This window comes from Cibotium barometz, chromosome 16, assembly GCF_041138505.1.
Source record: "Cibotium barometz isolate CiBa-2024 chromosome 16, ASM4113850v1, whole genome shotgun sequence".
In the NCBI taxonomy this organism is placed as follows: domain Eukaryota; kingdom Viridiplantae; phylum Streptophyta; class Polypodiopsida; order Cyatheales; family Cibotiaceae; genus Cibotium; species Cibotium barometz.
Genome location: NC_141061.1, coordinates 22,290,269 through 22,434,447, shown reverse-complemented (window position 1 = coordinate 22,434,447; position 144,179 = coordinate 22,290,269). Strand labels below are relative to the sequence as shown.

Sequence of the window (144,179 nt, the reverse complement as noted above, 5' to 3'; positions counted from 1 at the left end):
AAATTTCTGCTTTCACAAAAAAAAGGCTCAAACCATTTTATTTGTAAGGCAGCTTAAAATTCTATGAAATTTCAACCAAATTTTCTAGCCATATGTTTTTAACAAACTCCAACCAATTTAAACACACTCACAAGAATTTCCATAAGGACTTTTTAATTCAGCTACAAACACCTCTTCCTTCCATTCACTGCCCCTTTCAAGTCGGAGCTCCTAGACTCGGCCAAGCGATTACTCATCAACTCTTAGCCTGTTGATCATAGGCTTTACCTCTTTTTTTGTAACTAATCCATATTAATAATAAAATAACATTTTCTCTCAAAATAAAAGAATCTCCATATGGACTTGTTCACGCAGGTACTTCCGACACAAGCAACTACAATGCTTCCTTTTCTTTTTAGTTCAATCCACCTTGTGATCTCTCCAACCACCAACGGTTTTCAAACATTCCCATTCATTGCAGTGTATGACCTAGTGCTCCAAAAAAATGGCATTCTAGTGTATTTGTATCGGCTAGAATTAAGAAAAAACGGATGAGGTTTTAAGTAGTCCTTACTTTAAGGAATGACTTTTTATATATTTTAATTATAAAACTGGCATATAGTGGAGATTTCAAAAACAAAAATTAGATAGATTTAAGAGTTGTCCTTATTTTGATTGGTTGAAAAATTTGTTTTTTTTCAAGCATTAGCAACTTCACGCTGTAACTTGAAATTTGAACCCACCTCGATCTTTCAACAACCAACTGTTTTCGATCATTTCCACCTATCGTGTTTCTTTACACTCGCTCTAGTGGTGCTACCAACTTTGTGCTCCAACACTTTTGGAGCTCCAATTCTAGAGCTCAAGTTGTACTGAGCATGCCTTTGTGTGTGTGCAATGGTGGTGCGCTTGCCTTTGTCTGTGTGAGAGAGAGAAAGAGACCTCCCTCCTACACAGGGGTTTCCATGCTAGTAGCACTTAGGGCCTATTCACTCATAACATGGAGTTCCCAACTAGTTGGTAACTAGTTCCATTTTGGTAACCATTCAATTCACATGCAATGAGCTCAAAAAGTGTTTTCAAGCTAAAAATAAAGACAAAGGTTAGGGTTCAATAAAATTGGAGGATTTCAAATTTGGTAGCTGGTTTTATGCTCCAACATGTTGTCCGCTTGGATTCCCACTTTGGAGTTGGTTGGTATCCACGTGTGCAACATATGTGAATGGGCCATGTGGAAGTTTATTGTATCCAACTTCTTACCAGATTGCCATAACGTAAGTTTAGCACCTTGAAAACAGGTGCTAAAGCTATAACTTTGATGGGAAGCCTTCACCTTACGTGTTGAGAAATGTCTCCCTCACAAATGCTTTTAAGAAGAAAAAAAGAACCTATTTTTAAAAAAAATTATCAACGATAGCTTTGAAACCCAAGGTTTAAGATTTTCGTGGGACATCTTAGCATATGAAGGTATTCTTACCTCCCTCAACCCCCATGGGACAAGGGCTGAGAGAGAGAGGGGGGGAGGATTTAGGATTGTCAAATCTATAATTTGTATATATAATTCCAAATCATAAGTATACTAATATTCTTTTTAGTGTATTTGAGCTTTTTTGTGGGACATCTTAGCATACAAAGGCATTCTTACCTCCCCCCATGGGATGAAGACTAAGAGAAAGAGAGGATTTACAATTGTCAAATCTATAATTTGTATATATAATTATAGATAATAAGTATACTAATATTCTTTTTAAACCTATTTAAAATAACTTATAGTGATAATGCTTTTTTAAGAAAAAAAACATTTTATTGGTTAAAAATAGACTTCTAGCCGTGGGAATTTGGGAAACTATAATCATTCTCAAAAAAGAAGGGGGTGCTCCCTCTATGGCTAGCTGTCTCTCAGAGGGAGACTAAGGACGAGAGAGAAGCAACATTGGGGGTATGTATTGCCAAGTCATATCACCATCCTAGCAAGTGAGGAACCGACCACTACTCCAAGTGCAAGAAGGGCACATGGCATTGCCACATGCAGTCCAAGTCTCCTATCAACAATCAATCCTAATGTCCACGTAAGAGGTGTGCATAATGTCGAGGGGAGTGGGCTCCTCTTTTTGAGGCACCGCCCTGTATATCATGGGCATTTGTGATTTTCTTGGCCTACCTCATGCTTGTGATCAGGCTCATGCTCGCCGCCTCTGTATGGTCCGTCCTACATGTCGTGGTGGGCATCTATGGTTCGCTCGGACTACCTTATGCTAGCTTCGCCTCTGTATGGTCCGCCTTGCATGTCGTGGGTGGGCATCTGTGGGAATTTGCGGTTCGCTCGGCCTACCTCGTGCTAGCTTGGCCTTTGTATGGTCCGCCCTACATGTCGTGTGGGTGTTTGTGGTTTGCTCGGCATACCTTGTGCTCGTGCTCCCTCGGCCTAGGGTGTCACTGCTATTGGTGTTGCATGTTGCTACTCATGGTCTTCGATCGGGTTGCATGAAGGTAATATATGGTTTTTTTAAACTCTTGTTGTTGTATCTTCTCTATCTTCCATTATTGTATGTTTTGGTTATGAGGGGAGTGGGGCTACATGCTGTGTCATGGAGTCTTTGTTAGTATTGATGGGTTGGCTCATCACTTGACATCTGTGATTTTCTTGGCCTATATGAGGGGAGTGGGCTATAATAAGGGGCAGTGGGCTCCTCTTTTCAAGGTATTGCCCTGCATGTCATGGGCACATGTGGTTTTCTCGGCCTACGTCATACTTGTCCTCGTGCTGCTCGTTGGGCCTTTGTATGGTTACTTTGGCCTAGGGCATTTGCTGTTGTTCGGTCAAGTTACATGATGCTACTGCTCGTGGTCTTTCAGTCGGATTGCATGAAGGTAACATGTATTTTTTTTCTCTCCCGTTGTTGTATCTTCATATCGTTGTATCTTCTCTATGTTGTGTTTATGAGGGGATTGGGGTTCTATACTGCCACTCGTGGTCATGCGACCTTGGTTTGGCAAAACCTCATTCATTGCAAAGTATGTATCTCAAGTATTCAGGTTACCCTTGGAAGGGGAAATGGAGGTGCCACCAGCTTCTAATGAAGATATTGAGTTTTATTTTGGCTCCAAGGGTGCAGCAAAAGAATACAAACTGAACAATCACAAACAAGGAGGTGCAGAACACGCCGTATTTCTAATTCTTAATCGAGATCATTATATTAAGACAACAAAGTTACATACATGTCCTGGAGGGCCATGGGAAGGTATCTGTATGCCTCTGTGTAGGCAAACTAGTTGCATGGGCAAGAATATCATTTCAGCAAACTGAAAGCAAAACTCCGCATTATTGGGCCAAATTCGAAGACCAAGATTGGTCTATACATTTAATTCATGCATCAGGGAGTTCTTGAGAACATTCAAAGTCCTCATACTTCTGCTTACAGCAAGGTGCCTTCATATTTTTCCATAAAGACAAAAAGAATAAGAAGAATCAAGTGCATGAAGAAATTGCAGAGGGAGCCCAAGAAGAGCAACCGAGGAAAGAATCCGGTAAAGGAACTGCCCTTTCGGATCCAGCTATTACAGAGAGGAGCTCCATGCAGATTTATTTTTTGGATACTATGAAGGAAATAAATCCAGTCATGTTGCAAGCTGCTTGTTGTTGTTGCAGGTACATTTCTTAGTGTGCTGTGAAAAGACAGTAGCCCTAATAGGCATACAATAAACAAAGTAGGAGCTACGGAAAGCCAAGGAAGACTTGTAAAACCTCTCCATAGTCCAACAAAAGGTACAAAATCTGGAGATGGAGCAAGTTCATTTTTGAAACATAATTGAGCTCCAGGCTAAAGATCTATTACAAGCGAAGTAGGACAAAGTGCAGATGCACCAGCAGATTCGGGATCTACAACAAAAATAGACCAATGAAGAGCTACAAAGCCAACATCTCCTAAGCTAGCATATATTTGTGATGCAACAACATGAGGCCCAAGCAAAGGTAGATCGTGCAACCTTGCAAGTCTTGCAAAGCAGAGTCAGTGCTCTGGAGATGACTTGATTAAAAGCAAGGTCTGCAAATCCATTGGGTCCAATTGAAGAAACATGATTCAACACTTGCAAGTGGCAAAGAATTATGGCAAACTAATTTGAAAATCCCAAGAAAATTTTAATGAACTTTGTAGGATTTCTAGATTTTTGGGTAATTTTAAAGCCTTTCTAGGCTTGAAAATGGCCAAAAGTGCTATTTTTGGGCTAAAAATTTTATTGAAAAATATCAAGAATAAAATAAAATAAATACTTTGGAACCCTTGGAGAGCTATAAAAAATTTCCAACATTTAGATCTTACACTAAACTCTATGTACAAGGCTTTATGGTGATTTTAAAGCTTTTTTTGAGCTTCAAAGCTTAAAAACTTGTATTTTTAAAGCCTAAAAACCATGGTTTGAAGCAAAAAAACAAAAAAGTTGTGGTTGAAGGAAGCTTATTTGCAACCGCCATGAGCCCTTGATTAGGATAAGGAGATGACAATAAAGCTTTGAGTAATGTAAGAATGGTTTAGCAATCTCCAAGCCTAGCCAAACACATCTATCACAACATTCCATAGCCCTTTGGCTACCAATACATGCCGCATCATATAGGACCATAATGGGTAGTTGGTCCCATCAAGCTTATCCTTAGCGAATAATATCCAAAATATATCATTGTTTTTTATAATACCCAAGCAAGTAATCATGTAACCTGCAAAGTGTTGAGTTCTCTTTAATACAACCAAGGTGGCTGCTAAAGTTGCTGACAATGGAGACCTGCAAGGTGTATGAAAGAAATGCAAAGTATAGTGAGTAGAAATCTTACTCATAAGATGCAGAGATCGATGTCGCTAAAGTGAAGCCCACAGATGCTTTCTCGTGTATTTGCACACCTGTCTGTAGTAGTAGACCTGACAAAAGTACTCTAGAATTCGATGAAGAACAGTGCAAATCCCGGTCCTTGGAGATGTTTGCAAAAAAATCGAAAACTGCGCGAACGGCCCCCAAAATGCACCTGGAACGAAAATTTGACTGAAAAACTTTAATACAAAGTATTTCACACTTCATGGTCCTCTTTCTTCTCCCATAAGGATTCCTTGATCCGATTCAAGGAAGACATGCGATTCAGGGTGAGGTGTAGGCGGTAGCATAGGGGTGAGGAGTGTATGCTCTAATACCAAATGTTTGAAATAGGGTTGCAAGAATGCACACACACACACCTACACACATAGTGGAGAAGCTCAACACAATGAGATGATAGATAGATAATGAATGTGTGGAAAATTTCTTATGAATGATCATGTGATGTTGAGTTAATCTTTTAATCACTTCATTCAGAAAATGTCCTCCATTATCACTAACTAATTCAATCTGACAACCAAACCTAGTCTTGATCATTTAATAAAGAAACTTTGCTATTGAACTGACTTTATTATCTCTTAATGCCTTGGCTTCCACCTATTTGGTATAATAATCTGTGGCTACCAGAATATATTTATTGTTGGTTTGCTGAGCTGGAGGCTTAAATGGTCCAACAAAATCCAAACCCTATTTTTGAAAAGGTTCCATTAGGAGCACTGGAATATGTGGCATCCGATCCACTACACTCGGTCGGCCAAGCCGCTGACAAACATCACAATGGCCGCCACACTGACACCTTGATGAGCTTCCATCAATATGGCTTCCGATCCACTACACTCGGTCGGCCAAGCCGCTGACAAACATCACAATGGCCGCCACACTGACACCTTGATGAGCTTCCATCAATATGGCTTGCTCCTCATGTGATTGTACACACTGGCGAATTATTTGATCAATGCCCATTTTGTACAATTAACCCATAATCACCAGAAAGGTTTTATTATGGAGATCTAAATGCTTTCAATGATCTCTTGTCATGTCTACTGAAAATTTTCCTTTTGTCACCAAGAACATGAGCATTTCATCATACCAATGTGGAGCCACAATAATTCGGAACAAATCCGCATCCGGCAACTGATTTGATACACCTTTAAGGGCTTCTCCAGTATTAATCCAAAGACAAAAAATCAGCCACCATTGTGTGTTGATTGCCGGGTGTATGACGAACAGTGAATTCAAATTCTTGCAATATCAGCATCCACTTGGCTAATTTTCCAGATAAATTAGGTTTACTGACCAAAAACACTAGAGCCTGATGATCCACATGAAAAGTAAACTTGTTGCCCAAAAGATAATGTCAAAATTTCTTCACCGAATAAATCATTCCAAGTGCTTCCCACTCTGTAGTAAAATAATTTTTTTCTGCTCTGGATAGCATCTGGTTGGCATAGGAACCATCCATCGTCAGATTCTTGCATGAGCACACTCCCAATTTCCATATCTGATGCATCAACAAATACATGGAATGGTCTAGACCAATCTAGTGGTTAAACAATTGGAGTGACTGCCAACATCCATTGTTGTAAATACCAAAAAGTTTGTTGATAGGCATTCGACCATTCAGATGAAACATCCTTCTTTGTAAGAAGATACATCAAATAAGCCACATTTGCCAAATATTATAAGAATCTGTTATGCCATTTGATCTAACCGAGAAATCTTTCTAATTCCTTGATATTGCGAGGCACCATTAAAGCTTTGATTACTTCCACCTTCTTGGAATCCACCGTAATTCTAACTGCTGACACTATCTAAAAGGTTTCCACCACTGGTTACTCTGCAAAGGTGCATTTAGCTGGATTGAGACTTAAGCAGGCAGGAGAACACCCCTCCACATAGAGTGCTAAAACAGAAGATGCTCCACCATCTTGTTGAAGACATTGAAATCATCTAAGAATACTCTTATGAATGTGACTAAGTAATCATAGAAAATCTCCTAAACGATTCAGCATTCTCAAGACCAAATGTCATCACATTGGAAGCAAATGCTCCCCCTTCTATAACAAAAGCTATCTTCTTTTGATCATCTGGAGCCATCAAGACTTGATTATATCCACTGAAACCATCCAAGAAAGAATACATTTCATGCCCTGCCACCCACAGCATCTAACACTGAATCTGTGAATGGAAGCAAAAAAGGATCTGCATGAGTTGCGGCATTGAGCTTTCGATAATCCACATAGACTCGAAACTTTCCATTCTTCTTTGGTACAATCACTAGAGACAACCAAGTCACCTTATAAATGAACCCCACTTTCAAAAGTTTATCAATTTCCTCCTTAACCCTCTTTACATAATTAGGGTTCATTTTGTACCACTGTTGGCTGATTGGAACACCATCCTCCTTAAGATTGATATGATGCTAATAAAATTGAGGATCAACTCCCTTCATATCCTGGTAACTCCAAGAAAACACATCCACATATGATTTTTGGAGATTCTGTTTAAACTCTACATCAAGCTTACTACTGACTCGAACGATCTTTGAATTCTCCGCATCTCCTAGATTCATGTCTTCCAGTTCATCTGTTAGTGTAACCCGACAGATATGCTTCATATTCGTCGGGTCACATATATGCTTCATATCTTTTGAGACCGGATGGATATGCTTCATATCCCTCTCATCATTTTCTTCCACTACCGCGATGAGAGCTTGAACTTCTTATGGTACACCTATGTCATCCAAAAGAGTGCTTTGGGATGGTGGGGACTTGGCCATATCCAGAGTTGGACTATAGCATTTGGGAAACGACTTTATCCATGTCCACTTTAAAGAGATACTAAATTGAGATTTTGGTTAAGAATTTCTTCCTTCTCATCCGCTTCTACTCCTTCCAGCCAATTCAATCCTTCAGCACAAATCAGCACAAATTGGATGGATGGATTGTCGTAGCATATCATGCGATGCCACATGTACCCGAGCTTTCTTCTTTCGATTTCAGATTGCAATCCGATCGGTTGCCCAGTTGTGTTTAATGTTTGCTTGTCTTAGCCATGGCCTTCCCAATAGCACGGGGTAAGATTTGGCAATTCCTTCCATTTTCAACACAATGAAAGCTACCGGGAAATCACATCCCGCTGTCTAGATCTCGGAGTTTTGAATTAACCCAAGCGGCTTCACTCTTCATCACTGATCAGCCATTTGGATTAGAAACGGAGCCGGTTCCAATTCTCGCTCTAGGATGCCCAATTCCCGATGGGTTTTATCTGTGATAAAATTCACTCCAAATCGGCCATCAAGGACCACACCTTCGATGGTCTTCCCCTATATCTGAACTATCTGTATCAGAAGTGTGACTTCTAGAACCACCTCATCCCAATTCGCAAATTGGATGGACTTAAAGGAGGTAGTCTTCACCCTACAAGCTTACAGATTAACTGTGTACGGTGTGAGGGGAATCCCGAGCCCCTCCTAAACACAATGTATAGATGTATAAAGTGTACATATGAAGGTGTGAAGTGAATCCAAGGTGGCAAAAAAAATGCGTGGCCAAGTGTATTAGCGTAGGTGCGCAAATGGAAAAATAGAAAGTGTATGGGCGACCTAAGGAAACCAGGCGGTGATGCTTTCTTGAAGAACCAAAGGCGGCAACGGGGTTAGAGTAGAAGATTTTAGTTTTTTGTCTTAGGGACTCTCCAAGATGAAGTGGTTTGTGTTACCACAAGTGAGAGAGGAGAACCCAGACTGCAGTTGAGTGGAGTCCTATAGGTCTGTTGATAGTTGCAAGAAGCTAGAGTACCTGCAGTTTTGTTTAAGTTTTCAGAAGAGGAGAAGAGTGCGATGTGAGAAGGCTGATTAATCAGAGCAGAGGAAGGACTGGTGTCTAGAGAATTGGCTAGGAGGTGTGTCCCTTAGGTTCTGTGCATAGCCCCTATGTTAGATACTTGGTCCAAAAAAGCAGAACTCCTCAACTGTAGCTGCTGCCAGAGTGCAACTGATGTTGGTTTTTGTGAAATTTCAAGTCGTAGGGATGAAGATGTCACAGTGAAGAGCTGTCGGCAGAGCGTGAGGTCTACCTGTGTGGAGGACCCAAGAGTTTTCTGAGTTTTTCTTTTGTTTTCTGTGAGCCACAAGTCTTAGGGATGTTGAGAATGTTTGTTTTTGTTTCAATGAAGAATATAGTGTGCGGAGCTTGAGTTTTATGTGATTTGATGAGTTTTATATGATTTGATGAGTTTCTGTGCCATGGTGCCTTACTTGTGTTGTTTTGATTGAGATGATGGAGGAGGAACCCTTGTGAGTGCAAATCTATAGTTTGCTATATTAGAACTAAGTCAGTCACCTTTAATTGAGAGGCTAGAGTTAGACTAAGTCAGTTAAATGTCAAGTCTTGTCTCAGCTGGGGTGTATAGAGGGTGAGAACTAGTAAGAGGGCTAGCCATCAGCAGTTAGCTGTCAAAAGGACTAGAGGGCTAAAGGTGTCTTTGAGTTAGTAGGCAGTTAGTTGAGGGTTTGTTGTGTTGGGTATTCATTAGTTTTGAGGTGTCTGAGAGCATATTGGTGTTAAAGGACATTGGAGGAAGATTTTGGAGTCAGCTGATTTAGCTGTCAGCTAGGTCAGATCCGGGTAGCATAGAGCAGCTGACTGGATCAAAGTGTCTCTAAGGGTTAGAGCTTGAGGTTAGTTGATGTTTGAGGAAGGTTGAAGAGCCTGGAGGACATTTACTTGAATGGGGATAAGTGGAGGATTTTGGAGTCAGATTTCGGATAGCTGTGAGTCAGCTGGGGTGTATCTAGGTTAGAAGGTCAGTATAGGGAGTCAACAGGAGAGAGCTAATAAGGTAGGTGAAGCTCTGGAGGACATCCTGGGAGTCAAGCGGACAGGTTTTTGACTGGAATCAGCACCCGGCTTCTGAATGAGGTAATAAGTCAAGATAGGATCAGTTCTATGTGTGTTAGTTAAAAGCAGATTTGGTCAGTTGGATGTCAGCTAAGGCTCATAAGTGCAAGATCACAGGTGTCAGAGGTCAGAGCTAACATGAGAGGGAAGCTAAAGGAGTCACTAGATCAGGTTGGTGAGTTTGAGATGTGTTTTGGTGTCCGGTGGTGTCAGTTGGAGGGTTGAGGACATGAGCTAGGTTGATTGGTGCCCTTTAAGCTGGGATTTCAATGTCCACCAATTTTGGTCCCATTGTGTTTTCTTCTTGTGTGCCTGGTGGTGGTGTAGTAGAGGCCATCACCTAGTCACCACACATGCTATTATAAAGAGGTTAACCAATGTTGGTGGACAGAGAGGAAGCTATTAAATGGTATGAAATGATCAGTTAGAAGAGGATTGAGACCTTTAATGATAATTTGGGAAGGAAATATCTGAAGAAGGGATTGTTGGTTCTGAGGTACAAGAATGCTCTAGATACTACATTTCACACCAAGTTCAAAGTCAGCAGGTGGGAAGGACCTTTTATTATACATGATTTTTTCCCTAATGGGACTTATCAGTTTTGCAGGACCTAGGAGGTCAGATGCATGTCAGCAGAGTTAATGGCCTGAGGTTGAGGCCATATCATATCAGAGTCGTGTGAGATAAAAAACAGAGTGTGAAACACTTGACACTGAAGGTTTGGGGCAATATGTGAGAGGAGCCTAGAGCTAAAAACAAACATGGAATGTGGGAACATATATTGTACATAAGGTGAGATGACATGGATCCTAGGTGGTAGAAATAGTGTGGTTATCCAAGTGGATAAGAGCAAGTGCAAAAAAACAAAAATTAGAAGGTGTATGGAAGAACAAGGGAGCTGGCAATGCAAGAATCCAGAAGGCGGCAAGGCGCGACGGGCCAGAAAGAGGGAATTGAGATAATTTTCACAAGGGTAGACAAGTAAAGGAGGAGGAGAAGCAAGAGGAGCAAGAGAGTGAAGAGTGAGTGAAGTGAGAGACTACAGTGAAGAGATTACCTCTGTAGATTGAAGGTCTAACAAAATTCAACGATTGCAGAGTGAAGTTCATAGTAGCGGAGGTGAATTTGGATAAATCAAAGTAGAGAATGTGCCAAGGACTAAAGAATCAGACTAGAAGAGGATTCCCTTTGATTTCTGTGTGGCAACTCTGTTAGAGACATGATTTATTCCAATTCTTGCTCAATTGTTGTTGTTGTTGTAATAAGTAAACTGAGTGTTGAATTGTGATTGTTTAGGGAGGCCTACAATTTGTGGTTGTAAATTCATTGTAGCTTGAATAGTCCTTTGGGTCTATCAATGGAAAATCCCCAAGTGTGTTCTTCTGATAAGTTTGGACCCATTGTCTTAGACGTATTGAGACAGAGTCTATCTTTGTTTTCGTGAAGAAAGTTGAGAGTTCAAAGCTTGATTACGTGTTAAGGTTAGTGAGAATTTGTGATATGGAGCTTGATATGTGTTGTTCTGATTGACTTTGTTGAGATAGAACAATTATGAAGGTATGTGATGTCTTGGGAGTCAGAGCATTCTCATAATTGAAGCAGTCATCTTCTGTTGAGAGAATACAGTCAGATAGGGTTAGAAGAGTGTCAGCCAGTTAGTTGTGCATCTAGGGGATTAGCTAGTGAGGTAAAAGGGTTGTTCTAATCCTATTGAATTCAAGGAAGTTGTTTTGAGTTGAGTTTGACAGTCAGAAGTCTTATAGAAGTCAACAGCCATACAGTTGAGTTTGTGGATTGGTTGGTTATTGAGAGTCAGCTGTGAGTTGAGTGTAATCAATTGGATGCATATAGAGTTGTATCTTTGTGTGGTTTGAGTGTTTAGAGGGTTTAGAGGTGTTAGATGACTCAGAGCTAAGGAAGTCTGATCCAGTTGAGTCAACTATTCTGTCATGCATCAACAATCAGCAATCGGCAAATCAGCGAGATCAAATCAGCTATGGACAGCAAAGAGTCTTTGGTGTCATATCCCCATGGAATTAGGGCAACCTAAGGGTTAGGAAGTCAGCTATGGACAGCAAAGAGTCTTTGGTGTCATATCCCCATGGAATTAGGGCAACCTAAGGGTTAGGAAGATTTGACAGATAGGTAAGATAAAGTTCTTGATCCAGGAAAGGCATCTGAGTCGGTTGATTCTGTCTATGTTAGCCGAATCAATATCTATCAAGATCAGTCAGATTAATGTCAGCAAAAGATCCGCAGAGCATAAGGGGAATGCTAAGTGTGGTTCTAGGGTTGAGAGATTAAGTTTAACTAGACGTGGAAGACAATAAGAGAGCAAGGAGGACTCATATGGAATCAGATTCTGTGTCAATCATCCAAGCCAGTTTACAGGCAGCTTCTAGGGAAGACTAGTGTTGGCAGGGTGTCAGCAAAGGAGAATTGACAAGTTTTGGGTCAGGTATTTGAAGTTGATTGATGTTGGAGGACATTCTAGAGGTCAGGTATACACATTTTTGATTGTGATCGGCACGCCTAGGCTAGGACAGTCTGAGTTTGATCAATTCTGTGTTAGTTGGGGGAGATTCTGGTTAGCTACTTATCAGGGGGAGATTCTGGTTAGTTACTTATCAGGGGGAGATTCTGGTCAGCTACTTATCAGGGGAAGTCAACTAAGGCATTTAGGCATCAAAAGTCTTGGTAGTTTGATCTGACTATGGAGGACACTTGAAGGTGACAATCGAGCCGAATTGAAGGGTGTAGAGGTGTCCATTTGTGTCAGCCCCCGGAGGTCAAAGGATTGATTCCTAGTTGATTGGTGCCTTTTTGGTTGGGATCCTAGAGTGTCCCCTAGTTTTGATCCCTATACGTTTTCTTCTTGTGTGACTTCTGGTGGTGTAGTAGAGGCCATCAACCAGCCACCACATAATGGTAATTGGGTACCATACACAACACAACTGATCTAGTGTCATGTTGAGCTTCATATTCTTTATATCTTCCCAGAGATCATACTCAAAAGCTATCATCTTTCCACATCCGGATTGTTTTTGCTTTCTAGACTCCCGGTATCATTTTCTCGTAATGGACACTATCTTCATCAAGGTCTGCTCCCCATTTGACTGAAGCTTCTCGCTTCCTATGGCTTGTGTATAACTACTTGCCTTTTCAACGGAGTATCGTCCAACTGGACTACTTTCATGCATCCTGTGCAAACTGGCACTTTTGACCTCCTTCTTCCTTTGTGATTTTCTCCCAAATGTTGAATTCTTCCTACATCATCCACAACTTCTACTCACTTTGGCCTTTGTCAGCTTCTCAAAAGTAGGAACGACAAGCGTACTTGCCTTTTTGTGCTTTGCTGACTGCAACGTCGTACTTGCTAGTGGACACAACGCTTAACCCCTTGGATCTGGGAAGAAACCTATTAATCATTCCGAACCGCCCCTTATTCTTCTTGCACTAGCTTGGCAACTTGGTCCTAAACATGCTTTTGTTCCACCCAAATTGTTGGTTCGTTCTTTGTCCTTGGCAAATCATGCTTCTATCGTCTGCTGCCGCCCCGCTGGCTCCTATGAACGTGTCGTTGCTAGTACAACCACTATCTTACACCATAAGAGGTTTAATCTATACCATATTAATTATTGGAGCCTAAGAAGTAGACCCCTCTGCCTGATTTTGTTGTAATTCCCCTTTATGGCGGTGACCAGGGGCTTATAGTAATAACAGTGAGAATTGCTACTAGGTGCGCCTCGGGATCTTCCATGCCCATAAGGACGATAAGGTGGTGTGCTAGCATTTACTAGATTGACGAGCACCACTTCTTATTCGGAAATGTTAGGTTGCAGTGGACCTACGGCTCGTTTGTGGATGATGAACATGACTATTGTATGTGCAAGCTTCTGTTCTATGTGTGTTGGTCTCGCAGATTACACAATACAAGGTCAGCTCGCACTCCTCCTTAGTATGGCCTTTGTTGGAGCACTTGGCACACTAGACAATAGGACAAAATCTGGATCTAGTCCCTCTCGCATTTCCTCCGGTTGAACTTCGCCACCAATACTACCAATAGTCGTTTATCGACTTCCTTATCAGGCTTTTGGCTCGGCTTCTTCTGGTTTTGGTCATCATTCAAGGAATCCAAGTCATGCTTATGCTTTCCCTTCTTAGAAGTGTGACTTGTTAAGTTGCACTCAGCACGCCGAGCGGCTTCCACCACGAGTTCATCAAAGCCCTCAACAATGAGATCTAGTGAAGTGACAACTGGTTTCAACTAGTTACGCAATCCACGAACAAACCATCCCCCTATCAAGGCTTCAGTTAGCCAATCCACAAGATCCACCTGACTTCAAAGAGTGGAGAAATATGATGCATAATCCTCCATTGGCCAATCCACAAGATCCACCTAACTTCAAAGAGTGGAGAAACATGATGCATAATCCTCCATTGGCAAATGCTTCTATGCCAACAACCAATGGAGCTTATTTAGCACCTAGGAAGAGGTCTTGTCTTCTCTCGAAAACAGTGAGGAAAAGCATCCCGTAGGATCTCAAAGGTAAGAAAATGATTGAGGCCATATTGAGCGTGCTAGTTGGTTACCTCACCAATCAAAAGTGCCACTAAAGGCATTCTGCTTTGGTAATTGTGGGAACAGTGGGGTGGCATACCATTGGCACACCAAATAATCTCAAAGTTGGTGACTTGGGTATCCATATCCTCCTTTTTCTTGCCATTTGAACTTTGGATACTTTAAGAAAAACCCCATCCCCCTTCATGGGTGGCAACACTGCACTACCGAGGCCCAATGGAACCAAGGGTGGGGCATTGGCACCAAGATGAGAAGGAGACCCGAAACTAACAAGTTCCATGCTCAGACGAGCCCATTTGGACTTCCAGAATCACTACCAGATCCCTCGTCAGTAGAGTTCTCCTCCCATTCATCCCCGTGATTCTAATTGTACACTAATTGGCATCCTCCCATTCATCCTCGTGATTCTAATTGTACACTAATTGGCATCCTCCAAAGGATTTTTGTTAGCCAGCCCAGTAAGGCGAAAGAGCTCCTCGCGAGCAGTGTAATGTTGTGCTCACGATCGGTTATGTGGTCCATTACTTTCAAGAATCATGCCCCTACTCATTCCAAAGAGATTCCAGATCATCCAGTTCCTTCTTGTATCCGATCAAAGAGCACAGGCATGCCACTCTAGTAAAGGAAAATACATACAAAAATTTTCAAACCACATCGAACGAGGAATGCACTATACGAAATGATGGTGATAATAACTTGACCGATGAGAAAAATGAATGGTTTTAAATTCTATGCGATCAATGATTGGCTAATTGAATAGCAATGAACTCAATAGGACAATAATCAATGTAAAAGAGTGTATAGGCATCGACAACCATAATCCAGACAAAAACAAGAATGGAACATGGTGACGCCACATTGTGATGAATGATTTCAACATTCTCGGTCTCTAGAAGACCACACGAACAATTGCACGCTTAGGGGAGAGGTAATACCTCAACCAGTTTAACAAATCCATTCATGGAAAAGAACATGCTAGCAAACAAACAAAAACCAAGAGAATCAAAAGGAAATCAAGCACATCAAGATCGCCAATCCGTTTGGCGAATAGCCAACGGATACTGTTATTCATATTAATGCATTACAGACAAAGACAAAGAACATAAATGAATAACAACACAAACAAAAGTAAACAAAAGATACGTAGCCAGCAAACCATCAGTATCTACATTACTTGCTGCTTCTCTCTAAATACACATATGCTTCCACGTGACTGCGCTTTGTGCTATAAGATGTTAACAGTTGTCACATACTTTCAGTATGCCGATTGAATAATAAATAAGGATAAATGCATAACTATTCGATGGATAACTAAGGGTAACTATGGGTTAACATCAAATTGGTATAATATCTAGATGTTCTAACCACCATAAGAGTGGTTTCACACACACACATAATATCTAGTCTTACAGGTTGTTCCACACATATACCTAATCCTTTTAGAGGTTGTACATACGGACACACATGGGTACATAAACATAGGTATACATGCACACGATGGACACACAGGTGAAGCTCTAAAATACCCAATAGTAATTTAACCCAAGCCTTTTAGTCACAACACTAATACTACCAAAAAGCCTCGCCTTATGTGCTACTAGTGCAATCAACCAGATCACTTTTCTGCTCGATGTGTTGGAAGACCTCTAAATAGCTAGTTGCTTAGCTTCACAACATTGAGGAGGTGCCTAATGAAAATGGTAATTATGCTCTAGATTGGTCCGAAGATATGATACATAATGATGGTAACCCATACCAAAATGATGTGTCAGGTAATCTTATTTTAGCTTATTCATTGCTTAAAATGAAGGGTAAAATTAATGGTCATGAAGTTGTTGTGTTACATGATGATGGAAGTACCCATAATTGTATTTCAAAAGATGATGTTAAGAAATTACAATCAGAGACACATCCATCTCTCTATAAGGTTAACTCTACATTTTAAGGTACACATTGTGATGGCACTAAGGAAATTAGACAATTAGAAATTGATATTGCTCCTTATAAAGAGAAAAGAAATTTCTTGATTGCACCTTTGCACACTAGTGATATCATCTTAGGCATGCCCTTTTGTCATTAATTTAATCCCTTAATTGACTATAATACAGGAAACGTGAGAAAGCTTACATGGTTTACATTAGTGAAAATGAAGCAAAAGCGAGCACAAATTGTCACATAGTTAACAAGCTTTTCTAGATCAATTTAGAGATTCTTTTATAGATGAAGTGCACCCAAGACTACCTATATCTTGCCCAAAAGATCATACCATTGAGATTATCCCTAGTAGTCAACCACCTCATAGATCCCCTTAAAGACAAAATCAAATCCAATAAAAAGAAATTCAATGGCAAATATAATAACTTTTAGACCTTGGTCTCATTCAACCTAGTATCTTGCCATTTGGAGCCCCAATACTTCTAGTCTAAAAGAAAAGAAAACATATCGCATGTGCATTAACTATAGAGCATTGAATAAGATGACTATTAAAAATATGTATCATATTCCTCGTTTTGATGATTTGTTAAATAAGCGTCGTGGTGCAAGTGTGTCTAGTAAATTTGATTCAAATCTGGATATTATCAAGTTTGTATTCATACTTCTAATGTTTATCATATTTAGTAGAATTATGGAATCATATTTTCTTGAAACATTAACATTTTGTTATTGTTTTCTTTGATGATATTCTTGTTTTCAATCAAAATAAAGTAGAATACCAACAATATTTAACCTTTGTGTTACTTGTATTCTTATGAAGCTATCACTAAATCGTAAACATAATATGTGACACAAGCCAATAAGACATAAGGCAATGGCTTTTCAAGGAGGCGATTATTTTTATCTTTGCATTGAAAAGAGAAGACTAAAAAACGTAGAGAAATACCCAATCAGTCAAATTAGCTCCTCAATTTTATGGCTCATTCAAGATTCTCAGGAAGATTAATGATAACTCTTTTCGTTTGGATATTCCATCCCATTGGCATATTTATAACTCTTTTCACATTAGTCTATTGAGACTATTTAGAGGAACTTTTCCCATATATCTAATTTATGATGACACTCCATTACTCGAAGAAGGTTTTGAGATCATAGGCCCGAAATTATTTTAGACCATAACAAACAAAGAAATATTTATCATAGATATTTAGTGAAGTATAAAGGCCACCCCATTGATGTTAACATTCTAAGGTGAATCAAACACAAGGATTAGCATGATGGATTAAGCATAATGACATACATGAAAATGAAATTAATATTAATGTAATGTAATTAGCATAATCACGACATAATGCTAAGAGAATGAGTGAAAAAAAGTGTTGTGATATTGTTCATTAGAAGATGCCTCTTATATAGGTCGAGTACAAGTATCAAACATCATTATTGATGAGGTTACAAGCTTCCTCAATCATCTCCCTCATTCTCTCCTAGATTTTGGATGCAAAAGTCAACATGTGTGGCCACCATCATAAATGCTCCTGGATTCTTCTACAAATTGTGGACTCCTTAGAGTAGCTTTCACCTTATGATGATTATTGCCTCAATGTTACAAGACTTTCTAACCTTTGAACCTACTTACCCTTAGCCCCATGATATTTTAGTGTTTATTTGAACACCCTCCAACAAAATATACATGACTATGATATTTTGAACCTACTTACCCTTAGCCCCATGATATTTTAGTGTTTATTTGAACACCCTCCAACAAAATATACATGACTATAGATGATGACAATGCTACTCCTAGTTACAACTTACGATGCTGATTATGATGACCATACTGGTGTCCATAGGTCTTACCTCAGTTAGGCTTACAATGTTAGTTATAAAAATTGATGCTAGAGATATAGTTATGTTTGTATCAAGTTTAGGCTAGAAGGTAGGTGGGTTGGTTCTGTTAGGCTTAGAAATCCCAATTGTCCTCAATGTGTTGGCCTTATTGGATTAATACTCCACAATATCCTTTATGACATTAGGGAACAAGGGACTAAGGTTCATTATGATTTTATCCATGTAAAAGCACCAGTAGTTGAGTTAAAAGTCCGATCCCATGAGTTATGGAGAGGTGGAGAGAATGCAGGCTTTTTGGAGGAGGTTTAGGAGCTGATGTAGGAGTTTCCCTCTTGATACATTCCCTTGAGTTTTCTCATAGAAGCAGTGTACCATTGATGCCTATTTAAGAGGCCACTCATCTAATACAATGTGCACTTGATTATGCTAATCACACCTATGGTTATGTTAATCAATGTTTTAATCCCTCTAGCTTAAGTGGTTCATTATGCTTCACTATGGTGTTTCTTGATCATTATGAACCACCCTAATCACTTCATTTGGTATCAGAGCCATGTTACTACTTCCATTAGTATCGTTATCAACTAATTATCTTGATTAATCTCAAAATTAATCAAGATTATGATGTTTTAAGCCTCTCCTACTACAGACCACTGCTTAGTGGAGGTTGGAAATCAACCCAAACTTAACATCATTGAGTGAGCCATCTTCATAGCATTGAAGCTAGGCCAACAACATGTTTGCTGCTTATCAAAGAAGCCCCCTACATCAAGCTCACAAATGGCATAATTGTCACCTAAACTAGCACGTTTTTTTAAGAAAAATGGAGACCTCTCTATCTCGATGAAATCGTCTAATTCCCCAAAGCTACAAAGGTTTTCGGGCATGCCCGACACGATGGTGATGCCAATTTTTGGAATGGAGGTCACTATCTCAACATTCAGGTCTGGGCACTTCTCAAAAAGCCATTATGGTAAAATCAAAATTAATCAATTCATTTTGGGGTTAATCTTGTGATTAAGGATTTCAACCTCATCTAGAATCACTACTATTTGGTCGACTTGAAGCATTTTAACAACAAAGAAGCATAACTTGGTCTTATTCATCCTCCAAGTGCTAGTGCACTGTTTTTTGTAAGAGAGCTCCACTAATCAAAGGTTATTTGGGCCTAATCTTTGAATTTCTCTACGCAATTAGATTTTTTTTCATACTATTGGGAAGGTATTACAAATCTTTATCAACTCACATTGTGGTTGCCCATTAGTCTTGGAAGGTCATTGATCATTAAAGTTTATTACTCATTATAGTAGTGGAAGCTCAAGCTCATTCTTCTTTCATTATGCCAAGCTCAAGTGAATCATCTAGTAGAAATCACATTAAAAAGAAGATTACAAAGATAAAAAAGAAGCCACACTACTATGATTATGCAACGGCTATGGGTCTCTGTGTTTTTATTAGCAACAACATGCATGTGTATGGTGAGGGTGAATTCTAGATTGTCTTGCTAGATTGTATTACCATTCAAATTTGTAAAGGTACTAGACACTGGTTGTTGGGTATTCATCCCAAAAGTAAGACCTTCCTTATAATGGCTTATTCACCTAAGACAAATAAGTTTAAAGGACATAATTTCCACACATGGCAAACTAAGGTTGAATTTACTTTGACGAAGAAAGGTTTGTGGAATGTTGCAAATGGTAAAGATAAAAAACCAAGCACAAGGGATGCAAAGGCTACATGGATAACCAAAGATGAAAAAGCACTTGCCATTATAGGCCTAGGATTAATCTCATCCACCATATCGATGAGAAAGAAACCTCAAATGAAGATTGGGAGACACTTGATATACTTTTCGAAGCACAAGCCAAGAAATCCAAAATCTCTCTTCTTTTATAAAGTTCTTTGAATTAAAAATGAATGTGAGGGATTCTCTTCCTACTCATCTAAACTATATGAAGAGAATTCTAACCCAACTTGTAGGAAACAACAAACACACTAAAGATGATGAAGTTATTGCAGTACTCCTAAAGAGAATACCACAAGATTACTATAGTAACATTGTTACCACACTCACCAACCTCCCTTCTCCTTTACTACTAGATGTAGAGGCTTATCTACTTGAAGAAGAGAGGAATATCAAGAAAAGGCAAGGGCACACTTACAACGAGGGTGCTTATTTTAACCAAGGAGGCTACAAGAAACATGGATCAAAGATATATTTCAAAGGATCTTTTCAGAAAAAAGGAGTTTCCTAAGAAGTCTTGTAATTCTGCAAGAAAGCTAACCATGAAGAGAAGGATTGCTTTTTTAGGAAAAAGGCTCAAACGGCCTTACTTGTAGAGGAAGGAGATTCAAGTGAAGATGAAGCAAAGGAAGAAGCAAGAGCCTCACATGAGGCCAACTTTCTTCTAGATAGCTGGGCTTTCTAAAAGAGAACTTACCCTTTCCACAGTCATCCCCATATTCTAAACTAGTTGTAAACATAACTAGGATCTAGCATCTGGCATCATAATGGCATTGTAAACCTAACTGGATTAAGACCTACGGGCACCAACATGGTCATCATATCCATAATTGTAAACAGCAACTAGGACTAGCATTGTCATCAACTTTAGTCATGTACATTTTGTCGAGGGGGGGTGCTGGATTAATACTCCACAATATCTATTATGATATTAGGGAACAAGGGACAAAGATTCATTATGATTTTATCCATGTAAAAGCACAAGTAGTCGAGTTAAAAGTTGGAGCCAGCCCATGAGTTATGAAGAGGTAGAGAGAATCTAGGCTTTTTGGAGGAGGTTTAGGAGATGATGTAGGAGTTTCCCTCTTGATACATTCCCACAAGTTTTCTAAGAGAAGCAATGTACCATTGATGCCTATTTAAGAGGCCACTTATCTAATACAATGTGTGCTTGATTATGCTAATCACATCTATATTTATGTTAATCAATGTTTTAATCCCTCTAGCTTGCTTCATTATGGTGTTTCTTGATCGTTTATGAACCACCCTAATCACTTCATTGGCCTCATTGGGTGAGACCTCTTCTTTCTCCTCAGCTTATTCATCGGATTATGGTTCACCTCCAAGGTGAACCTTTTGAGCCTTGTTTCTATAAAAACAATCTTTTTCTTCGTGGTTGGATTTTTAGCAGAAGCTACAAGACTTGAGAAATCCTTCTTCACTTGAGATCCCTTAGAGAAAGTCTTGAATCTAGCTTTCTTGAATGAACCACTTTTGTTATAGAAATCTTCCTCTTGGATGTTGTGTCGTTGCTTGAGCTTTTTCTCCTCTTCTAAGAGTGACGCTTCAATATCCACAAGCTTTTGTGAAGGTATATTGGTGAGGGTGGTTACTATGGTTCCATAGTCTTTTGTGGAAGACTTTAAAAGTACTACAGTGCATACATCCTCATCCATATTACGTTTTATGCCAGCAAGTTGAGTGAGTAAGCTCTCCATATAGTTTAAATGTGTAGGCATAGAATCTCCAGAGTTCATTGTTTTTCAAAGTATTTGATTAACAGACTGATGTTGAAACTTTTAGCTTGTGTACCAAAGAGCTTTTCTAGCTTTGCCTAGGCCTCAAATGCACTCTCCTTGCTATCTAAGTGATGAATACATTGATCATGTCACCCCAAGGCAATGATGGAAAGAGCCTTTCTCATCAAGACGAAGTTGATTTTTTGTTTGCCTTGAGATAGTTGGAATTAGATGACTCAACAGAGGAGGGAATCTTCAATCAATGGTTGACTCAAAGAATGGAGCTTAACCCTTGTTTAAACCATTAGTGAGAAAACTTACTATTTTTTAATCTGAAAATAGAGCTTCAATGGAGTATGTATTTGGGAAAGGTAGAGCTTGAATAAGCTAGAAAGCTTTTAGGGCATGCAATAGTAATGAATCTAGATGATTTTTAGGCCCATAAACATAACGTTAAGCTCAATACTCAAACCTTAACCTTTGTTTTTCCAAAATAGTATTTGAGAGGTGCACAAAGCTTGAATTTATTGATGTAGCCGGATTCTTGACCCGTGTGTTTAGCAATGTGGAAAAATCTTGAAGCTAGCTCCAATACCTTTGATTTGCTCATGTGAAGCTGATTTTACATTTTTTATCAAGAAATGTAGGGCCATGCAGACACATTTTTGCCTTCATCTGTTGGCAATTTGAGGCTTTGAGGCTTTGATGCAGCTAGGTTGGACACATTTGAGTAGGCAATAAGCCCAAGAAGTGGTTTGAGCAATGTTTGGCTTTAGAAGGAGCAATCATTTCTCCATTGAGCTTGGGTGTTAGAGAAGAAGACATAAATGCTAAATAAGCTTATAAAGTTTATACAAACCTTCTATCTATCTTTTTCACATAAAGTTGAAATTTTGCATTGTATATTTGAAATCTAATGGTAACAAGATACTTGTTGACCTTGTTTGACCATGCTTTGGGTGCCTGCTTTACGCATAAAAGGATTTAAATAACCTACGTATAAAATCTGAGTGTGCATCACTCTCATAACCCAATGGGTTACATCCTGTATTCTTGTAAATCACCATATGCAAGAAAGAATCATTTATATCTATTTCATGTAAAGACCAACCCTTCGCATCCCCATAGCAATAATAGCTCTCACGATTTCCATTCTCACTCAACTGGGTTGAATGTCTCCTCGTAGTTAATGCCATAGGTCTGTGCATAAGCATTGGCAACCTAATGACATTCAACTGGGTTGAATGTCTCCTCGTAGTTAATGCCATAGGTATGTGCATAAGCATTGGCAACAACTAATGACATTCAACTGGGTTGAATGTCTCCTCGTAGTTAATGCCATAGGTCTGTGCATAAGCATTGGTAAACCAATAATGACATTCAACTGGGTTGAATGTCTCCTCGTAGTTAATGCCATAGGTCTGTGCATAAGCATTGGCAAACAACTAATCTTGTCTTATACTTAGCCATGATCCATCCGAGTTATGCTTGACATTATAGAACCACTTACATCCAATTACCCTCTTTTCCTTAAGCAAAGGCACTAACTCCCATGTTGCATTTACATCCAATGCTGCCATGTCATCATCCATGGCATCTTCCCATTTTTTATTTCTAAGTGCCTGCTTAAAACAAGTGGGATCCAACTCTTATACTACTACTTTAACCATGTAAGCATAATGATGGGCAGTATATCCATCATATCTCAACTTGTTTAATAGGGTATCTAACCCTCGTAGACCTGATCACTTTTAGGTGTCCTCAAAATAGCCCCAGTTCTCCTTACACTAGGAATAACCACTAATGGAATGCCAAGCTCCTCATCAAGGCTTTGTTTGGAGTCACTAGAGTCACCATCCACATATGAGTGACTTGCTTTGACAGATTAGGCACAAAAGGTTGTTCTACCTTTTCTTTCCCTTTTTGCGAGATACATGTATACTTACATATATCCGTAACCACATTGACCATGGATTAACACTAGATCCATTGCTAGAGGACTCTCCATGTCCATGAAGCACCTATGACTACTACTCTACATGTGGGGCAATATCTTTACTTCTATATCTACATCTTCCATTATCGTCTCATTAGTGCTAGTTACTCATCTTATCAAAGACAACATCTTTGCTTACTCGCATTACGAGTGGTAGGGTTATAATATCTGTAACCTTAAGCCTATTAGATGCAAATGTGTGTATTTTTTATGAGCAGGGCTCTGTGTGAAGGGCATGAACACACGATCATTGTCCTATGTGTGGATGAAGCCATTACGTTAGGGAACCATGAAGAGAGGAATGGTCATAAGAGATGTTAACTTTAGAGTTTGAAATGAAAGACCTTAGGCTTACACATTTGTGATTATATATGGGGATTGAGGTTTGGCAAGAGAGTCAGATGGAGTTACGTTGAGGTCTTGTAAGAGAGTAGTCAGATGTAAAAGTATGCAAGAGAAAAATTTAAGGCATTTGGCTACCTTAGTGTAAGTTAGTGATTACAGCCATGGAGGTTGATGCAAAGCTATTTCTAGAAGATGCTTCTTCACTTGTCGATATGAAGAAGTATAGGAAGTTGATGGGGAGTTTGATCTTTATCTGCAATACAAGGCCTAGCATCATCTTTGCAGTTGTGTTGGTATTCTAGAAGGATCTCAAATGGGTTTTAAAGTACATCAAAGGTATCATTGGGTATGGCACCACTTACACATCAACAGAGGCAATACCTTTACTAGAATTTGTGACTTAGTTTGGGGTAGGAGATTGTGATAGTAGAAAATCTATTTCTGGTTTCTATATTTTGATTGGTATGGAATTACATATTGGATCTAAAAAAAGTAGCCTACAACGACATTTTATTTTACAAAGACTGAGTACAAGGCAACATGCTTTACTTCATGTGAAGCAATCTGGTTGAGAAGGATTTTGCGAGACATGGGTGTTGCTTAAAAGAGAACGATAATGTTGCTGTGTGATGTGTCATGGCAATAGCCACAACATGGCTCAAAAGGGGATGATAATGTTATTGTGTGACATCGCAAACAAACAAAAATTGCATGTCAATTATGAAGAACTCGGGCTTGTATGAAGCATATTAAGATATAATATCATTATGTACTTGAGCTTATCATGGATTGAGAGATGGAGCTTAGATGATGACAACGAATTAAGCATATCTACGGCTCTTAGGAAAGATTTGTTGGAGTGCCATCTTCATCGACTCAATGTTAGGAGACTGAAGAGCTAGTTCACCCACATTTTGAACATTGAGAGGAGGGAAGTTGGAATTGCTCAATGCCACCCCTTATATTATGCTACATGATGTGCTCCATCTTGTAAGGCCCCCTATACGAGGAGTAGCCATTGTGTGGTGGGCACTATATGAGGAGTAGTTGTTATGTGTGGTAAGCACTAGGTCACCCAATAATTCCTAGTTTCGACATTGGATGGTGGTCAAATGGTTAGGAGACGGATTATTTTTTTCAGGAAAAAGATCCTTCTATTAGTTAATGAAAGATAGCCACAAAGGGCTATGGTTAGGAGATGACTTATGTAGACTTAGTATCTTTCCAAGTAGGATGCAAGCAAGTGCAAATCAAAGGACCACACTCTTAGGGATAAGTAGATGTTGATCTTCCTAGAATAGCTTATCCTTGGGTTGGGGGTGGTTCATGTACCCATGTACAAGGAGCTAACAATAGTCAGCTCTAGTACATTGCCACCACTGCTCTATGAGACCATACATAGTCTAGCGGTAGTTCCTCCATTTCATATCTTACCTTGTAAATATTGAGCTCTACCCTCATTGGAGTAGTGCAAGACCCTTGTATGTGCAAGATATGCTCGTATGGAGCACCATCAAAGCTCCTTACCCAAAGCACATGGGTGGATCAAAATTTAAGCAAAGTTTGTAGTAGCAATATTGTTCACTCTCCACTATTTTTTTGTAATTCAATGCTTTTTGTTGTGAATATTTTGATTTTTTCCATTGTATATTCTTATAAGAACCAACCAAGAATAAGGCTTTTGATCATGACATGAGATGCTAACAACTACTCGTTTTATGAATCTAAGTACAATTTACATGACTTAAAGAGTTATTATTATAGTTAAACCTAAAAAATTGGAGTGTTGTAAATCCACAGAATGCATGGCAGTATCAGATGACACATCATTACTTGGTCTATTAAGTATAAATGTTTGTTTTTTTTACATGGTTTTGAAGTGGTGGCACTTATAACCAGGGACTTAATGATATGCTGCATGGCACAAAAAGTGGGCAAGTTTGGTGGGATCAAACAAGATTTTATTGGACATTTGGATGGCATTGGTATATATAAGTAGAAAGTTCAATAGTCTATATTATGCTAAGGTCTTACGCTTTTAAAGACCTCTTCACTCCATCTTTCTTAAGTTAGAGTTTGTAGGCCGAGTGTTAACCACTTTGTAGGCTTTGCCATCTTACCCACATGAAACTAAAGCCTTATTATTATAAGATAGGGTTTAAGTTTTGTTTGAGCTTATGTGAAAGCAAGTCATCTATATGTAAGTCATTTTTTACATTCAGTAATACACATTAATTTCCTTCCAATAGAATACTTGGTTTTAACTTTTTTGGGGGAATAAATAAATAAATATCGATAGATATATATTAAAGAAAGGAAGATTTTAACTTTTCTTTTTGGGAATAGATATGTATATTAGAGAAAGAAAAAGACACATTGATGATGTCAGACAACTCTAGAATCATTTACAAATCAAAACTAGCAAATATAGCTTTTATCTTTCTATTACATCTTTTTGAAGTTGCACCCAAGCCATGTCTTTCCAATCAAACTTTTGCTCAGATGATGTGTATGTCACTCTCGTCATCTTGCAAGGCACCAAAATGGTTCTTGGAATATATTAGAGGGGATAATGAAGATTGTTCCTTAGTTGTATTGGCTTTTTGGGAACCAAATATAATTTCATTGAGAAGTAGAGTCCTACTTTCTGCCTCCCACTCTATCAAATGATGATGGTCTTCTTCCCTTTTCCTTTCCTAACCCACTCCTCCTTGATATTGGGGAAAATATCCTTGTACAATTTCGTTTTACCTTTATCTAGCCATTGGCCTTAAAGTTCATTGTCACACTCAGCTAGGATCAAGTCCTGGTTTTACCCTTTTTCTCTTCTACAGATCAATAAGGGTTAGTATGACAATCTACCTCTCTTTCCATCCTTTCCCCTCTTTTTCCCATTTCCTTTTCCCCTCCCTTCTGAGACACTCTTCCTTTGGAATAAGACATTTTTTTGCAAAATGGCCAAATCTTCCACACCAAAAGCAAGCACTTGGAAAGGGGCCACATTCCAGCTTCACTTTTGGGTTTCCCACCACTCATAATTCATGCAATAAGGTCTACCCTTGAAATTATTCCAAAATATGTAAAGCCCTCTCGAAGGAAGGGTTAGTAGACACAGAGTTGGGCATACAATAAGCTTTCATTCACATAAAAAAGAGGGTGATAAGGGATTGTATGGATCAGATTCTTGCCAAGGAAAAGTAGGTTTTTGCATAATAGATTGATGATACAAGTCGATCCATGCCTGGAATTCCCCCTTCAACCTAGTGATCCATACATTAATGAGAAAGGGACACACATATTATTTTAACAACTTTTAGGGGCATTACCAAGATCGGATGTAGAGAAAGCAATGGGTTTGTTTACATGACCATCTACATGTTGCCCTTTCTTTTGGGGAGGAAGATATTCTACCAGCCTATTCTTGGCCCTTTCTATCTATTGCTTACACATCTAAAATTCTCCTACAACTTCCATAAAATACCTTGGCTTCTTTATGGTTATTGCTTCCTCTTCAACTTCAGTTTGTCGCTTTATGAAATCTTCTTCTTGCTCCTCCCAAGCATACCCTCCCATCCACCCAAGAGCACTTTCTCATCCATGCCTTTGTATGATGGTACTCTAAAAGGATAGGCACGTGTCACGACATTTTCCTCATTCAACCAAAGTTAATAGTCCAACTAGCTTCAATATTTTAGGTTTTAGCGTTTTTTGTTTTGGTTTAAAATTTTGTGAAGAGAAAAAGGTCAAACTTTAAACCTAAACATAATTGCATCAAGCCTAGAGCTTTTATTTCAAAAGCATTTCCTCAAGTCAATCTTAGCTTAGTTAATAATTTCAACAACATAATGTGTGATAATGATGTTAACATATGTCACAAGTATAATGAGATCATCTTTCTTATTTTGTTTAACATAAAAGTTGAAATCTACCAATTTTTTCTCAAACCTTGGTAAGGGGGAAAAAAATAGAGGCCATTTTTAACGCGACGACTATTTTATGAGGTCCTCTAAAAAAATACTGAACTACTTCACAAGGAAATTATTTGATAACTTTTTTTTAAAATCCCAAAATCTTTTATAGCTTTTAAAAAAAAGTACCAATGATTGGACTTTTAATTTTCTTGCTAGATTGTATTACCATTCAAATTTGTAAAGGGACTAGACACTGGTTGTTGGGTATTCATCCCAAAAGTAAGACCTTCCTTACAATGGCTTATTCACCTAAGACAGATAAGTTTAAAGGACATAATTTCCACACATGGCAAACTAAGGTTGAATTTACTTTGACGAAGAAAGGTTTGTGGAATGTTGCAAATGGTAAAGATAAAAAACCAAGCACAAGGGATGCAAAGGCTACATGGATAACCAAAGATGAAAAAGCACTTGCCATTATAGGCCTAGGATTAATCTCATCCACCATATCGATGAGAAAGAAACCTCAAATGAAGATTGGGAGACACTTGATATACTTTTCGAAGCACAAGCCAAGAACTCTAAAATCTCTCTTCTTATAAAGTTCTTTGAATTAAAAATAAATGTGAGGGATTCTTTTCCTACTCATCTAAACTATATGAAGAGAATTCTAACCCAACTTGCAGGAATCAACAAACACACTAAAGATGATGAAGTTACTGCAGTACTCCTAAAGAGTCTACCACAAGATTAATATAGTAACATTGTTACCACACTCACCAACCTCCCTTCTCCTTTACTACTAGATGTAGAGGCTTATCTACTTGAAGAAGAGAGGAATATCAAGAAAAGGCAAGGGCACACTTACAACGAGGGTGCTTATTTTAACCAAGGAGGCTACAAGAAACATGGATCAAAGATATATTTCAAAGGATCTTTTCAGAAAAAGGAGTTTCCTAAGAAGTCTTGTAATTCTGCAAGAAAGCTAACCATGAAGAGAAGGATTGCTTTTTTAGGAAAAAGGCTCAAACGGCCTTACTTGTAGAGGAAGGAGATTCAAGTGAAGATGAAGCAAAGGAAGAAGCAAGAGCCTCACATGAGGCCAACTTTCTTCTAGATAGCTGGGCTTTCTAAAAGAGAACTTACCCTTTCCACAGTCATCCCCATATTCTAAACTAGTTGTAAACATAACTAGGATCTAGCATCTGGCATCATAATGGCATTGTAAACCTAACTGGATTAAGACCTACGGGCACCAACATGGTCATCATATCCATAATTGTAAACAGCAACTAGGACTAGCATTGTCATCAACTTTAGTCATGTACATTTTGTCGAGGGGGGGTGCTGGATTAATACTCCACAATATCTATTATGATATTAGGGAACAAGGGACAAAGATTCATTATGATTTTATCCATGTAAAAGCACAAGTAGTCGAGTTAAAAGTTGGAGCCAGCCCATGAGTTATGAAGAGGTAGAGAGAATCTAGGCTTTTTGGAGGAGGTTTAGGAGATGATGTAGGAGTTTCCCTCTTGATACATTCCCACAAGTTTTCTAAGAGAAGCAATGTACCATTGATGCCTATTTAAGAGGCCACTTATCTAATACAATGTGTGCTTGATTATGCTAATCACATCTATATTTATGTTAATCAATGTTTTAATCCCTCTAGCTTGCTTCATTATGGTGTTTCTTGATCGTTTATGAACCACCCTAATCACTTCATTGGCCTCATTGGGTGAGACCTCTTCTTTCTCCTCAGCTTATTCATCGGATTATGGTTCACCTCCAAGGTGAACCTTTTGAGCCTTGTTTCTATAAAAACAATCTTTTTCTTCGTGGTTGGATTTTTAGCAGAAGCTACAAGACTTGAGAAATCCTTCTTCACTTGAGCTCCCTTGGAGAAAGTCTTGAATCTAGCTTTCTTGAATGAACCACTTTTGTTATAGAAATCTTCCTCTTGGATGTTGTGTCGTTGCTTGAGCTTTTTCTCCTCTTCTAAGAGTGATGCTTCAATATCCACAAGCTTTTGTGAAGGTATGTTGGTGAGGGTGGTTACTATGGTGAGGGTGGTTACTATGGTTCCATAGTCTTTTGTGGAAGACTTGGAAGACTTTAAAAGTACTACATTGCATACATCCTCATCCATATTACGTTTTATGCCAGCAAGTTGAGTGAGTAAGCTCTCCATATAGTTTAAATGTGTAGGCATAGAATCTCCAGAGTTCATTTTTTTTCAAAGTATTTGATTAACAGACTGATTTTGAAACTTTTAGCTTGTGTACCAAAGAGCTTTTTTAGCTTTGCCTAGGCCTCAAATGCACTCTCCTTGCTATCTAAGTGATGAATACATTGATCATGTCACCCCAAGGCAATGATGGAAAGAGCCTTTTTCATCAAGACGAAGTTGATTTTTGTTTGCCATGTATGAAAATTAATACCATCAAATTTGAAATCTACCCTTGAGCCCATGATGTGAGTAATAGTAGGGTCTTACCACTTGGTGCATCTTCCAAGGGCAGTGTCTATACTGCTTTACAAAAAAGAAAATGCACACTTAAAAAACTTCCTCACCATAAAGATGCATATGAGTGCTCCAAAATTCAAAAAAAAAACTAGTGCTTTGGCATGCTCATTGTAGTGAGGTTTGGGCTTTGGCTTTTTAATCTTTTATTATTATTAATTGTTTGGCCTTGAGATAGTTGGAATTAGATGACTCAACAGAGAAGGGAATCTTCAATCAATGGTTGACTCAAAGAATGGAGCTTAACCCTTGTTTAAACCATAATTAGTGAGAAAACTTACTATTTTTTAATCTGAAAATAGAGCTTCAATGGAGTATTTATTTGGGAAAGGTAGAGTTTGAATAAGCTAGAAAGCTTTTAGGGCATGCAATAGTAATGAATCTAGATGATTTTTAGGCCCATAAACATAACGTTAAGCTCAATACTCAAACCTTAACCTTTGTTTTTCCAAAACAGTATTTGAGAGGTGCACAAAGCTTGAATTTATTGATGTAGCCGGATTCTTGAGAGGTGCACAAAGCTTGAATTTATTGATGTAGCCGGATTCTAATGATAACCGTGTGTTTAGCACTGTGGAAAAATCCTGAAGCTAGCTCCAATACCTCCAATTTTCTCAGGTGAAGCTGATTTCACATTTTTCATTATCAAGAAATGTAGGGCCATGTAGACACATTTTTGCCTTCTTCTGTTGGCAATTTGAGGCTTTGAGGCACCTAGGTTGGACACATTTGAGTAGGAAATAAGCCCAAGAAGTGGTTTGAGCAATGTTTGGCTTTAGAAGGAGCAATCATTTCTCCATTGAGCTTGGATGTTCGAGAAGAAGTCATAAATGCTAAATAAGCTTATAAAGTGGATACAAACCTTCTATCTGTCTTTTTCACATAAAGTTAAAAAGGAGGGAATCTTCAATCAATGGTTGACTCAAAGAATGGAGCTTAACCCTTGTTTAAACCATAATTAGTGAGAAACTTTACTATTTTTTAATCTAAAAATAGAGCTTCAATGGAGTATGTATTTGGGAAGTGTAGAGTTTGAATAAGCTAGAAAGCTTTTAGGGCATGCAATAGTAATGAATCTAGATGATTTTTAGGCCCATAAACATAACATTAAGCTCAATACTCAAACCTTAACCTTTGTTTTTCCAAAACAATATTTGAGAGGTGCACAAAGCTTGAATTTATTGATGTAGCCGGATTCTTGAGATTCTAATGATACCCATGTGTTTAGCACTGTGGAAAAATCCTGAAGCTAGCTCCAATACCTTCGATTTTCTCAGGTGAAGCTGATTTCACATTTTTCATTATCAAGAAATGTAGGGCCATGCAGACACATTTTCGCCTTCTTTTGTTGATAAGTTGAGGCTTTGAGGCACCTAGGTTAGACACATTTGAGTAGGCAATAAGCCCAAGAAGTGGTTTGAGCAATGTTGGGCTTTAGAAGGAGCAATCATTTCTCCATTGAGCTTGGGTGTTGGAGAAGAAGACATAAATGCTAAATAAGCTTATAAAGTGGATACAAACCTTCTATCTGTCTTTTTCACATAAAGTTGAAATTTTGCATTGTATATTTGAAATCTAATGGTAAAAAACAAGATACTTGTTGACCTTGTTTGACCATGCTTTGGGTGCCTGCTTTATGCATACAAGGATTTACATAACCTACGTACAAAATCTGAGTGTGCATCACTCTCATAACCCAATGTGTTACATCCTGTATACTTCTTCTTGTAAATCACCATGTGCAAGAAAGAATCATTTATATCTATTTCATGTAAAGACCAACCCTTCGCATCCCCATAGCAATAATAGCTCTCACGATTTCCATTCTCACTCAACTGGGTTGAATGTCTCCTCGTAGTTAATGCCATAGGTCTGTGCATAAGCATTGGTAAACCACTAATGACATTCAACTGGGTTGAATGTCTCCTCGTAGTTAATGCCATAGGTCTGTGCATAAGCATTGGCAAACAACTAATCTTGTCTTATACTTAGCCATGATCCATCCGAGTTATGCTTGACATTATAGAACCACTTACATCCAATTACCCTCTTTTCCTTAAGCAAAGGCACTAACTCCCACGTTGCATTTACATCCAATGCTGCCATGTCATCATCCATGGCATCTTCCCATTTTTTATTTCTAAGTGCCTGCTTAAAACAAGTGGGATCCAACTCTTATACTACTACTTTAACCATGTAAGCATAATGATGGGCAGTATATCCATCATATCTCAACTTGTTTAATAGGGTATCTAACCCTCGTAGACCTGATCACTTTTAGGTGTCCTCAAAATAGCCCCAGTTCTCCTTACACTAGGAATAACCACTAATGGAATGCCAAGCTCCTCATCAAGGCTCTGTTTGGAGTCACTAGAGTCACCATCCACATATGAGTGACTTGCTTTGACAGATTAGGCACAAAAGGTTGTTCTACCTTTTCTTTCCCTTTTTGCGATATACATATATACTTACATATATCCGTAACCACATTGACCATGGATTAACACTAGATCCATTGCTGGAGGACTCTCCATGTCCATTAAGCACCTATGACTACTACTCTACATGTGGGGCCATATCATTACTTCTATATCTACATCTTCCATTACCGTCTCATAAGTGTTAGTTACTCATCTTATCAAAGACAACATCTTTGCGTAGGGTTATAATATCTGTAACCTTAAGCCTATTAGATGCAAATGTGTGTATTTTTTATGAGCAGGGCTCTGTGTGAAGGGCATGAAAACACGATCATTGTCCTATGTGTGGATGAAGCCATTACATTAGGGAACCATGAAGAGAGGAATGGTCATAAGAGATGTTAACTTTAGAGTTTGAAATGAAAGACCTTAGGCTTACACATTTATGATTTATATATGGGGATTGAGGTTTGGCAAGAGAGTCAGATGGAGTTACGTTGAGGTCTTGTAAGAGAGTAGTCAAATGTAAAATTCAGATGGAGTTACGTTGAGGTCTTGTAAGAGAGTAGTCAAATGTAAAATTCAGATGGAGTTACGTTGAGGTCTTGTAAGAGAGTAGTCAAATGTAAAAGTATGCAAGAGAAAAATTTAAGGCATTTGGCTACCTTAGTGTAAGTTAGTGATTACAGCCATGGAGGTTGATACAAAACTATTTCTAGAAGATGCTTCTTCACTTGTCGATATGAAGAAGTATAGGAAGTTGATGGGGAGTTTGATCTTTATCTGCAATACAAGGCCTAGCATCATCTTTGCAGTTGTTGGTATTCTAGAAGGATCTCGAATGGGTTTTAAAGTACATCAAAGGTATCATTGGGTATGGCACCACTTACTTATCAACAAAGGCAATACCTTGACTAGAATTTGTATTGGATCTAAAAAAAGTAGCCTACAACGACATTTTATTTTACAAAGACCAAGTACAAGGCAACATGCTTTACTTCATGTGAAGCAATCTGGTTGAGAAGGATTTTTTGAGACATGGGTGTTGCTTAAAAGAGAACGATGATGTTGCTGTGCGATGTGTCATGGCAATAGCCACAACATGGCTCAAAAGGGAATGATAATGTTGTTGTGCGACATCGCAAACAAACAAAAATTGCATGTCAATTATGAAGAACTCGGGCTTGTATGAAGCATATTAAGATATAATATCATTATGTACTTGAGCTTCTTATCATGGATTGAGAGATGGAGCTTAGATGATGACAACGAATTAAGCATATCTACGGCTCTTAGGAAAGATTTGTTGGAGTGCCATCTTCATCGACTCAATTTTGGGACTGAAGAGCTAGTTCACCCACATTTTGAACATTGAGAGGAGGGAAGTTGGAATTGCTCAATGCCACCCCCTATATTATGCTACATGATGTGCTCCATCTTGTAAGGCCCCCTATACGAGGAGTAGCCATTGTGTGGTGGGCACTATATGAGGAGTAGTTGTTATGTGTGGTAAGCACTCGGTCACCCAATAATTCCTAGTTTAGACATTGGCAAATGGTTAGGAGACGGATTATTTTTTTCAGGAAAAAGATCCTTCTATTAGTTAATGAAAGATAGCCACAAAGGGCTATGGTTAGGAGATGACTTATGTAGACTTAGTATCTTTCCAAGTAGGATGCAAGCAAGTGCAAATCAAAGGACCACACTCTTAGGGATAAGTAGAAGTTGATCTTCCTAGAATAGCTTATCCTTGGGTTGGGGGTGGTTCATGTACCCATGTACAAGGAGCTAACAATAGTCAGCTCTAGTACATTGCCACCACCGCTCTATGAGACCATACATAGTCTAGCGGTAGTTCCTCCATTTCATATCTTACCTTGTAAATATTGAGCTCTACCCTCATTGTAGTAGTGCAAGACCCTTGTATGTGCAAGATATGCTCGCATGGAGCACCATCAAAGCTCCTTACCCAAAGCACATGGGTGGATCAAAATTTAAGCAAAGTTTGTAGTATCAATATTGTTCACTCTCCACTATTTTTTTGTAATTCAATGCTTTTTGTTGTGAATATTTTGATTTTTTCCATTGTATATTCTTATAAGAACCAACCAAGAATAAGGCTTTTGATCATGACATGAGATGCTAACAACTACTCGTTTTATGAATCCAAGTACAATTTACATGACCTAAAGAGTTATTATTATAGTTAAACCTAAAAAATTGGAGTGTTGTAAATCCACAGAATGCATGGCAGTATCAGATGACACATCATTACTTGGTCTATTAAGTATAAATGTTTGTTTTTTTAACATGGTTTTGAAGTGGTGGCACTTATAACCAGGGACTTAATGATATGATGCATGGGGTATCAAAAGGGCACAAAAAGTGGGCAAGTGTGGTGGGATCAAACAAGATTTTATTGGACATTTGGATGGCATTGGTATATATAAGTAGAAAGTTCAATAGTCTATATTATGCTAAGGTCTTATGCTTTTAAAGACCTCTTCACTCCATCTTTTTTAAGTTAGTTTGAAGGCCGAGTGTTAACCTCTTTGTAGGCTTTGCCATCTTACCCACATGAAACTAAAGCCTTATTATTATAAGATAGGGTTTAAGTTTTGTTCGAGCTTATGTGAAAGCAAGTCATCTATATGTAAGTCATTTTTTACATTCAGTAATACACATTAATTTCCTTCCAATAGAATACTTGGTTTTAACTTTTTTGGGGGAATAAATAAATAAATATCGATAGATATATATTAAAGAAAGGAAGATTTTAACTTTTCTTTTTGGGAATAGATATGTATATTAGAGAAAGAAAAAGACACATTGATGATGTCAGACAACTCTAGAATCATTTACAAATCAAAACTAGCAAATATAGCTTTTATCTTTCTATTACATCTTTTTGAAGTTGCACCCAAGCCATGTCTTTCCAATCAAACTTTTGCTCAGATGATGTGTATGTCACTCTCGTCATCTTGCAAGGCATCAAAATGGTTCTTGGAATATATTAGAGGGGATAATGAAGATTGTTCCTTAGTTGTATTGGCTTTTTGGGAACCAAATATAATTTCATTGAGAAGTAGAGTCCTACTTTCTGCCTCCCACTCTATCAAATGATGATGGTCTTCTTCCCTTTTCCTTTCCTAACCCACTCCTCCTTGATATTGGGGAAAATATCCTTGTACAATTTCGTTTTACCTTTATCTAGCCATTGGCCTTAAAGTTCATTGTCACACTCAGCTAGGATCAAGTCCTGGTTTTACCCTTTTTCTCTTCTATAGATCAATAAGGGTTAGTATGACAATCTACCTCTCTTTTACCCTTTTTCTCTTCTACAGATCAAAACTAGCAAATATAGATATCGATAGATATATATTAAAGAAAGGAAGATTTTAACTTTTCTTTTTGGGAATAGATATGTATATTAGAGAAAGAAAAAGACACATTGATGATGTCAGACAACTCTAGAATCATTTACAAATCAAAACTAGCAAATATAGCTTTTATCTTTCTATTACATCTTTTTGAAGTTGCACCCAAGCCATGTTTTTCCAATCAAACTTTTGCAAAATGGCCAAATCTTCCACACCAAAAGCAAGCACTTGGAAAGGGGCCACATTCCAGCTTCACTTTTGGGTTTCCCACCACTCATAATTCATGCAATAAGGTCTTTCCTTGAAATTATTCCAAAATATGTAAAGCCCTCCCCAAGGAAGGGTTAGTAGACACAGAGATAGTGGGTCCTAGTCATTTGGCCAATGTCCCAAGAGCAAGCTTAAGCCATGGGGGGAGATTTAAAAATCTATCCATATTGTTGGGCATACAATATGCTTTCATTCACATAAAAAAAGAGGGTCATAAGGGATTGTATGGATCAGATTCTTGCCAAGGAAAAGTAGGTTTTTGCATAATAGATTGATGATACAAGTTGATCCATTCCTAGAATTCACCCTTCAACCTAGTGATCCATACATTAATGAGAAAGGGACACACGTATTATTTTAACAACTTTTAGGGGCATTACCAAGATTGGATGTAGAGAAAGCAATGGGTTTGTTTACATGACCATCTACATGTTGCCCTTTCTTTTGGGGAGGAAGATATTCTACCAGCCTATTCTTGGCCCTTTCTATCTGTTGCTTACACATCTAAAATTCTCCTACAACTTCCATAAAATACCTTGGCTTCTTTATGGTTATTGCTTCCTCTTCAACTTCAGTTGTCGCTTTATGAAATCTTCTTCTTGCTCCTCCCAAGCATACCCTCCCATCCACCCAAGAGCACTTTCTTATCCATGCCTTTGTATGATGGTACTCTAAAAGGATAGGCACGTGTCAGGACATTTTCCTCATTCAACCAAAGTTAATAATCCAACTAGCTTCAATATTTTAGGTTTTAGCGTTTTTTTGTTTTGGTTTAAAATTTTGAAGAGAAAAAGGTCAAACTTTAAACCTAAACATAATTGCATCAAGCCTAGAGCTTTTATTTCAAAAGCATTTCCTCAAGTAAATCTTAGCTTAGTTAATAATTTCAACAACATAATGTGTGATAATGATGTTAACATATGTCACAAGTATAATGAGATCATCTTTCTTATTTTGTTTAACATAAAAGTTGAAATCTAACAATTTTTTCTCAAACCTTGGTAAGGGAGAAAAAAATAGAGGCCATTTTTAACTCGATGACTATTTGATGAGGTCCTCCAAAAAAATACTTAACTACTTCACAAGGGAATTATTTGATAACTTTTTTTAAAAAAAATCCCAAAATCTTTTATAGCTTTTAAAAAAAAGTACCCAATGATTAGACTTGGTATGATTGAGATGATTAGTGGATTAAATTCCTGAATTTGAATCTCAATCGAGGTGGTATATTTAATTATTTCATTTTCACAAATGAAAGCTTGATCGTGATTTCATTCACATCATTAGAACCTTTGTTTACTATAAAATCCCATCAAAAGGAATCTCATTCAACTAATAAGCCTTATGTTTGACACCATATCAAATAAACATGCACTTAATGAATTTGTAATCTAGCATGAGCATATATAGTAAATTCAAATACCCGAAGATAAGAAATATCAGGCTTTACATGTGTAAAAGCCTCTTTAAGGGTTTTATTAGAGTTGTTGCCAGTGCTACTTTACTTATAAAATATTTGAAAACTTTTGGCCTTGCAAATATATATTGTGTGCCTTTTCAGCTAAGGTTCGATTTATCCTCTTAGTGACCCCTTTTTTCACTACACAAAAATTGCCACCAAATAGCCATCAGAAATGACCACGAGAAGCCATCTAACATGTGGCTCGGCCAAAAAATCAAGCCACACTGACTGCCGGCGTCAATAACAATGCCCAATGTGTGAATAGCTAGAGAGAGAATAGCCTCCACTTTCTTAGGATCCATAGCAATACCATCGAATGAAACCATGTGGCCAAGAAAATGAACCTTGGCTTCCGTAATGTGACACTTTGAAGGGTTGAGAGATCCTTAAGCCTTATCAAAACCCTCAAAAGCTTGACGAACCTTCTCATGGTGCTCAATCCTAGAAGAATAGAGATCCTTGAGCTTTATCGTGACTCTTAAAATCTTGATGAACCTTGATGAACCTTCTGAAGGTGCTCAATCCTAGAAGAATAGATGCAAAAATCATCCAAATAGACACGAAGAAATGTACCAAGATGTGGCTCAAACACTGTATTCATAAAATGTTGAAAGAGAATTACACAAAAAGCAATGCATCCCCCATGGTGTAATCAAAGTAATCTTCAATTTGTCCTCCTCAAAAATAAGAATTTAGAAATAGCCCTAATGTCCATCACACACCATGTACATCTCATGACCCACCACATGATCAAGAATCTCATCTTGGAAAGGAAGAGGATGATGATCCCTTTTTGTGCAAATATTAAAAGGTTGAAAATTAACACATATGTGTCACTTACCTCCCTTCTTTAGAGACACTACCATATGTGAAACCCATTCCAAATTCTCCATGGGAAAGATAAAACCCGCTTTCAAAAGTTGATCAATCTCTATCTTCAAGACATCATGTTGCATGATCCCCAATCTTTGAGGTCGTTGTACCATTGGATTTGTCTTGGGTTTCAATTCTCATCTCTACCAACTCCACAAGCAAAATTTTTTCTTTTTGCAAGAGAAAACATATTCATATTAATAAGATTTAGTTACAAAAAGTGAAAATATCACCTATGGGGGGCAGCACAAGCAGAAGTCATAATAGCTGAAGCTTAACACTATCCAAAAGCTCTGAGCTGTAGTGGTCTATTAGAATCTTAGTTCAGTTAGAAAGTTTCCACCCCGGGCATTAGTATGTGCGGGAAACAGTGAAATACAAGCTTGTTTCTACATCCAAAGTTGATAAAGAATAGTATAGCAAATCCAAGGCTAGATGGTCACTAGGGCAGGGTTGAGGAGAATAGTATAGCAAATCCAGGGCCAGATGGTCACTAGGGCAGGGTTGAGGAGCGTAGTATCACCTAACAGTGCATGCTTCCATGTAAATTGATGTTGGGTGCTTGGATTTCCAGCCACCTCCTGGTACCTCTCCACAACGTCGAGGCTTTTGGGCAAGCCTAGAAAATGTGGAGCATAGTTTCCTTGTGTGTGTTTGCAGAAGGGGCAGACCGGTGATAGTGGGGCACGGTTAGCTAGCTTGTCCCGTGTGGGAATTTTTGGTGCAGCAATCGTCACCTAGAGAAAGACATTGATTGGAAAACATGGAGTGGATGTCCATACTACAGTAGTGCGTTAAGCCCATGTTTCTACAGTACTGGGAAGATTCCACTTGTGGCCTAGCTTGCTAAACCAATTAGCTTGGCAAGCTTAAATGTCAGCCCTTTCATTTTAGGAAGTGGTTTCCCTAACTGAAGCCCAATTGGCAAACCAGTTTTCAAGCTTCAGAGTCATAGCAATCGGCCATCATGGAGGGAGCGCCTCAGTAGTAGCTTGGAGCACCGATAGGGATGAGTTGGGTAGAACAAACTATTAGAAAATGACTTCCCAGTCAACCCATTGGGTCAATATATTGTCCCCCCACAGATCTTTCCATATTTGTATGCCCTTCTTATGAAGTTTACGTGCCTAGTTAGCGTGTAGCAACACTTGCGGCTTACCATCCTCCATGTTACATAGTGACCACTAGATGCTTTCTCCCAAGGTTCCATCTTTAGTGAGGGGTCATGTAGTAATGCTTGCGGCTTACCATCCTCCATGTTACATAGTGACCACTAGATGCTTTCTCCCAAGGTTCCATCTTTAGTGAGGGGTTGTTGACCAGTCCACTGAAGAGATGAAAGGATTTCTTTCCACTCTTCCACCAGCTCATGTACTAAGGTGGATTGTTTAACTTTGCATTTACCCATGGTGGCAAGCCTGTGCCCACAACAAGTTTAGCCAATGTCTCGGCAGTCTCGTGGCATGCTGAATGAAGTACATGGGGATCACCCCCCAAGGTCGGGAGGTTTCAATTCTCTCTGTAGCCACTTGAGAGTGAGAGTTTTGGCTCTCATAGTCATGTTAGTGATGCCCATTCCACCTTTTTGCTTGGGAGAGCATACTTGCTCCCATGAGATTGCATGCCATCCCTTGCCATCAGCTTTGCTCCACAAGAAGTCCCTGAATAGTTTGTCTACCTTGGCCCAGTGTGATTTATTAAGGGCGTAGTACGAGGCGAGGTAGACCACATAAGACAATAGGACACGTTTGAGTACAACCAATCTCCTAGGGAAGGATAGCTGTGCCTTGCTCTAGTGGTTCATCTTTCCTTGTTTTGCAAGCCCAGCTGCCTAAGGGGAGTTCTGTGTGGGATCCACTTAAATCCAAACTTGAGGTCCTAGGGTTCACGATCGGTAGAGCCTTTGTCTAGCAGCAGAGTCTCTGCTTTAGATTTGCTGTTAACCAAGCTAGAGAGTTGGCAGAACTCATCCACTACTTGTAAGAAGATGTCAATGTTAGCCTCTTCATAAAAAAAGATTAAGCTGTTATCATCATTGAAGAATTGGGTGGTCATCTGCTGATCTCCCTCTGGAAGAGGGAGTCCTTTAATAAGGCCTCTCTCTTGGAAGTATCGGACATTGGCAAGCAAAGGTTTAGCAACAACAGAGAACAGGAGGGGAGCTAGTGGCCAGCCTTGTCTTATAGACCTCTGCACATAATCCCCAATTTTCGTCCCATTAATGATGACCTCTGAGTTAGCATTTACCATCAGAGCACGGACCATCCCCACTAGGGCTCACCCAAAGCCAATTTTATCTAGGATTGCAAGCATAAAATCTTATCTGACCTTGTTATATGCCTTATCCAAGTCAAGGTTAAGTAGCATATATGGTTGATTAAGAGCCAGCACATAGTCGATTCCACATTAGATGTTGAGTACTGCTTCATGAATTTGTCGGCCATGTATAAACCCAAATTGATTTGGGTCCACAACTCTGGGCAGGATGAATTTGATCCACAGTGTGAGGGCCTTTGCAAATATCTTGTAAGGAGTGTTTAGCATAGTGAGAGGGCACCAATCTCCGACTACCAATATGTGGGCTCTTTTTGGGATGAGCTTGATATGCCCCCGGTTCACCTCCTGAGAGAGTTCTCCGTGATTACATGCATCATTGATCATGGCGCACAAATCTGTGATGAGCAAAGACCAAAAGTGCCAGTAAAACTCTATGGAAAGGCCATCCAGACATGGGGTCTTCTCCTTGCCCATCTTGCCAACAGTAAACATGAGCTCCTCTTCTGGGAAACCCTACTCAGGACTGGGAGCACGGAGCCTTCAACTGTCATGGTCAATCTTGAAAGAAAATTCTCCAGTCTTTTTGAGTATCCCACGTCTATCGAGGTGGCCGATCCACTGATAGCGGACAAGTGTGTAGTGAAGTGCGAAGCTATCTCCCCCTCATCCTCAGTTTAGCGAGTCATCAACCATCATCAGTTTGCCCATTCTTTCTTGGTGGTGTTTATCCATGACTTGCCGAAAGAAGCAACTAGTGGGTGCATCTCCCTTGGCTAGCTAGCGAGTGTGAGAGCAGATTCTTATCACTTCATCTCTGGCAAATCGATTGTGTCTAGAGATAGGAATCTATGTTACCGATCAATGTGGTACTGACCATGTCAAGTCCCTCATGTTACATTGCTTGGAAGAGGTTTTCTCTCAACTTTTTTGTGAGCCGTGTCCTTACCAGCCTGGTGTTGAGTCTCCCATATTTCTTGTAGAAGTTCGTTGTATATCTGATGCATCTCTCCCAGCGTTCTAGTGGGGCCCACCTTGAGCTCTTGTTGCATCCCACGCTGCCACAATCCCTGCACCAAAATATCTCTTCCCTAGGTGGGAGATATTAAGCTTGAAGGGTGGAGACCTTGTTCTGCGAACGAGGGGCAAAGTCCGATAACACAAAGGAGACTAGAAGGGGAGAGTGATCAGAACAAGCATGGTCTAAGAGAGCCCGAAGGTCCCAGGGGGGGTTACCCACCATCCTCTGTTGGACACGTAACACCTATCCAGTCTAGCTGCTTGCCAGTCATGCCCAGTTTGTTTATTGGACCACGTGTAGCTACATGCATCGGCCCTCTTGCAGACTCGCTTTACATCAACCCAGTTGCATTGCTGAGCACATGTCTGCCATGCCTCCTTCTCGGCCTAACTCATGTCCACTCGAGGGTGAGAGCGGTTGGATGCGTGTCTCAACCATGTTGAAGTCACCAGCAATGATGGCATCCTCCCCCTCAAGTACTGCGCTTAGGCGTTCCCAAAGGGCTGCTGATAGCTGTGCCTCCCGCCCGGTGTGACGGGGTATATTAGTGCAAGAAGAAATTCCACCCCTCTTGAGATTGAGGGGGTGGTCACCTCCGGTTTTCAATTCCTGCATAGTAGACATAGAAAATTAGCTTGCCATTTATCAAAGAGATCCAAAGCCTCTCTTTGCTTCCTGGTGAAGCACATCCCCAAGATGTTCACCTTTGTGTGTAAAGACATATTAAACATCTTGACTACCCCTTGGCACGAGCTTCCTTCTTGAGAGACCCTTTACCTTGCCCTTGCAAGGGGATATTGGTGTCTTTAGGTTGCAAAGGAGGGCGTATTGGGTTGTTCTTACCTGCCACCCCATACCCCTAATCCTTGGGAGGTTCTCCCAACATTTAAGCCACGAAAGTAGGAGTGGCTTCTGAGGGGGTCGGGGATGTGTCTGCGCTCTTCTTGGAGTCCTCACTTGCAGTGGAGTTAGTTCCCCGACTCGGTTGGGGGCAGTCCTTCGCAAATTGACCAGTTTGCTTGCATTTGTAGTAGGAGTCTGGGAATGTTCCAAAGTGAACAGTGACATTGAACTCGATCCCTTCTAGGGTGGATAGTGACAGAGAATGTCTAGGATGTCGTTTCTTCGGTCCCACAAGATGTAGGAGTGCCTTGGTCCTTGCCCTTCGTTAAGTTCCAAGGGAGGTGTGGAGAGGACTTTTCCAAGCACATTAGCAACTGTAGGGACCTCAACCCACAAGTAGTATGGTAAATCCGGGAAGCTAACCCACACGGACACTCGTTCTAGAGTACATGTTCTGGTTTGAACACTGGGTACCATGGGATGATGTGCACCAGGCTATCGTTGTAGCAAGGGACCATCGAGTAGCTGGCGTCTCTATATACCGTTGACTCAACCAGCACCAGGAAGAAACCAACAAAATGAAAGCGAACCAGGGAAGCTTTACCTTGAAATGTTGTGGAGAACCATTTCTTGAAATCTTCCTCTGCAGGGATGCGCCCCGTGAAGTAAAGATACACCCCACAGTCTGTTGCACGCTTGAATTAAAGGCACACGTCGTCCATGGGGAGGGCGACCCGAGTGGAGAAGACTTTCTTTGGTGCTGAGGGCTAGAGATTATCAGGAGAGCTATTCTTGGTGGTTCGAAGGTCTGTGGCGCAACTGCATCTTGTAGGCTTTGCATGATAGTGGCATCCACGAAGGACAAGGTGTCAGCATACGAGAGGGGATGAGACAAAGCGTTATGTACTCCATGGTTAAAAAGAGCAGTCATTGGGACGAGCGTTTTCGCATTAACCTTGTTGCATGCAAGTGACTCGTGCCGAATTACGTCTTCTGCATGATAACCAGCCAGGTGTCCCATTGGCCATTCCAAAGCTGCAGTCACGCTGACGCCTACACCTTTGCCATAAGGGAGAATCGGATTCTATCCGTCGGCATGCACAACACGGGAACCGATGCCTGATCATTGAATGAGGCCGGCGAGGCCTGCGATGACACCCTAACTAGACTGCCAATGCTTGTAGAGTTCTTGGTGCCCTTCCCCCATAAGCCCTCCTCTTTTATTCTTTTACCATGTTAAATATTTACAAGCGAAACTTGGATGACTCCTTGCCAAAATCCTCAAAAAACCTGCGTGCGAAAAGTATATCGTTAAGCGTCCTCTCTCTCTCTCTCTCTCTCTTTGTGAAACCTCTCTCACACACACACTCAACTTGCTGTTTGGCGATCTCTAGCATAACACGCTACCTTCAGGGGTGTCCGGGAGGATGGAGGAGGCACCTGTAACGTTGGCCGTGGCTCTCAAGAATCTACAGGAGCTGGCCATGGAAGGCCAGAAAGCCTTGGAGGCCACAGTAGAGGCAGCTCACGAGACGCTGGGCTCTATGAATGAGGTCCTCTGCAATCCGGCCCTATGGGTCACATCGTCATCATCATCTGCCGTACAGCCAGCAGGGACAGCCTCTGCGGCCCCACTGGATGTGTCTGCCACTAAGATGGAGAACAACAAAGCAGGAGAAGCAGAAGGATTGGCCCAGCAAGAGGCCGGCTGGGCAGCCCTTGATGAAGCCCGGTTGCACTTACGGTCTTCTGCCACATCTCTAAGGACTGCCATCACAGCTATTTTCAACTCTTCACAGGTTTGTCACTGTGCATTTTGCCCTTATTCATGGTGGTATGTGCAACATTTTCCTGAATGCATAAAACTTTTTCCAGGGTGACATCCAAGGATGTGTGGGTATGTTTGGGTGACATGTCTATGTTATATATGTTCTCAGAAACATGTGAAGGTCCGTGAGATTGTTTTTTCCTGAAAAATGCAAGCACAAGCTTTAAATTTGCAGTTGAATGAGGATGCCTTGTAGGGGCTGAGTATTGAATGCAATTTTGGGATGGTGTGGGGAGTGTTGTACACTGGCCCCCAATGGCTGGAGTGATGCTCCTTTTCTAAGCAGCTTGGGCTGTCCCGTTACTGGTTTAGCCTGCCTCTTAAAAAGGGCTGCTGTTTGAAGAGCGTGTATGGCTAGAGCTGCCTTATGGTGCTGGCTTGTATGTCTTCGCTGCCTGTGCCGTCTGCTGGCCAAACAGCGTCCCACCTTCGGTGAATACTCTCCTAATGAGTCTGCCAGTTAATTGCATATGCATGAAACATAATCCCAATCATTTGATTGACCATCTGTGAAAGTGCCCCATCTCAATCATTTACAGTTCTACTTGGTCAAGGGGCTGTTATTTGCCACTTAACGTAGTTTAGGGAAGATTGTTGGGAGTAGAATTGCAGTGAGTGTTTTATTTGTAAGGCTTGAGTTGTGGGACAGAGCAGTTGCAATTAAGTGGGCAGGGCAGCAGGCAAGAGCCACATCATGCTTAGACATGGGCAGCTGACCAATCATGGCTGTTCAACTAGTAGTTCAATAAGCAGATAGACTAGTCAATGAGCAAGAAGCACTTCAATGCCTGCAAAAAGACCCCGTGGTAGGCATTTACCTCTGTTATATTTTATATATACAAGTAGAAAAGTTAAGGCTGTTTTCCAAACTTAGAGAAAGCAAAGTTTGATCTTGATGCCAATGAGGTGATAGCTTGTCACATGCAGAAGCTCTGGGAGTCTTCTTTCAGCCCTAAACACCATCCTGGAACAACCTGATGCAAAACGCAAGCAAGAGAAATGGAGAGAAGAGAGAGAGATAGCTGAGTATTTAGTATATTCTATAGTACAAAAATGTGTACAAGTCTTGGCTAGCGCATGGCTCCCCCATCAAAAGGTGGAGACACCTAGTCTACATCTAATCTAGTGACCCTACTGCCTAGAGGAGTGAGTGAGTAACAATGAGGAAGTGTGCCCTCTTATACAGCTGGAATGCCTTCATGGACTGGCTGACTTGATGTCGACCAGGTCCTGGACAAATATTCCATAAAATACTGTAGCCGACAGAGACATACTCCCTTGTGTCCTCCACATAGTCTTCTTGCCCAAACCAGCAGGACAAGCTCCAAAATCTGGTCCTTAATCTTGTTCTTTATCTTGTTTCCCTTCAAGGATTAGTCTTGGAAATTAGCTTGCACATGACATCCCCCTTTGCTAAACTTGATGATGGATTCCAAATTCTATTCTTGGATGACTGTCAGCCTCCCATTGTCTATTCTTGGAGTCCCAAACCTGTCATCCTTCCCCTCCTGGCAACCTTTTCACTGAAAACCTTGCCTGGTCTCCAAATCCACTCCAAATTTGCTAAAGAACCATGCATCTATTCCATCTTGTCCCCTATCCCTTCATGCCTTGTCCCTGAACACTTTCTCTGGTCTTCTTTTCTCGAGTATTGAGTTTGGCACTGTCACTCCATCCCTTGGAGGATCATCCTCCCTTGGAACCGTTGCTTGAAAGCCTTTCTTGGTGTGCCCCAAGTGGCGCCCGACTCACAAGACTGCCATTTCCCTTGGGTCTTGTAGAACACCATCAACCAACCTCTTGGGAACTTCTTCCATGTCTTGTGTTCCTTTCCTTGGACTGTGCACCTTCATCTGGGACTGAATCAGTGTTTAGCCTTGTTGAGCCTGATGCTTTGATACCAATGTCACATGTGGAAGCTTTGGGAGTCTTCTTTCAGTCCTAAACACCATCCTGGAACAACCTGATGCAAAATGCAAGCAAGAGAAATGGAGAGAAGAGAGAGAGATAGCTGAGTATTCAGTATATTCTATAGTACAAAAAGGTGTACAAGTCTTGGCTAGCACATGGCAACCCCATCAAAAGGTGGAAACACCTAGTCTATATTTAATCTAGTGACCCTAATCCCTAGAAGAGTGAGTGAGCCTAACAATGAGCAAGTGTGTCCTCTTATAGGGCTGGAATGCCTTCATGGACTGGCCGACCTGTTGTCAGCAGGATCTTGGAAAAATATTTTATAAAATATTGCAGCTGACAACCAATAGAGACATACTTCTTCACGAGGTGGCCTACAGTCCTTTGTGTCCTCCACAAAGTCTTCCTGCCCAAACCGGTACCACAAGCTCCAAAATTTGGCTCCTTAATTTTGTTCTTTATCTTGTTGCCCTTCAAGGATGTCCTGGGAATTAGCTTGCACATGTCTTGCACATGACATAGGCTATAGCTCAAGTGGTAAAGGTGTTTGTCTAGGACCAAGAGGTCATGGGTTCAAAAACCCACAAGGTGGCATTGCCTACGAGTGGATAAAAAAGGGTCTATGGGGGTGAAAAATACAGGTGGATCTTGGGTCTAAGGCTAGTTGGTAAAAAAAAAAGTGGGATCTTGATTCCATGAGAGTCTACTCAAAACTTCAAATCATCAACTCCATCATGCATATAATAGACTACTGCCATGACATCTCCACTTATGTCATTAGTGCCTAAGGGTCGGTGCAGGTTTATGCATAAAGATATTTCACCATATGATAGACTATTGCTATTACATCTCCATTTATGTCATTAGTGCCTAAGAGTCGGTGCAGGTGTCATGACCCTGTGAAAATGGAACAGCACAAGTGTGGGCATGGTGGTTGCTGAGCAAAAATATTAAATGATTCACATTTGGGGTGCCCGGACAGAGATAATGATGTGTGGACATCTCCAGGTGTGAAGGGGGGAACAAGAACATTAATGTTTTAATGTTTTATTCATAGGTTGCCCCTAGGCCTTAGTGGCCCCTAGGGAACTTTAATGTTTATTAAAGTTGGGGCCCTAGGACAATTTTGGAGAGAGGCCACTCCACTTTTGGAGTTACACGCCTCTCTCATCTCTCTCTCTCTAGCTTTTTCTGAAGTCGTGCAAGCTCATGCGTGGAGGCAAAGAGAAGAGGGCTGGTCGACTGTATATGCTTGCTGCTGTGTGTGAGAAGAACAAAACTGTTCAGACAGGCCGTACAGAGCTGTACGACAGCAAGTACAGGTGTACAGATTGTTGCAAGTACAGGGTACAGTACGACTGCAGGTTCCTCTGCTGGTACAGGCGGCGCTGACAAAGGCTGAGAGCATGTAGAGGCTGTGCTGCAGGTTCTGGCGGCGGCTGTGCTGCAGGTACAGTTGTACGGACAGTAGGTATAGGCGTCTGTACGACTGCTGACAGGCGGTTGGTTGCAGGTACAGTTGGGTACAGCAGGCAAGTAGAAAGTTTCAGTCGGGTGCTAAAGACCTGTACGGACAGGTGCAGATTGTCAAGAACTGTACTGTCCAGCAGGTATTGGTGGCAGCAGCAGCTGCTCTGCAGGCGTAGAGACTGTACAGGCAGTTGCAGGCAGTGCACTGTGCTGTATCAGAGCTTATTTGGTGCATCAGACAGGTGGTTGCAAGAAGGCATGTATAGACTGGTACGATTGGCCTCACGAGTGCAGAACCATGTGCTGATTTGGTAAGCTCTGAACTTGTTCATCTGTCTTTCTTTCCACTGGCTTATGTCTGCTCTGCAGAGTTGAGCTATCTGGCCCCTTGTGAGAGGAGGGGTATGGCAGATTGAAAGGGTGGAAACAGAGATTGGACAGTGGATGCATGTTTGTGCTGAGTTGTGGAACCATGTACATGAGATATGCCAAATGTGTGCTCAAGGCTGTCCTGCTGAATGGTCTTGGCTGATCAGAGGGAAACACAGAGTGTTGCTTTTGTGGGACACAGATCTGTGTGTGAATCCTCTGTGCTAAGAGGTATTGTGGGTTGCCAGATTGGACATACAGGTGTATTCTCCTGGCTGGTTTTGTTGTATTCAGCTGAACATCTTTTTGAAAATACTGCAAGGGGCGCCAAGCTTTGGGGCCAACAGGTGTCGTTCTCATTTCAGATTTGGGGCACTCTAGCTCCAATCAAATTTGTTTTTATATCTAGACTACAAGTGGAAGGGTGACTGCTAGTCTACCGCACTTTGGTTTCTACCAGAGGCTGGTTTTAAGGTTCCGTCTCCGGGACCTATCATCAACTTTCTTAAGGGGGTGAGTTCGTGGTTGACTCGAGGAAAGTCATCACTGAAAAATTCAGCAACATGTCTGATACAGAAGACGAGTACTTTTATCATGAAGAGGAAGAGCAAGAGACCTCTCCTGAGAGAAATGAATCCGAGGATACTCTTGCAGGAGAACAAGCTGCAGATGATGAGCAATATGAGGATGTAACACAACCAGAAGATGTGCCTAGTAAAGAGGAAGATGATGCTCAGTTTAAAAATCGTTTGGCTGGTGTTATGGATGTGTTTATGCAGCTCACACAAAGTGAGAAGTTTGCTGAATTTATGAGATCCTGTACAGAGCTTGAAAAGAAGAAGAAGAAGGTGCGTTCTAAGAACCTTCCTCAGGGTCGTAGTGGTGCCTTTCCACAGGATCCATCTTTTGGACAGTTTCCGAACATGCAGTACGCTTATGGTGCCAACCCTCAGAGTTCCTTCTTTGGACAACCATCTATTCCTCAGTAGACTATGCATCCATGTTATTTTGGTGGTGGCTCGGTGTTCCAATCTATGACTGGGGGTTATCCTCAGGGAGGCATGGGTATGCCAGGGACTTTTGGAGCAAATTTTCAGCCTGGAATGCAGGGGAATATGTATGGTGGTATGCAGTCCGGAATGCAAGGAAATATGTTTGGGAGCACGCAACCTGGAATGCAAGCAAATATATATGGTGGCATGCAGCCCGGTATGCATAATGGAATGTTTGGAAACATGGCTGGAATGTATGGCATGCCAGGTGTGGGAATTGGTAATGTTGACCCTATGATGGGCATGAATGTTGGGGGCAGCAATCTTGTGAAGTCACTTCCATACGATAATCTAACGCCTATGCGAAAGGCGAAGGATTATAAGGAAGGGGGAGTTGCTGTGAAATTTGATACATTCAGTGGAGCCAAAGATAAATTAAAGGCACTTACCTTTTTACAGCAGTTTGATGCTGCTTTTTCTGGTGGTAATTACACGGAGTCCTCAAAGGTGAGAAAAGCTGCGACTTCTCTCAAAGGCAATGCATTGCAGTGGTGGTCTACTCTTCTTCTGCAGGTACAATTTAAACAGGTGTTCTCTTCCGTATGGCTCACATCTACATTTGAGGTGGATGTTATGACTGCATGGCACAAGTTGGATGCTTCAAAGTGTGAAAATTTGGAAGATTATAACAAGAAGTTTTGGGAAGCTTTACTCACAGTTACTTCTTACCGTGCAGTGCCTTTGTCTGAGCAGGTAGAGAAGTATTGTTGTGGGCTGCCCAAGGAGGTGCGTGACTATTGTATCAAGACACGAGTAACGAACATGTCACAGATGATTGAGAATGCTATGGCAGCTAATGCGTTACTCACTGGAGGTTCATCTGGATTTAAAGGCAGTAAGAACTTCAGCAAGAAAGCTGAAAAATCTGGGCATGCTTCACGTGATGCTAAAGGGTCTTCAGAGACGCGGTATAAGAAGTTGCCAATGCCCAAGAGAACTTCTGAGGAGAGACAGGCTTTGAGAGATGCTCGGAAATGTTTTTACTGTACTGAAGAGGGACATATTTCATTTAATTGTCCCAAGAGAAAGTCCCAAAAGGACTCTGACAATAAAGGAGAGCCCAAGTCAAAGAAACCAAAACCTTCTGCAGGGTTAGTTCCTGATCTTGTTGGGGAACAGCCAGGTGGTGAAGAGACAGAGTTGTGCAGGGCATGGGGCAAAGTGAGAGATCAAAATGCCTTGATATTCTTTGACATAGGTGCTAGAGCCAACTTTATTTCACCGGATTTGGCTGGCCGATTGGGGATTCGTGCAGAGGAGATGGGGCCGTTATATGAGGCTAACATGGCTTGTCCAGGGTATGCAGAACCCGTTACTCCTATCATTGGGAAGCTCAGGCTTCATTTGCAGGGTTATTTGGACAGCGAAGAGTTTTTCATCATGCCACTTGATGGCTGTGATGCTTTGTTGGGTATGCCATGGTGCCACAGAGTACATGCGGTGGTGGACACATACAATAGGAAGATCACTCTGAATCATAGAGGGAAAGAACATGTTTTGGATGTAAAACTTATAGGGGAATCTGTTTCTATTGTATCAGCTTCGGCAATTCATCAGTAATGAAAAAGCATCTTTCCGCGTACTTGATTTATGTAAAGGATGCACAAGATGATGAGTCTAAGTCTAATTTGTCTATGTTAGATAAGGACAGGACTTATTTCTTATGTGGGTTCCAAGATTGTTTTTCTGAGTCATTGCCAGGGGAACTTCCTCCGGAGAGGCCAGAAGATCATGCCATTGATCTTATTCCTGGTAGTACTCCACCAAATAGACCGCCGTACCGTGTTAGTGCAGCCCAACAAGAGGAAATTATGAGTCAGGTACAGGAGCTTTTGAATAAAGGGTTGATACAGCCTAGCTCATCACCCTTTTGCTCACCTGTACTCTTAGTGCAAAAGAAGGATGGTTCTTGGCGCATGTGTATTGACTACAGGGCGCTGAACAAGAATACCATCAAGAATCGATTTCCCATTCCGAGGATCGATGACATTTTGGACCGCTTACAGGGCTCTACAGTCTTTAGTCGGATTGACTTGAAAAGCGAGTATCATCAGATACGAATTAGACCCGAGGATGTGCATAAGATAGCATTTCGAACCACGTTTGGGTTGTATAAGTTCTTGGTTATGTCCTTTGGTTTGACAAATGTACCTGCCACATTTAACAGAATGATGGACAGGATTTTCAGGCCTCATAGAGCGTTTGTGGGCACATTCTTTGATGATATGATTGTGCATTCACAAACTGAGGAAGAGCATAGAAGGCATTTGGCCATTGTGTTTGCAGAACTCAGGAACCATAGGCTGGTTATTAATGGCAAGAAGAGTGAGTTCTTTTTGCAAGAGATACATTTCTTGGGGCATATTGTGTCTAAGCATGGAGTCCGTATGGATCCAGCGAAGGTGGAAGCAATTCTTAATTGGCCAGATTTGAGGACCGTGCATGATGTACTCAGCTTTCTTTGATTGTGTTCCTATTACAGGCGGTACATACGGTATTTTGCTGAAATTGCTTCGCCCCTTCATGCCTTAACAAAGAAGGCAACTCCGTTTAGATGGGTTGATCGGGAAATTACAGCCGTCAAAAAGCTTAAAGAAAAGCTTACTTCGGATCCAGTATTGGTATTACCGGACCTCCGAAAAGCTTTTGTTGTCCAGTGTGATGCATGTGGAAGTAGCATTGGGGCAGTTCTCATGCAGGAAGGACATGTGATAGCCTATGAGAGTAGAATATTGCAAGATGCCGAGAAGCATTTACAGGTTTATGAGAAAGAGATGTTGGCTGTAATTCATGCTCTTTCTACATGGAAACACTATTTGCTTGGGGCTGATTTCACTGTGCAGACAGATCATCAGACCTTGCGTTATTTCCTCACGCAAACTAAGCTTTCAGAGAAGCATATGCGATGGGCAAACTTTTTGTCTATGTTTCACTTCCAGATTGTGCATGTGGAAGGCAAAAAGAATGTAGTGGCAGATGCTTTGTCACGCAAGCCACAGGTCTCAGCAGTTTCACTTGCTTATCATCATGAGCTTGATGAAATGAAAGAGCAGTATGTCCATGATGAGGACTTTGAAAGGTTGTATGATCAGATGTCTGAGGGTTAGCGGCATGAGCATTATACTCTCAGGGATGGATTTTTATTGATGCATGGCAGACTGTGTGTTACCAGGCCATTGCGACTCAAGGTTATGATTGAAAGTCATGCTCCACCGTATGGAGGTCATAGAGGTATTGACGCCACGGTAAAAGCAGTGGAGACTTTCTTTTATTGGCCAACCTTGAGAAGAGATGTTGATGCTTTTGTTAGGCAATGCATCGTATGTCAGAAGGTAAAGTTTGACCGTCAAAAGACACCAGGGTTACTACAGCCTTTACCTATTCCAGATAGACTTGGGAGAGCATTGCCATGGATTTTATATTTGATCTTCCACGGACACAAACGGGCAATGATGGCATTTGGACTATCATATGCAGGTTCAGTAAGCAGGCTCATTTCATTCCCGTGCGTAAGACGATCAAAGTGGATCATATGGTGAAGTTGTTCATGGCGAACATCTTCAAGTATCATGGCTTGCCTACGTCTATTATTAGTGACCGTGATCCACGGATGACGAGTTTGTTCTGGAGAGGGTTGTTTGACAACATGGGTACAACTCTCAAGTTTTCATCATCATTTCATCCACAAACAGATGGTCAATCGGAAGAGGCCAACTCTACAGTGTTAGATCTTCTTAAGTGTTATGTGTCAGAGCACAAGCAACAATGGGAAAAGTATCTTCCTTTGGTGGAGTTTGCATATAGCAACACTGTTCATACTGAAACTCGCGGCGGGTGCCCAGGGGACTAGGGCCTTTGACACACTTGTTGATACCATCAATGCATATTAAAACACTTAAACATGGCCACAGCCTTAACACATATCCATCATCACTTTGCATAAAACATAAAAGCTGGACAAAACATCCACAAATGCTGAAAATGGAGCTTGCACACGTGACACCGCATAGAGGCCAGAATGGGCCGACCCCCCCCCCCCCCCCTTGGAGTATTTTATTACCCAAGGAGAATAATATCATGTACAAGCTTTGAGGAGCCAACAATATAATCCATATACCTCCGTGTGGGTACTGATTCTTCCCCAAAAACCACGGGTCTTCATGCAATAGAAAGGGTACAGCAAGTACAACTCTCCATTCAGTCGGTACAGCCGGTACAATGGCTGGTACAGCAGGTACAGTGGCTGGTATAGCCGGTACGGTGGCTGGTACAGCAGGTACAGCAAGTACAAAAGCTGGTATAGTCGGTACAATGGGTGGTACAGCAAGTACAAAAGCTGGTACAGCTAATACACGGGCTGGTACAGCTAATACAAGGGCTGGTACAGCAGGTACAGTGGCTGGTATAGCAGATACAACAAGTACAGAAGTTGGTACAGCCGGTACAATGGGTGGTACAACAAGTACAGAAGCTTTGTCTTCAGTATTTCTTCGCGATGGAAGCCTCCAAAACAGTCCCCAACAGCCGGTATTCTTCATGGGCAGCCTTCAAGAGAGAGAGAAAGAGAGTAGCCATCATTAGGGCAGCCTGTAACGGTGGTAGAGGCTAGTGTGCAGCAAGAGAGCCTCTCTTTTAATGAAGAGAGAGGGCTCCAATTTATAGATTTGGGCCTCCCATGAGCTAAAATGGCAAGAGAAGGCTACGATGACAAGTGGAGAGCCACACAATAGCTGAAGTGACAAGTGTGAGGCCACTTGTCCCACTTTGATCCACTTTCTAACAAATGTCAGGCCACTTGTCTCACTTTGGTCCACCTCCTTGCCACATGTCCCAATCTAAGAGATGGGTCCTTCCATAAACTTTATCTCTAAAAATATCCCAACTGGTAGACATTTTGTCATAGGCACTTTGCCAACTCTTGGTATCTGCTCAATTCCCGCGAACAGAATTTCCATCAGAGTCGGGCCAAAAATAGCAACTCTCCTAAATTTTAGGAGTGTGGTCCTTTGTATTCTAGGATAATCCCCCATTCCCAAAGCTTGTACTTTCCAAATATTTAAACATCCTGGAGTCCACCAGACCTCTTTCAGACTGGGAAATGTCCAGGCTGGTGACACATACCTCGACAGGAAAGGCGCCTTTTGAGATTGTGGAAGGAGGGAAGAAGGTACCACCTATTTTACACACAAAGGATAAGATCTTTGAGGCTGATCAGTATGTGGAAAATATGGATGAAGCTTATCGGAGAGTTAAGTTGGCACTCCAGAAAACTCAGCAGAAGCAAAAGAAAGCCGCAGACCGTCACAGACGTGCTTTAGAGTTTGCATTGGGTGATTGGGTTCTTTTGTGCTTTGAAAAGGCTAGACTCAAGAAGATGAAGGGTAAAGAGCGCTTATTCCCTAAGTTGAGCATGCGTTATTATGGGCCTTTTCAGGTATTGGAAAAGATTGGTGAGGTAGCCTATCGTTTGAAGCTACCAGATCACTGGAGGATTCACAATGCTTTTCACGTGAGTCTCCTTAGACCTTTCCGTGGGGATGTGCCTGAGGATGTATCAGATGAGGCTCAGCCGGAAGTTGAAGAACCTGATGAGGTTCTTATTCCAGAGCAGATACTGGCACATAAGGAAAGAAAGGTACGAGGTAAAGTTTCCCGTCGCTATCTTGTGAAGTTCAAGAACTATTCACCGATGGATGCGAAGTGGATGGAGGAAGGTGACTTAACAGATTCACCTCAGGTTTTGTAGCTTTATCTCGATGCCTTTGAGTTGGAGCCGACTCTTGTTGTGGCTCATTCAGGTTCAGCAGAGCATGGGTCTGGAGCAAAGCTCAAGAGGGGGGTAGCACCTCCACTCCCTTGATACAGACAGGCTCAGATGACATCTAGAGGTCGCTTGGCGTAGTTTTTATCTCACCCGAAGGTACTGATGGCTGACAGTACATCTGTTTATGGGACTTCTATGATATATGTGTACTAGTCACATTGGATATTGTGGTTGTGTATGGTTCACAGTGGTATACAACTTGGACTACTACTACACCATTGGTTTGCAGTGAATGATGTTACATGAGCATGGCTTAGAGAGATTGGGACGCTGATCTTGCCATATTGTATATTTCACTCTGAATATTTTGCTGTATCACCACAATGCAATCGAGGACGCTTGCCATTTTTCAAGAGGGGGGTATGTCATGACCCTGTGAAAATGGAACAGCACAAGTGTGGGCATGGTGGTTGCTGAGCAAAAATATTAAATGATTCACATTTGGGGTGCCCGGACAGAGATAATGATGTGTGGACATCTCCAGGTGTGAAGGGGGGAACAAGAACATTAATGTTTTAATGTTTTATTCATAGGTTGCCCCTAGGCCTTAGTGGCCCCTAGGGAACTTTAATGTTTATTAAAGTTGGGGCCCTAGAACAATTTTGGAGAGAGGCCACTCCACTTTTGGAATTACATCTCTCTCTCATCTCTCTCTCTCTAGCTTTTTGGGAAGTCGTGCAAGCTCATGCGTGGAGGCAAAGAGAAGAGGGCTGGTCGACTGTATATGCTTGCTGCTGTGTGTGAGAAGAACAAAACTGTTCAGACAGGCCGTACAGAGCTGTACGACAGCAAGTACTGGTGTATGGACTGCTGCAAGTACAGGGTACAGTACGATTGCTGTAGGTTCCTCTGTTGGTACAGGCGGCGCTGACAGAGGCTGAGAGCAAGTAGAGGCTGTGCTGCAGGTACAGTCGTACGGATAGCAGGTACAGGCGGCTGGTTGCAGGTACAGAACTGTACCATCTGGTACAGTTGGGTATAGCTGGCAAGTAGACAGATTTAGTCGGGTGCTGAAGACCTGTACGGACAGGTGCAGTGTCAAGAACTGTACTGTCCAGCAGGTATTGGTGGCAGCAGCAGCTGCTCTGCAGGCGTAGAGACTGTACAGGCAGTTGTTGCAGGCAGTGCACTGTGCTGTATCAGAGCTTATTTGGTGCATCAGACAGGTGGTTGCAAGAAGGCATGTATAGACTGGTACGATTGGCCTCACGAGTGCAGAACCATGTGCTGATTTGGTAAGCTCTGAACTTGTTCATCTGTCTTTCTTTCCACTGGCTTATGTCTGCTCTGCAGAGTTGAGCTATCTGGCCCCTTGTGAGAGGAGGGGTATGGCAGATTGAAAGGGTGGAAACAGAGATTGGACAGTGGATGCATGTTTGTGCTGAGTTGTGGAACCATGTACATGAGATATGCCAAATGTGTGCTCAAGGCTGTCCTGCTGAATGGTCTTGGCTGATCAGAGGGAAACACAGAGTGTTGCTTTTGTGGGACACAGATCTGTGTGTGAATCCTCTGTGCTAAGAGGTATTGTGGGTTGCTAGATTGGACATACAGGTGTATTCTCCTGGCTGGTTTTGTTGTATTCAGCTATACATCTTTTTGAAATTGAATAAAGAAATACCGCAAGGGGCGCCAAGCTTTGGGGCCAACAGGTGTCGTTCTCATTTCAGATTTGGGGCACTCTAGCTCCAATCAAATTTGTTTTTATATCTAGACTACAAGTGGAAGGGTGACTGCTAGTCTACCGCACTTTGGTTTCTACCAGAGGCCGGTTTCACCAGGTTTATGCATAAAGATATTTCACCATAGGAAAACCTTAATAGATAAATCATGAAAGTTTTGAATTGAGTTTCTATCCCTTCTCCAAAGGTGAAGGCATGACAAAGGTTCGCACTAAAGAGCACATCCTCGCTTGCGCACACAATAGCTTACACCAGTCATTCTTGGCGTCCTATACCACCCGGACCATTTGTCTGGAGGATGGACAATCGGGAGTGGATGTTCTAAGGGGCTATTAATGGACACCATTTGTCTGGAGGATAGACAATTGTGAGTGGATTGCATCCATGGTCTAGGCTTAGACCATATTGTTACAACATGACAATACAATAATCCATTCTATAGGCTCTTCCTACTTATATAGTCACACGGGAGCTATAAATATCTATAACTTATGGGATTATTAACTTGTGAGCCTTAGCCACTATAATCAGCCTGCTTTTTAATCTTTGAGACTCCCAAATCCATAGATTAGCCAATAGTCTTAGGTACATAACATATTTTTCCTCTTCAAGTGTGACATGTGAGGGATTGACCATAGTAAACAATCTTAGGCTTAACTAAACTTCACTTAATTATACTTAAGAGATAGACAATGGTGTCAACGCAATGTAATGCAGCTATATTTTCGCATGCACTCTGCACTGTAGTACATGGTGACAAGATGGCTCATCATCATCATCAGTGCAACATTGTACATTATTAGTACCTTTTAGGATGATAATTATCGTATATCGTGACCCCCTATCATCTAGCAGTCATCAGAATTTATCTAGTATTATTTCCATAATTTACAGCATTTATTGGACATTTTTACATCATTTATATATTTTTGCCTGGAATGTTAGATATCATCCCCTACTTGTTGGCTTCCTATTTGGTGTCCTATTTTACCCTCTAGGGCTGACCATGTTAGTCTGAGGGACTGGTCACCCCTCACAGTATCTTACCCATATTTATTTTCCATTTACGGTCCTGGGTATTTTCCCAGTCGTGGAGATATTTATCACTAGTCGGCTGCCTTCATGTAGAGGTATATATAACCGGCATGCCTCCCTCATATTTCATTGCTTGCCTAGCTTGTCTAGCTGCAGTCCCTCACGAGGTTCTCCACTCTTGCTCGGGACATGTATTCCTTTTGGTGATGATATTGAGAGCAGGTTCTCACCTGTGTTTCCTCTCTCTCTCTCTCTCTCGTGTTTCCACTTTCCCGTCTTCCACTGCACATTCTATCATGGTATCAAAGCGACGGTGATTTTCAGCGTTGGATGCTCCCTCCTCTACCTCTTCATATCTGCGTTTTTCTGCCCATGGACAGATCTGCGTTTTTTGTGTTCATGCATTGAAGCTTGCGTTTCTTCAAGGGCTGATTGATCCCCATCTAGTGGGTTGCAGTTTCCTCTCTTCAGGGCGTCAGTTTGCAGCTTCTTAGCAACTTGACAAGGGTGTTTTTTCTGGACAGCATACCTGTCTGTTATATGTACATTATGTGTGCTATGTTATATACACATTATGTGTGCATATGCTAGGAGGCTAACCCACATTAGGCTTGTGAGCATGGGAGCATGGGAACAAGCTCTAGTGGAGCATGGGTTAGAACTAACCTTAAGGTTTAAGGTTAGGGTCAGGCATCCAAGGGTCATACTTGGGAAATGGAAAGTCAAGAGTCACTTGAGGGCCCTCCTATATAATAGGGGCATGGGGCACACTCAAGGAGGCTTGGAGGCTAGGAAGCTTGAGGCTTATGCTATGGTCTCTTGTGTAGAGATCCATATCTACTCATCTACTATTTCACACTATAGCTATATGCTATTGGATTGGAGTTATACCTCTTGATGGTATGGGACATCAAGGTAGAGGTATGATGTATTTTATTATTATTCATGTGTGCATCCCTTGGGCTCGGGGGTGGTTGGGTGGTTGAGTTTATGCCTGATTTAAGCATGTTTATGCATAACAATTATCTAGAGAGATCTTAGGGTTTTAACAGTGGTATCAGAGCAATCTCTATTTAATTGTTGATTTTTTTTAGTAAATTTTAATATTTACTATTAAAATGTTATTTTTTGTTGATTTGTGTTGATGGATTGCACGTGGATCATCGATATGGTGATTGGAACGTGTGTAACTACAATTCAATGGACGAATCGACGTTGCGGGGAAATACCGTGAGTTAATGCTATTTTTTTCTATTTTTTATGGTTAAAATCAAGCATCAATGGAATTTTTTTTCAAAAATACCATAAAGTTTATGGTGGATATTTTTGAGAGAATGGATTGCCTGAATTTCTATAATTTTTAGAAATTTTTTCCTAATTTTTTAGGAATTTTTTGAGCATTTTTATGATTAAAAATGTATTTTTATACATTTTTTGCAAGTTTTTTCCGCGAGAATGCGATCAAATTTTTGTCAATTTCTACTGAAATTCAGTAGGAGACAGCGTGTTGATGCATGAGATGCTCTCCCGTGTGCGTGGGACTCTCTCCGTCTCTCAAATATGATTTTTCCTTCTTTTTTCCGTGAGAAAATCTCTTTAAAATGATTTTTTTTAAAAACATTAATCATAATCAATGATAATTATGATTTAAAAAAGTTTAATTAAAAACTTAATCATGGATTGAGTTAATCTCTCTGGTTAAGAGAGAGAGAGAGAAGAGATGGGAGGAGAATGAATTGGAGAGGAAAGATAATGGAGAGGGTGGAGAGGGTGGAGAGAAGAGACTATCTCTCTCTCACATCTCTCTATGCGCAGGCGACGGGAAGGGGGGGCTGCGCACAGCAGCCGGCGAAAAAAATCGCTCCCCTCCTTAGAAAAAATCAATTCCATGCAAAGCTTGAAAAAGCTTATTTTTTATATTTTTATTTTTTTTAAAATAAGTTTTTTATTAAAAAAAAAGCTTTTGAATTTATTTCAAAAAAAAGCTTGAAAAAAGCCTGGAAATTACAGAAAATTGTTGGATTTGAGAAAAAAAATTCTCTGAAAATTCTTTCTTGAAAATTTTTGGCTTTTCATCTTCTGGAAAACCTTTGGCTTTTCGTTTTCCCGAAACCTTTTGGCTTTCCGAATTCCGGAAAAACTTTTGACCTTCCGTATTCCGGAAACCTTTGACCTTTCACATTCTGAATTTTTTTTGTCTTTTCATTTTCTCAAAACTTTTGGCTTTCCATATTCCGGGAAAACGGTTGGAATTTCGAAATTTTTTGACCGTTCGTATTCTAAATGCGTTCGGGGTAATTTAAATTTTTTTATTTTTTTTAAAAATTAGTGAAAAATTAGACAAAGATTATTTTAAATTTCGGAAAAATGTGGGGTTGGTGTTTGGCATGTGGTGTGTCCATTCGGGCATCTGTGACCATTCAAATTCTTTTAAAAATATATTTTTTGATCCAGAAAATTAAAAAAATCCATTAAAATTGTAAATTTTCATTGGATTTGAGAATTGTCGGGCGGAATTGAAAATTTCGTGAACGATGGGATTCTCAGGAAAAATTAAGAATATTTTAAAATTATTTTTAGAAATCCTTAAAATTGATATTTTTAAAATATCAATGGTATTTTGATAAATTAAATTGCTAAAAATTTTCTGAAAAAATATAGGTTTGGAATGCCATAAGATAGGTTTGGTGGAATTCAAAATTGTTATATTTTGAGGTCTTATAAAATTAGAAAAAATTTAGAAAAAAATCATGATAATTCTTTTTCTCGAGAATTTAATATTTTCAAGGATTATTTAATGTTGAAGCATGTTTTCTCGTGTCGACGTTAGATAGATACGGGTTATTCGCATATTATTAATACGATTATACCTCGTATTAATGGATATTTATGTTTGGATTAATTCTAAACGATAGATATTTATGTTTAGATTAATTCTAAACGATGTATTCATGATTTTTTACCATTGTTTAGTCATTCTTTTTGGACATGTTCCTTAATTTCTTTTGATGGCTATAATTTACGTTCAAAGTATGTTTTACCTTTGACACTTTTTCATGATAATTTATTTTGCACTTATTTAAGTGTGGATTGTGCTCAAATTCTTAAGCCTAAGACAAATTCTATCATGGGTTAGTTGATCGGTTTGTTTTGGTGGATTTTTATTGGATGTTTTTCAAGTTTTATATGGACTCATCAGGTTCTGCCTAGATCACTTATGTCTAGGGTTTTCTTATTGATTTGGACACACATGTGTTTCACTTTCTTACTTTGGAGTTTTATTTGGACAACACAATGTTCATATACTCTGGATTGATGAGTTGGCCATCAATTTTAATGCTTCTTTTGGCATGATTAATGTCCATTAGATGGTATGCATTGATTCTTATGATCAACTATGGTGTTTATGGATTGGAGGAGCTTCTATGCTTTTATCCATGGTTTTATAAGGATCTTTTGATCTTTTGATCTTATGATTAATGTCCATTAGATGGTATGCATTGATTCTTATGATCAACTATGGTGTTTATGGATTGGAGGAGCTTCTATGCTTTTATCCATGGTTTTATAAGGATCTTTTGATCTTTTGATTAATTACATGTGCTTTGAAGGTAGCATTTGTCTTCGTTTTTTGAACATAATTTTGGAGTATATTTCTTATACTCTTGTATATATTCCAACTCAGATACCTAGTTGCTTATATATCTAGGTGAGTTATTTTTCTACCCTAACTTTATTGTGTTTTGGGTAGTTATCATTAGAAAGGCGCCAATAATTCAATTTCTTTTCTTAATGATGTACTCAGAAGGATTTATTTCTTGATGTAGTCTCAAGTATATAGAGACATGTTTAGTATGTGAAAGTCTGGATAAGGCCATCTTATTTCTTTTATATAGGATTTTATTCATATTTTCCTAGACGGCATACTAGGGAGTTTCAAATTGTTAAGGTATGTATGGGTGGTATCATGGTGGAATGGGACGCTAGGGATCCCTCACATATATTATCTTATGGGATAATTTGGGCTCAAGATTGTTGCTTTGCTTACATCACTTAGCATGTTGACCTCAACATTCAAAGACAATCATATTTTCTAAATTCACTAGAAGTTATACTGTGGGCATTCTCTAGATAAATTTCTTTTATCTATAGCTTGCATGTTTTGATGAGGGAAATCTCATCGGCATTTTCACTTGTTGAAATCTCTTTCTTTAGAGTTCAAACAAGTTTATCTTGTTGTGTTCGGATATAGAAATTTGGATTCTTCCTTTGTTGGCATTTCTTTCTCTAGTTCCGTACTTTAGGTGATCTATATAGTCAACCTAATTGTTTACGGATGGACATATGTAACTCATCGAGACGTTGATGACTCTCTATATTGATATGGGTACCTCGAGACGTCGATTATTCCATATGCAGATATGGGTATGTCGGGGCGCCGATGAATCCCTGGTTTCTGCTGTTATAATGCCATGTTTTTCTACTTTATTCCGAATGGTTTACAACAAGGAAGTTACTTTGAATGTGAATTGCTCTGATCATCCGCAGTAGTCTGATGGGCAAACAGAGTGTATGAATCAGATTGTAGAGTATATGCTTCGTGCATATGTCTCTAGGAAATCATCATATTGGAAAAAATATTTTCCAATGATGGAATTTGCCTATAACAGTTTTAAATCTACGGCTATTATTTTTTAGTCCTGCATACTTATGTATGGGTATCAACCCAGGGCACCTATTGATTTCGGTCTTAAGGACATCGAGCTTGATGCATCGAGGGATTTCTTGCGTGATATGTAGAAAATGCTGACCGAAGCTCGGGATTCTATCAGGAGTGCTCATGATAGGGCACGGTTTTATGCTGATAGGGGACGCTCATCTCGGTCTTTTGAACCAGGAGCGTTGGTTTATTTTAATGTTCTTAAAGATTTTCAGACTTTGTCAATGAAAAAATGCTCGAATTTATCTCCTAGATATTGTGGTCCATTTCGAGTTATGCATCGAATTGGCACGGTTGCGTAAGAACTAAAACTATCTCCAATTGTTAGAGTTCATCCAGTCTTTCATATCAATAGATTGAAAGGGAAACTGGGAGGTGAGCATAACAGAGTTACTCCTTAAGCACTCGTTGAAGTCGAAGATTTATCCTATGTTCCACACGAACCTGATATGGTACTTGAATTCAGGGAAAGGAAACTTTGTAGTTGACTAATCCCTGAGGTTAAAATTAGGTGGAAAGATAGGGAAATTGAGAATTCGACTTGGGAGTCGGTTGAGATTGTTCAGCGCAGTTCTCCTTCTTTTCATTGCAAGAGTGCAATGTTTTGAGAGAGGGAAAGTATGTTATATGTACATTATGTGTGCTATGTTATATACACATTATGTGTGCATATGGTAGGAGGCTAACCCACATTAGGCTTGTGAGCATGGGAGCATGGAAACAAGCTACAGTGGAGCATGGGTTAGGACTAACCTTAAGGTTTAAGGTTAGGGTCAGGCATCCAAGGGTCACACATGGGAAATGGAAAGTCAAGAGTCACTTGAGGCCCTCCTATATAATAGGGGCATGGGGCACACTCAAGGGGGCTTGGAGGCTAGGAAGCTTGAGGCTTATGCTATGGTCTCTTGTGTAGAGATCCATATCTACTCATCTACTATTTCACACTATAGCTACATGCTATTGGATTGGAGTTATACCTCTTGATGGTATGGGACATCAAGATAGAGGTATGATGTATTTCATTATTATTCATGTGTGCATCCCTTGGGCTCGGGGGTGGTTGGGTGGTTGAGTTTATGCCTGATTTATGCATGTTTATGCATAACAATTATCTAGAGAGATCTTAGGGTTTTAATACTGTCCTTCTTGGTGGCACCTTCCAGGGGTTCTCAAGCGTTTTTTTTCAGGACTGGACAGCAACATAGCTGTCCCAAACAGGCTGCGTTTTGTTTGGGCTTGCTTTCCCAGCCCTGATCTTGGAGCTATCTGGGCTCCCTTTTGCCTATCCTTTTTGGTTATCTTGTGCCATCCCTCCCACCCCCTGATTGTTCCCCTGATTGTTCTCTGCAACAGTTCTTGATTTGAGGCTTCAGCGTTTTCATATTCAGCCCGTTCTGCAGCCCCTCATACCTCTGCGTTTTCAGATTTGCAGCCATGGTTGCTGCGTTTTTTTGAACCGATTTTGCTGGTAGCTCTACCTTCACTTGGGCTTCATCTGTTGGACCCGAAGGTACCTTCTCTTCAGCGTTTTTTCTCATAGGAGGTGTGGACACTAGTTGGCCTAAATTTTCAAGTTTGTAGCCCTTGTTTGGCTGCGTTTTCTTCTCCAGTGGGACACAGATCACTTGCAGAGGGGGTTTCTTGTTTGGATTGTGGCTTTGGAGGCAGTTTGGTACTTGAGGAGGATTCTGAATTTTTGATTTTAGTCAGCGTTTTGAGGAGGATTCTGAATTTTTGATTTCAGTCAGCGTTTTGCTGATTTTGGAGCATCTATACGTGTGTTTTATTCCTGGCGTACACGGTTTCCCGGTTTCTACTCAATTACTGCTGTTGTTGCCAGCTTGAGGGATAGAGGATGGATCGCCAGTAGCTGCCCGATAGTATGGGGAGCTAGAGTCGCCTTGTTGTGTAGTCTGCCTGTGCGCAAGCAGGAGAGAAGGTCGTCTGTGAGTACAGCCACCTGTGGGCAAGAGAGAAGACATGTGTGCAGCAAGAAATGAGGGAACTTGTGTGTAGTCGCCTACAAAGCAAGAGAGATGGTCAGCGCCTGGGCACAGCCGCCTGCGGGCAAGAGAGGTGAGACCTGTGCGCAGCCGTCTGCAAGCAAGAGAGGGTGGCACCTGGGTGCAGTCACCTGCGAGCAATAGCAGAATGACTTGTGCGCAGCCGCTTGTAAGCAAGAGAAGGGAAGGTTGCCTGCATGCCAAAATGGAGAGAGACGCCTGCGGGCAAAGGTGGCCGACTCACCCTTTGCATGGGGGGCGGCCAGTTGAAGGCTTCCAAAGGGGGGGGGGGGTTAGGTGACCATGCACCCACCACCACCCACATACGGTCAAGGGAGGGCTCCCCTCCCCACCATGGTCCAAGAGTGGGTGCCCACCCTAGAAAAAGGACACCATGAAGTATTGGGGAGGCCGCCCACTCATTAATGGGTGTGAACCTGCAACCTTATAAAAACAAAGGTTAGAAATAATGCCATAAAATAAACAAATGGAATACACTTACCACCTGTTCACACGCAACAAAACTCGTCAGAAGACACAACAAACTTCACGACTCACTGGCAGGCGTCCCCGCTCAGCAAGTGGCACGTCAAACAGGCAAACACAAGAATACAAGTCACATGAAAACAGTTCCAAGCATGCAAAACATGAATGCATGTGCAAACAGTATCATGGACATATCTCCCGTTCATGGAACACGTAGTAAACATTCCAGTCGGGCACAGTGATGGCACGACAGAAAGTATAAATCCCGGTCTTCCTATGGAGTGACAGTCCCATAGGTAAGACAGATCCAGGCACGAGCCTCCCTATGGAGTGACAGTCCCATAGGCAAGACACGGCACAAATAGTGGCTCTTCCATGGCGTGACAATCCCATGGATAGAACACAGTCCAGGTCATACACGGGTGGCACCAGTCTGGATCCCGTCCATGTTATGCAAAAATACTGGCCCCTTCACATGAGACACCGGCCTGGCCTCAAGTGAACGAGACACAAATCCGGAGATGGACCAAATGGTTGGCCAATTGGTGACAGTACCCATATTTATTCTCCATTTATGGTCCTGGGTATTTTTCCCAGTCGTGGAGATATTTATCACCAATCGGCTGCCTTCATGTAGAGGTATATATAGATGGCATGCCTCCCTCATATTTCATTGCTTGCCTAGCTTGTCTAGCTGCAGTCCCTCACTTACGAGGTTCTCCCCTCTTGCTCGGGACATGTATTCCTTTGGGTGATGATATTGAGAGCAGGTTCTCACCTGTGTTTCCTCTCTCTCTCTCTTTTTTTTTTCTTCGTGAAATGGTGTTTTATATTATATGTAAAAATGTACATTAGCCACATGGCTCACACAAAACCTATGGCCCCAAAAAAACCCCCACAAAAGATCCTCTAAAGGATCATGACCATGCAAACCTGTACACTAATAAGAAAGCCTCCTAGCCAAATAAGCATCCTAGATAAAAGCATCAAAGATGAGCCAGCCGAGCCGCCGTAGACCATAACGAAATAACATCTGCACCCAGTAGCTGAGTTGAGAGAAGAGAAGAAAACTGCCAAAGCACCAAACCGCGGATACGTAGAATGTGCCCATGTATTCCAAACAAGGAATCAAAGATGAACCCATTCCGTGTAGTCCAAATATGCCAAAGTCCTGTCCATCTAAGGAAATGGAATATCACAAGGTGACTGTCCGAAGTAATGACTTGAGGACAAATCCCAAATATCCACTGATGATGAGCAGAAACACTAGACCTCTCTAGTGCCTCCCAAACGCGAGAGACAAAAGACCAAATCTGACGGGCCACTGGACAACTCATGAACAGATGCATAACTGTTTCAGTGCATGTCGTGCAGAAGAAGCAAGAGGCCAATGTAATTTTACGACGGCTGAGCTGATCCCGTGTAGGTAACCCTCCCACCAACATCCTCCAAATGAAAACCTTACCTTGGTAAGGGAGTTTAGACTGCCAACCACGCATAAGAGTTTTCTGCCACCATGATTTAGACTTGTGCAATCCCCACACCTTATTGGCCTTGGCTGAAACCCAATCTTTCTCTGATACGAGCTTATGATAGACCTGGTTAGCTGAAAGTGATATAAAGTCACCAGATTTACATAGTGCCCAATCAAGCCAAGGCTGATTTGCAGATGGCCGAGGCAATGGAGTAAAAGACTGAACTGCATGCATGATGTCAACCATGTAAATCAGCCCATTGGTTTTGTAGTTCCTGGTGAGGAACATAAAGTATGCAGGTTACACAAAGCACTGTATGGGTTAAAGCAAGCTCCAAGAGCTTGGTATGATAAGATACATGCTCATCTAACCAGCCAAGGTTATGTGAATAGTCCAGCTGAAAGCACATTGTATGTGAAGAAAACCGATGCCGATATTCTCATAGTCATCTTGTATGTAGATGACATGCTCATTACAGGTACTAGCAAAGCACAAATTTCAGATTTCAAAGCTGATTTGAAAGCTGAATTTGATATGTCAGATTTGGGACCTTTACACTACTATCTCGGCATACAGTTTATGCATACAGATGATGGCATTGTGATGCAACAAACTAAGTACATAAAAAGTTTGCTAAAAAGGTTTCACATGGATGAATGTAAGCCAATTTCTACTCCAGTAGAACCAGGTGTACGGCTTACTATGCATGATATTGGAGAGCCTTTTGAGGCCGGCATACCTCGAGAAAAGTTTGAAGCTTTCCGCAAAGCTTTGGGCTTACTCTCATACAGAAAGTGATCTGCTACCTTGTACAAGTTCACACTTCCACTACAGGGGGGATTTGTAGGCATATGCTCACTTATGGTAGTGCTATGTGTGAACAGGGCTTAACCAAGGGCACTTTTTTCCATGTGGTTTTTCCCCTTGGATATCAAGTGTGAAAGGACACTCTACATATAATATTTTGTACTTCTATATTATATACTTCCTCCTATAAATTCCCATTTAAGAATGCAGTTTTGATGTCCAATTGATGCACTTTCCATCCTTTATGTGCAGCCAATGCAATCACTGATCTTATTGTGGTCATTCTCGAAGTAGGAGCAAAAGTCTCTTCATAATCTATTCCCTTTTTTTGGGAGTAGTCTTTAGCCACAAGTCTTGCTTTGTACCTGTCATCAATAGTACCATCAGACTTTCTTTTGACTTTGTACACCCACTTTGTTCCAATGACATGCTTGCCTTTAAGCAATTCCACAAGATCCCATGTATTGTTCTTCATGATAGAAGAAATTTCAGCTTGCATAGCTTGCAACCAATGCTCATTCTCATGTGCTTCTTTATAAGAAGAAGGCTCTTCTGAATCAAAGAGACCACCCATTGCTAATGCAGACTCCCCACGATGTATATTCAAAGCATGGCTGGAACTAGCCCTTGTTCTACTTGTGAGTGGAGCTGCAAGTTTGCTTTCTTGCAAAGTTTTCAGCAACCATCTTGGCACTGACTTGGCTGTGTCTATGGCTGTTTGCTCTTCCCTGACAAGATCTTCCACTTCTTCCATAGAAGGGGGCTGAATGACTGGTTGTTCCACATGTTCTACATGAGGATTTTCTTGTGTAGGGGTTGGCTGATCTGAATCCCCCCTAATTGCAATGGGTAAAAGTCCAAACATGTCCTGTATGCCTGTATCATTGCTTTTATACAAGCTGTACATGGGCTGTTCTGAATTTTCAGCAGATACCACATCTCTACTTACAAAAATCCTTCGTGTAGTTGGATTATAAAGACGGTAACCTTTGCTCTCATTGCTATAGCCCACAAAAATGCATTTCATTGCTTTGTCATCTAGCTTTGTTCGGAGTTGTTCTGGCACATGTGCATATGCCAACCACCCAAATGTACGCATATAATCCACTGTTGGCTTTCGGCTATACCAAGCCTCAAATGGTGTTATGGTTTTCAAAGCTTTTGTTGGACACCTGTTCAACACATGAGTTGCACACATTATAGCTTCCATCCAAAATTTGTGAGGCAATTTATGTGCTTTCACCATGCATCTTGCCATCTCCATGAGAGATCTATTTTTCCTTTCAGCTACACCATTTTGCTGCGGTGTATAAGGCACAGTACATTGGTGTTTGAAGCATATAATCCTTGAATGCATTTGACATATATTCTCCACCTCTATTTGAGCGGAGTGTTTGGACTTTACATCCACACATATTTTCAGCCATTGCTACAAAGTGTCGAAAGCATGTAAACACATCTGCTTTCGCTTTCAAGGGGTAAGCCCAAGCAAACATGGAGTAGTCATCAATGAATGTGACGAAGTAAAGATGCCCCCCTATGGATGGTGTCCGCATTGGACCACATACATTACTATGTATGAGTTGTAATTTACTTTCAGCTCTAACAGCTCCATCTTTGGAGAATGGTTTTCGTTGCATCTTTTCCAAAATACACCCCACATACATGTCTTGGTGGAGACTCAAGAGGCGGCATATTATCAACCATATGATGCTTCTGCAAAAGCATCCAACTCCGAAAATTTACATGCCCAAAACGAGCATGCCATAGCTCTGCATCATGCATAGCAGGAGTGTGGGCAGCCACTGTATTTGCATCATAAGTACGCTTGTCATAGCTGTCTAGCTTATACAATCTTTGTATCGTATTCGAGAAGTGACTTTCATAACCCTTTGATGGGTCTTTTACCAAACACTTCCCATCTTCAAATTCAACCTTTAAACCTTGGTCGTTTATGGCTGAGACGGAGAGCAGATTTTTCTTTATCCCTGGAACATACAATACATTTTCCATACAAATATTGGCACCATTGGCTGCAATAAGTATGACATTGCCAATTCCCTTTACTGGATATGTGGTATGATCTGCACATGATACAGTGCGGCCATTTTAAGCATAAACCAAGTGAACCAAGTGCTGAAAAAAATCTTTGCATGAAGTGATGTGGCTCGAAGCACCACTATCAAAATACCATGATGCATTCTGTCTGTCAGATGCAATGCAAGACATATCAGTGTCTGAAGCACTTAGTGTGCCACTAGTGCATGTGACCAAAAAAGTGTACTCTTCTTGGATTACATTAGCTGATTGCTCTGCTTTGTCATCAGAAGAGTCTGCTACTGCATTGCCTGCTTCTTTCCTTTTCTCTTTTGCAATCCTCTTTCGACATTCATTGATGGAGTGTCCAGGCTTATGGCAGTAGTGACATTTGCCCTTCTTTTTGTTTGCATCCCCTTTGTCAGACTTTTCACCACCAGAAGAGGGCTGTCCATGACCAGCCTTGCTAGACTGTTGTCCCCCATGCTTAAAGCTCTTTGCTTTACCCTTATCCTTGGCTGTAAATGCCCTGTCTCCACCACGGTTACTCGATAAGTTTGCTCTTGTTTGCTCTTCCTGGAGTAAACACACCAGCTCTTCAAAAGTGATGGGATCACCACCTCCTCTCATTGAGAGGTTGAGAGAGGTGTGAAAGCCCAAGTAGGAAGGTGGTAAAGAATGAAGAGTGTTGGTGACCATCTGTCTGTCTGAGATAACCTCATCAATGTTGAGCAATTGTTCCTGCAAATCTTTCACTTTGGTGAGATGATCTGCCATGGAGTCACCCTCATCCATAGCAAGAAGATCCAATTGCCTCTTCAAGTAGGCAACTCTTGCCTCGTTGCGTACCTGATACATTACTTCCAATGTGTCCCATGCAAGCTTCGATGTCTTGCAAGAACGAATGTGCGGAATAATAGTCCTTTTCACTGAAAGGGCTATCAATGACATGGCCTGTGCATCTCTAGAGTCCCATCTCTTCTGCTCTTGTGTGGGAGCAGGTTCTACATCAGGAGCTCTTTGAGCACCTCCCCTTTGAGGCGTGGCTGGCTGTATGGTAAGTGGGCGTGTGTCATCACCACACACGATGCCCCAAAGCCCTTTGGCTACGAGCAAATTACGGATCATGAAACTCCAGAGGGAGTAGTTAGATGAGCACACCAAATACATCTGTAGCATTCTGTGCCATGTCAACAAAATATACCTGCAAGCAAATCAAGCACCAATGTGCACTGCCAGGCAACCAAATGTCCTGTGCAAATGTATGCCAAGTGTAAACCTGCACCAAATTGTCCAATTACACACAATGTATATACATACGCGACAAATCACAGCTGTAATGCCTAATTACATGCTCCAATCAGAAAATCCCCAATTTTTATGCACTCCAATCGCTTCAATGTGCATCTAATTTGCCAATTTTCACAAAAGCCCCAAATTTCTGCAACTGAAAGAGGTTCAATTTGCTGGTTTTGACCTCAATTTGGAAAACCCCCAAATTGCAAGCAAAGCAACATGCCTAATTTTTTCAATTTGTCCTGAAATTGAGAAATCCCCCAAATCGCCTGAACCCTTTACCACATGCACTGTAGTGTCTGCAAAATTTGCATATTTTTACCACATGCACTGCAAAATTGTATCTGACCTGCACTGTAGTGTTTGCAAAATTTGCATATTTTTACGTGAGCAGAATTCTGTCAAAATTTGCATACTTTTACCTATAGCACGGTCAGCTGGGGGCGTTGCGTGCAGAGGCGTCCGAGCAGCAGCAGCCAGGTGCAGGTGAAGGTGAAGGTGGAGCGTGAGGGAGCCGCCGGAGCTGCCTGGAGCGCAGGGTCAACGGGGCGCTGGAGCTGGAGCTGAGGGTTGCACGGGGAGCTGGAGCAGGAGCGCAGGGCCGACGGGGAGCCAGTCGGCCAGCAGGCTGGCAGCAGCAAACCAAAAAGCTTTAATGTTGGTAAAACATTTTTTTTGTCCAAGCAGGACCTGGCCGACAACATCATTCAAGACCAGCAAAGTCTATCAAGCAGAATTCAGTCCATAAAGTAGTATTCCAGTCTTCATCCTCTCCAAGCTAACATTGAAGCTCCTCTTCCAGTCTCAGCCAGCATATGTGCAGTCCTATAGCTATTCTAGACTTGCATAAGTGGCCCCGAAGAGTCTTGTGCAATGCCTTGGATTGGTGGATACTCAGCCGACGTACGGTCTTCCTTGTCCTTGCATTGGGCAGTCATATTGCTTGTTCTCAAGCATTGTACAACATTTCTTCAAAGTAATATAAGCAAATACTCTTGCTTGCAGGGGGAGGGGGGGGGGTAGTGGGCAACTGGGACCCAATATTGTGTCGTCTACATAAAGGTATAAAGAAGGCCCAGTTGTGCGTTACCACAATCAACCTCAGTGCATTTAACAACACAAGTCAGGCACAATATGAACATGTCTTATGGTATTTTTATAACCTGAAAATGGATGACTGACCTGAAAACGACTTACCATTAGATCCCTATATAGACATCTCATGTGTTGGCAAGAATCCTCGCATAGAGGTGGCAAGAATCCTCGCATAGAGGTAGCCTGAGGCAGCTCTAGACCAAGCTGTGGATTACAGTAGGTTAGCATGCATGGACTGGTCTAGATTCAAGAACCATTGTAATACGAGCATATTTTATCAATGTACGTTTTTTGTGTTTTTGCTAAACAGTAGGATTAGTAGTAATCTCTCTTGCTTAGCATTAATCAAGGTTGTGCTTCCATAGTACATGTAACAAATGTCTTAGTTTCTGCTGTCTTGTAGCACTGCAGGGTGTGTCTTCATCTTAGGAGGTTATGTTAGTGGATGTGTCTTCACCACGCAAGAGGATGTGCCTGTTGGTGTGCCTTCACATGAGTATGTTAGTGGATCTTTCTTCGCATGAGGATGTTAGTGGATGTGCCGCAAGTGTATTCACACGAGGTAGATTTCTTGGATGTTGTATGGTCTATGGCTGGAGTTTTTGCATCGGTTTTCCATACAATGCATTTCTTGGAGTATGTTTCACAAAAGGTGTCTGTTGGTAGCGCCAAGCATTGGAGTCCATGATGGAGTCAGTGGATGTTTTATTTCAGCATAGAGGGCCACGGAGGTACATGTGCTTACAGGGTTGGTGCAAAAGGTGTGAGGAATGTTGTTTATGGGTTTGATTTCTTCCGCTTGGATCCAGTCAAAAAGAGTTTTGTGATTTGGAGGAGCCGAGTCATAAGTGGATGGAGTCTTTTGGTGCTTTATACCATGGAGGTCTTAGGAGTGTTCTCAACAATAAGCAGCTCTGCTTACACCTGCTGAAGCTTTGCGGGGGTCAATTTCTTGTCAAGAAGTGCTGAACGAGTAGCTAGTGCTTTATCAGAAGATGGTTGAGCAAAAGATGTGTTGGACGTTTGCTTTGTGTGCACTTCTAATTCAGTGCCTTTCCCTTCTGTGCATAGGGCTCAAAAATGGCCAGCTTTTTGCCTAAAACCCGACTCTAATCCCAAATGGTCTTGGAGTAGTCATGACACATGCATCCTTTTCTTGGGATGATGCATGTGATAGATTTTATGGTGCGTATAAATTGGTTGGAATCTGTAGACTTCGTGTCAGTGAAGTGTCCATGGGGCGTGTGGTGTTGGTGAAACATTGGATATCGGTTCACGACAAAGGTATTGAAAGAATAAATGCATCCATCCTCTATTTATTGTACTTGCCTGTGGACTTTGTCCATGAACGTCTGCAGACGAGAGAGCAGGAAGATTGTTCAAATGGTCTCACAGACAAGTCTGATCCTGCAGAAGTAGAGAAGCTTGAGCAGCGTGCCTCTGAGCTGAGAGAGGTAATTCTTATCTGCATTACCTAAGTAGACTAAACTCACTATTAGTTTCTTAAGGGTGATCACTCATATCAACTTTTTTTTTTTTTTTTTTTTTTTTCCGGAGACAGGAAGTCATGAACAAAAATAAGGTTATAAAAGTCCTGATTGATCAGCTTCGGGAGCTTATTAGTGACATATCAATGTGGCAAAGTCCGGGCATTGAGTTTAGGCTATGAGTTACCCCTGGAGGTTTTTTGGTTTACTGATCTCTTTAATTTCTCCCTATTGCAATGTGGGAAAAGTCATTTGGCAAAGCTCACTGTGCAACTCATGAATGTAAAGAACAGAAAGATAAGATACCTCATGGTACAAGGACAGCTCTGTACTTAAGAATACCACAAGTTCTATATTTTACATGATATTGCCCCTCACTAGCAGTAGACCTTCCACATTACATTATATTAGCCACGCTTGTTATATTGATCCAAGATAAGCAACAATATATTTTTTGTTATGTGCGCTTGTGGGGTCAGTGTAACAAGGAGTGTAAAAATGTGCTCCTTGCTAGGGCCCTACCTAGCCCATGATGCTAACAGGCAGTGTGAACATGTGCTCCTTGCCATATTAGCCAATGGCGGTGACATCCCATTATGTCCCTACACATGGCCTCAGTGCAACAATTGGTGTAAACAAGGTCTTTGTGTCCTACCTAGTCAATGGCCATAACATCCTGCTCTTTTAAAGTTGTGTCCAGTATTGCCTATAGATGTTTATCAACCAATAGATCATAAACATCCCAACAAATCATAAACAATGTCCTTGCTCTATCAGACTAGAATGGTTCTCTTGTGTGAAGATTCAAGCATAACCTTGAAAACTGATATCAAGAGAAGTTTCTGTCAAGATTGATGCCAAATTCTTGTATCCATGGATTGACTAGCTTTGGCTAGAGATCCTTATAAATATTGGCTTTGCAACTACTTGAGGTTGTAGATGGCTTTGATAACTTACTATGAGTCCTTCCCAACCGAAGTTACAAAGCATGCTAACAAAAAGCTGCTTCTTCAGCGAAGTCCATCTTTGAGTTGACTACGTGATGAGTGCAAAACTGTTTTTATGGGCGAGGTAGCTGACCAGCAAGAGTCTGGTTTGATGGCATATATACAAGGCCATTCCAGCAATACTAAGAGACAAAAATGTTTTCGCAGTTACACATGAAGTAAATAGATATTACAAGTGAAATTGAGACTTTTGCAAGTCCATTAATCTATATTTTGTGTATGCCATTGTACAGGATTTGCAATAATCTTTGTGAGTGCTAAAGGGACTGTATTGTTATGTATATAATGTATTAAATGAGACGAACTGATAGCAATAACAAGTCATGCCATCGCTGAATCCTCCACTTGCCTCATCTCATCTTAGATATTTCCATAGTGTTTGAAAGCTTGCCTTGTCTCTTAGATTTTTGATCTTATCTCTTGAGTTGTTAGCTTTCATCTTTCCATTTTCATGCTCCAATGCCTTTTTTTTTCCCTTTTATGTATTGTATAGTTTCCATGCTTTGTTTTATTGAGTTGCATGCAAAGCTCTCATATCATATACCTCTCTCCTAACAGCCTGATTATAACACACGTTCATTAGTTTTAGTTCAATGCTTGTTAAAACACTTCCACTCACCAGACAAGGATCTTTTATGCACACACACATTGCTGCACTATGGAGCATATGACAAATGGCCCCGTTCTCGAGTTGTAGGTTGCTATGATTGTAGCTTAGATGGAGTACTTGAGAGAGACAAGGCCACATGAACCTAGGAAAGAAGTCACATAGATTATGAAGGGTAGAAAAACCTTGCATATCATTAAGTTCATGTAATAACACTATGCAAGGAGTACAACCAAATTAACGAAGCTTAGAAACCAAAATGAACACCAACCATTTGCTTCCTATAGAGATTTGCTCTTATAAGCAAGGTTCTCAAGAATCAATTTCCAATAATCGGTGATGAATCGAGGACTAAGATTTGGATCAAACTATATTGAATGGTCTTGGAGAAGTCAAGAAAGAGCTACTATGCCTCTAGTCAATTTTTTGGGCATGTATATGGCTACATGGGCAAACAAGAAAGAGCTAGGTTTAACCATTATTAGTAAGAATTGATTGCTGTACGAGCCTCTATTTCATGTAAACACATATAATAATCTTCAATGGTAAGGAGCCATGGATGAAGAGATGACTACCCTACAAAGGAAAAGAACACAGGATTGAAATCTCATGCTAGCTAAAAAGAAACCAATAAGAATAAGTAGACCAACTTAGACTTTAATTAAGTATCATCTTAATAGCATGGATGCATTTATAATTTATGGTGCTAAACCCCAAGAAGCACACTTGTACACTTGTTAATGGATCGGTTAACAAAATTTTGGCATCATTGTGGTGGTGAGACTACCACAAAGGCAACAATATTATTGATCAAATTGGAGTTTACCTATAGGTACTCTTCTATATCTTTGGAGAATCTCTTGTACCATACTCCCATTCTACAACTATAGGGAGGGTGGGATATGCTAGGGGACCTTCAAGGGGGGAGTCGTTAGTAAAATAAAGCACGAGACACTTACTTTGACGTATCCTTTTTAGTTACATATTTTAAAATATTAGGAGACAAGATATACTAAAAAGTAAATGCATTTTATGCTACTTTGATCCCCCCCTCCATTTCAAATTTGTTGCACCTTCCGCTCATCCCTCCTCCTCTCCTCTCCTCTCCCCTCCTCCATCCATCCCTCTTCCTTCTCCTCCACCCCTTTTAGGCCTATGTCTAAGATCCCATTCCTCTTGCTAATCCTCTACTCTTTCTCTCTCCTCTTGCCCTCCATCCCTCTAGCCTTTTTGATCTCTCTAACACCTCTTTGAGAAGAGTATCTTGAGACCTATGTTGTCGATGTCTTATAGTGTCAGTATGGCTCTAAAATGTACAAATTCAACAGTTAATCCAAGCTAGGAGATTGCCACTATATAGAGGACTCCAAAATTATGAATTCTACTATTAAATCCATGCTGGGAGATAACCACTATGTAGAGGACTCCGAAATATATAAATTCTATTGTTAGATCCATGCTAGGAGATTACCACTATGTAGAGGACTCCATGACACTATAAAAAATAATATCTTTTTAATTTGATGAGCTCAACCACCTCTACATAGACTTGGTCATAATGCAATGATTGAAGATAAAATATTACGGCATGACATGGAAAGGTGAAAAACACATCTTAAAAGTTGTAAAATTTAACTATGTGCATCTATGGTTTGTGCCCTTCTGATTGTATGAATGATTTCTTTTCGAAGTGTGATGGAATGGTTGTCGTTGTATTAAAGTTGGATGAATGTCAAGTTGTCAAAGGTCATAATTTAGAGAGGGCTAGCCTGATAGATGAAACAAGGCTTGAAAGGGCAAAAAACATCACGAGGAAGAATTGTAGGAATTATCGAAGAGCCAACATGAGGAGTTATTAGAGGAGATACAAGAGGAGTTATTAAAGGAGATACAAGAGGCACAAAGTAAAGATACGTGGATGCAGAATGATTCTCTAGTAAAAAAGAAAGAGAGTGCAAAAATAATATTTTAGTGGTGCTTGAACAATGGCATCGATTTGTAGAATGAGTTAGACATTTCATGAATTGTATGCCCCCACCATGCCTTGTGTTCTTGGAGTAGACTTCTCTTTGTGTGCTCCAAAGCTCAAATGACCTATATTCATCCAAAGAATAGAGGATGTCATGTATATAGATGATATGCTATATACAAGAAAAATGAGCAACATGTAAGATTATTTTTAAGGAATATTTCTAGACTCATGGTTTACCATATAGGTGCAATGCACATTGCTCCCCAAGCATCGACCATATCTATAGTGAACTCATCAATTCTTTTGTTAAGGGTTGTAAACTCCTCTTCTGAGAGTTGTTCCTTCTTAAGTAGATGAACAATAGAGTCAAGTGCAACCCCACATCTTTGCATGCTTCAAACCAAATATTTGCCTCACTTAGTAGGTGGTGCAAACACATTTGTTTCATAGCTTTCATAAAATTCACGTGATGAGGTAGAAGATACATTGTCTTTGATCCAATACAAACTTCTAGGCTAATTTGATGTTTGGTTGGATATTTAATCATGCTTTGTGAATTTCACATTCCCTCCATGCAAGCCTACTCTTAGCAAAATTCTCCTCCAATTTGGTAATATGCATTATGCACGCCTCTCAAGTGGTTGCATATTCTATGCATAATTATGTGCAACACTAGAAGCTTTTCTAGGATCCTCAATTTTTCATGTAGAGTACATACATGGACACGATAAAGTGGAATGTCAAGAATTGGGCTCTAATTCTCATCTAGTTCTCTGTCTTGCCCTTGAGCTCCTGCACATTGCTCTCTTATGACATGCATGATAGATATCCTATGAAAGTACCATTTTTAGGGTTTGATGCAATTCTTTAAGGACTTTAAATGATGCCAACCACATGAAATACTAGTGAGTATAATATCACTTATTTTACTTATTATTATGCTTTTTAAAGCTAATACATTTTAGTGAGTATAAAATCACTTATTTTATTGCTAGGACAAAGCAATCTACTCATTTTAACACTACACTCCAAGTAACCCTCATAAGAAAAATCCCCCAAAGAGCACACCAAGAATAGTTCATTACTCCTGATCTAGCATAGATAGCATGGCCGAGTATAGGGAAACCTTAAAGACCAAGATTCCAATGCGAATAGAAATCCTAATGGTGACCATGATAACCATATTCTATATAGTAACCATATGCCCCCGAATCTTAACAATCCAAACCCCGACCTCATGATGGAAAACCTTGACAGTCCAAGTCCTAACCTCACAATTGAAATCCTTGACAACCCTAACCCTCTTGTCTGAAAACTCCATCCTCCATAATACAATCCCTATTGTTGGCAACAACGATGCAACAGGAACCCCCTCAAGATGGATGAGTCTATATTTGATAATGTGTCCAAGGTGGCAAAAACTCAAGCAAGGTAAAAGTAAAGATGTAGATGGATCAATATTATATTTAGACAATTAAGTTATAAAGTAAGAAGAGTAGTGGTGGACAAGACGAGAAAAAGAGCTACAAAAGAGGAGGCTACACATAGGTGGGAAGAATAAGTTGCAAGGAGTTGCAAGGAGGGAGTAGGAAGAGGCGGTTGCACAAAGGAAACTTGAAGAGGAAGAATAAGAGGTAAGACAAAACTAGAGGAAGTTGAAGAAACACGCCAAGAGGAACAAGAGGCAACAAGGAGGAAAAGAGGTAGCACATATAGGGAGCATAAAAGGGAGCACACAAGGAAGCAAAAGCTTTGAGGTAGTTTGAAGTAAGAAAGAAAATCAAAGCAGAGCATCCTCCTTATATGCTAGGGGGTAGGCCCACATCGCCCTCGACCCACCACCACCAACCAAAAGCCTCATATGGTAGGGTGGTGAGAGATGATGGACGATATTAGCCCAAATGAGCATTGTATATAAGAGGCAACCATGATAGCCCTTCAAGAGGCACATGAAGAAATACAGGTGGGTCACATAGGTGGGTCACATGGTGGAGGATTTGAAATCCATCTTGTGGCATGTACATTGCATATAGTGGGTCACTCTAATGGTGAAGAATTCAGCACTGGCCAAAAAGGCTAAGAGAATCCTAAATTTTTTAACCTTAGGCTATGATGTGATGGTTTTTAAGAAATACATTCTTTTTTTCTACTTTTACATTATCTATAAAATTTCATCAATTGCCTTTTGATCTCTGAGATTTCATCTTCAATTTACAGTATCATGCTATAAAGTTGTCTGTAATGTTCATGAATGAAGTGATGACATGGTCAATTTTTTGTCACAAAAAAGTATGGCCAACACATGGCCTTCTTAAAATGCTAACCCGTGCGAGAAAATGTGATGAGAGAGTGGCCAAGAATTGAATTATTTTTGCTACTTAGAAGTCAATTTTGTTGTTTTGCAATGGGCTCAAGTTCGGAAGGGTTAATTACATCACACTATGTGTCCTAGGTAGCATCACACTATGTGTGCAGATGGGCTCTCTTCTTCTTCTTTTTTGCATTTTTTTTGGGCACAAAAACGTTGCATTAGCACGTTGTGTGACACATATAAACATGTGTGGCCTTCAGCCTGCTACAAAACAATGAATTTGACTTCTATGTGGCGATTGTTGGAATGTCTGCGTAGTACCAAGTGAAATGTTTTCCTATAAATGACTTAATACCTTGTAACTACTAGTGGCATGATCCATCCCTAACGGGTAAGAGTATTCTTGCATGCATAAAAACAAAAGGCTTGTCCTCAGGGGGTGAGTAGAGATTAGTCTTGTATTTGAAGCCCATTTTGGACCTCATGGTCCTCAACTTGCCAACCTATGTATGAACACACTGTGCTTGCCATATATATCCATGTAGGAGCTCCTAAAGCACTTACATTTCTTTGAATAAAGCACTATACTTGGCATAAATATACATCAACCCAATATAGTGGTGACAATCTTAACACACTTGAACAAAGCATTAAAACAATCTTTGGGCAACTGGATTATCCCTCCTTGGAAGGCTATAGTCCTCACCTCCATTTGTATTTAAGATAAAAACATTATATATTGCAAGTTATGATTTTCGAAGTAAAAAAAAGGAAAAAGATAAAACCTTACAAAACTCACTTGGTGGATCAATATTTGAGACGAATGGCGTTTGAATGGGCTTGTAGATAGCAAATCAAAAATTTTGTAATGTCTAGTACCTTTGAACCGAAAATCTAACTTAGTAAGCTTTTCATAGTCTACAAACATTACATGTACACGAAGCTGATCTGCAATATTTTACAAACTTAGATTGTAAATTCTCTCGTTGTTTGTAAGTGTCTTGACCATACAAGCATAGCAATAATCTAGGTTCTAAGAAATAAAGATATTCCTTTTGCAAAAAGAATGTATCAATAATAATTTAAATTTTTTAAAATTAAACGCAAAAGCTACATAAAAAGTAAGTTTCTATATACACCGTAAAACATAGGTGCTCTCTAATAGTTTGATAATTAGACATGCTGTTGCTTGTCCTTCCCAAAATGGAGGGTCTACAATTGAGCCATGAATATTAAATAGATTATGGAAAACAACAATGCCTATATCATAGAAATCGTCGAGAAAAATACCTTCAATATCTTGTCCATCACCATAAACAAATGAAAATGATCTCCTTGCCATGTCCATCCTAAGTAATATACATGTGATATCCTAAGTAATATACATGTGATATCCTAAGTAATATACATGTGATATCCAATATGACACTCGCTACACTAAACATTTACACAAGACTTTAAGATCAATCTCCCCCTCTCCCCCCCTCCCCCTCCCCCTCCCCCTCTCCCCCCCCCCCCCCTCTCTCTCTCTCTCTCTCATAAAATCCACACAATGTAAGTAGATTTATACATATCAATTCAATATTACCGGCAAGCGTATCAACAATGTGAGAGATAAATAAAAGGAATTTTCCATCCAACTCCTATTTAGCTTTATGTCTTTGTATCACAATCACATAATTGTCATTCTGAAAGGAATATCAATCAACTTCAAAGCATGCACACTTATTGAAACACACTTAGATTGCACATGTCACATCTTTGAAAACATTCTCCTTTCAAATTCTTACTTCATTGTTGATACAGAGATATCTATGAATGTAGTCTCTAGCATTTATAGGCTGCTGTATTAATAGCTCGTTCTCTACCTTTTGGGCATAGATTATATTTATATTCTTCTACATGCCATTTTCAATATCTCTTTGTAGACACCATTGGTTGGAAGACTTTTTTTGAACCTTCTATGCTACTTTCGTGTTCCACAGTATGCTTTACATACACTTTCACTGCATCAGTGATCTAACACGTGACATAGCAACGTACAATTGTCCATGTGTGAATACTTATGTGGCCAATTAAAGTCCCAACACACTCAATGTTTGTCCTTGTGACTTATTTATTGACATACCAAAAGCTAGCCTCACAGGACATTATCTCCTTCTCATGTCAAAAGGCAATTGAAGCATAGTTTGGTATAATTGTTATCCTAGCACAATAAAGACCCTGTCTTTAATGTTTGTATTTGTAACGTTTTCTGCTTCTATCACCTTTGAGTTAAATTGCTTGCATATCAATCTGGTACCATTACAAAGTCCCTGCTGAGGGTCCAAATTGCAGAGCAGAATGATAGGAGCATTAATCTTTAGAAGCAAGTGATGAGGAGGGTAGCTACCCACCACCTAAGTTCAAACTATTCAAGTACTCAATTGGATACAATATTCTGTCATTCTCAGAAGAAACAACCGAATCTGCACTGAGGTATTCTCTTTCAAGACCGGGTAATGCACTCAAGGCCAGTTCATTGATCTCATCAATAACCTCTAGATTTCATGGTGCAAGAATAGCACGGTCTTTGAAGAAGCATGCATAATCCTCCACTCTTTGAACATCTTTTTATACCCATTCTACCAAACTCAAAAGGGAGTTCTCATGGATCAACATTTGTGGTGGAATTACCACTCTGCCTTGATTGTCATAATGGCCTATAGAGCCATCTCCAATTTGTAAAGTCTATTTGACAAATTCTAGTTCTGTACATCATAAGCACTTTGTATGAACCCGCATGTTTTGGGTGAGCTTTAAAACATTCTAGATTGCACTTTGAGTGCTAGTGCCCTACATTTATCAGATGTTCCAAGTGGATTGGTCTTATTGGGACTAAAGGCACCCTTTTCCACACATTTCCATAAAGTCTCAACCTTATCTCTGATTCTATATTAGTGTGCAGCTAGCTGAAATGTAGGGTCTTCTCTCTTGTGAGTGCACCCCTTTTCTCTCACACAATCCTTCAACAACTTTATGCTGCACCAATGGCCTCTGTAGGATCGGCTTCAGTATCTGCCCATGAGAACTTCACCTGATCTCCTCACTTGCACCATCTGTGACTCTTCTACTGGTGTAGATTTGTCTGGTGTCTCCTTGGTGGAACCGCTGCAGGTTGCACTAGCTGCCAACTGGGATCTGTGGGTCTGTCAACCTGATGGCCGACTCCACGATCCTCCCTTCACCAGGGCAGCATAAAAGGTCCTACAAACAGGCGCCTTGTGCTGGGTCTCGCCCAGCCCTTCTCCCAATTACATGGACTTATGGCTGGGCAGTCCCACGGGCAGCCCTAAACTTGGGCAAACTGTGAGCCCGAAGTGCTGACCAGGATGGCCTACATGTCTGCCCTAAAATAAACTCAGTGAGGATATCTGAGTGCCACCATGTGGCAGCCTGATTGCAGCCCACAAGCCTGTTGGCACAGTTCTTGGCGTGTTTTATACTTGGATTTTCACATCTATTTATATACTTTTATTTGGTACATCTGAGTGTTCTATCTCCTAGTGAATAGTTTTCTATATGGCTTAACCACATCGAGGTTAGCTTTTACCTTGGTTAAACAACACTAAACCTGGTTAATGAAAATAGGCCAGCTTTGAACCTAACTACACAAATCAGCTAGAATAATTGAACTGGATCACCATACTTAGTAAAACTCGACCAATCCAATTACAAAAGAGTTATCCTAAAGTCCAAGAGATTCTCGCTAGGACAATCATGTCAAGGTCAAAATATAATCATTTTGAAGCCAAATTGAATTTAGATACAACCCACGCCTCCAGCTCCATAAACCCAAGATTTTCACATCATTCATGACAAATTTTGAAAGTCATCATCAAGCTTAATCTAGGACGGTACTATTGTCTCTTTCAGAAGGAGCACAATTTTGGACCACTCTCCCGGCTGATCCGCTTTCATGACTAGGTACTGTGTTGGCCTCTATTTGATGGAGATGCGGTGACACAGCGAGACCATGTTGTGGCATATCAGATAGCAGGAGGTGACAGTGCCACATGAGACCTAGGTTGACCATCCACACCAACATGTCACATATTTCTATGCTTTCAAGTCAACCTCGGAACATAATGGAGTAGAGGGGGAGATAGCGAACATGAGGACAGCATGGGTCAACGGGAAGAGACGGCATGGAGCAATGGAGCCAACGACATATAGACCATGCACGATAGCATGCACGATGGAGGTTCGGGAGCCCTAGTCGGAGGGGATTTTTTGAACCGAGGCATCACTCTTGATATGGCCCACCAAATATAGAGATCACGAGGATCATGCCTATCGAGAGACGACCCGACAAACACAAATATGAGACAACTTTGCGGCCCACAGGAGAGTAACCATGGCACCTAGCTATGTATCTTAAGTACTAGTTTGAGTTTTTTGATCTTTTTAAATATAGTACTCAGCAAGGATCCTAGCAAGCCCTTTGCCTCATCCCATTGTGGCTTGCATGAGTTATCCTTTATTTTTACTTTGTCTCATAGGCCCGCGAGGCCTTCCGAAGATGGTAATATATGACATCATCACCCTTGTCTCGAATAACACATTCCCCTTCATCAAATTACACCTTCTTGTCTATTTAAGTAATGCCACTAACAGGTAGAAGGTTTTTCTTCAATCCTAAAACATACAAAACGTTATGTACGTCCCATATATATGTATCCTGCATTTGTATGATGAAGTCTGGAGTCTCATAGTTCTACATCGTCACTGTAACGTTTCTCTAAGTGAGAGAACCACTCACTCTTTGCGGAGTTAAGGGACTGTAGGCTCTAGAGTCAATGATCCATGACTCATCAGCTTGGCCATGGACTTGTCTGTGTGAATGCCTTGCCCATTAATTTCTTAAGTCCACCTCATTTATATAAGAAGTGAGTCTAGCATCTTTAGCATCTAAAGCATAATAGTTTGACACATTTTTTGAGAATGTGCAAGAAAATTTCATTAATTTTTGGCATAATTACAACGTGCAATCATGGCACCCATTCCAGGACATGTTGGAGAAGTTTCATCATAGCTTGGTTAAAATTGAATGCAATATTCAAAGCCTCTAGACCCTCAATTAGACATTTCAACATCAAAATATAAAAATGTGACAAAAACTCATGATGATAGCATTTTCTTGGATGAGAACATCAAATTGGATGAAATTGGATGACAACAACTATGGTAATTGGAAGTGTTGATAACAAATGAAGCTAGAGACATCAGTGAGAAGAAAGCATATTGGGATGAAAGAGCTCAATTGGCACTTAACCTAAGCAACTTAAATGTTAAGGACACCACTACATCAACAATGAATGCAAACGAAGATTAGAAATAGATTCAATACATATCATTATCATAATGCTTAAAATCAACTCAATAGTGCAAAGAAGCTATCATCTGAAATATGTGTAGGTCCAACTTAAAGACCTACTAGCATCACTTATCCATGAAACAAAAAACAAAAGACTAGTTCAAATTATGAGTAATTTGTTACAACCATTGTCACTTGAGATGCTACATCGATATGTGAAATCATGCCTGACATTTTTATGTAATAGGAGATGTGGAGACGTTTTGCTATAGTTACAAAAGAATTATAAGTAGGCTTTCTATGCTAGAGGTAGAGGTTTCCAAAGAGGAAGTCAAAACGATGTTAGAAGACATAATTGAAATTCACATAGCCTTGGCAAACACTCTAACAATTACCATGGATCATCGTCTTCATCACATCAACATCATGGCCCTTCAAATTAGAGGGAAACATGGCCCTTTGATTTAGACGAAAACATGGAATTTTAGAGTTCAAGGGGCATGAACAAAGGAGGTTACCAATCCAAAGTCCAAAAAATAACTATATGTACTTGCAATTATGGTGGAATTATGGGCTATTAGGAGCCAAAATGCAAGAACAAACACGGGAGTGTTGTAAGTGGACAATACAATAGAGATAGAAATCAATAATAGTAACATAATCAAAATGAAAATCAAAGACAATCTAGCAACTTTGTCAATGAGAAAAATCAAAGGCAATCACTGGATAACAAAGCTCAACATCAAAAGTTCTTATTTCACAATGTTCTAATGTAGAAATCTGAAGCATTTACATAGTAATAAAGATATTTTGGTGGTTTGAGTCAACTATATGAGAAAAAATGGTTTTTAAAATGCATCCATATAAGAATGCTAAAGAAAATGTAATGATGGGTGACAATACCTCAAATCATAACATTCATCTCCATAGTTATGAAGGCATTACACAAAGCGTAGGAGATGCTTTTTTTCTTTCAATAATGACTCAAAACATCTTATCAGTTGGTGACATGAGTGAAAGAGATTTGGAACTAGTGTTCAAAAACAAGTTTGGTTACACAATCCGAGAATTATACCATCCAAGTAAATTTATTATAAATTGGAAGAAGAAACTTTCTTCATCTATGCTTATTCAAGCAGTACAAACCACTTCTCATTAAAATGATGATACTTTAAGCACACTATGGAACACAAGGTATGGTCACCTCAATTTCAAAAGCTTGGTTTCACTCAAGCAAATAAACATGGTTCAAGGCCTTCTGCACGTATACATTTTAAAAGATGTATGTGAATCATGCAACATGGGAAAGCCATCAATATTTCCCATTTTGTGGTCTAGAAGCATTGACATGCTCCAAATCAATGCATTATGAGATTCACGGTCATTACTCATCAAAAAGTAAACATGGGAATCAACATATTTACCAATAAAAAAGATGCCCGTTGGTTGCAAATGGGTTACAAATTCCAGCTCAATTTAGACAAATCAATTGACAAATACAAAGCCAATTAGTTGTCGAAGGGATTTGCTTCAAAACTTGGAATAGATTATGAAGAGACCTTTGCGTATTTGTGAAGATGACCACTATTGGTTCACCTTTTGATTGGCTTATCCATTAAATGAATATTAAGGGATATCTAGATGAAGGATAGGCCGCACATGCTTGGAATGCAATAATTCATAATGGAATTTCAACCATCAGCCCCGCCGTCACTTTACATAAAAAATATAACATAACATACTATTTTCTTTGTGCTTTATGTTGGCGACGTGATCATCACCACTTCCAATGAACACCTATTTCATAGGTAAACAGAGTTTGAGAGCATAATTTCCCAACATGAAAGACATGGGAGAGCATAATTTCTTGACATTGAAGTATGAAGAGAATGACAATGGTATCAAGGACAAATATAATGAAAAAATTTCACCAATGGTTTTGTTTATGTGACTGCTGCAAGCCACCTCAAATCTTGTAGAATGTAACATTCGATTGTCATCTCATGGCAAATCTCCTAATACAAATCCTCATTAGTATCGACAACTTATTTGAAGCTTGATTTATTTAACAATCACAAGGCTAGACATCTTTATTCCATTGGATTTTCAGTCAATTCATACAGAAGCCAAAAAAGTTTCATCTCTGTGCAAAAGTTTCTCAAATATTTGAAAGATTATGGGCTAAAATATGACAACTTGCGTTAGTAGCTTTGTCATGTTTTATCTCTGTGCAAATAAAAAGGTCCTCAAATACTTGAACGATTATGAACTGAAATCTAACAACTTAATAGATGTTAGTTTTCATGGATATATTGATGTTGATTGGTCAGGAGCTACATATGATAGAAGATGTACAAGTGGATCAATAGCTTTGCCTTGGCAAACCAAGATAGAGGACCAACCAATGCTACATGAGAAGCAATTTGGTGCAGTAGACTTCTACAAACATTGAAATTATTTCCAAAGAACCAACTGTGTTCTATACCAACAATATCAATAGCATCCATTTAGTAAGGAATCCAATCTTTCATGCTAGAACAAAGCATATTGAAGTACATTATCACCTTATTAGAGAAAGATTCCCAAAGCATATCAAAGTGCATTATCACTCCATTAGAGAAAAGATTCTCAATGAAGAAATTGATGTTGTTCATTGTCCAACACAAGAACAAGTTGTCATTATTTTTACAAAGCCATTTCCTTGACAAGTTCTCATACTTTTGATGATGAGTTGACATTTGCCACCTACAACTTACGAGGGGGAAATGAGGTTTTCCTTTTTGTACAAATTTCGAATGCAAAGTCTCTATGCTCATGCATATTCTCTTATCTCTTAGGTTCTTCTTTATCCCCATTTTTTCCATAGTGTCATTTTTCTATTTAAATAAATCCTGTATACACACCCTGTATACAGTGTAATCTAAGGGGGGGTGTTGAGAATGGTATAAACTACACCATATACTAAGTTCTAGGGAGGAACCTAAGGGACATGGGGAAACCCTAAACCTTACCCTAATCTTGAGAGAGAAAATGTATGTATTCTCAATTTTCTTTGTTATAATTTAGTCATCTTGGTTGTGCACTCCTCTCTCTCTCTCTCTCTCTCTCTCTCTCTCTCTCTCTCTCTCTCTCACGCATCCACTCCCTACCCTTAACATTGATCCCTTCCATTACTTGGCCTTCCTTTACCTATTCACTCCTTCCCATCCACCCTTGCCATGAGTAGCTCTCTCATGCGTTGTGAGTGAGTGGTTCATCTCTTTTCCAATGCCCATCATCTACCATACTGGTATCATTTAAGATAGCTAAGATACGTGCGTTAAGCAGAATTGAACTCATACTTTAGAGGAGTATTTTGTGGACAAAAGTTCCAATAACAAACATATTAGTGGGGGATAAATTGACATCAATATCTATCTTTATAGCCAGTGAAATATCCTAGAGTCTATTGTTTACCCTTTCAACAAGTTTTAGAGCAAAAAAAAACAAAAAGAAAAGGTTTTGGGGCCATCTTCCTCCCTCGTTTCTTCTCCTTACCCCTCTTTCCTTTCCTTCTCTTTCCTCCATTCCCTCTTTCATCCCACCATTTTCTCTTTCCTTCATTAGATTCCCTTCTCCTTCTTTCCATTCCCTTCTCCTTGCATTTTCTCCCTCCTTCATCCCTTCCTCTCTCTCTTCCATTACAATCCCTTTATTGTTTAGCCTTTCAATAGTTTTGGAGCCATCTTCCTCCCTCATTTCTTGTCCTTCCATTTAACCCCTCCTCGTGCTCAAGGCAAGCATTGAGAAGAGGGAGCTACTCACTTAGCTTTTATCAATAGCTTTTGTAAGAGGGGGGTGTTGCTATTGACATGTTGATGGGTGCTAGTGCTTGTATTGGGTTAGTTAAAAGGCTAGAGTACACATTGCTAAGATATGGTGCCATGAGCACATATTAGAGGCTAAGGTATGGTATAGGAGGGAATTAAAGTAGCCACCCTAGGATGTGGACTACATGATGTGGAGATGTGGATCAAGGATATCCACAAGGAGAGATGTGGATCAGAGGATCCAATAGGTGTTGAATATTCAAAGGGCTCTCTCTATATAAGAAGCCTATCATGTATTGTTGATTATATTCATTGTAATAGATTGAGTGTTTCCTACCTTATGTCTCTCTCATGGTGTTACGATCCTCTTTGATCCCTCACTTTGTCATGCTCTATGGATTTCTTCCTGCTTTTAGGTCACGTGTGCTGAGAGGCTAGAAATTGGCTTGTGGGACTGCCAAACCCTTTGTAGCAAGCCAGATGCCTTGTGGAATGCTTGGACAGCTTTGCAGTGGCCACAGATAGTGGAGAATGCCTTAGCCTTGCCTTGGCAGATGGGTTCTAGTGTACAATAGGGATTGGATGCAGTATGAAGCCAAGAACTGGCTTAGATAGTGGATTTGCCAATGAAATAGAGTGCAAGGGAGTGAACCCTTGTTGTATAAGCACTTTTCCATTGTCAAAGGAATAAAATAGATACCAAAAGGGTCATCAAAGCATTTGGGGCCAATCTGTGTCTCTTGCATTTGTTTTCTGAGAGCAGGACACTCTAGCCTCCCTTTCAGTGGTTTCAAAGTTATTTCTAAGTGATATTTAACTAATGGAAGTGGCTGGAAATGATGCAATGTGGCTGTAAATAGCGTGGGTGCTAAGATAGTTACAGTTTACTACTATTTAGTTTACTGAAGGCCGGTTTCAAAAATCAACCTGTTCGATTCACTAACAAAGACCAGAAAAACACAAGACATTACACAAGGCATGGTAACAAACAGCCACCCACATAGGGCACGGCACCCAAATCAAGTTACCCACATAGGGCGCAACCCCTCAACATGATCTCAATCAGCACATAACATCTTCCAAGCACAATATGCATGCTTCAGCGAGCACTTCGAGTACAAATTTCTTCTTCTTTCGGTTGTAGCTTCTGCTTTTCTTGCATGTCTAGGGTGCCACCTCAATCAATCCTCTAACCAGAGATCCTTGTAAGACTTCTCATCTTCATGCTTGATTCTGTCTCACGAACCTGGAGACTGAAGTGGGCATTCACTCACAAAGATATGATAAAGAATGAAGTTTGTGCTTTCAAAATGCCTTGCCTTCAAAGCACTATGCCGCAAAAAGTCCTTGTTCCCAAATTATGGTGAGATGCCAGGCGAGAACATAGCTGCATGCATCTAGGAATCCGCCACAAGAGAGAAGAGACAGATCAATAATTCAAAGCAACAACGATGCAACATGCCTTGGACCCTCAAAATCCATCTTAGATCTCTCTGGCCATCAGATTTCTTTGAGTTTCATGGACCCGAACCGCTCTAATACCATTGTTTGCTTTTAAAGCCTCACAACCCAAATTGATTTTACCACATAAAATGATGCTCTCAAACAATTTAGATTTCTCACATCAAGGAATGATTGCGACACAACAGAGTACCACAAACTTGAACTATATCAAGCTTAGGAGGGACAACTTCAATTGACTTGAGACCTTCAGGACTGCAGCTCATTGCTACTGCAATTGTTACTGCACTTACAAGAACATGACTCTCTAACCGACTCACTATAAGATTCGACTAAAATCCTAATGAGCAACTGCTCAGACACACACAATAAAGACTCAGAGAGCTTAGAAGGCTCTGTGTGTGTGAGAGAGAGAGAGAGAGAGAGTACTTTGCCAACATGTAGTTTATAGGCATGCGTTGTCGCCTCAATTACCACCATTAAACTACTGGAAGTCGTCTCAGGTCTCTAGAAGCCACGCATCTTCTCAAAACCGCCATGCTCACAAGCTATCCAATATACTTGGACTGACTTATCATTATACCCCCCTCAACATATGCAAACTATATGCCCAAATAATAGTGCAACTGAGCCATGTCTGTCATGGCAAAAGACTGCTGTAAATCAGCCTTGAAATCCGCAATTTATTCCATATCTGGCCCAGTGATAAGCATGTCATCCACATATAAAATCAGAATTAAAAATTCCAATGCACTCTTTTGGACATAAAGAGTGGCCTTAGTTGGGCTATTCTTAAAGCCACCAAAAATGCATGTATCTTCGCATACCATGCATGGGGTGCCTGCTTCAAGCCATAGAGGGCTTTTGTGAGATCCCCTTGTTCCCACCGAGCAACGGATTCGGGTACTAGCAGCGGAAGTAGTACTTCTCACACGGGACAGGGGTCCCACATTCGGGGCCTCGTCCACGGATATCCAGACAAGAGACTAATCCGTCGGTTTTTCCAAAACCGAACCCGGAAAAACTTCCCTTACCCGGAAAGCACGGGCGATTCCACCAGGATAATTTTTTTTACTCTAACGTAGTCAAGATCATTATTGATCACGCTGATCCAACTGCACCTATAAAGATACTTGGTCGGATCAAGGAAGAAACTTGCACTTGGATCATTGGGATCAACGCTTTTTTCCCCATCAAGAGGCACAGCCGTTGATTCCTATCCATAGAACAATTACTATCCGGGACTTACTTCATTTATCGTAATAACAGAAATTGAGTCTCGGTTTACGGATCCATCAGTCCAGCCTAACCCCATCCGATCCTATGGGTTAGCCAACCGCCCAACCACTGTAGTGATGGGATCCAATTTGGAATTTGGTTAGGTTTTGTCCCGGGTACCAAGGAAAAGAGTTCCAAGGCCCCCTAGCCGGAATTTCATGCAAACATAAAACTAGCCACACCACTTACACACCCAATATGAAAATTGCCTTTTTCTTAGCATCAACTAACTTTAAAACAATCCTTTAATGAAACCATAGTACCACTGATCACAATCTCCCAATTTATCCAGTTGATTCATAATTTCCCATCATTCCTTCATCAGAGTATCTATGGCATCATTGGCAACTAGAACGCTCACCACTTGTCCACACAGAGGCCGTTTCCATAGTTCCTAGCCCATAATACTCGGCAATATAATCACTTATCAAGATGGACTCTCGTTGAAGATCAGCAAGATCAACCAACAGATCCATATAAAAGAGCCATGGACTCATCCGTTGAGGACCAGCAAGGTCAGTCAACCAGATCCATGCCCGGTTTCACAAAACAACTCTTACTCCTTGTTCCAATATCTTCCTCGACGCACGCGTGGGTATCCTGGGCGACCCAGAGCCCGAGCACCGTATGGTCAGCACCCTCTAGGATCCTTCGCAGGTGACCTAGCGCTTCACTCATAGGCCGCTTCCTTGGTCCCTCATCCACCGTACCGGAAGCTCACCATTTTAATCGAACCGAGGCTGGTCAAGACCTCGGCCGACCTTGCTACGCGAGACGTCCTTCATTGACTCTCCGTCAGCAGTTGCAACTTTATCAGTTAGGTCTCCACGACCTTAATCACAAGACGGTCAAAATGCTTTCCCAGCATTCTTGACATAAAACAGCCATTTACAAACAGCATTTACAAACAGTTTACAAATACAATTTCTATATTAACTCTCATTTTTCCACATTATCCCACATGCAATCCACATTACTTATTCCACATTTCATTTACATGTGTACTCATCCAATCATATCATTTTCCATCTCTTCACTTCAGATTCCTTCACATCACATATCATATATTCACATCCATATCCACATCCATACATCCACATCCACATCCACATTCACATCCATACATCCACATCTACATGCTTATCTCCATTTTCACATCCTCATTTATACATCCACATCCCATATCCACATTCATACATACACATCCATATCCACATCCACATGCATACATACATCCACATCCACATTCCCATTCACATATATACATCCATATCTACATGCACATTCACATCCATACATCCACATCTATATCCTCATTCACATCCATACATCCACATTCATGCATCCACATCTACATGCTTATCTCCATTTTCACATCCTCATTTATACACCCACATCCCATATCCACATTCATGCATACACATCCATATCCACATCCACATGCATACATACATCCACATCCACATTTCCATTCACATATATACATCTTTATCTACATGTACATTCACATCCATACATCCACATCTATGTCCTCATTCACATCCATACATCCACATTCATGCATCCACATCTACATGCATACATGCATACATCCACATCCACATTTACATCCATGCATCCACATCTACATCCTCATTCACATCCATACATCCACATTCATACATCCACATTCATACATCCACATCCACATCCACATTCACATCCATACATCCACATTCATACATCCACATCCACATCCATACATCCACATCCACATCCACATTCACATCCATACATCCACATCCACATCCACATGCATCTTATCATATCTTATCACTTCCCATATCTTTTATGCATACCTCTATGCATGAAATTCAATTATGCTAAAAGTAACACTTTTATAATAAAATATTCAACTTTTATGCATACCTCTATGCATGAAATCCAATATGATAAAAGTAACACTTTTGATATAAAAAAATTATCCTTTATGCATACTTCTATGCATGAAAATTAAAAATGATAAAAGTAACACTTTTGATATAAAAAATTTTCCTTTATGCATCCTTCTATGCATGAAAATTAAAAATGATAAAAATAACACTTATAATATAAAAAAATTATCCTTTATGCATACTTCTATGCATGAAAACTAAAAATGATAAAAGTATCACTTTTGATATAAAAAATTTTCCTTTATGCATACTTCTATGCATGAAAAATTAAAAAATGATAAAAGTAACACTTTTGATATAAAATTTTTTCCTTTATGCATACTTCTATGCATGAAAATTAAAAATGATAAAAGTAACACTTTTGATATAAAAAAATTATCCTTTATGCATGATATTAAAATTCAATTTCTCCATGATTATAATGAAATTCTTTCAATTAATCTAGGATGATAATTCCTAGAATATGGTAGGAAGTCCTCTTTTTATGCTTTGAATGAAATTATTTTATGCATAATTTTTATAAAAATTTTGCCATAGCTCCGCTGCTATGACTGATAAATCTCAATTTTTTCTAAGGGATAAAGCTTATCATTAAGGAAATGATTAAAATGATCTCTAATTGGATCATTAATCTATAGTGGATTGAATCATCAATATGCATAAACTAAAAGCATAGAAAAAAGCCATTAAATTGGCCTCAAGCATAGCTTAATCTTGGGTTAAGGAAAAGCTTTATGAAAAGCTTGATTTGGATTGAGAACGGGTCATGAGTATGACCATTTCTTGAGTGAGAGAGAGAATTTACATAAAAATCATTAGAATTTAAACATAAATGAAAATTAACTTCAATAGCATTTATTAACTTATGTAACTCTTCACTATTATTCAAACTTCAATAGTATTTAAAAAAAACCATACCAATTAAACTTCTCAAGCTTGAGAGGGGTTGAGAAGAGAGAAACATTGAGAATTTATAGAAAGATCAATATTCACTAATTACCTTACAACTTGCTTGATTCTTTGTTCACGGTAGAGGCCCCCAACCAATCAATTGGTTAAGTATGTTGATGGAGCCACTAATGGGGATTGAAGAAAGAGGGAAGCTCCAAAAACTAGTGAATTATTAAATGAATTCACAGTTCTTGGCTTAGGTGGAGTAGAGTAACGATGCATAAACACTAACTATTTTTCAACAAGTGGGAGGCTTCTATTTATAGGAAAAATTGAGCTCCTAACCAAACAAACTGATTCTAGAATTTTCTAAATCAGTTTGGTCAATATTTGACCATTTTTAGGTCAGTTAAGCTAACTTTTTGGAACTAGACTTGAATGAGGAGAGAGGAGAGATGAAATATCTCAATTTTTATGAGTTTAAAACTCATTCAAGCATGTGAAATATGCACCTCCTTTAAAGAACTCCCCTTCCTTACATATGTGTCATAATGGAATCATTTTAATATTGCTCATAGTTTTTTTTACTAATAAACCTTGTACATTTTCAACTCTTCATCTTATGTGAAATATGCACCTCCTTTAAAGAATTCCCTTTCCTTACATATGTGTCATAATGGCATCATTTTAATATTGCTCATAGTTTTTTACTAATAAACCTTGTACATTTTCAACTCTTCATCTTATGTGAAATATGCACCTCCTTTAAAGAATTCCCTTTCCTTACATATGTGTCATAATGGCATCATTTTAATATTGCTCATAGTTTTTTACTAATAAACCTTGTACATTTTCAACTCTTCATCTTATGTGAGCATTTACTCATTTTTGGATACCCAAAATATCTCATATTTTTAATATTGCTCATAGTTTTTTACTAATAAACCTTGTACATTTTTAACTCTTCACCTTATGTGAGCATTTACTCATTTTTGGGTATCTTCTTTTTACAAATTTGGATTTATCTCTTCCCTACACATGGATTGATGCTATTGGCCCATAGGAACCTTAATTGGACCATAGTCTAAAGATTTCTGAAAATCTAGACCCTTAGACTAAGGTTCTTTATACCTATTTCCAATTAATTCCAATTGCACATTGGAAAATTCTTTTTGAATTTCTGTTTCAGGGGAACTCATCTGAATTATAAGAAATATTTTTCTATCCAAAAATATTCAAAATCTGAATATTCTCTCTCTAGAATAATTTTTCTCTCTCTAGGCTAAAATAGTTAGCAACAGGGTCTTTATATTTCTGAAGAGAGTTGATTACAGGGGAAGATAATAGACATCAAAAAGGGGTTGGGGGAGGAATCTTACATTCTACCCCACTTAAAAAACGCGAGATGTCCTCATCTCGCAACTTGTGATAATTTTGCAAGATTCACGAATATGAGACTTAGAGAAAAATTTTAATCAAGATTAACCACCAAGATAAGTCTTAAAGAGAGCAAGATTCAAAATACGAACAAGATTTAAACTTTATTCATTCTCGAAACTTATACAGTAAAGATAGAGGAACACTTTACACTTCCATAAGCCCGTCCATCATATGATCACAAAAGCAGTCCTCACAAGCTGCACAAGTATAAGGTAACTCATCTATGGGAATGATTCTGTGGGTTATTGCTGCGCCTATCTCAGTGGTATGAGGTGTTCTAACAAAAGGACCTCTGAGAGGCAAGCCAAAAACGGGGTAAAGGCATATCTTCTCATGAGGAAGAAAACACGCCAGTAAGAAGACCCGCTCAGAAAACCCAGGATGCCTTGATCTCATGACGCAGTAGTATCGGGGACCCAAACCCAAAGCTTCAATAACCATGGCCAAGCGGACATTGTTACGAAAGTGCTGCTGACCCCAGGGTGTTACCCTAGTTATGTCTTGATAGGTCCGCCATTTTGTCTGCGCTACAGAAGTTCCCAAGTGAGGAAAAAGTGAGCGCTCATACTGCTCTATAAAATCTTTCTTCACAGACTCCCTTGCGTCTTGAAGGTGAGAAATCATTAGGGATAAAACTAGTTCTTGTTGCCAAGCCATGAAGGAGATTAAGAAAGAAAGGAGATCGATGGAAGTAAGATTACTGTGAGCGACAAGTAAAAGTTACGACTTATATAAAGGAAGGAGCTAGCGTAACTTAGAAGCCAACGGTAACTTGCCACTGAAGTTTTACCGTCTTTCCATGATTTGGGTTTGACACATTTTTCTATAGAAGGTATTAAGAATTTTGAGATGAAGAGATAAAAGAAGCTTGTAGGCTAAGTCACCTACTTTCATTGAATTCAGATATAAGGCTCACAATATCTGGGGGATAACTTCATATACTCCCCAAGAGATAAAGAACTTCTTTTGGGCCGTACTCGAATGAAGACCAAAACCTTGATATCCAAAACATCGATTCTCACTTCTGAACTCATTGTTCTGAATCCTTAAAACAGGTGGGACTCTTGAGAAGTATTCTAGGAAAAGGGTCTTCCTTTGTTAAACAGAACTTTCTTTTATTTTAGAGAGGGAATAATTATAAGATCAGAAAGGGAGATTCTTACTCCTGTATACCTCGAAGGCTGGGGAGGAATCTTACATTCTACCCCACTTAAAAAGTGCGAGATGTCCTCATCTCGCAAGGTAGAGGACAACTCTTTTTCTTAACATCCAATTTTATTTTGGGGTTCCTTATATTCTGGTCAACCCAGCAGAACACTGGGATAAATATCCCTTATATAGAACTCATCATTAATATTCAGATCATATCATTCATATCTTTAACATGATAATGGTCCATTAGACCGAAAAAATTCCTTCTGAACATTCCTCCACGGGAATTTCAGTCAAGCAAGTTCTCAATTTGTCATCCCTTAACTTGATCTACTGATCAAGTGTTAACAGTAACAATTTGACAGCACAACCACTAATCTCATAGTGATTTGCTGAATTCATTATCATCATTCCAGTTATGAATATCATCACTGGGACTCGTCCCATTCATCCTCATTGTGGTTTTGTTCAGATTTTTATATTTCAACTAATTTCAGAAATCATCATTTTTCAATCAGAATTTTCAATCAGAATCCAATTCAATTCATCAATTCTCAAACAAAATTAAAAATCATATCAACCACATTCGAATTCATCATCTGGATAGCATTAACGCTTATAATTTCAAGTCTTAGATTTACTCGTATATACTGTCAGTAAAGAGCTGCAGTATACTCTCGGTATATACGGGTAGTCGTGGCTGTTGGAATTATAAGGTAAATACCATCATGTCTAGGCCTCAAGCAAGTTAGGGATTCTATATAATTGCGGTACTTCCATCTGAAGACCCAATTACCAAATTACGAATTTCAGTTTGAATATCAAATTGTATGAATTATATCACACAATTACAACCTTTTTGTGCTTCTTGATAAATTTTTGACATATTTGTCTTCTCAGTTGATCTTTATTAACCAAATGCTCTGATACCAACTGTGAGATCCCCTTGTTCCCACCGAGCAACGGATTCGGGTACTAGCAGCGGAAGTAGTACTTCTCACACGGGACAGGGGTCCCACATTCGGGGCCTCGTCCACGGATATCCAGACAAGAGACTAATCCGTCGGTTTTTCCAAAACCGAACCCGGAAAAACTTCCCTTACCCGGAAAGCACGGGCGATTCCACCAGGATAATTTTTTTTACTCTAACGTAGTCAAGATCATTATTGATCACGCTGATCCAACTGCACCTATAAAGATACTTGGTCGGATCAAGGAAGAAACTTGCACTTGGATCATTGGGATCAACGCTTTTTTCCCCATCAAGAGGCACAGCCGTTGATTCCTATCCATAGAACAATTACTATCCGGGACTTACTTCATTTATCGTAATAACAGAAATTGAGTCTCGGTTTACGAATCCATCAGTCCAGCCTAACCCCATCCGATCCTATGGGTTAGCCAACCGCCCAACCACTGTAGTGATGGGATCCAATTTGGAATTTGGTTAGGTTTTGTCCCGGGTACCAAGGAAAAGAGTTCCAAGGCCCCCTAGCCGGAATTTCATGCAAACATAAAACTAGCCACACCACTTACACACCCAATATGAAAATTGCCTTTTTCTTAGCATCAACTAACTTTAAAACAATCCTTTAATGAAACCATAGTACCACTGATCACAATCTCCCAATTTATCCAGTTGATTCATAATTTCCCATCATTCCTTCATCAGAGTATCTATGGCATCATTGGCAACTAGAACGCTCACCACTTGTCCACACAGAGGCCGTTTCCATAGTTCCTAGCCCATAATACTCGGCAATATAATCACTTATCAAGATGGACTCTCGTTGAAGATCAGCAAGATCAACCAACAGATCCATATAAAAGAGCCATGGACTCATCCGTTGAGGACCAGCAAGGTCAGTCAACCAGATCCATGCCCGGTTTCACAAAACAACTCTTACTCCTTGTTCCAATATCTTCCTCGACGCACGCGTGGGTATCCTGGGCGACCCAGAGCCCGAGCACCGTATGGTCAGCACCCTCTAGGATCCTTCGCAGGTGACCTAGCGCTTCACTCATAGGCCGCTTCCTTGGTCCCTCATCCACCGTACCGGAAGCTCACCATTTTAATCGAACCGAGGCTGGTCAAGACCTCGGCCGACCTTGCTACGCGAGACGTCCTTCATTGACTCTCCGTCAGCAGTTGCAACTTTATCAGTTAGGTCTCCACGACCTTAATCACAAGACGGTCAAAATGCTTTCCCAGCATTCTTGACATAAAACAGCCATTTACAAACAGCATTTACAAACAATTTACAAATACAATTTCTATATTAACTCTCATTTTTCCACATTATCCCACATGCAATCCACATTACTTATTCCACATTTCATTTACATGTGTACTCATCCAATCATATCATTTTCCATCTCTTCACTTCAGATTCCTTCACATCACATATCATATATTCACATCCATATCCACATCCATACATCCACATCCACATCCACATTCACATCCATACATCCACATCTACATGCTTATCTCCATTTTCACATCCTCATTTATACATCCACATCCCATATCCACATTCATACATACACATCCATATCCACATCCACATGCATACATACATCCACATCCACATTCCCATTCACATATATACATCCATATCTACATGCACATTCACATCCATACATCCACATCTATATCCTCATTCACATCCATACATCCACATTCATGCATCCACATCTACATGCTTATCTCCATTTTCACATCCTCATTTATACACCCACATCCCATATCCACATTCATGCATACACATCCATATCCACATCCACATGCATACATACATCCACATCCACATTTCCATTCACATATATACATCTTTATCTACATGTACATTCACATCCATACATCCACATCTATGTCCTCATTCACATCCATACATCCACATTCATGCATCCACATCTACATGCATACATGCATACATCCACATCCACATTTACATCCATGCATCCACATCTACATCCTCATTCACATCCATACATCCACATTCATACATCCACATTCATACATCCACATCCACATCCACATTCACATCCATACATCCACATTCATACATCCACATCCACATCCATACATCCACATCCACATCCACATTCACATCCATACATCCACATCCACATCCACATGCATCTTATCATATCTTATCACTTCCCATATCTTTTATGCATACCTCTATGCATGAAATTCAATTATGCTAAAAGTAACACTTTTATAATAAAATATTCAACTTTTATGCATACCTCTATGCATGAAATCCAATATGATAAAAGTAACACTTTTGATATAAAAAAATTATCCTTTATGCATACTTCTATGCATGAAAATTAAAAATGATAAAAGTAACACTTTTGATATAAAAAATTTTCCTTTATGCATCCTTCTATGCATGAAAATTAAAAATGATAAAAATAACACTTATAATATAAAAAAATTATCCTTTATGCATACTTCTATGCATGAAAACTAAAAATGATAAAAGTATCACTTTTGATATAAAAAATTTTCCTTTATGCATACTTCTATGCATGAAAAATTAAAAAATGATAAAAGTAACACTTTTGATATAAAAATTTTTCCTTTATGCATACTTCTATGCATGAAAATTAAAAATGATAAAAGTAACACTTTTGATATAAAAAAATTATCCTTTATGCATGATATTAAAATTCAATTTCTCCATGATTATAATGAAATTCTTTCAATTAATCTAGGATGATAATTCCTAGAATATGGTAGGAAGTCCTCTTTTTATGCTTTGAATGAAATTATTTTATGCATAATTTTTATAAAAATTTTGCCATAGCTCCGCTGCTATGACTGATAAATCTCAATTTTTTCTAAGGGATAAAGCTTATCATTAAGGAAATGATTAAAATGATCTCTAATTGGATCATTAATCTATAGTGGATTGAATCATCAATATGCATAAACTAAAAGCATAGAAAAAAGCCATTAAATTGGCCTCAAGCATAGCTTAATCTTGGGTTAAGGAAAAGCTTTATGAAAAGCTTGATTTGGATTGAGAACGGGTCATGAGTATGACCATTTCTTGAGTGAGAGAGAGAATTTACATAAAAATCATTAGAATTTAAACATAAATGAAAATTAACTTCAATAGCATTTATTAACTTATGTAACTCTTCACTATTATTCAAACTTCAATAGTATTTAAAAAAAACCATACCAATTAAACTTCTCAAGCTTGAGAGGGGTTGAGAAGAGAGAAACATTGAGAATTTATAGAAAGATCAATATTCACTAATTACCTTACAACTTGCTTGATTCTTTGTTCACGGTAGAGGCCCCCAACCAATCAATTGGTTAAGTATGTTGATGGAGCCACTAATGGGGATTGAAGAAAGAGGGAAGCTCCAAAAACTAGTGAATTATTAAATGAATTCACAGTTCTTGGCTTAGGTGGAGTAGAGTAACGATGCATAAACACTAACTATTTTTCAACAAGGGGGAGGCTTCTATTTATAGGAAAAATTGAGCTCCTAACCAAACAAACTGATTCTAGAATTTTCTAAATCAGTTTGGTCAATATTTGACCATTTTTAGGTCAGTTAAGCTAACTTTTTGGAACTAGACTTGAATGAGGAGAGAGGAGAGATGAAATATCTCAATTTTTATGAGTTTAAAACTCATTCAAGCATGTGAAATATGCACCTCCTTTAAAGAACTCCCCTTCCTTACATATGTGTCATAATGGAATCATTTTAATATTGCTCATAGTTTTTTTTACTAATAAACCTTGTACATTTTCAACTCTTCATCTTATGTGAAATATGCACCTCCTTTAAAGAATTCCCTTTCCTTACATATGTGTCATAATGGCATCATTTTAATATTGCTCATAGTTTTTTACTAATAAACCTTGTACATTTTCAACTCTTCATCTTATGTGAAATATGCACCTCCTTTAAAGAATTCCCTTTCCTTACATATGTGTCATAATGGCATCATTTTAATATTGCTCATAGTTTTTTACTAATAAACCTTGTACATTTTCAACTCTTCATCTTATGTGAGCATTTACTCATTTTTGGATACCCAAAATATCTCATATTTTTAATATTGCTCATAGTTTTTTACTAATAAACCTTGTACATTTTTAACTCTTCACCTTATGTGAGCATTTACTCATTTTTGGGTATCTTCTTTTTACAAATTTGGATTTATCTCTTCCCTACACATGGATTGATGCTATTGGCCCATAGGAACCTTAATTGGACCATAGTCTAAAGATTTCTGAAAATCTAGACCCTTAGACTAAGGTTCTTTATACCTATTTCCAATTAATTCCAATTGCACATTGGAAAATTCTTTTTGAATTTCTGTTTCAGGGGAACTCATCTGAATTATAAGAAATATTTTTCTATCCAAAAATATTCAAAATCTGAATATTCTCTCTCTAGAATAATTTTTCTCTCTCTAGGCTAAAATAGTTAGCAACAGGGTCTTTATATTTCTGAAGAGAGTTGATTACAGGGGAAGATAATAGACATCAAAAAGGGGTTGGGGGAGGAATCTTACAGCTTTTCTGAGCCAGCAAACCATATTTTCAGGAGATAGAGATAGAGAGAAATAGGGAGAAAGAGAAAGAGAGAGAGAGAGAGAGAGAGAGAGAGAGAGAGAGAGAGAGAGAGAGAGAGAGAGAGAGAGAGAGAGAGAGAGAGAGAGAGAGAGAGAGAGAGAGAGAGAGAGAGAGAGAGAGAGAGAGAGAGAGAGAGAGAGAGGGTTTGAGGGGGAGAGAGAGATCGAGAGAGAGATGGAGAGGGAGGGAGAGAGAGAGAGGGAGGGAGGGGGGGAGAGAGAGAGAGAGGGAGAGAGAGAGAGAGAGGGAGGGAGAGGGAGAGGGTTTTTTGGTAAATTTTGTTTATTTTTTGGTCGATTTGTATTGAAAAGTAGATTTTTCTCTTCGAATTATGGAGTTGTTTTCTAGTGTTTTTTAATTAAATTTGAGAGAGAAACGGAGGCGTTTTGGCCATAATTTTGTAGTTTTTGCATTGCTCGCATACATGTAGCTATCCCTCAGCATGGTAGATGGGTGATCCCCCTACCCTCAAGGAGACTTCTATTGAGTATGAAAAGATAAGTGCTTTTATGAGGAACATGCATCCCTCTTCATTGTTCAAGTTACAGATCTCTTGTGGGATAGTGGTGAGGACACTTTGGTATTTGATGTGTAGTTTGGAGGCAGATTGGTTAGATCTTATGATTCTAATATGGTTTTTGATGCACACCTAGAGCTAGTTAGATTTGTTGGCTTTGTTGAGAGGGGTTATTTTGCTTCTGGCTGGTATATATAGACTCTCATCCAGAGAATACCAAGAGGGTATTTGGAGGCTTTGGTTCTTTGGGGGTGCCCCCATCAAGTATCGTCAATGGAATCTAGACAAGTGGGAGTGTTAGTTTGCTTCTCGCTAGTGTAGACCCTTGTCTTTTATTCTCTAGTCCAAAATTATGTTCCAATAATAAGCATGTCGACATCTTTTTCCATGAAGAATGTAGATGTTAGAAGCACAAAGTCTTTTTAGAAACCATCAAGCTTGTTGTACTAGCTTTGTTTTTTTCAACTTGAGATATTCTCTCCATGATATCATAATATTTTGACATTGTTTATGTATTTTGTAGGTATCATGTCGAACAACCAAACTTTCGAAGAAATCCATGTCTTTGGAAAGCCCACATCGGAGGATGCTTCCACTAGGATCCAAAGGATAAGGGTGGAAAAGAAAGGCACCAAGGAACCAAAGAAAAGTGCCAAGGATCCAAGTCTTGAGGTGAAATAGCTTCAACAGATTTATGATGTTCCTGCTCCGTTTGATGAAGGTTCGTTGCAAATTCAAACATTATGGGAGATAGTGGAAGTACACAATAACATTGATTCAAAATGGACCATCAAAGTTAACACTGATACGAAAGAGATGACTTTGTCGCTTCCAAAGACACTTCCCAATGGAAGATCAGTTTTTAAGCCAATAATAAAGATTAAAGATATCACAAGAAGTGAGTCCAATGAGGAATGTGTTGAAATGCTTGGGATTGATAACAATAAGAAACCTATTATTTGTATTGTTATGGAAGAGAAGTTCTCTTTGAAAGCTGTTACTCCACCCATTGTAGCGGAACAATCAAAACAAATCAAAGAGGAAGGGAAGGTTAGTTACTATCCATAAGTAATTTCTAATTCTCTATGTTTATGTAATTTCTTTTGAATACTATGAGAGATTCAATTTTGTTTTGTGTGTCCAGGATCTTTTTTATCACTTGACAAATCAAATTGTGGAGGTTGATAAAATTATCGAGCAGATGGAGGTATCAACTTCCAATAGTGATTCTGAGGAGCATACAGAGGAGGGTTATGAAGAAGATACCGCAACATCACCAATCAAACCAAGAGGTTCTTCAAAGTCAAAGGAAAGGGATCTTCCCGTATTGAAGCTGAAAATTTTGGCTCTAATATAAAAGGATTAAGAATTTTCACAGGTTCACATGGATTGAGAGCACCTTCTCTTTTAGGCCATCATGGATTGAGTGCACCTCCAAGTGGGCATGGTTTGAGTGCACCACTCCCAAAAAAATAACCTCTATTGGCTGCAAGTGTGTTTCCTCTTGAGTCTGATGAGGATGTTGTTGAGGAGACTCCATCTATTGCACAAGGGAAAAAACGGAGTAAACTAGGATCAAAGGCTCCAGCAAGTACCGGGAGCTGCTGATATTGGAGATGGCACCTCAGATACACAACAAAATAGAGTTCGAGCAAAGGTACAATGAGATAACCTTGTGGATCGATAGACTTTCTTCTTCGAGCAAAGGTACAATGAGATAACCTTGTGGATCGATAGACTTTCTTATTCGCATTGATCATGTTATCAGACCTCCTATTGATCCTAGGACTGGCCTTCGGCCATTTGAGGTGTGAAAAACACATCCTTTCCATATTGAGAATTTGAAGTCACGAATGAAGGACAATCCGCATACACAGGTTGTGAACTACATTGTGCTCGTGGATCCAAAAGATTGTCCATACAAGGCATCTTTTGATCGTCGAAAAACAAATGATTATAACTACTTTGTAGTGCCTCTTGCAAATGAGGATGAGGCTATGCATGATGAGGAGGATACCTTGGCTAATGATGCCCGGTATGATCCATTGGCTGGTTATGCCAAGACAGATGTGGTTTCTGTAGTTATTGACTCAGGTCATATTGCGCATGGGCAGGAATCATTGATATGTTTGCTTTGTAAGTGCCTCCATGACTAGAAGCAATCCCCTCGAGCTTGGCTTCATAGGTTTGATACCGTTATGAGAGCTTGGGATGTGATGCGCAGTGAGACAGGTTATGGTCTTAGTATTCAAGAGGTTGCTATCCTTTTGAGGCTACTTGCCATATGGTCCTTTATGGACAGGGATGCTTTGCAATGGGAGCTGCATGGTCTTGATGATGTTTGTCTTCAAATACTTGGTTATTTCAGTATGGAGAGGGGGAAGTTATCAAGTACTCCATTGCCTGTATTGAAACACAGCAGGTTTGACGATCATAGATTAGTTGAGCAGCAAGTTATGGTTGATATGGAAGCCATAGTACTTCATGCATCCATGACTAGGTTGAGACTTGGTTTCACATGTTTGCCATTGGGGCTACACTTCCGGTTCTTGCTTCCATTGCAGTGGGAGTTGGTAGCTTGATTATGGCATATTTTGGCAGTAGGGAAGCGATTGTGGACATCAGGTCCTTATGCTTCCAAGAGCAGCATGCAGGTGATGCAGGTTGGGTAGACCAGTAGAGGTCTATTGTAGGGCATGTGCTTATGGTCACAGGTGGTACAGAGACGTTTTCTTTGCACAGTGACAGTTCGGGTGCTATGGACTTAGCACAGGAGCACGTGATGGTGAGAGTTCACTCTCCTAGTGAGATCTGGCATGAGATCTTGGTTGACAGGCATCTACAGCTTGTCATTTTCTATCCTGCAGACCTGATGTCTGCTAGTAGCTTATCCTCTATGCACTTTGCACATTGTAAAGTGCCGATGGGCATAAAATGACGGTTTGGTCATCTTGTTTTTCAGCCTATGGCTGATTGTATTATATGTGTACTATACTCCCTTAAAGGCACAGTGCCTTTAAGTGGGAGGTTGTTGGGGTAAAGGGCAGTGTGCCCGCCCACTTGTACATTGCCCATGTATACTCATATATATATGATAGAGGAATAAGCTGGAGTAGCTTTTGCTCCGCCACTTCTGGTGTCTCCTTATCCCTTTGTGTGTGCTCTCCTCTCCCACAGTTTCTTCCACAACCTGCCAAAACCTTCTTTGCAACTTTCCTAGACCTCCAAGCAATCTCTTACCTAAGCATCGCACGAGCCTCATCATCAAAGATGCAGAAAACCCACTCAAGATCTTGTGAGGAGTCAGATCCACATACGAAAGAGGAGTGTTGGAATCCTTGGAAATCCCTTCAACACTCAAAAGCAATAACCCCTTCCTTCCCTTCACCAACTTCCACTAGTCCTTTCACATTCGACCCCTCACACACCCTCCCTTCCTTATTACCAAAATTGTGCATCGTCATGCTTGTACCATAGGCTTGTGTTGCCAATGGTCATGAAACTTCCTAGAAAAATTTCAAAAGTAATTCCTTTATACTTGCAGATTTCCATAAGGATCACACATCATTGGATGGTGGGACATGCACATTTCCTCATTTTCGACCATGGATGATGCATTGGAGTCAAAAACTTGTGCATTGGTATCCTTATACCGTACCTCTATATCTCGATGGTCACAAAACTTTGAAGGAAGTTTTACATGAGTAATTACATTATACTCGCAAAGATTCATAATGATCGAATATCAATTACGTGGTGGGGTGTTCACATTTTCTCTATTTGGTAGTTGCAATGAAGTACGAAAGAAGCCCACAGAAACACAGTATAGGAGAAGCTTACAAAATGGCAGACTAGAGAACTATTGTTAAGACATAATTTGCTTCACATCTTCAAGTTCCCCAAAAATTAGCATGGGACCACACACATCCTCAACAACAAGCACTGCATCTATAACATGCCACATATTCAAATCCAGTAACCAACTATGGCATGAAATGCTCCTTGGAATTGATTTTCTGAATATCGATAGCACAAGGTTGGTGCAACTTGCCTTAAATGGATTAGGCAAAGAATATGATCAATTTGTAACTACCATGGTTACAAAGGAGAATCCCCCAACTTTTGAGATAATGGCTAATATGCTAATGGGGGCACATTCGAGAACAAGTGTGCAAATCTAGATCCAATAAGAGAAAAGGAATGCCCATAGAGGTAAAGGATATACCAGAGGACACAGTAGGACAAATCAGCCTCTAATAAAGGTAATCAAAACTCTCGAGCAACAATAGCCAAAATTTTAATCAAGGACAGTCTAGTTGATAACTAAAATAGACAAGGTATTCCTAGACATGCAGGGAACAAACGTGGAAGAGGTAATGTTAGGAGAAACAAATTATTTAATAATAACTTCATCATCATGATCATCAATGCAAATGCACCAAGAAGGATAGGGAATTGTCGCTACTATTCCTAAATATTGGCAATTAAAGTGCCACAAAAGGAACAAGATTAGTCTTCAGGACATAGCTCCAAACAATTAGGCAATTATGTCCAGCATGATGATTGACGGATAAATCTCATAATGTTTTCTTACCATTCAAGGCAATTGTAAACTTGATCAATCTAAAGCACCAAAATGATTTGTAGACTCAGGTGCAAGAGCACACATGACAAGCCGCAAAGTATGGTTTTCAACTTTAGAAAAGAATCAAAATTCAAAAGAGCATTTGTTCATAGCTCATGGGCATCCATGCAGGGTGTAAGCAATAGCTCAAATTCTAACTGAAAGTCTTTCAAGTGAAAAGGTCATAAAAGATGTTTTGCATGTGCTAAACTTGACTCAAATTTTGTTATCATTGGGTCACGTTAACAAGGTCTGCTACTTCAAAACTCAACTTAGCATCTGCCTAAAACCTCTTGAAACTTAAGAGGGGAAGTAATATATAACTTGCTCCCAAGTTTTTATAGTTTTGTTCTAGTTCTTTATAGCCATGCTCATAGAAGTATCAAAGTCTACGATTTTTTGTGCGTGTAGCACTTTTTTCTTTTGTGCTCTATCATCTTGTAACAATCTAAGAGGGGGTGTTGAGGATGTAAATTGCATTAGGGGTACTGTGTATTCAAGAGTGGTAGAAATGGGCATGTCCCACATGTAAAGACCAAGTGTAAATTACACATGGGGTTGCGTATATATAACCTTGTAAGACATCTTTATGCAGTATAGAAGTTTAGATTTGCATAGTATCATGGACTTGTGGCAGCTACCTCCTTCCTCCTCTCTCCCATAGCTTTTCCCGCTTCTCTTAACACGGGCTTCCTTGTCTCTAACCTTCTCTGTTTCATCCTCTTCACTGCACATCATCGGTTGGATGCCGAGAACAAATCGAGCACTTATGAATTGGCAAGGGGCAGACTGAACCAGATAGTGGAATGAGAGAGAGATCAAACAACCTCCCCAATCACCATTGCACCACCAAGCATATCAAGGGAGGCTGGGGGCAACAAGGCAGCCATTGCATCATCTGCTCGAAAAATGCATGTTTAAGGCAAATGATCAGAGAGTGGGAGACGTAGCCACCTACATGATCGTGTCGGAAGTGATCTTTAGAATCGATCGACGGAATTCAATCAAGAAGATAAGCAGTACAGAAGTGGATTGATTCATCGTGATTGATCTCAGATTGATAATCTTGAACGGAATCTGGAAGATCATGGGAAGGCCAGTGTTCCCAGTATTTCACAACATGATTCCTATATGGATTGCCGTGTTGAAGCTGTTGAAGAAAGCTTTGAAAAGTCTGTCATTGATCAGGCTTTCCGAATCCGGAGGTCCTCATTTTCTCGTGCAGCCATTTCAGTGCAGTGATCTGCAGCAGACAGAATCTTTCCATTACAAGAAGCCTATTTTAAGACTCGAAATGCTCTAGCAGACCTCGCACTGACTGCATAGAAGTGCTAGATTATGGGTTTATGTTCTCATGAAACATCTTGTTATACGAGACCCTTGAGACGTAAGTCATAGAATTGCTACCTTGAAGTTGCCTCCCTCTTTGGCAAAGAACAATGTTCCAATAAAGGATTAAAGTTATGGTGGAGATCGTAGGAGTCCCTCAAACCCTAGATTGTGGAAAGGTTCCTCTATGAAGATAGGCCCCTTATGGTGCTCAATTATCAAGGATGGCAGTGTGTTAAGAGACAGTGTGTTAAGAGACCAGGACATCAAGGGTACATTGAGATTAAACAAAAAGGGAGTGAGGACACGAGGAGACCTTTGGGACAAAGGTAATCAAAAATGTAAATTGGATGAGTAACTCATAATATCATTTAATCTCCATGGATTTCATGTAAGACTCATTCATGTGATGATGCAATTTGGGACAAAAATACACTTGCTTGGATCAAAGAAAGATTGTATACCTTTGTCAAGAAGTTTATATGGATGTCGCATTACTAGTATAGTCTTCTCTGAGAAGAATAAGGAAGTGATAGACTCACTCAATCTTAAGTGGCAAGCCTACTTCGCCTCAATATGGGCTAGTAGGTTTTCTAGAATCCAAGATGGGAGTATTTCTAAAAAACAATCATGTATACTTGAAACCAAAAAAGGTAAGCTCTTCCACACAAAGTTCACCACTTAATCAATTGGAGAAGAAGAACACAAACCACACCACGAAAGCAAGAGCAGACTGGGTACAATCTCCCTCACCCTAGATCAATGGCTCACACTTCCTCATCTAGAGTATTTATGATATTTCATAAAAGCACAATGAGCCAAAATTATCCCTCTCTTCCAAAATGAGGGATTTGCTTTACATAGCCATCTTTGAGCCCAAAATTGAATTATGTCCACTCCACAATATATTGCTCAAACTTGCAATAATAAAGAAATATAAAATTGGCCCATGGCCATAAATAATGCAATGTGCAACACCTCGATCAGTACCCTCGCACTAACTCCAATCCTCACTATGAGTTCTATCACCTGTCCTCAAACCGCCAATTACATTACTTATTAACAATCGATTGAAGGAATCACCGAATCAATCGATCCCAACATAACCACGCTCAAAGCACAATACCAATAACACTAGCGATATCAGTATTAACCTGGAATCACCCATGATACCAACCATTTAGCATGGCAAACCACAAGGTAGTCAAGCATCCCCAACTAACCACACAAAGTATCCCACTAGGACCCCCACCATGTTTGGTGCACTCCTATGGAGTACTTTGCCATAGTCACACTTGACTAAATTAATAATATCCTAAGTAAGATATATCAAAAATATAATTTCCATAACATCCCTCTTGCTTGGATTGCAACTGACCTCAGTTACGTGTTTGATTATAAGAACTAATGAGGCCTGGAAAAGTTCGAGAGAACCGCTCAAGCATCCACTGCATCATCTCTTGGATGATTCTTAAATTTGAGCGAACTACTTCAAAGGGGTTTCGTTGGCGAAACTACCAGCAGTGTGTTTTTTTACGGATGTGCATGACACCAAGGCAAAAATGGTATTTAATGCTCGATCGACCATGCAAAGCATATCCGATCGAGCACGATGGTGCAGGTGCTTGCGTGAAGCGTGCTTTGCGTCGATACCAGTTGCGTCACAGTGCCGATCGCTTCAAGGATGCACATGATGTGGTGCGGTGGTGCAGCCAGCACTTATCCACTAGTGCTACCTCCTCGTTTCAGTCGCGTGACGATAGGGTGGTGAGCCGGTATTTTTGGTGCGTGGACATTGGGAGTCTTGATCGGTCTAGGCCTTTTGATTGTCGTTCCGTGCCTGGCACTCTTGATTTCCATTCCATCAGGAGCGTAGGTAAGTCTCACCCCGCGATCTTTTCTCGACGGTTTGCATGTTTTTGCTCTGCATGCATTGATGATGATTGGGGAGGGTGCTCCATGATACCATGGGCCGATCCATGGGTACGGTGAGTGCTTTCTCCCTTCCAGCCTTGGGAGGAGGTACATGATGATCAGGATGCGGGATTCAGTTCCTCTAGAGATTATGACCAGCTTACAGATATTTTGCGTATTGGTGATATCTTCGCGGTTATTGCTTCGGAGGGCAATGAGGAGGGTGTGGATTATTACTTGTTGCGATGCTCTATGCTGAAGAGTGTGCTGAATGAGGATACAGTGGATGGGCATGGGATGCACTTCAATGCTCATAGCATGATCGTAGGTGGCCACTATTTTCAGCAGATACAGAGGCGTGGTCGGTATATTGAGTTCCAGGAGTACATGGCGGATCAGGAGGCATACATGTATTCTCATCTTGTTGTTGGGATCAAGATTACTTTGAGTCGTGTTCGCACTCGCAAGGCGACGTCCACTCCACGATGGCGCCTTGCAGTGGCGGATCACGAGAGCATACTTGCAACTATTGGCATGAGAGCTGATCCTGAGGAGTAGCACATTACATATCATATTTTTTGGGATCATCAGTTGATTAGATTGATTTTTATTGGGTATCACTAGTTGATTACACTTTTTTGTATTCGATATGTATAGGCTCACTGTGTGACCGTACCATTGTAATTTTCATGGACTCATATTTTGTATTTCACTATGATGGCTGTATACACGTTCATACACATCATTGTATTAGATTCTATTTTTTACATGATGTCCGATGTCTTCTCAATGGGATTTGTTGTGTTTGTAAAACAAAAAATTGTTTATTAGTAGTAATGTTGTAATTTGTTTTGTGCTTTAGGACATTTTAAAAACGTGACTAAGAAAATTCGCGCACGTACTAACGAAATACGCGTGTGGACTTACTTGTTGGGGATGAAACTTCGCACGACTCTTAGGCCACCCTAGACATACATCCACGCGAGATTTGGTCTGAACTGATTTGGTATGCGCCACGTGGAAGGTACAATGCGTACATTTTTACAATCCCTACTAGCACGACTACGTATGAGCTATGGCGCATGTACTAACGAAATACGTGTGTGGACTTATCTGTTGGGAATGAAACTTCGCATGACTCTTAGGCCACCCTAGACATACATCCACGCAAGATTTGGTCTCCAACTTATTTGGTATGCGCCATGTGGAAGGTATAATGCGTACATTTTTACAATCCCTACTAGCACGACTACGTGTGAAAAATGGCGCACGTACTAACCAAATATGCATGTGGACTTATCTGTTGGAGATTAAACTTTGCACGGCTCTTAGGCTACCGTAGACGTACATCCACGCAAGATTTGGTGCCCAACTGATTTGGTATGCGCCACGTGGAAGGACAGCTGCGTACATTTTTACAATCCCTACTACCACAACTACGTATGAAAAATGGCACACATACTAATGAAATATGCACGTGGACTTATCTGTTGGGGATGAAACTTCACACGGCTCTTAGGCTACCCTAGACGTACATCCACGCAAGATTTGGTCTCCAACTGATTTGGTATGCGCCACGTGGAAGGACAAATGCGTACATTTTTACAATCCCTACTAGCACGACTACGTGTGAAAAATGGCGCACGTACTAACGAAATATGCACGTGGACTTATCTGTTGGAGATTAAACTTTGCACGGCTCTTAGGCTGCCGTAGACGTACATCCACGCAAGATTTGGTCTCCAACTGATTTGGTATGCGCCACGTGGAAGGACAAATGCGTACATTTTTACAATCCCTACTAGCACGACTAAACCCTAAACCCTAAACCCTGAACCCTAAATCCTAAACCCTGTTGGGGACGAAACTTCACACGCCTCTTAGGCTACCCTAGACGTACATCCACGCAAGATTTGGTCTCCAACTGATTTGGTATGCGCCACGTGGAAGGACAAATGCGTACATTTTTACAATCCCTACTAGCACGACTAAACCCTAAACCCTAAACCCTGAACCCTAAATCCTAAACCCTGTTGGGGACGAAACTTCACACGCCTCTTAGGTTACCCTAGACGTACATCCATGCAAGATTTGGTCTCCAACTGATTTGGTTTGCGCCACGTAGAAGCAATCCCTACTAGCACGACTAAACCCTAAACCCTAAACCCTAAACCCTGAACCCTAAACCCTGTTGGGGACGAAACTTCACATGCCTCTTGGGCTACCCTAGACGTACATCCACGCAAGATTTGGTCTCCAACTGATTTGGTTTGCGCCACGTAGAAGCAATCCCTACTAGCACGACTAAACCCTTAACCCTAAACCCTGAACCCTAAATCCTGAACCCTGTTGGGGACGAAACTTCACACGCCTCTTGGGCTACCCTAGACGTACATCCACGCAAGATTTGGTCTCCAACTGATTTGGTTTGCGCCACGTAGAAGCAATCCCTACTAGCACGACTAAACCCTAAACCCTAAACCCTGAACCCTAAATCCTAAACCCTGTTGGGGACAAAACTTCACACGCCTCTTAGGCTACCCTAGACGTACATCCACGCAAGATTTGGTCTCCAACTGATCTGGTTTGCGCCACGTGGAAGGTATAATGCATACATTTTTGCAAGCACCTTTTCAATGCTTAATGTTTACAATTACGACACACGGCATTATTTTTAAAATACATTATGTATTAGATGTGTGAATTGAGATATTTGAAATTCAAAATCATACTCTTAATTTTAAATACGCACATGGGGATGAAACTTCGCACGGCTCTTAGGTTTAGTGTAATAATTGCAAGCATTGATATATACGAAATTCAATATGATATTCAAAATGATAAAGTTGGAACTTGAACACTTTTTCAATGCATAATGTTTACAATTACTTCACATGGCATTCTTTTTTAAATACCTTATGTATTAGATGTGTGAATTGAGATATTCGAAATTCAAAATCATACTCCTAATTTTAAATGTTTATGTTACATTTAAACAAACTATAAACTGAGATAAACAAAGTGTGAAGAACATCATGAAAGTACGAAAATGCTCATACATCATAAAAGTGGGAACAATATCATGAAAGTACCAAAATGAATCTGTACATCATCATCATCATGCTGCAGAAGTGCATCCCTATACAAGAAACGTGTGAAGCCTAAACAATCAATCTGAATCCGAATCTGATAGCTCTACATATGATTCTCTAGTGGAACGCTGATGTGGCTCCTGTATGACCCGCTGCCCAACCGTCCGCTGTGTGCCCTCAGGCAAAGCCGGCTCAGATGGGCCAGCCTCATCACCTGCATGAGATGGGCCAGCCTCATCCTGATGAAGAGGAGGGCATGCTGCATGCGCCACCGCTGCCATCTCTGCCTCCCTCGCCTCCTCTATGTACGCGCGTCTCAGCTCCCATAGCCATGCATCTGCGAATACTCGTGCCTCAAATCCAGCGCGAGTAATCGTCTCTACGTGTAGAAGACGCTGGTCTCGGCCCCGCCCTAGCTGCTGCTGCTCCACCCACTGCTGCAATGATGTCTGCAGCTCTGCCTCTCGCTCAATCCGGCGTGCCTCCTCTGCTCGTGCCTCGTCACCTGGCATGAAATCACCATACGAAAAGCGTCGTGGAACGCATGCTGCAACCACCGATGTATCAGCACCCTCCTGCATCAGCAACGCTCTCTGTGCCTCCTCCCTGTAGTGCTCTGTCAAGACTACGCGGGCGAATGGATCAACGGCCTGACGACGACCAGGATATAGATCATCCATGCCTAGTCCTCTGTATGTCGCCACATCAATGTCAGCAAAGCATACAGGGCACACTGATCGTGCCACCATGTGGCGGGTCATGCAATGGAGATGTGCGATGTGGCCGCACCCTAGTCCAAACCACCCTACGGTGTCAAACTCCTCGTGGCAAAGGACACAAGTGGCAGTAGGAAGCCTGGCTATGACTGCTGCGTCTATGGGTGTCCTAGTCGGCACATCTACAGGAGGAGCGGGGTATAGGGCCACGCTGGGGTCGATCCTATGGCGAGATGGATCATGACTAATATGCCTCAACTGCAAAATATAGTGCTCTGCACGATGGTATGCTATGCATGTCCGAATCCTCTGCTCCTCCAAATCTGTCTGCAACAGTCGTACGCGAGACTCCATCTCCTGACGCAATAGATGTGCCTGCAATGCAAACATGTCGCGTACATGGTGAGAATTAACCAAAAAACTTCAGTTCAAAACACGCTACAAAAAAATAAACTAACATAATCAAAATAACTAACCTCGTCCCTAGACTCTCGGCCAACAATGCCTCCAACTCTGCAATCCGTGTGTCTCGAGCCTCCAACTCGTGCTGAGGCGGTGTAGATGTGGGAGGTGGTGTAGATGTGGGAGGCTCCATCGATGATCGAGGTGGGGGAGGTGGAATCGCAATAGATCTCGATAGGGCAGAGACCATGTGCTGCAAGGATGATGCCACTAAATGAACATCCCCCCTAATCTGTCCTCCCACCGCTCGCAATGCCGGTGCAGGGATGGTGTGCAACTCTGGTGCCTCACGTCGACGCCGAACACCTGCAATCTAACGCTCCTGACGCCCCATCCTACCACATCTCGCTCCTGATCCTGGACGGGTACTAAGGTAGTCCACCCGATGACCAAGCACAAACTCAGCGTATAGTTGCATGGCAAACGACCTGGCTATCTGACGGTTGTGAGGCAATCGACCACCATTCGCAGCAAGATATCTCGGATAAATGTGTGCTGCTATGATGGAGTGCCTACAACGTAAAATATGCAAGGGGAGCCCTGATCGTGGTCGCATCGCCTCGGTGTGACCATCCCAAAACATATCCTCCAAGGCCTGCCTGTGATGTGACTCACGCTCAAACAACTGTCGAATGGCTCTCCAATCCAAGCCACCACCAGTGATCTCCGCCTCAGCCTGTGCCTGAAAGCTATCCACAACGTCCTCAACTGTGTCCAATCGACCCAGAGCCTCAATAACTGAATCTAGACTCGCAACCAAGTGAGGGGGTGCCCTAGCATCCTGCAGTGCCCTCATCTCAGCTCTCAGCATCTCTATCTGCATACGAATAGTGGTGCTAGAACCTGTGCGCTGGCTGGCGCATGCACAAAAAAAACACATGGAAATTAATATTCTATTTGGGTAATGAAAATAATATTCTATTCAATATGACTTATAATCTATTTACGTAATGAAAACTATGCGTATGTACTCCTTGATGAGGTAGGATGTCGTTGGGATCATCCTATGCACCTACCGGTAGATGGGCCAAATGTGTGGCTCAATATTAATCAATATTATTAATAATTCTTAATTTTGATTAGAATTTTTTCAAACTCTAGTTGTTGCATTTTTAAACTTAGATGTCTCAAATATTTTTTCCTTATATGTTTCCCTTTTTTCACTTTTTATCCAATATGAAACTTTTCCACATGTGGTGTAAGGACCACATTGTCCACTTATGGCCCCTATACTAAGGACAGATAGTGGAGAGGTTTGGTTAATAAGACCTTCTTTGAATGCTTTACTGCCTTGGGTTTGCAATAGATATGGAGGAGATAGAAGGATACCTAATACATTACTTTGAACGATACACAAGCAAGGCGCATCTAGTATTTCTCGGACTACACATTAAAAAAGAGAGCGGGTTCACACTACAGACCTTTTAAAACGAGAACTTTGAGAAAATAATTAAGCCTTTTCAATATTATCTATTTTGGTTGGGCAATCCACCTCAACTAGTGGCCATTCCTATAGATCATCACTTGGTTCCCATGCTTGGGGAGAGAGGAGACCTTTGGACAATCATAAAAATTACGTATGTGTTTTCGATGCGCTGGTGCATTTACAAGATCCAATTAGCCATATGCTTATGCATCTAACCACTCTAGTGTTGGGGTCTTTGCCCATGTGGTGTGGTGTTTTAGGGATAATGCCCATGTGGTGTTTTATACAGCCTACTTACTCTACCTAAATTATGAAACAACTCTTAACCAACTATATAATCTATAATATTCCACATAAACGATGATTTTTTAAAAGATGGTTTTGAAGACTAAAATTTAAACGTTTTTTTATTTAAATAAAAATAGCACCAATTTCAAAGATAACATAGAACCTACTTTAATCTCTCTTTTTCTTGTTCTTGTTTTCTTGTTTTCTTGTTTTTAATACATTATTTTCTTATTTTAACAAAATTCTTATTTTCTTGTTCTTGATACCACTGAATTCTAAAAACAAAATTTAAACGTTATATTAAATTCAAAACTTCAGTAATTTGTAAACTTCACTTATAAATTTTTTTAAATAGATTATTTTAAAAAACAAATTATATACTTTTTGACATTTAAATACTAACTTAAACTCTTATTTTCTTTTTTTTAAAAGATCATTTTTAAAAATAAAATTTAAACGTCTTTTTATTTAAATATAAATAACACTAATAAAAAAAATATCTTTAATCTCTTTTTTTTAAAAGATGATTTCAAAAAACAAAATATATACATTTTCAGGCTTTAAATAAAAAATTACGTAATTCCAAAAATAATTAAAAAAACTTTAAAATGCATTTCAAATTTAGAAATATTTTATAATTATTCCTATAAACTAAAATTTAAACGTTTCTTTATTTAAATAAAAATAGCACTAATTTAAAAAATAACTTTAATCTCTCTTTTTTTAAAGATGATTTTAAAAACAAAATATTTACATTTTCACATTTTAAATAAATAATTACGTAATTCCAAAAATAATTAAAAAAAACTTTCAACTGCATTTCAATTTTAAAAATATTTTATAATTATTCCTATAAACTAAGATTTAAACGTTTTTTATTTCAAAAAAAATAGCTCAATCTCTTTTTTTCCAAAGATGATTTTTAAAAACCTAATTTTTACATTTTCACATTTTAAATAAAAATTTAAAATGCATTTGAAATTTGAAATATTTTATAATTATTCCTATGAACTAAAATTTAAACGTTTTTTTAAAAAATAACTTAAATCTCTTTTTTTTCAAAGATGATTTTAAAAAACAAAATTTTTACATTTTCACATTTTGAATTAAAAATGTCGTAATTCAAAAATTTAAAAAAAACTTTTAAATGCATTTCAACTTTAAAAATATTTTATAATTATTCCTGTGAACTAAAATTTAAACGTTTTTTTATTTAATTAAAAATAGCTCTAATTAAAAAAATAACTTTAATCTCTTTTTTTTCAAACATGATTTTAAAAAACAAAATTTTTACATTTTCACATTTTGAATAAAAAATGCCTCATTAAACGTTTTTTAAATTTAAAATTTTCACATTTTAAATTATAAATGTAATTCAAAAATTTAAAAAAAATTTACAAATGCATTTCAAATTTATAAATATTTTATAAATATTCCTATGAACGTTTTTTATTTAATAAAAAAAGCTCTATTTTTTTTAAAAAAAAATTCATTTTCACATTTTAAATAAAAAATGTCGTAATTCATAAATTTCAAAAAAACATTAAAATGCATTTGAAATTTAGAAATTTTTTATAATTTTTCTTATAAACTAAAATTTAATTAAATTCTACCAAAAAGAAAATGCTACATTAAAAAAACAGAATTTTTACATTTTCACATTTTGAATAAAAAATGCCTCATTAAACGTTTTTTAAATTTAAAATTTTCACATTTTAAATTATAAATGTCGTAATTCAAAAATTTTAAAAAAAATTACAAATGCATTTCAAATTTATAAATATTTTATAAATATTCCTATGAACGTTTTTTTATTTAATAAAAAAACCTCTATTTAAAAAAAAAAATTTCATTTTCACATTTTAAATAGCCCCCCCCCCCCCTCCCACTCCCCATCCCCCCCCCCTTGCGCGCATGTCGCGTACCCTCCCCACCCCCACCCCCACCCCCCATGCCCCCCCGCCCCCCCCCCCTCCCACTCCCCATGCCCCCCCCCCCCCCCCCTTGCGCGCATGTCGCATACCCCACCCACCCCACCCCCCATGCCTGTAACGGGTGGCCCGTTGACAAGGGACTGAGCCTCAGTCCATCCCTCCTTCATCAACCACCTTTTGTACGGATGTACGGCACAGTGCACGACAACAATATGATGCCGTACGACACATGTATCGGCTGTACGGAATCATACGACGACTGTACGGAATCTGTACGATGCTCGATGCACAGAATGTACGACGGTACTTCAGTACGGCTGTACGGCGTGGGACAGTATGGATGTACAGTGCAGGATAGTACATATGTATGGGCTGGCGCGTTGTACAGTTGTACGGGTGACGAGCTGTACAGCGAGGGATAACAGGTTGATCAGCTTACACCGACAAAAGGTTTGGCACCTCGCTTCGGCTCTTCGCTACCTGGGGGGTAGTATGTCCCAACGGTTGGGTTGTTCGCCCATTAAAGCAGTACATGAGCTGGGCATCACAGGGTCTTCTGTCACAGACAGTGACGGCCTGGTTAGCTTGTCTGCAGTACCCAACTACTAGGTCGCCACAAGATTGGCTCGCACAAAGGTGAGGTCACACAGCAGTCCCAGCAGTGAACAGGTGGAGACCAAAAAGCAGTCAACAGTAAAGCTATAGGGTGTCTACTACCAAGAGGCTTTCATGTCACTCTATACGGACCAACCCTGCCTGAATAAAGATGACCTGGGTATTAGCTCTACATCCTTGCCCGACAAAAGGTCCATATACACAGGCGCTGGTATTGAAGAACTGCTCTCTTGAGCCACAGTGGCAACCTGGAGACTCTTGGACATTAATATTGGGAAGAGATATCTTAGCCGAAGTCACCTCCTTCTCGAAGCGGCATCAGCACTGCCGAAATCTGCATGTTGATCAAGCCTACTTGTGCGTGTAATTGAATAAGGGATCGAGAATGAACCGAAAGAGTTTGCAAAGAACAATTTACACTCTAGGGTCCAAAATTAGCATCATGGTTGCCTCTTGCAGTAGAAAGATGGCCACCCCAACTAGAGCTCTAACATGCACTTTAGTCTGGACTCTGCAGCATGAAGGTGGCTAACACAATTTAAGCCACATGCCCCATTATGCCCAATTATGCACGCGAACACACACTGACTTATTCAGAAAAAACAGAGCAAAACTTACTGTCCATGCCAATGCTAACGAGCACCCCAGCAATTGACACACCTTGTTCTTAACTTTTGTCTATCTACTAAATTTTCACCATCCCCGTGTAGCATTGAACTTAATAATCAAATCTAGTTAATGATCACTTTACCTCTATCTGTATACTATCACCAAAAGAAGTAAGAGAGAACACAATCAGCATGAAGCGTTTCCATACTAGCATCAAATAAAGCAGTAACTCCTCACAAAGGCTATGCATGAAACTTAAACTACAGTTCTGATTCTTCATGTATTGCATGTACAAAACTTTGGGTACTGTTTAAGCTAGGACATTGAGCAGTCGAAGCTTGACCTTGCATGAGGTGTTATTCTTCCTGTAATTCTTGCACAAAAATGTTGTGTACTGTGTACTTCAACATAAGCATCAGAAACTCATCCCATTCGCACTTGTATCAAAACTGGATATTGCTGGAGCTTGACCAGCATGTGGACTATATCCTTCCTGTCTTGCCTAAACAAAATGTTATGTATTCTTCACATTAACATATCAAAACTGGATATTGCTGGAGCTTGACCAGCATGTGGACTATATCCTTCCTGTCTTGCCTAAACAAAATGTTATGTATTCTTCACATTAACATAGGACGATGGAAACTGGTCCGAGTAGGACTTGTATTAAACCTGGATGTTGCTACAAACCTGTCATGAAGTCCTGTAGCAATCTGCAGACCTATCAAAGTAAAGCTCCATTACTCACGTTTACTTTCTCTGGTTATACCTAGCTGAGTTTCCACATTTGTGAAACCTATGGTGGCCAGAGAGCTTTTCTTTTGGACGACCTCCTTTCTTTAGGAGCCTTGGTCATGATCCATACAGATGATTGTGGAATCTGGGATTGGTGTAATTCAAGCCAATTCCGAAAACCATCCCAACTTCCGTTCGACCAAAAACTATCATCTGGCAGGGGCAAAGTTGGCAGTACAGTAGTTACATACATCTTCACAAAGTCAATATTATCTGAAGAAGTAACCACATTCATGTCTCTTCCAACACAACCCCCTTTTTGGACACCCACAAAATGATTAGGAAGAGATAAGGGGATAATAGGGGCTCCTGAACTTCCAGCTAATGTTGAGCAAGAAGTCCCTAAATACTTGCTATTAAAGCAAAGTATCTGACCCACACTACATGCCACATTACCTGTGTTAGTGGCCGCAAATGTCTTCTTAAGCTCTAAATAGAGCTCTCTCTTAACCTCTCTCTCCACTGTATCAATGATTGAAAGCACTCTTTTTGCTTTCGTTAATCTCATCTGATTATTTGCTGCATGTTTGGCAAGCAAATTGTTGTACACTCCCTGTATGGTAGGTGTGTATTGCTTCCAAATTGCATTGCTTTCACTGGTTCCCTCCACTAGCTCTTTTCTAGCATTTTCTAGAAAGTTATTGATTGCGGGGAATGAGATAGCAACAACTTGCTTATTTGTAATGAATGTTGGAGAACATGGCAGTAAAAAGCTTGGCATATTCTTCTCTATCTTGAAGAAGCAAAGATCTGATCCATTTAGAAAAAGCCCATGAGTGTCTCTCTCTTTTGATCTTGATTTTTCTGTGAAGCTTGGATCAAGGCCCTCAAAACCCGCATGTGTATCAAAAAAGCTAGACATTACTACCATTCCTCTGCATACCTTGATTTCAATCTCGCCTTCCTTGTCAACAACATGCCTTGCTGACACAATTAAAGTGGGCGATGCTGAAAACCCTGTTGCGTAGGACGTTTTGACTGTAGATCCATCCTTGCAGCGAATCCTTAATCTGACTGTAGAGCTGACTGCTGTGTCAAGTATCTTTGGCTTCATACTTAGAATCTTAGACGGGCTGTTATCATCTACTTTCAGATCTGAAGGTATTGCAACAAAAGAAGAGCCATCTACAAACCCTACAGGGTACACCTTGGAGAAATTCAACTTAGTAGGGGACGTGGGGAGCATGGGATCCGAACACACTTTTTCGTCTTCATCAGATGGCTCCCAAGCCATTTCTTCAAAATTTTGTGATAGGGCTTCTTCATCTTGTGGATAGTCAAGACTATCCATGCTATCATCTGATGTATCTGTATCCAAATTAAATTGTATGCTAGTCTTATCAATAAAGCATGAAAGTACAATAGTCACAAGACAAATAAATCTGGGAAAAGCACGGATTTTACCATTGATTTTATTTGTATCCACTTCAGAAAAGATTTTGGTATAGCGATGCACATTGGCAACATTCATTTTAGGCCATGCTTTCGTTCCATCTACTACAGCAGGAGCTGTAAACTCATGTTCTGCTTGACCTGCTCCTCCTTGGGACTGTCTTGATGATGTTGTTGGTGTAGAAGGTGTAGAAATGACTTCAAGTGAGGCTATGTCTGGTTGACCAGCTGTTTGCAGTGCCCTTGGTGGAGGTATCTGATTGGGCATTGTCAAACTGTGCTGTGGAACTTGTGGCTTAACGGGCACTGCTGTGAAGACATCCCCTCCAAAAAGATTGGGATCCACTGCTGCCTTAGGAGAAGCACCAGGTTTAATTCCTGTAAGTGAGCCACCTTGAAAACCTTGGTTTGGAAGAACTGCCCTTGTCTGGGAATGCTGGCCAGTGGGGTTATTGATAGAACCTGGACCCGGCCAAGATGATGACTTCTTAGTTGGCCAATCAGATGAAACAATTCCTGATGTGGAAGAAGGTGTTGATGGTATTGAAGCTCTAGGTACTGGTGTGGACATGGTTGGTCTAAGTCCTTGTGGTAAAGAAACAACTGGATACGGTTGTTGTGCTGGAACAGTTGGGGGCCAAACAGGGCTTCCTGATCCACCTGCTTGCGGGCTTGCTGAGGTAAAAATTGGTGCCAATTGGATTTGCGGGGCAGGAATTTTTGATACAGTGGGTTCACTCAATGCTTTGTTCACAAGAGTGGGGGTGAGCTCCCTTCCACTTTGTGCGACTGTCACAAGCTGCAGTGCCTTGTAAAATTCAGCCCGAGAAAGATATCCCCTTTGCCCTTTATCTGCATACTGCCAAATCTGTGGTATACATGAGACACTGAGTAGTAAGCAAGAAAGACCCATGCCATGAGGAGCAAGGTAATAAGTTTGTACAAACAGCGCACAAGCCAAATTCATATCTGTTCAACAATGCTTGGTGCATTCCAGCAGCTAGCTATTTGTGCAACATTCTGAATAAATGACTGGTTGTTATATCAAGTGCATTATTGGGTGCTTGTTGATGTAACCAAATAAGATAGCTGAAATGGAGCAAACTTTACCATATTCATGCCTGTAACATGCTCTACAAAGGTGCACTACAGGATTGATCTGAGTGAGGAAACCTCATTGCCACTATGTGATGGGTTGAGCTTTGTCTGTGTTATTGCACGTCAATGTGCACACATTCGTGTGGCCAAATGATAAAGATTAGAGACGTGTTGACAATATCAGCCAAGCAGACAAGGAAGCATTATTTATGTGCCTGCACACCCATCGCCTTGCATGCATCCAGAAAAAAATACCAAAGCGAGTCATCCTTGCTGAGTGATGATCATATTGCAAAGAGAGAGCATCATTTTAAGTGCCTGCACTTCGCTTCTATCAATTTGCATGCATCTCGAGAAAATAACACATCCGTTCTGAATGATTATCAAAATGCAAACGGATTTTTCCATCAAACCATAAAAATTTCTGCCACAACTGAATTTCAAACCAGCAAGTATAATACTGCGTCCTACCGTATGACTATGACTGTGGAGGATCAGAAATCAGATCCTAGCGGAATAGGAAAGGAAATACCTTGGCGATGACCTCGCGATGAAGGTTGGCTCCCTGCAAGAAGGAGACGGCATCCTCTTCGCTAATGCGGCCATCGCGATCAACGTCTGCGCGCCTGAAGTAGGCATCGAAGAGATCGGGGGAAGCCATGGCCAGCTGCTGCTACAGGATCTGTGACTACGTGGACGTCAAGGGTTCACGGCAGAAAAAGGGGACGAGGGCTCATACGAGAACCACATGCGCAGAAAGCAAGTATCAAGTCAGAATTAAAATTGGACGTAGGACCGGGCATTTTTTGTTAACAAATCACGATTTTTTCTTGACACTGTACAAAATTGTTCAAAATCACTTGAGACTTGAAGTGTGTACATATCTAGGGTTTAGAAGCACAGAGATCACTTAACAAAAGAAGTTGGATACATAGAACTTGGGACAACCAAAACACTTGTCATTTGATACTCTGAAACTACCAAAAGAAGCTATTTAGACATCTAGAGTTGTTCAAACTAGGAGTTTCAGCTGTCTAAGTGGCAGGAATTTTTTGTACTATTGCATGCAGTGTTTGAGTATAGTTAGACTCACAAGACTCTAGAAGTGTATATAACACAGTGATTTGGACAAGTCAGTCCAGATACTTGCAAAAGATTACTGACTAAACTCCGTAAGCTGTATAGTGGTTGAATTGATTCTTTGCAGATAAGGAGTCAAGCAATTGTGTTAAGCTGAGGATTGAAGGTTAAAAGCAGTATACCAACAGGAATTCAGGTAACAGGTTGGGTTTCTGTAATTATACTTGTTCATGTACTTAAGGTCAGGGGGAAACTTGTCTAGAGACCAAGTAAGTTAGGTGTCTATAGAAGAAAGTGTCATTCAAGCAAAGATTGAACACTTGACAGTGATTCAAGAGGAAGTTATTTCGCACACCTCGTCTGAAATTAACTATTCCTATTCTATGGAGAAAATTCCGAGCATGGACTTGCATGGAAAGATGGGGCCCATTGGCACATCTAGATCTCACAAATAAAGACGGAGGATGCTATTGCAGTATGCCTATACCAACTAAATGGGGGCACGTATTTACTTAGATAGTAATAATCAACACTATGTGCAAGAAGACTTGGGAAAGAATGATTTTGTGAAACAAGTTGAAGTGTATTTTAGAGAGGACTATTACTTTGATGACGAGGGAATTGCTTACATCACAACATCCTTTCCGACTATAGTTGACCCCATGGGAATGATAGAGACCAAAGAAAAAGTAGATGAGGGTTTGGAGAGACCACCTTTGGAAAATGACATCAGAGTCAAGTTCATTTCTATCAAAGAAGTAGACAGAATTGTGGTGGACAATCCGAGGTTTGGGTTATACCGTTTGGCTAGTCTAGACGCATCCACATACTACATGAGGGAAGATGTGCATCCATGAGAATTAATGGATCCTAAGAGGATGTACATGTATGCCTATCAGTTTGAGACCCGAACTAGACATATATTGGTCGATGCTAATGGTCACGAGTATAGACATGCTCGATTGAAAGACATGGAAAAGCTAACCTGTATGGGAGAACCTTTTTCTGTCATATATTTAGACCAAATATCTGCTCAGCTGCCTGCCAAAGAAGAAGTAAGCTTCATGGACAAGGTAACTAGAATTCCTAGTCAGGTAGAAGAAGCACAAGTAACAAGGTCAATAGCACCAAAGGCTTCAGATCCTGGAGCAAGAGCGAGCTTCCAGCCAAGACCTTCGATGATAAGAGGTGGTTATACGGTCGTTACAAGGTCATCAATACCACACCCAATAGAGCGAGCAACACCAGATGCCCCTATAAGAGAGGAACATAGAGTTGTGCATAGAGCTCCAACACCTATGATGAGGGAGGAACCATCTATGGCTGCCCCTGGAATGAGAAGGTTTGTTGCTGAGCCAAGACCATTGCATCCTTCTCAAGTTGCAAAATGTATGGCATCGAAGTATAATGGTTCGGATGATCCCCATGCACATAAGTCTCATTTTCTAAGGATTTTCTAAATGATTTCTGGTAGTTTTCTTTATTTTTTATGCAAAGTTATTAGAGAATTGGGCAAATCTACTCACATTGGTATCAGAGCTTAGGCATCTCTTTCTTCTCTAAGAAGAGAGGTCCTTACGTTGCTCACGAAGGTGGGATTTGTGCATTACTTGTGGATAAGTGGGATAGGGATTTATCCTCTCCACTATTCTAAGGCTTTTGTTGACATTAAGGGTTGGAAAAAGTCTACTAAAATCCACACAAAAATTTGCTTAACAATGGCTGAGAATAATGAAGAGAGTAGAGTTAGCTTAGATACTCTTGCACACACACAAGATGATGTCTCTAATGCAGTTGATTATGTCAACTTTTTTGTGTCAAAGCTCCAAAAAACGAGGAAAAATCCTACTCTTCATGGGGAGATTATACTACAACTCCGGGAGCGAGGTATTCTCATAGCCTCCCAAGAAGAGAGAATTCCAAAGAAGCCTCTTGGTGAGAACCTCTATGGGAGAAAAGGAGAATACTCAAGTGGAGCATCAAAGGGAAGAATCACGTAGTGATTCTAGGCGTGATATAGCTCCAAGGAGACGACGACCACAGCGGCCAACTTCTCCTCCCAAAAGGGGTCACCGTCAAAGTCTCCTTCACATGAGGACAAGAAAGACGAAAAGGCCCCTAAGAAAAGAAGGGAGAAAAAGAGATCAGCATCTTCTCCTTCTTCTTCTTTATCCTCCTCTGAAAGTGAAACTTTGGATAAGCTAAAGAGGAGAGCCTCAGGGCATAGAACGTCTTATGCTACATGGAAGAGGTCCAAGAAGCTTATGGTTGGTTTCTTATATACTTTCTTTTCTTTCTGCACTAGACCTTTACCCTCATAAGCCCCCTTTCCCTCCCACATGCTCTTGATTCCCATTAAAACTCATGTGCAAGGTGCACTGTGAGAAACATCAGCTGCTAATCCTCTACTCTTTCTCTCTCCTCTTGCCCTCCATCCCTCTAGCCTTTTTGATCTCTCTAACCTCTTTGAGAAGAGTATCTTGAGACCTATGTTGTCGATGTCTTATAGTGTCAGTATGGCTCTAAAATGTACAAATTCAACAGTTAATCCAAGCTAGGAGATTGCCACTATATAGAGGACTCCAAAATTATGAATTCTACTATTAAATCCATGCTGGGAGATAACCACTATGTAGAGGACTCCGAAATATATAAATTCTATCGTTAGATCCATGCTAGGAGATTACCACTATGTAGAGGACTCCATGACACTATAAAAAATAATATCTTTTTAATTTGATGAGCTCAACCACCTCTACATAGACTTGGTCATAATGCAATGATTGAAGATAAAATATTACGGCATGACATGGAAAGGTGAAAAACACATCTTAAAAGTTGTAAAATTTAACTATGTGCATCTATGGTTTGTGCCCTTCTGATTGTATGAATGATTTCTTTTCGAAGTGTGATGGAATGGTTGTCGTTGTATTAAAGTTGGATGAATGTCAAGTTGTCAAAGGTCATAATTTAGAGAGGGCTAGCCTGATAGATGAAACAAGGCTTGAAAGGGCAAAAAACATCACGAGGAAGAATTGTAGGAATTATCGAAGAGCCAACATGAGGAGTTATTAGAGGAGATACAAGAGGAGTTATTAAAGGAGATACAAGAGGCACAAAGTAAAGATACGTGGATGCAGAATGATTCTCTAGTAAAAAAGAAAGAGAGTGCAAAAATAATATTTTAGTGGTGCTTGAACAATGGCATCGATTTGTAGAATGAGTTAGACATTTCATGAATTGTATGCCCCCACCATGCCTTGTGTTCTTGGAGTAGACTTCTCTTTGTGTGCTCCAAAGCTCAAATGACCTATATTCATCCAAAGAATAGAGGATGTCATGTATATAGATGATATGCTATATACAAGAAAAATGAGCAACATGTAAGATTATTTTTAAGGAATATTTCTAGACTCATGGTTTACCATATAGGTGCAATGCACATTGCTCCCCAAGCATCGACCATATCTATAGTGAACTCATCAATTCTTTTGTTAAGGGTTGTAAACTCCTCTTCTGAGAGTTGTTCCTTCTTAAGTAGATGAACAATAGAGTCAAGTGCAACCCCACATCTTTGCATGCTTCAAACCAAATATTTGCCTCACTTAGTAGGTGGTGCAAACACATTTGTTTCATAGCTTTCATAAAATTCACGTGATGAGGTAGAAGATACATTGTCTTTGATCCAATACAAACTTCTAGGCTAATTTGATGTTTGGTTGGATATTTAATCATGCTTTGTGAATTTCACATTCCCTCCATGCAAGCCTACTCTTAGCAAAATTCTCCTCCAATTTGGTAATATGCATTATGCACGCCTCTCAAGTGGTTGCATATTCTATGCATAATTATGTGCAACACTAGAAGCTTTTCTAGGATCCTCAATTTTTCATGTAGAGTACATACATGGACACGATAAAGTGGAATGTCAAGAATTGGGCTCTAATTCTCATCTAGTTCTCTGTCTTGCCCTTGAGCTCCTGCACATTGCTCTCTTATGACATGCATGATAGATATCCTATGAAAGTACCATTTTTAGGGTTTGATGCAATTCTTTAAGGACTTTAAATGATGCCAACCACATGAAATACTAGTGAGTATAATATCACTTATTTTACTTATTATTATGCTTTTTAAAGCTAATACATTTTAGTGAGTATAAAATCACTTATTTTATTGCTAGGACAAAGCAATCTACTCATTTTAACACTACACTCCAAGTAACCCTCATAAGAAAAATCCCCCAAAGAGCACACCAAGAATAGTTCATTACTCCTGATCTAGCATAGATAGCATGGCCGAGTATAGGGAAACCTTAAAGACCAAGATTCCAATGCGAATAGAAATCCTAATGGTGACCATGATAACCATATTCTATATAGTAACCATATGCCCCCGAATCTTAACAATCCAAACCCCGACCTCATGATGGAAAACCTTGACAGTCCAAGTCCTAACCTCACAATTGAAATCCTTGACAACCCTAACCCTCTTGTCTGAAAACTCCATCCTCCATAATACAATCCCTATTGTTGGCAACAACGATGCAACAGGAACCCCCTTAAGATGGATGAGTCTATATTTGATAATGTGTCCAAGGTGGCAAAAACTCAAGCAAGGTAAAAGTAAAGATGTAGATGGATCAATATTATATTTAGACAATTAAGTTATAAAGTAAGAAGAGTAGTGGTGGACAAGACGAGAAAAAGAGCTACAAAAGAGGAGGCTACACATAGGTGGGAAGAATAAGTTGCAAGGAGTTGCAAGGAGGGAGTAGGAAGAGGCGGTTGCACAAAGGAAACTTGAAGAGGAAGAATAAGATGTAAGACAAAACTAGAGGAAGTTGAAGAAACACGCCAAGAGGAACAAGAGGCAACAAGGAGGAAAAGAGGTAGCACATATAGGGAGCATAAAAGGGAGCACACAAGGAAGCAAAAGCTTTGAGGTAGTTTGAAGTAAGAAAGAAAATCAAAGCAGAGCATCCTCCTTATGTGCTAGGGGGTAGGCCCACATCGCCCTCGACCCACCACCACCAACCAAAAGCCTCATATGGTAGGGTGGTGAGAGATGATGGACGATATTAGCCCAAATGAGCATTGTATATAAGAGGCAACCATGATAGCCCTTCAAGAGGCACATGAAGAAATACAGGTGGGTCACATAGGTGGGTCACATGGTGGAGGATTTTAAATCCATCTTGTGGCATGTACATTGCATATAGTGGGTCACTCTAATGGTGAAGAATTCAGCACTGGCCAAAAAGGCTAAGAGAATCCTAAATTTTTTAACCTTAGGCTATGATGTGATGGTTTTTAAGAAATACATTCTTTTTTTCTACTTTTACATTATCTATAAAATTTCATCAATTGCCTTTTGATCTCTGAGATTTCATCTTCAATTTACAGTATCATGCTATAAAGTTGTCTATAATGTTCATGAATGAAGTGATGACATGGTCAATTTTTTGTCACAAAAAAGTATGGCCAACACATGGCCTTCTTAAAATGCTAACCCGTGCGAGAAAATGTGATGAGAGAGTGGCCAAGAATTGAATTATTTTTGCTACTTAGAAGTCAATTTTGTTGTTTTGCAATGGGCTCAAGTTCGGAAGGGTTAATTACATCACACTATGTGTCCTAGGTAGCATCACACTATGTGTGCAGATGGGCTCTCTTCTTCTTCTTTTTTGCATTTTTTTTGGGCACAAAAACGTTGCATTAGCACGTTGTGTGACACATATAAACATGTGTGGCCTTCAGCCTGCTACAAAACAATGAATTTGACTTCTATGTGGCGATTGTTGGAATGTCTGCGTAGTACCAAGTGAAATGTTTTCCTATAAATGACTTAATACCTTGTAACTACTAGTGGCATGATCCATCCCTAACGGGTAAGAGTATTCTTGCATGCATAAAAACAAAAGGCTTGTCCTCAGGGGGTGAGTAGAGATTAGTCTTGTATTTGAAGCCCATTTTGGACCTCATGGTCCTCAACTTGCCAACCTATGTATGAACACACTGTGCTTGCCATATATATCCATGTAGGAGCTCCTAAAGCACTTACATTTCTTTGAATAAAGCACTATACTTGGCATAAATATACATCAACCCAATATAGTGGTGACAATCTTAACACACTTGAACAAAGCATTAAAACAATCTTTGGGCAACTGGATTATCCCTCCTTGGAAGGCTATAGTCCTCACCTCCATTTGTATTTAAGATAAAAACATTATATATTGCAAGTTATGATTTTCGAAGTAAAAAAAAGGAAAAAGATAAAACCTTACAAAACTCACTTGGTGGATCAATATTTGAGACGAATGGCGTTTGAATGGGCTTGTAGATAGCAAATCAAAAATTTTGTAATGTCTAGTACCTTTGAACCGAAAATCTAACTTAGTAAGCTTTTCATAGTCTACAAACATTACATGTACACGAAGCTGATCTGCAATATTTTACAAACTTAGATTGTAAATTCTCTCGTTGTTTGTAAGTGTCTTGACCATACAAGCATAGCAATAATCTAGGTTCTAAGAAATAAAGATATTCCTTTTGCAAAAAGAATGTATCAATAATAATTTAAATTTTTTAAAATTAAACGCAAAAGCTACATAAAAAGTAAGTTTCTATATACACCGTAAAACATAGGTGCTCTCTAATAGTTTGATAATTAGACATGCTGTTGCTTGTCCTTCCCAAAATGGAGGGTCTACAATTGAGCCATGAATATTAAATAGATTATGGAAAACAACGATGCCTATATCATAGAAATCGTCGAGAAAAATACCTTCAATATCTTGTCCATCACCATAAACAAATGAAAATGATCTCCTTGCCATGTCCATCCTAAGTAATATACATGTGATATCCTAAGTAATATCCTAAGTAATATACATGTGATATCCTAAGTAATATACATGTGATATCCAATATGACACTCGCTACACTAAACATTTACACAAGACTTTAAGATCAATCTCCCCCTCCCCCTCCCCCTCTCCCCCCCCCCCTCTCTCTCTCTCTCTCTCTCATAAAATCCACACAATGTAAGTAGATTTATACATATCAATTCAATATTACCGGCAAGCGTATCAACAATGTGAGAGATAAATAAAAGGAATTTTCCATCCAACTCCTATTTAGCTTTATGTCTTTGTATCACAATCACATAATTGTCATTCTGAAAGGAATATCAATCAACTTCAAAGCATGCACACTTATTGAAACACACTTAGATTGCACATGTCACATCTTTGAAAACATTCTCCTTTCAAATTCTTACTTCATTGTTGATACAGAGATATCTATGAATGTAGTCTCTAGCATTTATAGGCTGCTGTATTAATAGCTCGTTCTCTACCTTTTGGGCATAGATTACATTTATATTCTTCTACATGCCATTTTCAATATCTCTTTGTAGACACCATTGGTTGGAAGACTTTTTTTGAACCTTCTATGCTACTTTCGTGTTCCACAGTATGCTTTACATACACTTTCACTGCATCAGTGATCTAACACGTGACATAGCAACGTACAATTGTCCATGTGTGAATACTTATGTGGCCAATTAAAGTCCCAACACACTCAATGTTTGTCCTTGTGACTTATTTATTGACATACCAAAAGCTAGCCTCTTCACAGGACATTATCTCCTTCTCATGTCAAAAGGCAATTGAAGCATAGTTTGGTATAATTGTTATCCTAGCACAATAAAGACCCTGTCTTTAATGTTTGTATTTGTAACGTTTTCTGCTTCTATCACCTTTGAGTTAAATTGCTTGCATATCAATCTGGTACCATTACAAAGTCCCTGCTGAGGGTCCAAATTGCGGAGCAGAATGATAGGAGCATTAATCTTTAGAAGCAAGTGATGAGGAGGGTAGCCACCCACCACCTAAGTTCAAACTATTCAAGTACTCAATTGGATACAATATTCTGTCATTCTCAGAAGAAACAACCGAATCTGCACTGAGGTATTCTCTTTCAAGACCGGGTAATGCACTCAAGGCCAGTTCATTGATCTCATCAATAACCTCTAGATTTCATGGTGCAAGAATAGCACGGTCTTTGAAGAAGCATGCATAATCCTCCACTCTTTGAACATCTTTTTATACCCATTCTACCAAACTCAAAAGGGAGTTCTCATGGATCAACATTTGTGGTGGAATTACCACTCTGCCTTGATTGTCATAATGGCCTATAGAGCCATCTCCAATTTGTAAAGTCTATTTGACAAATTCTAGTTCTGTACATCATAAGCACTTTGTACGAACCCGCATGTTTTGGGTGAGCTTTAAAACATTCTAGATTGCACTTTGAGTGCTAGTGCCCTACATTTATCAGATGTTCCAAGTGGATTGGTCTTATTGGGACTAAAGGCACCCTTTTCCACACATTTCCATAAAGTCTCAACCTTATCTCTGATTCTATATTAGTGTGCAGCTAGCTGAAATGTAGGGTCTTCTCTCTTGTGAGTGCACCCCTTTTCTCTCACACAATCCTTCAACAACTTTATGCTGCACCAATGGCCTCTGTAGGATCGGCTTCAGTATCTGCCCATGAGAACTTCACCTGATCTCCTCACTTGCACCATCTGTGGCTCTTCTACTGGTGTAGATTTGTCTGGTGTCTCCTTGGTGGAACCGCTGCAGGTTGCACTAGCTGCCAACTGGGATCTGTGGGTCTGTCAACCTGATGGCCGACTCCACGATCCTCCCTTCACCAGGGCAGCATAAAAGGTCCTACAAACAGGCGCCTTGTGCTGGGTCTCGCCCAGCCCTTCTCCCAATTACATGGACTTATGGCTGGGCAGTCCCACGGGCAGCCCTAAACTTGGGCAAACTGTGAGCCCGAAGTGCTGACCAGGATGGCCTACATGTCCGCCCTAAAATAAACTCAGTGAGGATATCTGAGTGCCACCATGTGGCAGCCTGATTGCAGCCCACAAGCCTGTTGGCACAGTTCTTGGCGTGTTTTATACTTGGATTTTCACATCTATTTATATACTTTTATTTGGTACATCTGAGTGTTCTATCTCCTAGTGAATAGTTTTCTATATGGCTTAACCACATCGAGGTTAACTTTTACCTTGGTTAAACAACACTAAACCTGGTTAATGAAAATAGGCCAGCTTTGAACCTAACTACACAAATCAGCTAGAATAATTGAACTGGATCACCATACTTAGTAAAACTCGACCAATCCAATTACAAAAGAGTTATCCTAAAGTCCAAGAGATTCTCGCTAGGACAATCATGTCAAGGTCAAAATATAATCATTTTGAAGCCAAATTGAATTTAGATACAACCCACGCCTCCAGCTCCATAAACCCAAGATTTTCACATCATTCATGACAAATTTTGAAAGTCATCATCAAGCTTAATCTAGGACGGTACTATTGTCTCTTTCAGAAGGAGCACAATTTTGGACCACTCTCCCGGCTGATCCGCTTTCATGACTAGGTACTGTGTTGGCCTCTATTTGATGGAGATGCGGTGACACAGCGAGACCATGTTGTGGCATATCAGATAGCAGGAGGTGACAGTGCCACATGAGACCTAGGTTGACCATCCACACCAACATGTCACATATTTCTATGCTTTCAAGTCAACCTCGGAACATAATGGAGTAGAGGGGGAGATAGCGAACATGAGGACAGCATGGGTCAACGGGAAGAGACGGCATGGAGCAATGGAGCCAACGACATATAGACCATGCACGATAGCATGCACGATGGAGGTTCGGGAGCCCTAGTCGGAGGGGATTTTTTGAACCGAGGCATCACTCTTGATATGGCCCACCAAATATAGAGATCACGAGGATCATGCCTATCGAGAGACGACCCGACAAACACAAATATGAGACAACTTTGCGGCCCACAGGAGAGTAACCATGGCACCTAGCTATGTATCTTAAGTACTAGTTTGAGTTTTTTGATCTTTTTAAATATAGTACTCAGCAAGGATCCTAGCAAGCCCTTTGCCTCATCCCATTGTGGCTTGCATGAGTTATCCTTTATTTTTACTTTGTCTCATAGGCCCGCGAGGCCTTCCGAAGATGGTAATATATGACATCATCACCCTTGTCTCGAATAACACATTCCCCTTCATCAAATTACACCTTCTTGTCTATTTAAGTAATGCCACTAACAGGTAGAAGGTTTTTCTTCAATCCTAAAACATACAAAACGTTATGTACGTCCCATATATATGTATCCTATGATGATGAAGTCTGGAGTCTCATAGTTCTACATCGTCACTGTAACGTTTCTCTAAGTGAGAGAACCACTCACTCTTTGCGGAGTTAAGGGACTGCAGGCTCTAGAGTCAATGATCCATGACTCATCAGCTTGGCCATGGACTTGTCTGTGTGAATGCCTTGCCCATTAATTTCTTAAGTCCACCTCATTTATATAAGAAGTGAGTCTAGCATCTTTAGCATCTAAAGCATAATAGTTTGACACATTTTTTGAGAATGTGCAAGAAAATTTCATTAATTTTTGGCATAATTACAACGTGCAATCATGGCACCCATTCCAGGACATGTTGGAGAAGTTTCATCATAGCTTGGTTAAAATTGAATGCAATATTCAAAGCCTCTAGACCCTCAATTAGACATTTCAACATCAAAATATAAAAATGTGACAAAAACTCATGATGATAGCATTTTCTTGGATGAGAACATCAAATTGGATGAAATTGGATGACAACAACTATGGTAATTGGAAGTGTTGATAACAAATGAAGCTAGAGACATCAGTGAGAAGAAAGCATATTGGGATGAAAGAGCTCAATTGGCACTTAACCTAAGCAACTTAAATGTTAAGGACACCACTACATCAACAATGAATGCAAACGAAGATTAGAAATAGATTCAATACATATCATTATCATAATGCTTAAAATCAACTCAATAGTGCAAAGAAGCTATCATCTGAAATATGTGTAGGTCCAACTTAAAGACCTACTAGCATCACTTATCCATGAAACAAAAAACAAAAGACTAGTTCAAATTATGAGTAATTTGTTACAACCATTGTCACTTGAGATGCTGCATCGATATGTGAAATCATGCCTGACATTTTTATGTAATAGGAGATGTGGAGACGTTTTGCTATAGTTACAAAAGAATTATAAGTAGGCTTTCTATGCTAGAGGTAGAGGTTTCCAAAGAGGAAGTCAAAACGATGTTAGAAGACATAATTGAAATTCACATAGCCTTGGCAAACACTCTAACAATTACCATGGATCATCGTCTTCATCACATCAACATCATGGCCCTTCAAATTAGAGGGAAACATGGCCCTTTGATTTAGACGAAAACATGGAATTTTAGAGTTCAAGGGGCATGAACAAAGGAGGTTACCAATCCAAAGTCCAAAAAATAACTATATGTACTTGCAATTATGGTGGAATTATGGGCTATTAGGAGCCAAAATGCAAGAACAAACACGGGAGTGTTGTAAGTGGACAATACAATAGAGATAGAAATCAATAATAGTAACATAATCAAAATGAAAATCAAAGACAATCTAGCAACTTTGTCAATGAGAAAAATCAAAGGCAATCACTGGATAACAAAGCTCAACATCAAAAGTTCTTATTTCACAATGTTCTAATGTAGAAATCTGAAGCATTTACATAGTAATAAAGATATTTTGGTGGTTTGAGTCAACTATATGAGAAAAAATGGTTTTTAAAATGCATCCATATAAGAATGCTAAAGAAAATGTAATGATGGGTGACAATACCTCAAATCATAACATTCATCTCCATAGTTATGAAGGCATTACACAAAGCGTAGGAGATGCTTTTTTTCTTTCAATAATGACTCAAAACATCTTATCAGTTGGTGACATGAGTGAAAGAGATTTGGAACTAGTGTTCAAAAACAAGTTTGGTTACACAATCCGAGAATTATACCATCCAAGTAAATTTATTATAAATTGGAAGAAGAAACTTTCTTCATCTATGCTTATTCAAGCAGTACAAACCACTTCTCATTAAAATGATGATACTTTAAGCACACTATGGAACACAAGGTATGGTCACCTCAATTTCAAAAGCTTGGTTTCACTCAAGCAAATAAACATGGTTCAAGGCCTTCTGCACGTATACAATTTCAAAAGCTTGGTTTCACTCAAGCAAATAAACATGGTTCAAGGCCTTCTGCACGTATACATTTTAAAAGATGTATGTGAATCATGCAACATGGGAAAGCCATCAATATTTCCCATTTTGTGGTCTAGAAGCATTGACATGCTCCAAATCAATGCATTATGAGATTCACGGTCATTACTCATCAAAAAGTAAACATGGGAATCAACATATTTACCAATAAAAAAGATGCCCGTTGGTTGCAAATGGGTTACAAATTCCAGCTCAATTTAGACAAATCAATTGACAAATACAAAGCCAATTAGTTGTCGAAGGGATTTGCTTCAAAACTTGGAATAGATTATGAAGAGACCTTTGCGTATTTGTGAAGATGACCACTATTGGTTCACCTTTTGATTGGCTTATCCATTAAATGAATATTAAGGGATATCTAGATGAAGGATAGGCCGCACATGCTTGGAATGCAATAATTCATAATGGAATTTCAACCATCAGCCCCGCCGTCACTTTACATAAAAAATATAACATAACATACTATTTTCTTTGTGCTTTATGTTGGCGACGTGATCATCACCACTTCCAATGAACACCTATTTCATAGGTAAACAGAGTTTGAGAGCATAATTTCCCAACATGAAAGACATGGGAGAGCATAATTTCTTGACATTGAAGTATGAAGAGAATGACAATGGTATCAAGGACAAATATAATGAAAAAATTTCACCAATGGTTTTGTTTATGTGACTGCTGCAAGCCACCTCAAATCTTGTAGAATGTAACATTAGATTGTCATCTCATGGCAAATCTCCTAATACAAATCCTCATTAGTATCGACAACTTATTTGAAGCTTGATTTATTTAACAATCACAAGGCTAGACATCTTTATTCCATTGGATTTTCAGTCAATTCATACAGAAGCCAAAAAAGTTTCATCTCTGTGCAAAAGTTTCTCAAATATTTGAAAGATTATGGGCTAAAATATGACAACTTGAAGATGTTAGTTTTCATGGATATATTGATTTCAATTGGGTAGGAACTCTAGATGATAGAAGATGTACAATTGGATATATTTTACTCTTGCGTTAGTAGCTTTGTCATGTTTTATCTCTGTGCAAATAAAAAGGTCCTCAAATACTTGAACGATTATGAACTGAAATCTAACAACTTAATAGATGTTAGTTTTCATGGATATATTGATGTTGATTGGTCAGGAGCTACATATGATAGAAGATGTACAAGTGGATCAATAGCTTTGCCTTGGCAAACCAAGATAGAGGACCAACCAATGCTACATGAGAAGCAATTTGGTGCAGTAGACTTCTACAAACATTGAAATTATTTCCAAAGAACCAACTGTGTTCTATACCAACAATATCAATAGCATCCATTTAGTAAGGAATCCAATCTTTCATGCTAGAACAAAGCATATTGAAGTACATTATCACCTTATTAGAGAAAGATTCCCAAAGCATATCAAAGTGCATTATCACTCCATTAGAGAAAAGATTCTCAATGAAGAAATTGATGTTGTTCATTGTCCAACACAAGAACAAGTTGTCATTATTTTTACAAAGCCATTTCCTTGACAAGTTCTCATACTTTTGATGATGAGTTGACATTTGCCACCTACAACTTACGAGGGGGAAATGAGGTTTTCCTTTTTGTACAAATTTCGAATGCAAAGTCTCTATGCTCATGCATATTCTCTTATCTCTTAGGTTCTTCTTTATCCCCATTTTTTCCATAGTGTCATTTTTCTATTTAAATAAATCCTGTATACACACCCTGTATACAGTGTAATCTAAGGGGGGGTGTTGAGAATGGTATAAACTACACCATATACTAAGTTCTAGGGAGGAACCTAAGGGACATGGGGAAACCCTAAACCTTACCCTAATCTTGAGAGAGAAAATGTATGTATTCTCAATTTTCTTTGTTATAATTTAGTCATCTTGGTTGTGCACTCCTCTCTCTCTCTCTCTCTCTCTCTCTCTCTCTCTCTCACGCATCCACTCCCTACCCTTAACATTGATCCCTTCCATTACTTGGCCTTCCTTTACCTATTCACTCCTTCCCATCCACCCTTGCCATGAGTAGCTCTCTCATGCGTTGTGAGTGAGTGGTTCATCTCTTTTCCAATGCCCATCATCTACCATACTGGTATCATTTAAGATAGCTAAGATACGTGCGTTAAGCAGAATTGAACTCATACTTTAGAGGAGTATTTTGTGGACAAAAGTTCCAATAACAAACATATTAGTGGGGGATAAATTGACATCAATATCTATCTTTATAGCCAGTGAAATATCCTAGAGTCTATTGTTTACCCTTTCAACAAGTTTTAGAGCAAAAAAAAAACAAAAAGAAAAGGTTTTGGGGCCATCTTCCTCCCTCGTTTCTTCTCCTTACCCCTCTTTCCTTTCCTTCTCTTTCCTCCATTCCCTCTTTCATCCCACCATTTTCTCTTTCCTTCATTAGATTCCCTTCTCCTTCTTTCCATTCCCTTCTCCTTGCATTTTCTCCCTCCTTCATCCCTTCCTCTCTCTCTTCCATTACAATCCCTTTATTGTTTAGCCTTTCAATAGTTTTGGAGCCATCTTCCTCCCTCATTTCTTGTCCTTCCATTTAACCCCTCCTCGTGCTCAAGGCAAGCATTGAGAAGAGGGAGCTACTCACTTAGCTTTTATCAATAGCTTTTGTAAGAGGGGGGTGTTGCTATTGACATGTTGATGGGTGCTAGTGCTTGTATTGGGTTAGTTAAAAGGCTAGAGTACACATTGCTAAGATATGGTGCCATGAGCACATATTAGAGGCTAAGGTATGGTATAGGAGGGAATTAAAGTAGCCACCCTAGGATGTGGACTACATGATGTGGAGATGTGGATCAAGGATATCCACAAGGAGAGATGTGGATCAGAGGATCCAATAGGTGTGAATATTCAAAGGGCTCTCTCTATATAAGAAGCCTATCATGTATTGTTGATTATATTCATTGTAATAGATTGAGTGTTTCCTACCTTATGTCTCTCTCATGGTGTTACGATCCTCTTTGATCCCTCACTTTGTCATGCTCTATGGATTTCTTCCTGCTTTTAGGTCACGTGTGCTGAGAGGCTAGAAATTGGCTTGTGGGACTGCCAAACCCTTTGTAGCAAGCCAGATGCCTTGTGGAATGCTTGGACAGCTTTGCAGTGGCCACAGATAGTGGAGAATGCCTTAGCCTTGCCTTGGCAGATGGGTTCTAGTGTACAATAGGGATTGGATGCAGTATGAAGCCAAGAACTGGCTTAGATAGTGGATTTGCCAATGAAATAGAGTGCAAGGGAGTGAACCCTTGTTGTATAAGCACTTTTCCATTGTCAAAGGAATAAAATAGATACCAAAAGGGGCATCAAAGCATTTGGGGCCAATCTGTGTCTCTTGCATTTGTTTTCTGAGAGCAGGACACTCTAGCCTCCCTTTCAGTGGTTTCAAAGTTATTTCTAAGTGATATTTAACTAATGGAAGTGGCTGGAAATGATGCAATGTGGCTGTAAATAGCGTGGGTGCTAAGATAGTTACAGTTTACTACTATTTAGTTTACTGAAGGCCGGTTTCAAAAATCAACCTGTTCGATTCACTAACAAAGACTAGAAAAACACAAGACATTACACAAGGCATGGTAACAAACAGCCACCCACATAGGGCACGGCACCCAAATCAAGTTACCCACATAGGGCGCAACCCCTCAACATGATCTCAATCAGCACATAACATCTTCCAAGCACAATATGCATGCTTCAGCGAGCACTTCGAGTACAAATTTCTTCTTCTTTCGGTTGTAGCTTCTGCTTTTCTTGCATGTCTAGGGTGCCACCTCAATCAATCCTCTAACCAGAGATCCTTGTAAGACTTCTCATCTTCATGCTTGATTCTGTCTCACGAACCCGGAGACTGAAGTGGGCATTCACAAAGATATGATAAAGAATGAAGTTTGTGCTTTCAAAATGCCTTGCCTTCAAAGCACTATGCCGCAAAAAGTCCTTGTTCCCAAATTATGGTGAGATGCCAGGCGAGAACATAGCTGCATGCATCTAGGAATCCGCCACAAGAGAGAAGAGACAGATCAATAATTCAAAGCAACAACGATGCAACATGCCTTGGACCCTCAGAATCCATCTTAGATCTCTCTGGCCATCAGATTTCTTTGAGTTTCATGGACTCGAACCGCTCTAATACCATTGTTTGCTTTTAAAGCCTCACAACCCAAATTGATTTTACCACATAAAATGATGCTCTCAAACAATTTAGATTTCTCACATCAAGGAATGATTGCGACACAACAGAGTACCACAAACTTGAACTATATCAAGCTTAGGAGGGACAACTTCAATTGACTTGAGACCTTCAGGACTGCAGCTCATTGCTACTGCAATTGTTACTGCACTTACAAGAACATGACTCTCTAACCGACTCACTATAAGATTCGACTAAAATCCTAATGAGCAACTGCTCAGACACACACAATAAAGACTCAGAGAGCTTAGAAGGCTCTGTGTGTGTGAGAGAGAGAGAGAGAGAGAGCACTTTGCCAACATGTAGTTTATAGGCATGCGTTGTCGCCTCAATTACCACCATTAAACTACTGGAAGTCGTCTCAGGTCTCTAGAAGCCACGCCTCTTCTCAAAACCGCCATGCTCACAAGCTATCCAATATACTTGGACTGACTTATCATTATACCCCCCTCAACATATGCAAACTATATGCCCAAATAATAGTGCAACTGAGCCATGTCTGTCATGGCAAAAGACTGCTGTAAATCAGCCTTGAAATCCGCAATTTATTCCATATCTGGCCCAGTGATAAGCATGTCATCCACATATAAAATCAGAATTAAAAATTCCAATGCACTCTTTTGGACATAAAGAGTGGCCTTAGTTGGGCTATTCTTAAAGCCACCAAAAATGCATGTATCTTCGCATACCATGCATGGGGTGCCTGCTTCAAGCCATAGAGGGCTTTTCTGAGCCAGCAAACCATATTTTCAGGAGATAGAGATAGAGAGAAATAGGGAGAAAGAGAAAGAGAGAGAGAGAGAGAGAGAGAGAGAGAGAGAGAGAGAGAGAGAGAGAGAGAGAGAGAGAGAGAGAGAAAGAGAAGGAGAGAGAGAGAGAGAGAGAGAGAGAGAGAGGGAGAAAGAGAAAGAGAAGGAGAGAGAGATCGAGAGAGAGATGGAGAGGGAGGGAGAGAGAGAGAGGGAGGGAGGGGGGGAGAGAGAGAGAGAGGGAGAGAGAGAGAGAGAGGGAGGGAGAGGGAGAGGGTTTTTTGGTAAATTTTGTTTATTTTTTGGTCGATTTGTATTGAAAAGTAGATTTTTCTCTTCGAATTATGGAGTTGTTTTCTAGTGTTTTTTAATTAAATTTGAGAGAGAAACGGAGGCGTTTTGGCCATAATTTTGTAGTTTTTGCATTGCTCGCATACATGTAGCTATCCCTCAGCATGGTAGATGGGTGATCCCCCTACCCTCAAGGAGACTTCTATTGAGTATGAAAAGATAAGTGCTTTTATGAGGAACATGCATCCCTCTTCATTGTTCAAGTTACAGATCTCTTGTGGGATAGTGGTGAGGACACTTTGGTATTTGATGTGTAGTTTGGAGGCAGATTGGTTAGATCTTATGATTCTAATATGGTTTTTGATGCACACCTAGAGCTAGTTAGATTTGTTGGCTTTGTTGAGAGGGGTTATTTTGCTTCTGGCTGGTATATATAGACTCTCATCCAGAGAATACCAAGAGGGTATTTGGAGGCTTTGGTTCTTTGGGGGTGCCCCCATCAAGTATCGTCAATGGAATCTAGACAAGTGGGAGTGTTAGTTTGCTTCTCGCTAGTGTAGACCCTTGTCTTTTATTCTCTAGTCCAAAATTATGTTCCAATAATAAGCATGTCGACATCTTTTTCCATGAAGAATGTAGATGTTAGAAGCACAAAGTCTTTTTAGAAACCATCAAGCTTGTTGTACTAGCTTTGTTTTTTTCAACTTGAGATATTCTCTCCATGATATCATAATATTTTGACATTGTTTATGTATTTTGTAGGTATCATGTCGAACAACCAAACTTTCGAAGAAATCCATGTCTTTGGAAAGCCCACATCGCGGAGGATGCTTCCACTAGGATCCAAAGGATAAGGGTGGAAAAGAAAGGCACCAAGGAACCAAAGAAAAGTGCCAAGGATCCAAGTCTTGAGGTGAAATAGCTTCAACAGATTTATGATGTTCCTGCTCCGTTTGATGAAGGTTCGTTGCAAATTCAAACATTATGGGAGATAGTGGAAGTACACAATAACATTGATTCAAAATGGACCATCAAAGTTAACACTGATACGAAAGAGATGACTTTGTCGCTTCCAAAGACACTTCCCAATGGAAGATCAGTTTTTAAGCCAATAATAAAGATTAAAGATATCACAAGAAGTGAGTCCAATGAGGAATGTGTTGAAATGCTTGGGATTGATAACAATAAGAAACCTATTATTTTTATTGTTATGGAAGAGAAGTTCTCTTTGAAAGCTGTTACTCCACCCATTGTAGCGGAACAATCAAAACAAATCAAAGAGGAAGGGAAGGTTAGTTACTATCCATAAGTAATTTCTAATTCTCTATGTTTATGTAATTTCTTTTGAATACTATGAGAGATTCAATTTTGTTTTGTGTGTCCAGGATCTTTTTTATCACTTGACAAATCAAATTGTGGAGGTTGATAAAATTATCGAGCAGATGGAGGTATCAACTTCCAATAGTGATTCTGAGGAGCATACAGAGGAGGGTTATGAAGAAGATACCGCAACATCACCAATCAAACCAAGAGGTTCTTCAAAGTCAAAGGAAAGGGATCTTCCCGTATTGAAGCTGAAAATTTTGGCTCTAATATAAAAGGATTAAGAATTTTCACAGGTTCACATGGATTGAGAGCACCTTCTCTTTTAGGCCATCATGGATTGAGTGCACCTCCAAGTGGGCATGGTTTGAGTGCACCACTCCCAAAAAAATAACCTCTATTGGCTGCAAGTGTGTTTCCTCTTGAGTCTGATGAGGATGTTGTTGAGGAGACTCCATCTATTGCACAAGGGAAAAAACGGAGTAAACTAGGATCAAAGGCTCCAGCAAGTACCGGGAGCTGCTGATATTGGAGATGGCACCTCAGATACACAACAAAATAGAGTTCGAGCAAAGGTACAATGAGATAACCTTGTGGATCGATAGACTTTCTTCTTCGAGCAAAGGTACAATGAGATAACCTTGTGGATCGATAGACTTTCTTATTCGCATTGATCATGTTATCAGACCTCCTATTGATCCTAGGACTGGCCTTCGGCCATTTGAGGTGTGAAAAATACATCCTTTCCATATTGAGAATTTGAAGTCACGAATGAAGGACAATCCGCATACACAGGTTGTGAACTACATTGTGCTCGTGGATCCAAAAGATTGTCCATACAAGGCATCTTTTGATCGTCGAAAAACAAATGATTATAACTACTTTGTAGTGCCTCTTGCAAATGAGGATGAGGCTATGCATGATGAGGAGGATACCTTGGCTAATGATGCCCGGTATGATCCATTGGCTGGTTATGCCAAGACAGATGTGGTTTCTGTAGTTATTGACTCAGGTCATATTGCGCATGGGCAGGAATCATTGATATGTTTGCTTTGTAAGTGCCTCCATGACTAGAAGCAATCCCCTCGAGCTTGGCTTCATAGGTTTGATACCGTTATGAGAGCTCGGGATGTGATGCGCAGTGAGACAGGTTATGGTCTTAGTATTCAAGAGGTTGCTATCCTTTTGAGGCTACTTGCCATATG

At 39.9% G+C, this 144,179-nt stretch overlaps 1 protein-coding gene across 10 annotated transcripts; it reads left to right on the top strand.

Annotated features, from left to right (window-relative positions):
* The first annotated feature begins 44,048 nt into the window (after positions 1 to 44,048).
* LOC147630449 (mediator of RNA polymerase II transcription subunit 30-like) lies at positions 44,049 to 73,861 on the top strand. 10 transcript variants are annotated; one of them, XR_015267648.1, is made up of 4 exons: positions 44,051 to 44,715; positions 72,439 to 72,571; positions 73,081 to 73,463; positions 73,571 to 73,623. XR_015267648.1 is itself a non-coding variant. In XM_086810319.1 (4 exons), the coding sequence occupies exons 1-3, from the start codon at positions 44,344 to 44,346 to the stop codon at positions 73,412 to 73,414; spliced, it is 552 nt and encodes a 183-aa protein (XP_086666445.1). In that variant the 5' UTR covers positions 44,051 to 44,343; the 3' UTR covers positions 73,415 to 73,463; positions 73,571 to 73,678. The 10 variants fall into 10 exon arrangements, 3 of the variants coding, with proteins under 3 accessions (XP_086666445.1, XP_086666443.1, XP_086666442.1); XM_086810319.1 differs by having other exon boundaries at positions 73,368 to 73,463; positions 73,571 to 73,678; XR_015267649.1 differs by having other exon boundaries at positions 44,053 to 44,715; positions 72,724 to 73,463.
* Positions 73,862 to 144,179: the final 70,318 nt, after the last annotated feature.

Bases quoted from the DNA above. Each gene is read 5' to 3' on its own strand.
- LOC147630449 (XM_086810316.1), top strand. From the start codon at position 44,344: ATGGAGGAGGCACCTGTAACGTTGGCCGTGGCTCTCAAGAATCTACAG. The intron at 44,716-73,367 runs GTTTGTCACTGT...GAACGTCTGCAG, and splicing joins CTATTTTCAACTCTTCACAG to ACGAGAGAGCAGGAAGATTG. The intron at 73,464-73,570 runs GTAATTCTTATC...TTCCGGAGACAG, and splicing joins GTGCCTCTGAGCTGAGAGAG to GAAGTCATGAACAAAAATAA.